The following is a 144,179-nucleotide window of genomic DNA, read 5'->3' as shown; positions in this document are numbered from 1 at the left end:
GTTCTAACGGTGTGCCATATAACGTAATACGTTATAACGTCATACCATATAAATTATTACGTTATAACGTTATAATATATAACGTAATACGTTGTAACGTTATACCATATAACGTAATACGTTATAACGTTATACCATATAACGTAATACGTTATAACGTCATCCCATATAACGTAATACGTTATAACGTCATACCATATAACGTAATACGTTATAACGTTACGCCATATAACGTAATACGTTATAACGACATACCATATAACGTAGTACGTTATAACGTCGTCCCATATAACGTAATACGTTGTAACGTCATACCATATAACGTACTGCGTTATAACTGTATACCATATAACGTAATACGTTACTACGTTATAACATAGAACGTAATACGTTATAACGTCATCCCATATAACTTAATACGTTATAACGTTATAACATATAACGTAATACGTTATAACGTCATCCCAAATAACGTAATACGTTATAACTGTATACCATATAACGTAATACGTTACAACGTTATAACATATAACGTAATACGTTATAACGTTATACCATATAAGATAACACGTTACAACTGTATACCATATAACGTAATACGTTACAACGTTATAACATTGAACGTAATACGTTATAACGTCATCCCATATAACGTAATACGTTATAACGTTATAGCATATAACGTAATACGTTAAAAATGTCATCCCATATAACGTAATACGTTATAACGTTATAACATATAACGTAATACGTTATAACGTTATACCATATAAGATAACACGTTACAACTGTATACCATATAACGTAATACGTTACAACGTTATAACATTGAACGTAATACGTTATAACGTCATCCCATATAACGTAATACGTTATAACGTTATAGCATATAACGTAATACGTTAAAAATGTCATCCCATATAACGTAATACGTTATAACGTTATAACATATAACGTAATATGTTATAACGTCATACCATATAACGTAATACGTTATAACTGTATATCATAAAACGTAATACGTTATAACGTCATACCATATAACGCATACGTTATAACGTTACAACATATAAAGTAATACGTTATAACGACATACCATATAACGTAATAAGTTATAACGTTATGCCATATAACGTAAGACGTTATAACGACATACCATATAACGTAATACGTTATAACGTAATGCCATATAACGTAATACGTTATAACGTTATACCATATAACGTAATACGTTATAACGTCATCCCATATAACGTAATACGTTAGAACGCTATAACATATAACGTAATACGTTATAACGTCATATCATACAACCTATTACGTTATAACGTCATCCCATATAACGTAATACGTTATGACGTTATACCATACAACGTAAGACGTTATAACGTCGTCCCATATAACGTAATACGTTATAACGTCATACCATATAGCGTAATACGTTATAATGTCATACCATATAACGTAATACGTTATAACGTAATGCCATATAACGTAATACGTTATAACGTTATAACATATAAAGTAATACGTTATAACGACATACCATATAACGTAATACGTTATAACGTCATACCATATAACGTAATACGTTATAACGTCATCCCATATAACGTATTACGTTATAACGTTATATCATATAACGTAATACGTTATAACGTCATATCATACAACCTATTACGTTATAACGTCATCCCATATAACGTATTACGTTATAACGTTATATCGTATAACGTAATACGTTATAACGACAAACCATATAACGTAATAAGTTATAACGTTATGCCATATAACGTAAGACGTTATAACGACATACCATATAACGTAATACGTTATAACGTCATACCATATAACGTAATACGTTATAACGTAATGCCATATAACGTAATACGTTATAACGTTATAACATATAAAGTAATACGTTATAACGACATACCATATAACGTAATACGTTATAACGTTATGCCATATAACGTAGTACGTTATAACGACATACCATATAACGTAATACGTTATAACGTCATACCGTATAACGTAATACGTTATAACGTCATACCATATAAATTATTACGTTATAACGTTATAATATATAACGTAATAAGTTGTAACGTTATACCATATAACGTAATACGTTATAACGTTATACCATATAACGTAATACGTTATAACGTCATCCCATATAACGTAATACGTTATAACGTCATACCATATAACGTAATACGTTATAACGTTATGCCATATAACGTAATACGTTATAACGACATACCATATAACGTAGTACGTTATAACGTCATAACAAATAACGTATTAAGTTATAACGTCATACCATATAACGTAATACGTTATAACGACATACCATATAACGTAATACGTTATAACGTTATGCCACATAACTTAATACGTTAAAACGTCATAACATATAACGTATTATGTTATAACGTCATACCATATAACCTATTACGTTATAACGTTATCCCATATAACGTAATACGTTATAACGTTATGCCATATAACGTAATACGTTATAACGACATATGATATAACGTAATACGTTATAACGTTATAACATATAACGTAATACGTTATAACGTCATACCATATAACGTAATACGTTATAACGTAATACGTTGTAACGTCATCCCCTATAACGTAATACGTTATAACGTCATACCATATAACGAAATACGTTATAACGTTATAACATATAACGTAATACGTTATAACGTCATCCCATATAACGTAATACGTTATAAGGTTATACCATATAATGTAATGCGCTATAACGTCGTCCCATATGACGTAATACGTTATAACGTCATCCCATATAACGTAGTACGTTACAACGTCATAACAAATAACGGATTAAGTTATAACGTCATACCATATAACATAATACGTTACAACGACATACCATATAACGTAATAGTTTTAACGTTATAACATATAACGTAATACGTTATGACGTTATACCATATAACGTAATACTTTATAACGTCGTCCCATATAATGTAATTCGTTAGAACGTTATAACATAGAACGTAATACGTTATAACGTTATCCCATATAACGTAATACGTTATAACGTCATATCATACAACCTATTACGTTATAACGTCATCCCATATAACGTATTACGTTATAACGTTATATCATATAACGTAATACGTTATAACGTTATGCCATATAACGTAATACGTTATAACGTTATACCATATAATGTAATGCGTTATAACGTCGTCCCATATAACGTAATACGTTATAACGTCATGCCATATAACGTAATACGTTATAACGACATACCATATTACGTAATACGTTATAACATTATAACATATAACGTAATACGTTATAACGTCATACCATATAACGTAATACGTTACAACGTTATAACATGGAACGTAATATGTTATAACGACATACCATATTACGTAATACGTTATAACGTAATGCCATATAACGTAATACGTTATAACGACATACCATATTACGTACTACGTTATAACGTTATACCATATGATGTAATGCGTTATAACGTCGTCCCATATAAGGTAATACGTTATAACGTTATACCATATAACGTAATACGTTATAACGTCATCCCCTATAACGTAATACGTTATAACGTCATCCCCTATAACGTAATACGTTATAACGTCATACCATATAACGTAATACGTTATAACGTCATACCATATAACGTAATACGTTATAACTGTATACCATATAACGTAATACGTTAGAACGCTATAACATATAACGTAATACGTTATAACGACATACCATAGAACCTATTACGTTATAACGTCATCCCTTATAACGTATTACGTTATAACGTTATATCATATAACGTAATACGTTATAACGTCATATCATACAACCTATTACGTTATAACGTCATCCCATATAACGTATTACGTTATAACGTTATATCGTATAACGTAATACGTTATAACGTTATGCCATATAACGTAATACGTTATGACGTTATACCATACAACGTAAGACGTTATAACGTCGTCCCATATAACGTAATACGTTATAACGTCATACCATATAACGTAATACGTTATAGCGTCATACCATATAACGTAATACGTTATAACGTAATGCCATATAACGTAATACGTTATAACGTTATAACATATAAAGTAATACGTTATAACGACATACCATATAACGTAATACGTTATAACGTCATACCATATAACGTAATACGTTATAACGTCATCCCTTATAACGTATTACGTTATAACGTTATATCATATAACGTAATACGTTATAACGTCATATCATACAACCTATTACGTTATAACGTCATCCCATATAACGTATTACGTTATAACGTTATATCGTATAACGTAATACGTTATAACGTTATGCCATATAACGTAAGACGTTATAACGACATACCATATAACGTAATACGTTATAACGTCATACCATATAACGTAATACGTTATAACGTAATGCCATATAACGTAATACGTTATAACGTTATAACATATAAAGTAATACGTTATAACGACATACCATATAACGTAATACGTTATAACGTTATGCCATATAACGTAGTACGTTATAACGACATACCATATAACGTAATACGTTATAACGTCATACCGTATAACGTAATACGTTATAACGTCATACCATATAAATTATTACGTTATAACGTTATAATATATAACGTAATAAGTTGTAACGTTATACCATATAACGTAATACGTTATAACGTTATACCATATAACGTAATACGTTATAACGTCATACCATATAACGTAATACGTTATAACGTTATGCCATATAACGTAATACGTTATAACGACATACCATATAACGTAGTACGTTATAACGTCATAACAAATAACGTATTAAGTTATAACGTCATACCATATAACGTAATACGTTATAACGACATACCATATAACGTAATACGTTATAACGTTATGCCACATAACTTAATACGTTAAAACGTCATAACATATAACGTATTATGTTATAACGTCATACCATATAACCTATTACGTTATAACGTTATCCCATATAACGTAATACGTTATAACGTTATGCCATATAACGTAATACGTTATAACGACATATGATATAACGTAATACGTTATAACGTTATAACATATAACGTAATACGTTATAACGTCATACCATATAACGTAATACGTTATAACGTAATACGTTGTAACGTCATCCCCTATAACGTAATACGTTATAACGTCATACCATATAACGTAATACGTTACAACTGTATACCATATAACGTAATACGTTATAACGTTATACCATATAATGTAATGCGTTATAACGTCGTCCCATATAACGTAATACGTTATAACGTTATACCATATAACGTAATACGTTATAACGTCATCCCCTATAACGTAATACGTTATAACGTCATACCATATAACGTAATACGTTATAATGTCATACCATATAACGAAATACGTTATAACGTTATAACATATAACGTAATACGTTATAACGTCATCCCATATAACGTAATACGTTATAAGGTTATACCATATAATGTAATGCGCTATAACGTCGTCCCATATGACGTAATACGTTATAACGTCATCCCATATAACGTAGTACGTTATAACGTCATAACAAATAACGGATTAAGTTATAACGTCATACCATATAACATAATACGTTACAACGACATACCATATAACGTAATAGTTTTAACGTTATAACATATAACGTAATACGTTATGACGTTATACCATATAACGTAATACTTTATAACGTCGTCCCATATAATGTAATTCGTTAGAACGTTATAACATAGAACGTAATACGTTATAACGTTATCCCATATAACGTAATACGTTATAACGTCATATCATACAACCTATTACGTTATAACGTCATCCCATATAACGTATTACGTTATAACGTTATATCATATAACGTAATACGTTATAACGTTATGCCATATAACGTAATACGTTATAACGTTATACCATATAATGTAATGCGTTATAACGTCGTCCCATATAACGTAATACGTTATAACGTCATGCCATATAACGTAATACTTTATAACGACATACCATATTACGTAATACGTTATAACATTATAACATATAACGTAATACGCTATAACGTCATACCATATAACGTAATACGTTACAACTGTATACCATATAACGTAATACGTTACAACGTTATAACATGGAACGTAATATGTTATAACGACATACCATATTACGTAATACGTTATAACGTAATGCCATATAACGTAATACGTTATAACGACATACCATATTACGTACTACGTTATAACGTTATACCATATAATGTAATGCGTTATAACGTCGTCCCATATAAGGTAATACGTTATAACGTTATACCATATAACGTAATACGTTATAACGTCATCCCCTATAACGTAATACGTTATAACGTCATACCATATAACGTAATACGTTATAACGTCATCCCCTATAACGTAATACGTTATAACGTCATACCATATAACGTAATACTTTATAACGTCATACCATATAACGTAATACGTTATAACGTCATACCATATAACGTAATATGTTATGACGTTATACCATATAACGTAATACTTTATAACGTCGTCCCATATAACGTAATACGTTATAACGTCATACCATATAACGTAATACGTTATGACGTTATACCATGTAACGTAATACTTTATAACGTCGTCCCATATAACGTAATACGTTATAACGTCATACCATATAACGTAATACGTTATGACGTTATACCATGTAACGTAATACTTTATAACGTCGTCCCATATAACGTAATACGTTATAACGTCATACCATATAACGTAATACGTTATAACGTCATCCCATATAACTTAATACGTTATAACGTTATAACATATAACGTAATACGTTATAACGTCATACCATATAACGTAATACGTTACAACTGTATACCATATAACGTAATACGTTATAACGTCATCCCATATAACGTAATACTTTATAACGTCGTCCCATATAACGTAATACGTTATAACGTCATACCATATAACGTAATACGTTATAACGTCATACCATATAACGCAATACGTTATAACGTTATAACATATTAAGTAATACGTTATAACGACATACCATATAACGTAATAAGTTATAACGTTATGCCATATAACGTAATACGTTATAACGACATACCATATAACGTAATACGTTATAACGTCATACCATATAACGTAATACGTTATAACGTAATGCCATATAACGTAATACGTTATAACGGCATACCATATTACGTAATACGTTATAACGTTATAACATATAATGTAATACGTTATAACGTCATACCATATAACGTAATACTTTATAACGTCGTCCCATATAACGTAATACGTTATAACGACATACCATATAACGTTATACGTTATAACGTTATAACATATAACGTAATAGGTTATGACGTTATACCATACAACGTAAGACGTTATAACGTCGTCCCATATAACGTAATACGTTATAACGTCATACCATATAACGTAATACGTTATAACGTTATAACATATAACGTAATACGTTATAACGTCATCCCAAATAACGTAATACGTTATAACGTTATACCATTTAATGTAATGCGCTATAACGTCGTCGCATATAACGTAATACGTTATAACGTCATCCCATATAACGTATTACGTTATAACGTGATCCCATATAACGTATTACGTTATAACGTTATAACATATAACGTAATACGTTATAACGTGATCCCATATAACGTATTACGTTATAACGTCATACCATATAACGTAATACGTTACAACTGTATACCATATAACGTAATACGTTATAACGTCATCCCATATAACGTAATACGTTATAACGTTATAACATATAGCGTAATACGTTATAACGTCATCCCAAATAACGTAATACGTTATAACGTTATACCATTTAATGTAATGCGCTATAACGTCGTCGCATATAACGTAATACGTTATAACGTCATCCCATATAACGTATTACGTTATAACGTGATCCCATATAACGTATTACGTTATAACGTTATAACATATAACGTAATACGTTATAACGTGATCCCATATAACGTATTACGTTATAACGTTATAACATATAACGTAATACGTTATAACGTCATACCATATAACATAACACGTTACAACTGTATACCATATAACGTAATACGTTATAACGTTATAACATATAACGTAATACGTTATAACGTCATACCATATAACGTAATACGTTATAACTGTATATCATATAACGTAATACGTTATAACGTCATACCATATAACGCAATACGTTATAACGTTACAACATATAAAGTAATACGTTATAACGACATACCATATAACGTATTACGTTATAACGTTATAACATATAACGTAATACGTTATAACGTCATACCATATAACATAACACGTTACAACTGTATACCATATAACGTAATACGTTATAACGTTATAACATTGAACGTAATTCGTTATAACGTCATCCCATATAACGTAATACGTTATAACGTTATAACATATAACGTAATACGTTATAACGTCATACCATATAACGTAATACGTTACAACTGTATACCATATAACGTAATACGTTACAACGTTATAACATAGAACGTAATACGTTATAACGTCATCCCATATAACGTAATACGTTATAACGTCATACCATATAACGTAATACGTTACAACTGTATACCATATAACGTAATACGTTACAACGTTATAACATAGAACGTAATACGTTATAACGTCATTCCATATAACGTAATACGTTATAACGTTATAACATATAACGTAATACGTTATAACGTCATCCCATATAACGTAATACGTTATAACGTCATACCATATAACGTAATACGTTATAACGTCATACCATATAACGTAATACGTTATAACGTTATACCATTTAATGTAATGCGCTATAACGTCGTCGCATATAATGTAATACGTTATAACGTCATCCCCTATAACGTAATACGTTATAACGTCATACCATATAACGTAATACGTTATAACGTCATAACATATAACGTAATACGTTGTAACGTCATCCCCTATAACGTAATACGTTATAACGTTATAACATATAACATAATACGTTATAACGTCATACCATATAACGTAATACGTTATAACTGTATATCATATAACGTAATACGTTATAACGTCATATCATATTACGTAATACGTTATAACGTTACAACATATAACGTAATACGTTATAACGTCATACCATATAACGTAATACGTTACAACTGTATACCATATAACGTAATACGTTACAACGTTATAACATAGAACGTAATACGTTATAACGTCATCCCATATAACGTAGTACGTTATAACGTCATAACAAATAACGTAATACGTTATAACGTAATACCATATAACGTAATACGTTACAACTGTATACCATATAACGTAATACGTTATAACGTCATCCCATATAACGTAATACGTTATTACGTTATACCATATAATGTAATACGTTACAACGTTATAACATATAACGTAATACGTTATAACGTTATACCATATAACGAAATACGTTATAACGTTATAACATATAACGTAATACGTTATAACGTCATCCCATATAACGTAATACGTTATAAGGTTATACCATATAATGTAATGCGCTATAACGTCGTCCCATATAACGTAATACGTTATAACGACATACCATATTACGTACTACGTTATAACGTTATAACATATAACGTAATACGTTATAACGTCATACCATATAACGTAATACGTTACAACTGTATACCATATAACGTAATACGTTATAACGTTATACCATATAATGTAATACGTTATAACTGTATACCATACAACGTAATACGTTATAACGTCATACCATATAACGCAATACGTTATAACGTTATAACATATAAAGTAATACGTTATAACGAAATACCATATAACGCAATACGTTATAACGTTATAACGTATAAAGTAATACGTTATAACGACATACCATATAACGTAATACGTTATAACGTCATACCATATAACGTAATACGTTACAACCGTATACCATATAACGTAATACGTTACAACGTTATAACATAGAACGTAATACGGTATAACGTCATCCCATATAACGTAATACGTTATAACGTTATAACGTATAAAGTAATACGTTATAACGTCACACCATATAACGTAATACGTTACAACTGTATACCATATAACGTAATACGTTACAACGTTATAACATAGAACGTAATACGTTATAACGTTATAACATATAACGTAATACGTTATAACGTCATACCATATAACGTAATACGTTACAACTGTATACCATATAACGTAATACGTTACAACGTTATAACATAGAACGTAATACGGTATAACGTCATCCCATATAACGTAATACGTTATAACGTTATAACATATAACGTAACACGTTATAACGTCAGCCCATATAACGTAATACGTTATAACGTTATAACATATAACGTAATACGTTATAACGTCATACCATATAACGTAATACGTTATAACTGTATACCATATAACGTAATACGTTATAACGTCATACCATATAACGCAATACGTTATAACGTTATAACATATAAAGTAATACGTTATAACGAAATACCATATAACGCAATACGTTATAACGTTATAACGTATAAAGTAATACGTTATAACGACATACCATATAACGTAATACGTTATAACGTTATGCCATATAACGTAATACGTTATAACGACATACCATATAACGTAATACGTTATAACGTCATACCATATAACGTAATACGTTATAACGTAATGCCATATAACGTAATACGTTATAACGGCATACCATATTACGTAATACGTTATAACGTTATAACATATAATGTAATACGTTATAACGTCATACCATATAACGTAATACTTTATAACGTCGTCCCATATAACGTAATACGTTATAACGACATACCATATAACGTTATACGTTATAACGTTATAACATATAACGTAATAGGTTATGACGTTATACCATACAACGTAAGACGTTATAACGTCGTCCCATATAACGTAATACGTTATAACGTCATACCATATAACGTAATACGTTATAACGTTATAACATATAACGTAATACGTTATAACGTCATCCCAAATAACGTAATACGTTATAACGTTATACCATTTAATGTAATGCGCTATAACGTCGTCGCATACAACGTAATACGTTATAACGTCATCCCATATAACGTATTACGTTATAACGTGATCCCATATAACGTATTACGTTATAACGTTATAACATATAACGTAATACGTTATAACGTGATCCCATATAACGTATTACGTTATAACGTCATACCATATAACGTAATACGTTACAACTGTATACCATATAACGTAATACGTTATAACGTCATCCCATATAACGTAATACGTTATAACGTTATAACATATAGCGTAATACGTTATAACGTCATCCCAAATAACGTAATACGTTATAACGTTATACCATTTAATGTAATGCGCTATAACGTCGTCGCATATAACGTAATACGTTATAACGTCATCCCATATAACGTATTACGTTATAACGTGATCCCATATAACGTATTACGTTATAACGTTATAACATATAACGTAATACGTTATAACGTGATCCCATATAACGTATTACGTTATAACGTTATAACATATAACGTAATACGTTATAACGTCATACCATATAACATAACACGTTACAACTGTATACCATATAACGTAATACGTTATAACGTTATAACATATAACGTAATACGTTATAACGTCATACCATATAACGTAATACGTTATAACTGTATATCATATAACGTAATACGTTATAACGTCATACCATATAACGCAATACGTTATAACGTTACAACATATAAAGTAATACGTTATAACGACATACCATATAACGTATTACGTTATAACGTTATAACATATAACGTAATACGTTATAACGTCATACCATATAACATAACACGTTACAACTGTATACCATATAACGTAATACGTTATAACGTTATAACATATAACGTAATACGTTATAACGTCATACCATATTACGTAATACGTTATAACGTTATAACATATAATGTAATACGTTATAACGATATACCATATAACGTAATACGTTATAACGACATAACATATAACGTAATACGTTGTAACGTCATCCCCTATAACGTAATACGTTATAACGTTAAAACATATAACATAATACGTTATAACGTCATACCATATAACGTAATACGTTATAACGTCATAACATATAACGTAATACGTTGTAACGTCATCCCCTATAACGTAATACGTTATAACGTCATACCATATAACGAAATACGTTATAACGTCATACCATATAACGTAATACGTTATAACGTCATAACATATAACGTAATACGTTGTAACGTCATCCCCTATAACGTAATACGTTATAACGTCATACCATATAACGTAATACGTTATAACGTCATAACATATAACGTAATACGTTGTAACGTCATCCCCTATAACGTAATACGTTATAACGTTATAACATATAACATAATACGTTATAACGTCATACCATATAACGTAATACGTTATAACGTCATAACATATAACGTAATACGTTGTAACGTCATCCCCTATAACGTAATACGTTATAACGTCATACCATATAACGTATTACGTTATAACGTTATAACATATAACGTCATACGTTATAACGTCATCCCATATAACGTATTACGTTATAACGTTATAACATATAACGTAATACGTTATAACGTCATACCATATAACGTAATACGTTATAACGTTATACCATTTAATGTAATGCGCTATAACGTCGTCGCATATAATGTAATACGTTATAACGTCATCCCATATAACGTATTACGTTATAACGTGAACCCATATAACGTATTACGTTATAACGTTATAACATATAACGTAATACGTTAAAAACGTCATCCCATATAACGTAATACGTTATAACGTTATAACATATAACGTAATACGATATAACGACATACCATAGAACCTATTACGTTATAACGTCATCCCTTATAACGTATTACGTTATAACGTTATAACATATAATGTAATACGTTATAACGCCATACCATATAACGTAATACGTTATAACGACATAACATATAACGTAATACGTTGTAACGTCATCCCCTATAACGTAATACGTCATAACGTCATACCATATAACGTAATACGTTATAACGTCATATCATACAACCTATTACGTTATAACGTCATCCCATATAACGTAATACGTTATAACGTTATGCCACATAGCTTAATACGTTATAACGTCATATCATATAACGTAATACGTTATAACGTCATAACATTTAACGTAATACGTTATAACGTCATCCCCTATAACGTAATACGTTATAACGTTATAACATATAACGTAATACGTTATGACGTTATACCATACAACGTAAGACGTTATAACGTTATGCCATATAACGTAATACGTTATAACGTCATACCATATAACCTATTACGTTATAACGTCATCCCTTATAACGTATTACGTTATAACGTTATATCATATAACGTAATACGTTATAACGTTATGCCATATAACGTAATACGTTATAACGTGATCCCATATAACGTATTACGTTATAACGTTATAACATATAACGTAATACGTTATAACGCTATACCATATAACGTAATACGTTATAACGTTATAACATATAACGTAATACGTTATAACGTCATACCATATAACGTAATACGTTACAACTGTATACCATATAACGTAATACGTTACAACGTTATAACATAGAACGTAATACGTTATAACGTTATAACATATAACGTAATACGTTATAACGTCATACCATATAACGTAATACGTTACAACTGTATACCATATAACGTAATACGTTACAACATTATAACATAGAACGTAATATTGTATAACGTCATCCCATATAACGTAATACGTTATAACGTTATAACATATAACGTAACACGTTATAACGTCATCCCATATAACGTAATACGTTATAACGAAATACCATATAACGCAATACGTTATAACGTTATAACGTATAAAGTAATACGTTATAACGACATACCATATAACGTAATACGTTATAACGTTATGCCATATAACGTAATACGTTATAACGACATACCATATAACGTAATACGTTATAACGTCATACCATATAACGTAATACGTTATAACGTAATGCCATATAACGTAATACGTTATAACGGCATAACATATTACGTAATACGTTATAACATTATAACATATAATGTAATACGTTATAACGATATACCATATAACGTAATACGTTATAACGACATAACATATAACGTAATACGTTGTAACGTCATCCCCTATAACGTAATACGTTATAACGTTATAACATATAACATAATACGTTATAACGTCATACCATATAACGTAATACGTTATAACGTCATAACATATAACGTAATACGTTGTAACCTCATCCCCTATAACGTAATACGTTATAACGTCATACCATATAACGTAATACGTTATAACTGTATACCATATAACGTAATACGTTAGAACACTATAACATATAACGTAATACGTTATAACGACATACCATAGATCCTATTACGTTATAACGTCATCCCTTATAACGTATTACGTTATAACGTTATATCATATAAAGTAATACGTTATAACGTTATGCCATATAACGTAATACGTTATAACGACATACCATATAACGTAATACGTTATAACGTCATACCATATAACGTAATACGTTATAACGTAATGCCATATAACGTAATACGTTATAACGGCATACCATATTACGTAATACGTTATAACGTTATAACATATAATGTAATAAGTTATAACGCCATACCATATAACGTAATACGTTATAACGACATAACATATAACGTAATACGTTATGACGTCATACCATATAACGTAATACGTTATAACGTCATAACATATAACGTAATACGTTGTAACGTCATCCCCTATAACGTAATACGTTATAACGTCATACCATATAACGTAATACGTTATAACGTCATATCATACAACCTATTACGTTATAACGTCATCCCATATAACGTAATACGTTATAACGTTATGCCACATAGCTTAATACGTTATAACGTCATATCATATAACGTAATACGTTATAACGTCATAACATTTAACGTAATACGTTATAACGTCATCCCCTATAACGTAATACGTTATAACGTTATAACATATAACGTAATACGTTATGACGTTATACCATACAACGTAAGACGTTATAACGTTATGCCATATAACGTAATACGTTATAACGTCATACCATATAACCTATTACGTTATAACGTTATAACATATAACGTAATACGTTATAACGCTATACCATATAACGTAATACGTTATAACGTTATAACATATAACGTAATACGTTATAACGTCATACCATATAACGTAATACGTTACAACTGTATACCATATAACGTAATACGTTACAACGTTATAACATAGAACGTAATACGTTATAACGTTATAACATATAACGTAATACGTTATAACGTCATACCATATAACGTAATACGTTACAACTGTATACCATATAACGTAATACGTTACAACATTATAACATAGAACGTAATATTGTATAACGTCATCCCATATAACGTAATACGTTATAACGTTATAACATATAACGTAACACGTTATAACGTCATCCCATATAACGTAATACGTTATAAGGTTATACCATATAATGTAATGCGCTATAACGTCGTCCCATATGACGTAATACGTTATAACGTCATCCCATATAACGTAGTACGTTATAACGTCATAACAAATAACGGATTAAGTTATAACGTCATACCATATAACATAATACGTTACAACGACATACCATATAACGTAATAGTTTTAACGTTATAACATATAACGTAATACGTTATGACGTTATACCATATAACGTAATACTTTATAACGTCGTCCCATATAATGTAATTCGTTAGAACGTTATAACATAGAACGTAATACGTTATAACGTTATCCCATATAACGTAATACGTTATAACGTCATATCATACAACCTATTACGTTATAACGTCATCCCATATAACGTATTACGTTATAACGTTATATCATATAACGTAATACGTTATAACGTTATGCCATATAACGTAATACGTTATAACGTTATACCATATAATGTAATGCGTTATAACGTCGTCCCATATAACGTAATACGTTATAACGTCATGCCATATAACGTAATACTTTATAACGACATACCATATTACGTAATACGTTATAACATTATAACATATAACGTAATACGCTATAACGTCATACCATATAACGTAATACGTTACAACTGTATACCATATAACGTAATACGTTACAACGTTATAACATGGAACGTAATATGTTATAACGACATACCATATTACGTAATACGTTATAACGTAATGCCATATAACGTAATACGTTATAACGACATACCATATTACGTACTACGTTATAACGTTATACCATATAATGTAATGCGTTATAACGTCGTCCCATATAAGGTAATACGTTATAACGTTATACCATATAACGTAATACGTTATAACGTCATCCCCTATAACGTAATACGTTATAACGTCATACCATATAACGTAATACGTTATAACGTCATCCCCTATAACGTAATACGTTATAACGTCATACCATATAACGTAATACTTTATAACGTCATACCATATAACGTAATACGTTATAACGTCATACCATATAACGTAATATGTTATGACGTTATACCATATAACGTAATACTTTATAACGTCGTCCCATATAACGTAATACGTTATAACGTCATACCATATAACGTAATACGTTATGACGTTATACCATGTAACGTAATACTTTATAACGTCGTCCCATATAACGTAATACGTTATAACGTCATACCATATAACGTAATACGTTATGACGTTATAGCATGTAACGTAATACTTTATAACGTCGTCCCATATAACGTAATACGTTATAACGTCATACCATATAACGTAATACGTTATAACGTCATCCCATATAACTTAATACGTTATAACGTTATAACATATAACGTAATACGTTATAACGTCATACCATATAACGTAATACGTTACAACTGTATACCATATAACGTAATACGTTATAACGTCATCCCATATAACGTAATACTTTATAACGTCGTCCCATATAACGTAATACGTTATAACGTCATACCATATAACGTAATACGTTATAACGTCATACCATATAACGCAATACGTTATAACGTTATAACATATTAAGTAATACGTTATAACGACATACCATATAACGTAATAAGTTATAACGTTATGCCATATAACGTAATACGTTATAACGACATACCATATAACGTAATACGTTATAACGTCATACCATATAACGTAATACGTTATAACGTAATGCCATATAACGTAATACGTTATAACGGCATACCATATTACGTAATACGTTATAACGTTATAACATATAATGTAATACGTTATAACGTCATACCATATAACGTAATACTTTATAACGTCGTCCCATATAACGTAATACGTTATAACGACATACCATATAACGTTATACGTTATAACGTTATAACATATAACGTAATAGGTTATGACGTTATACCATACAACGTAAGACGTTATAACGTCGTCCCATATAACGTAATACGTTATAACGTCATACCATATAACGTAATACGTTATAACGTTATAACATATAACGTAATACGTTATAACGTCATCCCAAATAACGTAATACGTTATAACGTTATACCATTTAATGTAATGCGCTATAACGTCGTCGCATATAACGTAATACGTTATAACGTCATCCCATATAACGTATTACGTTATAACGTGATCCCATATAACGTATTACGTTATAACGTTATAACATATAACGTAATACGTTATAACGTGATCCCATATAACGTATTACGTTATAACGTCATACCATATAACGTAATACGTTACAACTGTATACCATATAACGTAATACGTTATAACGTCATCCCATATAACGTAATACGTTATAACGTTATAACATATAGCGTAATACGTTATAACGTCATCCCAAATAACGTAATACGTTATAACGTTATACCATTTAATGTAATGCGCTATAACGTCGTCGCATATAACGTAATACGTTATAACGTCATCCCATATAACGTATTACGTTATAACGTGATCCCATATAACGTATTACGTTATAACGTTATAACATATAACGTAATACGTTATAACGTGATCCCATATAACGTATTACGTTATAACGTTATAACATATAACGTAATACGTTATAACGTCATACCATATAACATAACACGTTACAACTGTATACCATATAACGTAATACGTTATAACGTTATAACATATAACGTAATACGTTATAACGTCATACCATATAACGTAATACGTTATAACTGTATATCATATAACGTAATACGTTATAACGTCATACCATATAACGCAATACGTTATAACGTTACAACATATAAAGTAATACGTTATAACGACATACCATATAACGTATTACGTTATAACGTTATAACATATAACGTAATACGTTATAACGTCATACCATATAACATAACACGTTACAACTGTATACCATATAACGTAATACGTTATAACGTTATAACATATAACGTAATACGTTATAACGTCATACCATATTACGTAATACGTTATAACGTTATAACATATAATGTAATACGTTATAACGATATACCATATAACGTAATACGTTATAACGACATAACATATAACGTAATACGTTGTAACGTCATCCCCTATAACGTAATACGTTATAACGTTAAAACATATAACATAATACGTTATAACGTCATACCATATAACGTAATACGTTATAACGTCATAACATATAACGTAATACGTTGTAACGTCATCCCCTATAACGTAATACGTTATAACGTCATACCATATAACGAAATACGTTATAACGTCATACCATATAACGTAATACGTTATAACGTCATAACATATAACGTAATACGTTGTAACGTCATCCCCTATAACGTAATACGTTATAACGTCATACCATATAACGTAATACGTTATAACGTCATAACATATAACGTAATACGTTGTAACGTCATCCCCTATAACGTAATACGTTATAACGTTATAACATATAACATAATACGTTATAACGTCATACCATATAACGTAATACGTTATAACGTCATAACATATAACGTAATACGTTGTAACGTCATCCCCTATAACGTAATACGTTATAACGTCATACCATATAACGTATTACGTTATAACGTTATAACATATAACGTCATACGTTATAACGTCATCCCATATAACGTATTACGTTATAACGTTATAACATATAACGTAATACGTTATAACGTCATACCATATAACGTAATACGTTATAACGTTATACCATTTAATGTAATGCGCTATAACGTCGTCGCATATAATGTAATACGTTATAACGTCATCCCATATAACGTATTACGTTATAACGTGAACCCATATAACGTATTACGTTATAACGTTATAACATATAACGTAATACGTTATAACGTCATATCATATTACGTAATACGTTATAACGTTACAACATATAACGTAATACGTTATAACGTCATACCATATAACGTAATACGTTACAACTGTATACCATATAACGTAATACGTTACAACGTTATAACATAGAACGTAATACGTTATAACGTCATCCCATATAACGTAGTACGTTATAACGTCATAACAAATAACGTAATACGTTATAACGTAATACCATATAACGTAATACGTTACAACTGTATACCATATAACGTAATACGTTATAACGTCATCCCATATAACGTAATACGTTATTACGTTATACCATATAATGTAATACGTTACAACGTTATAACATATAACGTAATACGTTATAACGTTATACCATATAACGAAATACGTTATAACGTTATAACATATAACGTAATACGTTATAACGTCATCCCATATAACGTAATACGTTATAAGGTTATACCATATAATGTAATGCGCTATAACGTCGTCCCATATAACGTAATACGTTATAACGACATACCATATTACGTACTACGTTATAACGTTATAACATATAACGTAATACGTTATAACGTCATACCATATAACGTAATACGTTACAACTGTATACCATATAACGTAATACGTTATAACGTTATACCATATAATGTAATACGTTATAACTGTATACCATATAACGTAATACGTTATAACGTCATACCATATAACGCAATACGTTATATCGTTATAACATATAAAGTAATACGTTATAACGAAATACCATATAACGCAATACGTTATAACGTTATAACGTATAAAGTAATACGTTATAACGACATACCATATAACGTAATACGTTATAACGTCATACCATATAACGTAATACGTTACAACCGTATACCATATAACGTAATACGTTACAACGTTATAACATAGAACGTAATACGGTATAACGTCATCCCATATAACGTAATACGTTATAACGTTATAACGTATAAAGTAATACGTTATAACGTCACACCATATAACGTAATACGTTACAACTGTATACCATATAACGTAATACGTTACAACGTTATAACATAGAACGTAATACGTTATAACGTTATAACATATAACGTAATACGTTATAACGTCATACCATATAACGTAATACGTTACAACTGTATACCATATAACGTAATACGTTACAACGTTATAACATAGAACGTAATACGGTATAACGTCATCCCATATAACGTAATACGTTATAACGTTATAACATATAACGTAACACGTTATAACGTTATAACATATAACGTAACACGTTATAACGTCATCCCATATAACGTAATACGTTATAACGTTATAACATATAACGTAATACGTTATAACGTCATACCATATAACGTAATACGTTATAACTGTATACCATATAACGTAATACGTTATAACGTCATACCATATATCGCAATACGTTATAACGTTATAACATATAAAGTAATACGTTATAACGAAATACCATATAACGCAATACGTTATAACGTTATAACGTATAAAGTAATACGTTATAACGACATACCATATAACGTAATACGTTATAACGTTATGCCATATAACGTAATACGTTATAACGACATACCATATAACGTAATACGTTATAACGTCATACCATATAACGTAATACGTTATAACGTAATGCCATATAACGTAATACGTTATAACGGCATACCATATTACGTAATACGTTATAACGTTATAACATATAATGTAATACGTTATAACGATATACCATATAACGTAATACGTTATAACGACATAACATATAACGTAATACGTTGTAACGTCATCCCCTATAACGTAATACGTTATAACGTTATAACATATAACATAATACGTTATAACGTCATACCATATAACGTAATACGTTATAACGTCATAACATATAACGTAATACGTTGTAACGTCATCCCCTATAACGTAATACGTTATAACGTCATACCATATAACGAAATACGTTATAACGTCATACCATATAACGTAATACGTTATAACGTCATAACATATAACGTAATACGTTGTAACGTCATCCCCTATAACGTAATACGTTATAACGTTATAACATATAACGTAATACGTTATAACGTCATACCATATAACGTAATACGTTACAACTGTATACCATATAACGTAATACGTTACAACGTTATAACATAGAACGTAATACGTTATAACGTTATAACATATAACGTAATACGTTATAACGTCATACCATATAACGTAATACGTTACAACTGTATACCATATAACGTAATACGTTACAACGTTATAACATAGAACGTAATACGTTATAACGTCATACCATATAACGTAATACGTTATAACGTAATGCCATATAACATAATACGTTATAACGGCATACCATATTACATAATACGTTATAACATTATAACATATAACGTAATACGTTAGAACGCTATAACATATAACGTAATACGATATAACGACATACCATAGAACCTATTACGTTATAACGTCATCCCTTATAACGTATTACGTTATAACGTTATAACATATAATGTAATACGTTATAACGCCATACCATATAACGTAATACGTTATAACGACATAACATATAACGTAATACGTTGTAACGTCATCCCCTATAACGTAATACGTCATAACGTCATACCATATAACGTAATACGTTATAACGTCATATCATACAACCTATTACGTTATAACGTCATCCCATATAACGTAATACGTTATAACGTTATGCCACATAGCTTAATACGTTATAACGTCATATCATATAACGTAATACGTTATAACGTCATAACATTTAACGTAATACGTTATAACGTCATCCCCTATAACGTAATACGTTATAACGTTATAACATATAACGTAATACGTTATGACGTTATACCATACAACGTAAGACGTTATAACGTTATGCCATATAACGTAATACGTTATAACGTCATACCATATAACCTATTACGTTATAACGTCATCCCTTATAACGTATTACGTTATAACGTTATATCATATAACGTAATACGTTATAACGTTATGCCATATAACGTAATACGTTATAACGTGATCCCATATAACGTATTACGTTATAACGTTATAACATATAACGTAATACGTTATAACGCTATACCATATAACGTAATACGTTATAACGTTATAACATATAACGTAATACGTTATAACGTCATACCATATAACGTAATACGTTACAACTGTATACCATATAACGTAATACGTTACAACGTTATAACATAGAACGTAATACGTTATAACGTTATAACATATAACGTAATACGTTATAACGTCATACCATATAACGTAATACGTTACAACTGTATACCATATAACGTAATACGTTACAACATTATAACATAGAACGTAATATTGTATAACGTCATCCCATATAACGTAATACGTTATAACGTTATAACATATAACGTAACACGTTATAACGTCATCCCATATAACGTAATACGTTATAACGAAATACCATATAACGCAATACGTTATAACGTTATAACGTATAAAGTAATACGTTATAACGACATACCATATAACGTAATACGTTATAACGTTATGCCATATAACGTAATACGTTATAACGACATACCATATAACGTAATACGTTATAACGTCATACCATATAACGTAATACGTTATAACGTAATGCCATATAACGTAATACGTTATAACGGCATAACATATTACGTAATACGTTATAACATTATAACATATAATGTAATACGTTATAACGATATACCATATAACGTAATACGTTATAACGACATAACATATAACGTAATACGTTGTAACGTCATCCCCTATAACGTAATACGTTATAACGTTATAACATATAACATAATACGTTATAACGTCATACCATATAACGTAATACGTTATAACGTCATAACATATAACGTAATACGTTGTAACCTCATCCCCTATAACGTAATACGTTATAACGTCATACCATATAACGTAATACGTTATAACTGTATACCATATAACGTAATACGTTAGAACACTATAACATATAACGTAATACGTTATAACGACATACCATAGATCCTATTACGTTATAACGTCATCCCTTATAACGTATTACGTTATAACGTTATATCATATAAAGTAATACGTTATAACGTTATGCCATATAACGTAATACGTTATAACGACATACCATATAACGTAATACGTTATAACGTCATACCATATAACGTAATACGTTATAACGTAATGCCATATAACGTAATACGTTATAACGGCATACCATATTACGTAATACGTTATAACGTTATAACATATAATGTAATAAGTTATAACGCCATACCATATAACGTAATACGTTATAACGACATAACATATAACGTAATACGTTATGACGTCATACCATATAACGTAATACGTTATAACGTCATAACATATAACGTAATACGTTGTAACGTCATCCCCTATAACGTAATACGTTATAACGTCATACCATATAACGTAATACGTTATAACGTCATATCATACAACCTATTACGTTATAACGTCATCCCATATAACGTAATACGTTATAACGTTATGCCACATAGCTTAATACGTTATAACGTCATATCATATAACGTAATACGTTATAACGTCATAACATTTAACGTAATACGTTATAACGTCATCCCCTATAACGTAATACGTTATAACGTTATAACATATAACGTAATACGTTATGACGTTATACCATACAACGTAAGACGTTATAACGTTATGCCATATAACGTAATACGTTATAACGTCATACCATATAACCTATTACGTTATAACGTTATAACATATAACGTAATACGTTATAACGCTATACCATATAACGTAATACGTTATAACGTTATAACATATAACGTAATACGTTATAACGTCATACCATATAACGTAATACGTTACAACTGTATACCATATAACGTAATACGTTACAACGTTATAACATAGAACGTAATACGTTATAACGTTATAACATATAACGTAATACGTTATAACGTCATACCATATAACGTAATACGTTACAACTGTATACCATATAACGTAATACGTTACAACATTATAACATAGAACGTAATATTGTATAACGTCATCCCATATAACGTAATACGTTATAACGTTATAACATATAACGTAACACGTTATAACGTCATCCCATATAACGTAATACGTTATAAGGTTATACCATATAACGTAATGCGCTATAACGTCGTCCCATATGACGTAATACGTTATAACATTATAACATATAACGTAATACGCTATAACGTCATACCATATAACGTAATACGTTACAACTGTATACCATATAACGTAATACGTTACAACGTTATAACATGGAACGTAATATGTTATAACGACATACCATATTACGTAATACGTTATAACGTAATGCCATATAACGTAATACGTTATAACGACATACCATATTACGTACTACGTTATAACGTTATACCATATAATGTAATGCGTTATAACGTCGTCCCATATAAGGTAATACGTTATAACGTTATACCATATAACGTAATACGTTATAACGTCATCCCCTATAACGTAATACGTTATAACGTCATACCATATAACGTAATACGTTATAACGTCATCCCCTATAACGTAATACGTTATAACGTCATACCATATAACGTAATACTTTATAACGTCATACCATATAACGTAATACGTTATAACGTCATACCATATAACGTAATATGTTATGACGTTATACCATATAACGTAATACTTTATAACGTCGTCCCATATAACGTAATACGTTATAACGTCATACCATATAACGTAATACGTTATGACGTTATACCATGTAACGTAATACTTTATAACGTCGTCCCATATAACGTAATACGTTATAACGTCATACCATATAACGTAATACGTTATGACGTTATACCATGTAACGTAATACTTTATAACGTCGTCCCATATAACGTAATACGTTATAACGTCATACCATATAACGTAATACGTTATAACGTCATCCCATATAACTTAATACGTTATAACGTTATAACATATAACGTAATACGTTATAACGTCATACCATATAACGTAATACGTTACAACTGTATACCATATAACGTAATACGTTATAACGTCATCCCATATAACGTAATACTTTATAACGTCGTCCCATATAACGTAATACGTTATAACGTCATACCATATAACGTAATACGTTATAACGTCATACCATATAACGCAATACGTTATAACGTTATAACATATTAAGTAATACGTTATAACGACATACCATATAACGTAATAAGTTATAACGTTATGCCATATAACGTAATACGTTATAACGACATACCATATAACGTAATACGTTATAACGTCATACCATATAACGTAATACGTTATAACGTAATGCCATATAACGTAATACGTTATAACGGCATACCATATTACGTAATACGTTATAACGTTATAACATATAATGTAATACGTTATAACGTCATACCATATAACGTAATACTTTATAACGTCGTCCCATATAACGTAATACGTTATAACGACATACCATATAACGTTATACGTTATAACGTTATAACATATAACGTAATAGGTTATGACGTTATACCATACAACGTAAGACGTTATAACGTCGTCCCATATAACGTAATACGTTATAACGTCATACCATATAACGTAATACGTTATAACGTTATAACATATAACGTAATACGTTATAACGTCATCCCAAATAACGTAATACGTTATAACGTTATACCATTTAATGTAATGCGCTATAACGTCGTCGCATATAACGTAATACGTTATAACGTCATCCCATATAACGTATTACGTTATAACGTGATCCCATATAACGTATTACGTTATAACGTTATAACATATAACGTAATACGTTATAACGTGATCCCATATAACGTATTACGTTATAACGTCATACCATATAACGTAATACGTTACAACTGTATACCATATAACGTAATACGTTATAACGTCATCCCATATAACGTAATACGTTATAACGTTATAACATATAGCGTAATACGTTATAACGTCATCCCAAATAACGTAATACGTTATAACGTTATACCATTTAATGTAATGCGCTATAACGTCGTCGCATATAACGTAATACGTTATAACGTCATCCCATATAACGTATTACGTTATAACGTGATCCCATATAACGTATTACGTTATAACGTTATAACATATAACGTAATACGTTATAACGTGATCCCATATAACGTAATACGTTACAACTGTATACCATATAACGTAATACGTTACAACGTTATAACATAGAACGTAATACGTTATAACGTCATCCCATATAACGTAATACGTTATAACGTCATACCATATAACGTAATACGTTACAACTGTATACCATATAACGTAATACGTTACAACGTTATAACATAGAACGTAATACGTTATAACGTCATTCCATATAACGTAATACGTTATAACGTAATAACATATAACGTAATACGTTATAACGTCATCCCATATAACGTAATACGTTATAACGTCATACCATATAACGTAATACGTTATAACGTCATACCATATAACGTAATACGTTATAACGTTATACCATTTAATGTAATGCGCTATAACGTCGTCGCATATAATGTAATACGTTATAACGTCATCCCCTATAACGTAATACGTTATAACGTCATACCATATAACGTAATACGTTATAACGTCATAACATATAACGTAATACGTTGTAACGTCATCCCCTATAACGTAATACGTTATAACGTTATAACATATAACATAATACGTTATAACGTCATACCATATAACGTAATACGTTATAACTGTATATCATATAACGTAATACGTTATAACGTCATATCATATTACGTAATACGTTATAACGTTACAACATATAACGTAATACGTTATAACGTCATACCATATAACGTAATACGTTACAACTGTATACCATATAACGTAATACGTTACAACGTTATAACATAGAACGTAATACGTTATAACGTCATCCCATATAACGTAGTACGTTATAACGTCATAACAAATAACGTAATACGTTATAACGTAATACCATATAACGTAATACGTTACAACTGTATACCATATAACGTAATACGTTATAACGTCATCCCATATAACGTAATACGTTATTACGTTATACCATATAATGTAATACGTTACAACGTTATAACATATAACGTAATACGTTATAACGTTATACCATATAACGAAATACGTTATAACGTTATAACATATAACGTAATACGTTATAACGTCATCCCATATAACGTAATACGTTATAAGGTTATACCATATAATGTAATGCGCTATAACGTCGTCCCATATAACGTAATACGTTATAACGACATACCATATTACGTACTACGTTATAACGTTATAACATATAACGTAATACGTTATAACGTCATACCATATAACGTAATACGTTACAACTGTATACCATATAACGTAATACGTTATAACGTTATACCATATAATGTAATACGTTATAACTGTATACCATACAACGTAATACGTTATAACGTCATACCATATAACGCAATACGTTATAACGTTATAACATATAAAGTAATACGTTATAACGAAATACCATATAACGCAATACGTTATAACGTTATAACGTATAAAGTAATACGTTATAACGACATACCATATAACGTAATACGTTATAACGTCATACCATATAACGTAATACGTTACAACCGTATACCATATAACGTAATACGTTACAACGTTATAACATAGAACGTAATACGGTATAACGTCATCCCATATAACGTAATACGTTATAACGTTATAACGTATAAAGTAATACGTTATAACGTCACACCATATAACGTAATACGTTACAACTGTATACCATATAACGTAATACGTTACAACGTTATAACATAGAACGTAATACGTTATAACGTTATAACATATAACGTAATACGTTATAACGTCATACCATATAACGTAATACGTTACAACTGTATACCATATAACGTAATACGTTACAACGTTATAACATAGAACGTAATACGGTATAACGTCATCCCATATAACGTAATACGTTATAACGTTATAACATATAACGTAACACGTTATAACGTCAGCCCATATAACGTAATACGTTATAACGTTATAACATATAACGTAATACGTTATAACGTCATACCATATAACGTAATACGTTATAACTGTATACCATATAACGTAATACGTTATAACGTCATACCATATAACGCAATACGTTATAACGTTATAACATATAAAGTAATACGTTATAACGAAATACCATATAACGCAATACGTTATAACGTTATAACGTATAAAGTAATACGTTATAACGACATACCATATAACGTAATACGTTATAACGTTATGCCATATAACGTAATACGTTATAACGACATACCATATAACGTAATACGTTATAACGTCATACCATATAACGTAATACGTTATAACGTAATGCCATATAACGTAATACGTTATAACGGCATACCATATTACGTAATACGTTATAACGTTATAACATATAATGTAATACGTTATAACGTCATACCATATAACGTAATACTTTATAACGTCGTCCCATATAACGTAATACGTTATAACGACATACCATATAACGTTATACGTTATAACGTTATAACATATAACGTAATAGGTTATGACGTTATACCATACAACGTAAGACGTTATAACGTCGTCCCATATAACGTAATACGTTATAACGTCATACCATATAACGTAATACGTTATAACGTTATAACATATAACGTAATACGTTATAACGTCATCCCAAATAACGTAATACGTTATAACGTTATACCATTTAATGTAATGCGCTATAACGTCGTCGCATACAACGTAATACGTTATAACGTCATCCCATATAACGTATTACGTTATAACGTGATCCCATATAACGTATTACGTTATAACGTTATAACATATAACGTAATACGTTATAACGTGATCCCATATAACGTATTACGTTATAACGTCATACCATATAACGTAATACGTTACAACTGTATACCATATAACGTAATACGTTATAACGTCATCCCATATAACGTAATACGTTATAACGTTATAACATATAGCGTAATACGTTATAACGTCATCCCAAATAACGTAATACGTTATAACGTTATACCATTTAATGTAATGCGCTATAACGTCGTCGCATATAACGTAATACGTTATAACGTCATCCCATATAACGTATTACGTTATAACGTGATCCCATATAACGTATTACGTTATAACGTTATAACATATAACGTAATACGTTATAACGTGATCCCATATAACGTATTACGTTATAACGTTATAACATATAACGTAATACGTTATAACGTCATACCATATAACATAACACGTTACAACTGTATACCATATAACGTAATACGTTATAACGTTATAACATATAACGTAATACGTTATAACGTCATACCATATAACGTAATACGTTATAACTGTATATCATATAACGTAATACGTTATAACGTCATACCATATAACGCAATACGTTATAACGTTACAACATATAAAGTAATACGTTATAACGACATACCATATAACGTATTACGTTATAACGTTATAACATATAACGTAATACGTTATAACGTCATACCATATAACATAACACGTTACAACTGTATACCATATAACGTAATACGTTATAACGTTATAACATATAACGTAATACGTTATAACGTCATACCATATTACGTAATACGTTATAACGTTATAACATATAATGTAATACGTTATAACGATATACCATATAACGTAATACGTTATAACGACATAACATATAACGTAATACGTTGTAACGTCATCCCCTATAACGTAATACGTTATAACGTTAAAACATATAACATAATACGTTATAACGTCATACCATATAACGTAATACGTTATAACGTCATAACATATAACGTAATACGTTGTAACGTCATCCCCTATAACGTAATACGTTATAACGTCATACCATATAACGAAATACGTTATAACGTCATACCATATAACGTAATACGTTATAACGTCATAACATATAACGTAATACGTTGTAACGTCATCCCCTATAACGTAATACGTTATAACGTCATACCATATAACGTAATACGTTATAACGTCATAACATATAACGTAATACGTTGTAACGTCATCCCCTATAACGTAATACGTTATAACGTTATAACATATAACATAATACGTTATAACGTCATACCATATAACGTAATACGTTATAACGTCATAACATATAACGTAATACGTTGTAACGTCATCCCCTATAACGTAATACGTTATAACGTCATACCATATAACGTATTACGTTATAACGTTATAACATATAACGTCATACGTTATAACGTCATCCCATATAACGTATTACGTTATAACGTTATAACATATAACGTAATACGTTATAACGTCATACCATATAACGTAATACGTTATAACGTTATACCATTTAATGTAATGCGCTATAACGTCGTCGCATATAATGTAATACGTTATAACGTCATCCCATATAACGTATTACGTTATAACGTGAACCCATATAACGTATTACGTTATAACGTTATAACATATAACGTAATACGTTATAACGTCATATCATATTACGTAATACGTTATAACGTTACAACATATAACGTAATACGTTATAACGTCATACCATATAACGTAATACGTTACAACTGTATACCATATAACGTAATACGTTACAACGTTATAACATAGAACGTAATACGTTATAACGTCATCCCATATAACGTAGTACGTTATAACGTCATAACAAATAACGTAATACGTTATAACGTAATACCATATAACGTAATACGTTACAACTGTATACCATATAACGTAATACGTTATAACGTCATCCCATATAACGTAATACGTTATTACGTTATACCATATAATGTAATACGTTACAACGTTATAACATATAACGTAATACGTTATAACGTTATACCATATAACGAAATACGTTATAACGTTATAACATATAACGTAATACGTTATAACGTCATCCCATATAACGTAATACGTTATAAGGTTATACCATATAATGTAATGCGCTATAACGTCGTCCCATATAACGTAATACGTTATAACGACATACCATATTACGTACTACGTTATAACGTTATAACATATAACGTAATACGTTATAACGTCATACCATATAACGTAATACGTTACAACTGTATACCATATAACGTAATACGTTATAACGTTATACCATATAATGTAATACGTTATAACTGTATACCATATAACGTAATACGTTATAACGTCATACCATATAACGCAATACGTTATATCGTTATAACATATAAAGTAATACGTTATAACGAAATACCATATAACGCAATACGTTATAACGTTATAACGTATAAAGTAATACGTTATAACGACATACCATATAACGTAATACGTTATAACGTCATACCATATAACGTAATACGTTACAACCGTATACCATATAACGTAATACGTTACAACGTTATAACATAGAACGTAATACGGTATAACGTCATCCCATATAACGTAATACGTTATAACGTTATAACGTATAAAGTAATACGTTATAACGTCACACCATATAACGTAATACGTTACAACTGTATACCATATAACGTAATACGTTACAACGTTATAACATAGAACGTAATACGTTATAACGTTATAACATATAACGTAATACGTTATAACGTCATACCATATAACGTAATACGTTACAACTGTATACCATATAACGTAATACGTTACAACGTTATAACATAGAACGTAATACGGTATAACGTCATCCCATATAACGTAATACGTTATAACGTTATAACATATAACGTAACACGTTATAACGTTATAACATATAACGTAACACGTTATAACGTCATCCCATATAACGTAATACGTTATAACGTTATAACATATAACGTAATACGTTATAACGTCATACCATATAACGTAATACGTTATAACTGTATACCATATAACGTAATACGTTATAACGTCATACCATATATCGCAATACGTTATAACGTTATAACATATAAAGTAATACGTTATAACGAAATACCATATAACGCAATACGTTATAACGTTATAACGTATAAAGTAATACGTTATAACGACATACCATATAACGTAATACGTTATAACGTTATGCCATATAACGTAATACGTTATAACGACATACCATATAACGTAATACGTTATAACGTCATACCATATAACGTAATACGTTATAACGTAATGCCATATAACGTAATACGTTATAACGGCATACCATATTACGTAATACGTTATAACGTTATAACATATAATGTAATACGTTATAACGATATACCATATAACGTAATACGTTATAACGACATAACATATAACGTAATACGTTGTAACGTCATCCCCTATAACGTAATACGTTATAACGTTATAACATATAACATAATACGTTATAACGTCATACCATATAACGTAATACGTTATAACGTCATAACATATAACGTAATACGTTGTAACGTCATCCCCTATAACGTAATACGTTATAACGTCATACCATATAACGAAATACGTTATAACGTCATACCATATAACGTAATACGTTATAACGTCATAACATATAACGTAATACGTTGTAACGTCATCCCCTATAACGTAATACGTTATAACGTTATAACATATAACGTAATACGTTATAACGTCATACCATATAACGTAATACGTTACAACTGTATACCATATAACGTAATACGTTACAACGTTATAACATAGAACGTAATACGTTATAACGTTATAACATATAACGTAATACGTTATAACGTCATACCATATAACGTAATACGTTACAACTGTATACCATATAACGTAATACGTTACAACGTTATAACATAGAACGTAATACGTTATAACGTCATACCATATAACGTAATACGTTATAACGTAATGCCATATAACATAATACGTTATAACGGCATACCATATTACATAATACGTTATAACATTATAACATATAACGTAATACGTTAGAACGCTATAACATATAACGTAATACGATATAACGACATACCATAGAACCTATTACGTTATAACGTCATCCCTTATAACGTATTACGTTATAACGTTATAACATATAATGTAATACGTTATAACGCCATACCATATAACGTAATACGTTATAACGACATAACATATAACGTAATACGTTGTAACGTCATCCCCTATAACGTAATACGTCATAACGTCATACCATATAACGTAATACGTTATAACGTCATATCATACAACCTATTACGTTATAACGTCATCCCATATAACGTAATACGTTATAACGTTATGCCACATAGCTTAATACGTTATAACGTCATATCATATAACGTAATACGTTATAACGTCATAACATTTAACGTAATACGTTATAACGTCATCCCCTATAACGTAATACGTTATAACGTTATAACATATAACGTAATACGTTATGACGTTATACCATACAACGTAAGACGTTATAACGTTATGCCATATAACGTAATACGTTATAACGTCATACCATATAACCTATTACGTTATAACGTCATCCCTTATAACGTATTACGTTATAACGTTATATCATATAACGTAATACGTTATAACGTTATGCCATATAACGTAATACGTTATAACGTGATCCCATATAACGTATTACGTTATAACGTTATAACATATAACGTAATACGTTATAACGCTATACCATATAACGTAATACGTTATAACGTTATAACATATAACGTAATACGTTATAACGTCATACCATATAACGTAATACGTTACAACTGTATACCATATAACGTAATACGTTACAACGTTATAACATAGAACGTAATACGTTATAACGTTATAACATATAACGTAATACGTTATAACGTCATACCATATAACGTAATACGTTACAACTGTATACCATATAACGTAATACGTTACAACATTATAACATAGAACGTAATATTGTATAACGTCATCCCATATAACGTAATACGTTATAACGTTATAACATATAACGTAACACGTTATAACGTCATCCCATATAACGTAATACGTTATAACGAAATACCATATAACGCAATACGTTATAACGTTATAACGTATAAAGTAATACGTTATAACGACATACCATATAACGTAATACGTTATAACGTTATGCCATATAACGTAATACGTTATAACGACATACCATATAACGTAATACGTTATAACGTCATACCATATAACGTAATACGTTATAACGTAATGCCATATAACGTAATACGTTATAACGGCATAACATATTACGTAATACGTTATAACATTATAACATATAATGTAATACGTTATAACGATATACCATATAACGTAATACGTTATAACGACATAACATATAACGTAATACGTTGTAACGTCATCCCCTATAACGTAATACGTTATAACGTTATAACATATAACATAATACGTTATAACGTCATACCATATAACGTAATACGTTATAACGTCATAACATATAACGTAATACGTTGTAACCTCATCCCCTATAACGTAATACGTTATAACGTCATACCATATAACGTAATACGTTATAACTGTATACCATATAACGTAATACGTTAGAACACTATAACATATAACGTAATACGTTACAACGACATACCATAGATCCTATTACGTTATAACGTCATCCCTTATAACGTATTACGTTATAACGTTATATCATATAAAGTAATACGTTATAACGTTATGCCATATAACGTAATACGTTATAACGACATACCATATAACGTAATACGTTATAACGTCATACCATATAACGTAATACGTTATAACGTAATGCCATATAACGTAATACGTTATAACGGCATACCATATTACGTAATACGTTATAACGTTATAACATATAATGTAATAAGTTATAACGCCATACCATATAACGTAATACGTTATAACGACATAACATATAACGTAATACGTTATGACGTCATACCATATAACGTAATACGTTATAACGTCATAACATATAACGTAATACGTTGTAACGTCATCCCCTATAACGTAATACGTTATAACGTCATACCATATAACGTAATACGTTATAACGTCATATCATACAACCTATTACGTTATAACGTCATCCCATATAACGTAATACGTTATAACGTTATGCCACATAGCTTAATACGTTATAACGTCATATCATATAACGTAATACGTTATAACGTCATAACATTTAACGTAATACGTTATAACGTCATCCCCTATAACGTAATACGTTATAACGTTATAACATATAACGTAATACGTTATGACGTTATACCATACAACGTAAGACGTTATAACGTTATGCCATATAACGTAATACGTTATAACGTCATACCATATAACCTATTACGTTATAACGTTATAACATATAACGTAATACGTTATAACGCTATACCATATAACGTAATACGTTATAACGTTATAACATATAACGTAATACGTTATAACGTCATACCATATAACGTAATACGTTACAACTGTATACCATATAACGTAATACGTTACAACGTTATAACATAGAACGTAATACGTTATAACGTTATAACATATAACGTAATACGTTATAACGTCATACCATATAACGTAATACGTTACAACTGTATACCATATAACGTAATACGTTACAACATTATAACATAGAACGTAATATTGTATAACGTCATCCCATATAACGTAATACGTTATAACGTTATAACATATAACGTAACACGTTATAACGTCATCCCATATAACGTAATACGTTATAACGAAATACCATATAACGCAATACGTTATAACGTTATAACGTATAAAGTAATACGTTATAACGACATACCATATAACGTAATACGTTATAACGTTATGCCATATAACGTAATACGTTATAACGACATACCATATAACGTAATACGTTATAACGTCATACCATATAACGTAATACGTTATAACGTAATGCCATATAACGTAATACGTTATAACGGCATAACATATTACGTAATACGTTATAACATTATAACATATAATGTAATACGTTATAACGATATACCATATAACGTAATACGTTATAACGACATAACATATAACGTAATACGTTGTAACGTCATCCCCTATAACGTAATACGTTATAACGTTATAACATATAACATAATACGTTATAACGTCATACCATATAACGTAATACGTTATAACGTCATAACATATAACGTAATACGTTGTAACGTCATCCCCTATAACGTAATACGTTATAACGTCATACCATATAACGTAATACGTTATAACTGTATACCATATAACGTAATACGTTAGAACACTATAACATATAACGTAATACGTTATAACGACATACCATAGAACCTATTACGTTATAACGTCATCCCTTATAACGTATTACGTTATAACGTTATATCATATAAAGTAATACGTTATAACGTTATGCCATATAACGTAATACGTTATAACGACATACCATATAACGTAATACGTTATAACGTCATACCATATAACGTAATACGTTATAACGTAATGCCATATAACGTAATACGTTATAACGGCATACCATATTACGTAATACGTTATAACGTTATAACATATAATGTAATAAGTTATAACGTCATCCCCTATAAAGTAATACGTTATAACGTTATAACATATAACATAATACGTTATAACGGCATAACATATTACGTAATACGTTATAACATTATAACATATAATGTAATACGTTATAACGATATACCATATAACGTAATACGTTATAACGACATAACATATAACGTAATACGTTGTAACGTCATCCCCTATAACGTAATACGTTATAACGTTATAACATATAACATAATACGTTATAACGTCATACCATATAACGTAATACGTTATAACATTATAACATATAATGTAATACGTTATAACGATATACCATATAACGTAATACGTTATAACGACATAACATATAACGTAATACGTTGTAACGTCATCCCCTATAACGTAATACGTTATAACGTTATAACATATAACATAATACGTTATAACGGCATAACATATTACGTAATACGTTATAACATTATAACATATAATGTAATACGTTATAACGATATACCATATAACGTAATACGTTATAACGACATAACATATAACGTAATACGTTGTAACGTCATCCCCTATAACGTAATACGTTATAACGTTATAACATATAACATAATACGTTATAACGTCATACCATATAACGTAATACGTTATAACGTCATAACATTTAACGTAATACGTTATAACGTCATCCCCTATAAAGTAATACGTTATAACGTTATAACATATAACGTAATACGTTATGACGTTATACCATACAACGTAAGACGTTATAACGTCGTCCCATATAACGTAATACGTTATAACGTCATACCATATAACGTAATACGTTATAACGTCATATCATACAACCTATTACGTTATAACGTCATCCCATATAACGTATTACGTTATAACGTTATATCGTATAACGTAATACGTTATAACGTTATGCCATATAACGTAATACGTTATAACGTCATACCATATAACCTATTACGTTATAACGTCATCCCTTATAACGTATTACGTTATAACGTTATATCATATAACGTAATACGTTACAACTGTATACCATATAACGTAATACGTTACAACGTTATAACATGGAACGTAATATGTTATAACGACATACCATATTACGTAATACGTTATAACGTAATGCCATATAACGTAATACGTTATAACGACATACCATATTACGTAATACGTTATAACGTTATAACATATAACGTAATACGTTATAACGTCATACCATATAACGTAATACGTTATAACGACATACCATATTACGTAATACGTTATAACGTTATAACATATAACGTAATACGTTATAACGTCATACCATATAACGTAATACGTTATAACGTCATATCATACAACCTATTACGTTATAACGTCATCCCATATAACGTAATACGTTATAACGTCATATCATACAACCTATTACGTTATAACGTCATCCCATATAACGTATTACGTTATAACGTAATGCCATATAACGTAATACGTTATAACGACATACCATATTACGTAATACGTTATAACGTTATAACATATAACGTAATACGTTATAACGTCATACCATATAACGTAATACGTTATAACGTCATCCCCTATAACGTAATACGTTATAACGTCATACCATATAACGTAATACGTTACAACTGTATACCATTTAACGTAATACGTTACAACGTTCTAACATAGAACGTAATACGTTATAACGTCATCCCATATAACGTAGTACGTTATAACGTCATAACAAATAACGTATTAAGTTATAACGTCATACCATATAACGTAATACGTTATAACGTCATCCCATATAACGTAATACGTTATAACGTAATACCATATAACGTAATTCGTTACAACTGTATACCATATAACGTATTACGTTATAACGTTATACCATATAATGTAATACGTTACAACGTTATAACATATAACGTAATACGTTATAACGTTATACCATATAACGAAATACGTTATAACGTTATAACATATAACGTAATACGTTATAACGTCATCCCATATAACGTAGTACGTTATAACGTCATAACAAATAACGGATTAAGTTATAACGTCATACCATATAACATAATACGTTACAACGACATACCATATAACGTAATACGTTATAACGTTATAACATATAACGTAATACGTTATGACGTTATACCATATAACGTAATACTTTATAACGTCGTCCCATATAACGTAATACGTTATAACGTCATACCATATAACGTAATACGTTATGACGTTATACAATATAACGTAATACTTTATAACGTCGTCCCATATAACGTAATACGTTATAACGTCATACCATATAACGTAATACGTTATGACGTTATACCATATAACGTAATACTTTATGACGTCGTCCCATATAACGTAATACGTTATAACGTAATGCCATATAACGTAATACGTTATAACGACATACCATATTACGTAATACGTTATAACGTTATCCCATATAACGTAATACGTTATAACGTCATACCATATAACGTAATACGTTACAACTGTATACCATATAACGTAATACGTTATAACGTCATATCATACAACCTATTACGTTATAACGTCATCCCATATAACGTATTACGTTATAACGTTATATCATATAACGTAATACGTTATAACGTTATGCCATATAACGTAATACGTTATAACGTTATACCATATAATGTAATGAGTTATAACGTCGTCCCATATAACGTAATACGTTATAACGTAATGCCATATAACGTAATACGTTATAACGACATACCATATTACGTAATACGTTATAACGTTATATCATATAACGTAATACGTTATAACGTCATACCATATAACGTAATACGTTACAACTGTATACCATATAACGTAATACGTTACAACGTTATAACATGGAACGTAATATGTTATAACGTTATGCCATATAACATAATACGTTATAACGTAATGCCATATAACGTAATACGTTATAACGACATACCATATTACGTTCTACGTTATAACGTTATAACATATAACGTAATACGTTATAACGTCATACCATATAACGTAATACGTTACAACTGTATACCATATAACGTAATACGTTATAACGTTATACCATATAATGTAATGCGTTATAACGTCGTCCCATATAACGTAGTACGTTATAACGTCATAACAAATAACGTAATACGTTATGACGTTATACCATATAACGTAATACTTTATAACGTCGTCCCATATAACGTAATACGTTATAACGTCATACCATATAACGTAATACGTTATAACGTTATACCATATAACGAAATACGTTATAACGTTATAACATATAACGTAATACGTTGTAACGTCATCCCATATAACGTAATACGTTATAAGGTTATACCATATAATGTAATGCGCTATAACGTCGTCCCATATAATGTAATACGTTATAACATCATCCCATATAACGTAGTACGTTATAACGTCATAACAAATAACGGATTAAGTTATAACGTCATACCATATAACTTAATACGTTACAACGACATACCATATAACGTAATACGTTATAACGTTATAACATATAACGTAATACGTTATGACGTTATACCATATAACGTAATACTTTATAACGTCGTCCCATATAACGTAATACGTTATAACGTCATACCATATAACGTAATACGTTATGACGTTATACCATATAACGTAATACTTTATAACGTCGTCCCATATAACGTAATACGTTATAACGTTATACCATATAACGTAATACGTTATAACGTCATCCCCTATAACGTAATACGTTATAACGTCATACCATATAACGTAATACGTTATAACGTTATGCCATATAACGTAATACGTTATAACGTAATGCCATATAACGTAATACGTTATAACGACATACCATATTACGTAATACGTTATAACGTTATAACATATAACGTAATACGTTATAACGTCATACCATATAACGTAATACGTTACAACTGTATGCCATATAACGTAATACGTTATAACGTCATCCCTTATAACGTAATACGTTATTACGTTATACCATATAATGTAATACGTTACAACGTTATAACATATAACGTAATACGTTATAACGTTATACCATATAACGAAATACGTTATAACGTTATAACATATAACGTAATACCTTATAACGTCATCCCATATAACGTAATACGTTATAAGGTTATACCATATAATGTAATGCGCTATAACGTCGTCCCATATAACGTAATACGTTATAACGTCATCCCATATAACGTAGTACGTTATAACGTCATAACAAATAACGGAGTAAGTTATAACGTCATACCATATAACTTAATACGTTACAACGACATACCATATAACGTAATACGTTATAACGTTATAACATATAACGTAATACGTTATGACGTTATACCATATAACGTAATACTTTATAACGTCGTCCCATATAACGTAATACGTTATAACGACATACCATATAACGTAATACGTTATGACGTTATACCATATAACGTAATACTTTATAACGTCGTCCCATATAACGTAATACGTTATAACGTCATACCATATAACGTAATACGTTATAACGTTATACCATATAATGTAATGCGTTATAACGTCGTCCCATATAACGTAATACGTTATAACGTTATACTATATAACGTAATACGTTATAACGTCATCCCCTATAACGTAATACGTTATAACGTCATACCATATAACGTAATAAGTTATAATGTCATACCATATAACGTAATACGTTATAACGTTATGCCATATAACATAATACGTTATAACGTAATGCCATATAACGTAATACGTTATAACGACATACCATATTACGTTCTACGTTATAACGTTATAACATATAACGTAATACGTTATAACGTCATACCATATAACGTAATACGTTACAACTGTATACCATATAACGTAATACGTTATAACGTTATACCATATAATGTAATGCGTTATAACGTCGTCCCATATAACGTAGTACGTTATAACGTCATAACAAATAACGTAATACGTTATGACGTTATACCATATAACGTAATACTTTATAACGTCGTCCCATATAACGTAATACGTTATAACGTCATACCATATAACGTAATACGTTATAACGTTATACCATATAACGAAATACGTTATAACGTTATAACATATAACGTAATACGTTATAACGTCATCCCATATAACGTAATACGTTATAACGTCATACCATATAACGTAATACGTTATGACGTTATACCATATAACGTAATACTTTATAACGTCGTCCCATATAACGTAATACGTTATAACGTCATACCATATAACGTAATACGTTATGACGTTATACCATATAACGTAATACGTTATAACGTTATACCATATAACGTAATACGTTATAACGTCATCCCCTATAACGTAATACGTTATAACGTCATACCATATAACGTAATACGTTATAACGTTATGCCATATAACGTAATACGTTATAACGTAATGCCATATAACGTAATACGTTATAACGACATACCATATTACGTAATACGTTATAACGTCATACCATATAACGTAATACGTTATGACGTTATACCATATAACGTAATACTTTATAACGTCGTCCCATATAACGTAATACGTTATAACGTCATACCATATAACGTAATACGTTATGACGTTATACCATATAACGTAATACGTTATGACGTCATCCCCTATAACGTAATACGTTATAACTGTATACCACATAACGTAATACGTTAGACCGCTATAACATATAACGTAGTACGTTATAACGTCATCCCCTATAACGTAATACGTTATAACGTCATACCATGTAACGTAATACGTTATAACCGTATACCATATAACGTAATACGTTAGAACGTTATAACATAGAACGTAATACGTTATAATGTCATACCATATAACGTAATACGTTATAACGACATACCATATAACGTAATACGTTATAACGTCATACCATATAACGTAATACGTTATAACGTAATGCCATATAACGTAATACGTTATAACGGCATACCATATTACGTAATACTTTATAACGTCGTCACATATAACGTAATACGTTATAACGTTATACCATATAACGTAATACGTTATAACGTCATACCATATAACGTAATACGTTATAACGTCATACCATAAAACGTAATACGTTATAACGTCATCCCATATAATGTAGTACGTTATAACGTCATAACAAATAACGGAGTAAGTTATAACGTCATACCATATAACTTAATACGTTACAACGACATACCATATAACGTAATACGTTATTACGTTATACCATATAATGTAATACGTTACAACGTTATACCATATAACGTAATACGTTATAACGTTCTAACATATAATGTAATACGTTATAACATCATATCATATAACGAAATACGTTATAACGTCATAACATATAACGTAATACGTTGTAACGTCATCCCCTTTAACGTAATACGTTATAACGTCGTACCACATAACGTAATACGTTATAACTGTATACCATATAACGTAATACGTTACAACCTTATAACATAGAACGTAATACGTTATAACGTTATAACATATAACGTAATACGTTATAACGTCATACCATATAACATAACACGTTACAACTGTATACCATATAACGTAATACGTTACAACGTTATAACATATAACGTAATACGTTATAACGTCATACCATATAACGTAATACGTTACAACTGTATACCATATAACGTAATACGTTACAACGTTATAACATAGAACGTAATACGTTATAACGTCATCCCATAGAACGTAATACGTTATAACGTTATAACATATAACGTAATACGTTATAACGTCATCCCATATAACGTAATACGTTATAACGTTATAACATATAACGTAATACGTTATAACGTCATACCATATAACGTAATACGTTATAACTGTATACCATATTACGTAATACGTTATAACGTCATACCATATAACGCAATACGTTATAACGTTATAACATATAAAGTAATACGTTATAACGACATACCATATAACGCAATACGTTATAACGTTATAACATATAAAGTAATACGTTATAACGACATACCATATAACGTAATACGTTATAACGTTATGCCATATAACGTAATACGTTATATCGACATACCATATAACGTAATACGTTATAACGTCATACCATATAACGTAATACGTTATAACGTAATGCCATATAACGTAATACGTTATAACGGCATACCATATTACGTAATACGTTATAACGTTATAACATATAATGTAATACGTTATAACGACATACCATATAACGTAATACGTTGTAACGACATAACATATAACGTAATACGTTGTAACGTCATCCCCTATAACGTAATACGTTATAACGTCATACCATATAACCTATTACGTTATAACGTCATCCCTTATAACGTATTACGTTATAACGTTATATCATATAACGTAATACGTTATAACGTTATGCCATATAACGTAATACGTTATAACGACATACCATATAACGTAATACGTTATAACGTTATAACATATAAAGTAATACGTTATAACGACATACCATATAACGTAATACGTTATTACGTTATACCATATAATGTAATACGTTACAACGTTATACCATATAACGTAATACGTTATAACGTTATAACATATAATGTAATACGTTATAACGTCATATCATATAACGAAATACGTTATAACGTCATAACATATAACGTAATACGTTGTAACGTCATCCCCTATAACGTAATACGTTATAACGTCGTACCATATAACGTAATACGTTATAACTGTATACCATATAACGTAATACGTTACAACGTTATAACATAGAACGTAATACGTTATAACGTTATAACATATAACGTAATACGTTATAACGTCATGCCATATAACATAACACGTTACAACTGTATACCATATAACGTAATACGTTACAACGTTATAACATATAACGTAATACGTTATAACGTCATACCATATAACATAACACGTTACAACTGTATACCATATAACGTAATACGTTATAACGTCATACCATATAACGCAATACGTTATAACGTTATAACATATAAAGTAATACGTTATAACGACATACCATATAACGCAATACGTTATAACGTTATAGCATATAAAGTAATACGTTATAACGACATACCATATAACGTAATACGTTATAACGTTATGCCATATAACGTAATACGTTATAACGACATACCATATAACGTAATACGTTATAACGTCATACCATATAACGTAATACGTTATAACGTAATGCCATATAACGTAATACGTTATAACGGCATACCATATTACGTAATACGTTATAACGTTATAACATATAATGTAATACGTTATAACGCCATACCATATAACGTAATACGTTATAACGACATAACATATAACGTAATACGTTGTAACGTCATCCCCTATAACGTAATACGTTATAACGTCATACCATATAACGTAATACGTTATAACTGTATACCATATAACGTAATACGTTACAACGTTATAACATAGAACGTAATACGTTATAACGTCATCCCATATAACGTAATACGTTATAACGTCATACCATATAACCTATTACGTTATAACGTCATCCCTTACAACGTATTACGTTATAACGTTATATCATATAACGTAATACGTTATAACGTTATGCCATATAACGTAATACGTTATAACGTCATACCATATAACGTAATACGTTATAACGTTATAACATATAAAGTAATACGTTATAACGACATACCATATAACGTAATACGTTATAACGTTATAACATATAACGTAATACGTTATAGCGTTATGCCACATAGCTTAATACGTTATAACGTCATATCATATAACGTAATACGTTATAACGTCATAACATTTAACGTAATACGTTATAACGTCATCCCCTATAACGTAATACGTTATAACGTTGTAACATATAACGTAATACGCTATGACGTTATACCATACAACGTAAGACGTTATAACGTCGTCCCATATAACGTAATACGTTATAACGTCATACCATATAACGTAATACGTTATAACGTCATATCATACAACCTATTACGTTATAACGTCATCCCATATAACGTATTACGTTATAACGTTATATCGTGTAACGTAATACGTTATAACGTTATGCCATATAACGTAATACGTTATAACGTCATACCATATAACATAATACGTTATAACGTTATAACATATAAAGTAATACGTTATAACGGCATACCATATTACGTAATACGTTATAACGTTATAACATATAATGTAATACGTTATAACGTCATACCATATAACGTAATACTTTATAATGTCATACCATATAACGTAATACGTTATAACGTTATGCCATATAACATAATACGTTATAACGTAATGCCATATAACGTAATACGTTATAACGACATACCATATTACGTAATACGTTATAACGTCATAACAAATAACGTATTAAGTTATAATGTCATACCATATAACGTAATACGTTATAACGTTATGCCATATAACGTAATACGTTATAACGTAATGCCATATAACGTAATACGTTATAACGACATACCATATTACGTAATACGTTATAACATTATAACATATAACGTAATACGTTATAACGTCATACCATGTAACGTAATACGTTACAACTGTATACCATATAACGTAATACGTTGCAACGTTATAATATAGAACGTAATACGTTATAACGTCATCCCATATAACGTAATACGTTATAACGACATAACATATAACGTAATACGTTATAACGTTATGCCATATAACGTAATACGATATAACGTTATACCATATAATGTAATGCGTTATAACGTCGTCCCATATAACGTAATACGTTATAACGTAATGCCATATAACGTAATACGTTATAACGACATACCATATTACGTAATACGTTATAACGTTATAACATATAACGTAATACGTTATAACGTCATACCATATAACGTAATACGTTACAACTGTATACCATATAACGTAATACGTTAGAACGTTATAACATAGAACGTAATACGTTATAACGTTATCCCATATAACGTAATACGTTATAACGTAATATCATACAACCTATTACGTTATAACGTCATCCCATATAACGTAATACGTTATAACGATATAACATATAACGTAATACGTTATAACGACATACCATATAACGTAATACGTTATAACGTCATACCATATAACGTAATACGTTATAACGTAATGCCATATAACGTAATACGTTATAACGGCATACCATATTACGTAATACGTTATAACGTTATAACATATAATGTAATACGTTATAACGTCATACCATATAACGTAATACGTTATAACGTCATAACATATAACGTAATACGCTGTAACGTCATCCCCTATAACGTAATAAGTTATAACGTCATACCATATAACGTAATACGTTATAACTGTATACCATATAACGTAATACGTTACAACGTTATAACATAGAACATAATACGTTATAACGTCATCCCATATAACGTAATACGTTATAACGTCATACCATATAACCTGTTACGTTATAACGTCATCCCATATAACGTATTACGTTATAAAGTCATACCATATAACGTAATACGTTATAACGTTATGCCATATAACGTAATACGTTATAACGACATACCATATAACGTAGTACGTTATAACGTCATAACAAATAACGTATTAAGTTATAACGTCATACCATATAACGTAATACGTTATAACGTCATATCATATAACGTAATACGTTATAACGTCATCCCATATAACGTATTACGTTATAACGTCATACCATATAACGTAATGCGTTATAACTGTATACCATATAACGTAATACGTTACAACGTTATAACATAGAACGTAATACGTTATAACGTCATCCCATATAACGTAATACGTTATAACGTCATACCATATGAATTATTACGTTATAACGTTATAATATATAACGTCATACGTTATAACGTTATACCATATAACGTAATACCTTATAACGTCATACCATATAACGTAATACGTTATAACGTTATGCCATATAACGTAATACGTTATAACGACATAAGATATAACGTAATACGTTATAACGTTATAACATATAACGTAATACGTTATAACGTCATTCCATATAACCTATTACGTTATAACGTCATCCCATATAACGTATTACGTTATAACGTTATATCATATAACGTAATACGTTATAACGTTATGCCATATAACGTAATACGTTATAACGTTATACCATATAATGTAATGCGTTATAACGTCGTCCCATATAACGTAATACGTTATAACGTAATGCCATATAACGTAATACGTTATAACGACGTACCATATTACGTAATACGTTATAACGTTATAACATATAACGTAATACGTTATAACGTCATACCATATAACGTAATACGTTACAACTGTATACCATATAACGTAATACGTTACAACGTTATAACATGGAACGTAATACGTTATAACGACATACCATATTACGTAATACGTTATAACGTAATGCCATATAACGTAATACGTTATAACGACATACCATATTACGTACTACGTTATAACGTTATAACATATAACGTAATACGTTATAACGTCATACCATATAACGTAATACGTTACAACTGTATACCATATAACGTAATACGTTATAACGTTATACCATATAATGTAATGCGTTATAACGTCGTCCCATATAACGTAATACGTTATAACGTAATGCCATATAACGTAATACGTTATAACGACATACCATATTACGTAATACGTTATAACGTTATAACATATAACGTAATACGTTATAACGTCATACCATATAACGTAATACGTTACAACTGTATACCATATAACGTAATACGTTACAACGTTATAACATAGAACGTAATACGTTATAACGTCATCCCATATAACGTAATAAGTTATAACGTTATAACATATAACGTAATACGTTATAACGTCATCCCATATAACGTAATACTTTATAATGTCATACCATATAACGTAATACGTTATAACGTTATGCCATATAACGTAATACGTTATAACGTAATGCCATATAACGTAATACGTTATAACGTCATACCATATAACATAACACGTTACAACTGTATTCCATATAACGTAATACGTTACAACGTTATAACATATAACGTAATAAGTTATAACGTCATACCATATAACGTAATACGTTACAACTGTATACCATATAACGTAATACGTTACAACGTTATAACATAGAACGTAATACGTTATAACGTCATCCCATATAACGTAATACGTTATAACGTTATAACATATAACGTAATACGTTATAACGTCATCCCATATAACGTAATACGTTATAACGTTATAACATATAACGTAATACGTTATAACGTCATACCATATAACGTAATACGTTATAACTGTATACCATATAACGTAATACGTTATAACGTCATACCATATAACGCAATACGTTATAACGTTATAACATATAAAGTAATACGTTATAACGACATACCATATAACGCAATACGTTATAACGTTATAACATATAAAGTAATACGTTATAACGACATACCATATAACGTAATACGTTATAACGTTATGCCATATAACGCAATACGTTATAACGACAAACCATATAACGTAATACGTTATAACGTCATACCATATAACGTAATACGTTATAACGTAATGCCATATAACGTAATACGATATAACGGCATACCATATTACGTAATACGTTATAACGTTATATCATATAATGTAATACGTTATAACGCCATACCATATGACGTAATACGTTATAACGACATAACATATAACGTAATACGTTGTAACGTCATCCCCTATAACGTAATACGTTATAACGTCATACCATATAACGTAATACGTTATAACTGTATACCATATAACGTAATACGTTACAACGTTATAACATAGAACGTAATACGTTATAACGTCATCCCATATAACGTAATGCGTTATAACGTCATACCATATAACCTATTACGTTATAACGTCATCCCATATAACGTATTACGTTATAACGTTATATCATATAACGCAATACGTTATAACGTCATACCATATAACGCAATACGTTATAACGTTATAACATATAAAGTAATACGTTATAACGACATACCATATAACGTAATAAGTTATAACGTTATGCCATATAACGTAATACGTTATAACGACATACCATATAACGTAATACGTTATAACGTCATACCATATAACGTAATACGTTATAACGTAATGCCATATAACGTAATACGTTATAACGGCATACCATATTACGTAATACGTTATAACGTTATAACATATAATGTAATACGTTATAACGTCATACCATATAACGTCATACGTTATAACGTCATAACATATAACGTAATACGTTATAACGTCATCCCCTATAACGTAATACGTTATAACGTCATACCATATAACGTAATACGTTATAACCGTATACCATATAACGTAATACGTTAGAACGTTATAACATAGAACGTAATACGTTATAACGTTATCCCATATAACGTAATACGTTATAACGTAATATCATACAACCTATTACGTTATAACGTCATCCCATATAACGTATTACGTTATAACGTTATATCATATAACGTAATACGTTATAACGTCATACCATATAACGTAATACGTTATAACGTTATAACATATAAAGTAATACGTTATAACGACATACCATATAACGTAATACGTTATAACGTTATAACATATAACGTAATACGTTATAACGTTATGCCACATAGCTTAATACGTTATAACGTCATATCATATAACGTAATACGTTATAACGTCATCCCATATAACGTATTACGTTATAACGTGATCCCATATAACGTATTACGTTATAACGTTATAACATATAACGTAATACGTTATAACGTCATACCATATAACGTAATACGTTACAACTGTATACCATATAACGTAATACGTTACAACGTTATAACATAGAACGTAATACGTTATAACGTTATACCATATAACGTAATACGTTATAACGTTATAACATATAACGTAATACGTTATAACGTTATAACATATAACGTAATACGTTACAACTGTATACCATATAACGTAATACGTTATAACGTTATAACATATAACGTAATACGTTATAACGTCATACCATATAACGTAATACGTTATAACTGTATACCATATAACGTAATACGTTATAACGTTATAACATATAACGTAATACGTTACAACTGTATACCATATAACGTAATACGTTATAACGTTATAACATATAACGTAATACGTTATAACGTTATAACATATAACGTAATACGTTATAACGCCATACCATATAACGTAATACGTTATAACGACATAACATATAACGTAATACGTTGTAACGTCATCCCCTATAACGTAATACGTTATAACGTCATACCATATAACGTAATACGTTATAACTGTATACCATATAACGTAATACGTTACAACGTTATAACATAGAACGTAATACGTTATAACGTCATCCCATATAACGTAATGCGTTATAACGTCATACCATATAACCTATTACGTTATAACCTCATCCCATATAACGTATTACGTTATAACGTTATATCATATAACGCAATACGTTATAACGTCATACCATATAACGCAATACGTTATAACGTTATAACATATAAAGTAATACGTTATAACGACATACCATATAACGTAATAAGTTATAACGTTATGCCATATAACGTAATACGTTATAACGACATACCATATAACGTAATACGTTATAACGTCATACCATATAACCTGTTACGTTATAACGTCATCCCATATAACGTATTACGTTATAACGTTATATCATATAACGTAATACGTTAAAACGTTATGCCATATAACGTAATACGTTATAACGTCATACCATATAACGTAATACGTTATAACGTTATAACATATAAAGTAATACGTTATAACGACATACCATATAACGTAATACGTTATAACGTTATAACATATAACGTAAAACGTTATAACGTTATGCCACATAGCTTAATACGTTATAACGTCATATCATATAACGTAATACGTTATAACGTCATCCCATATAACGTATTACGTTATAACGTGATCCCATATAACGTATTACGTTATAACGTTATAACATATAACGTAATACGTTATAACGTTATACCATATAACGTAATACGTTATAACGTTATAACATATAACGTAATACGTTATAACGTCATACCATATAACGTAATACGTTACAACTGTATACCATATAACGTAATACGTTACAACGTTATAACATAGAACGTAATACGTTATAACGTTATAACATATAACGTAATAAGTTATAACGTCATACCATATAACGTAATACGTTACAACTGTATACCATATAACGTAATACGTTACAACGTTATAACATAGAACGTAATACGTTATAACGTCATCCCATATAACGTAATACGTTATAACGTCATACCATATAACGTAATACGTTATAACGTTATGCCATATAACGTAATACGTTATAACGACATACCATATAACGTAGTACGTTATAACGTCATAACAAATAACGTATTAAGTTATAACGTCATACCATATAACGTAATACGTTATAACGTCATACCATATAACGTAATACGTTATAACGTTATGCCACATAACTTAATACGTTATAACGTCATAACATATAACGTATTATGTTATAACGTCATACCATATAACCTATTACGTTATAACGTCATCCCATATAACGTAATACGTTATAACGTTATGCCATATAACGTAATACGTTATAACGACATAAGATATAACGTAATACGTTATAACGTTATAACATATAACGTAATACGTTATAACGTCATTCCATATAACGTAATACGTTATAACGTAATACGTTGTAATGTCATCCCCTATAACGTAATACGTTATAACGTCATACCATATAACGTAATACGTTACAACTGTATACCATATAACGTAATACGTTACAACGTTATAACATGGAACGTAATACGTTATAACGACATACCATATTACGTAATACGTTATAACGTAATGCCATATAACGTAATACGTTATAACGACATACCATATTACGTACTACGTTATAACGTTATAACATATAACGTAATACGTTATAACGTCATACCATATAACGTAATACGTTACAACTGTATACCATATAACGTAATACGTTATAACGTTATACCATATAATGTAATGCGTTATAACGTCGTCCCATATAACGTAATACGTTATAACGTAATGCCATATAACGTAATACGTTATAACGACATACCATATTACGTAATACGTTATAACGTTATAACATATAACGTAATACGTTATAACGTCATACCATATAACGTAATACGTTACAACTGTATACCATATAACGTAATACGTTACAACGTTATAACATAGAACGTAATACGTTATAACGTCATCCCATATAACGTAATACGTTATAACGTTATAACATATAACGTAATACGTTATAACGTCATCCCATATAACGTAATACGTTATAACGTTATAACATATAACGTAATACGTTATAACGTCATACCATATAACGTAATACGTTATAACTGTATACCATATAACGTAATACGTTATAACGTCATACCATATAACGCAATATGTTATAACGTTATAACATATAAAGTAATACGTTATAACGACATACCATATAACGCAATACGTTATAACGTTATAACATATAAAGTAATACGTTATAACGACATACCATATAACGTAATACGTTATAACGTTATGCCATATAACGCAATACGTTATAACGACAAACCATATAACGTAATACGTTATAACGTCATACCATATAACGTAATACGTTATAACGTAATGCCATATAACGTAATACGATATAACGGCATACCATATTACGTAATACGTTATAACGTTATATCATATAATGTAATACGTTATAACGCCATACCATATGACGTAATACGTTATAACGACATAACATATAACGTAATACGTTGTAACGTCATCCCCTATAACGTAATACGTTATAACGTCATACCATATAACGTAATACGTTATAACTGTATACCATATAACGTAATACGTTACAACGTTATAACATAGAACGTAATACGTTATAACGTCATCCCATATAACGTAATGCGTTATAACGTCATACCATATAACCTATTACGTTATAACGTCATCCCATATAACGTATTACGTTATAACGTTATATCATATAACGCAATACGTTATAACGTCATACCATATAACGCAATACGTTATAACGTTATAACATATAAAGTAATACGTTATAACGACATACCATATAACGTAATAAGTTATAACGTTATGCCATATAACGTAATACGTTATAACGACATACCATATAACGTAATACGTTATAACGTCATACCATATAACGTAATACGTTATAACGTAATGCCATATAACGTAATACGTTATAACGGCATACCATATTACGTAATACGTTATAACGTTATAACATATAATGTAATGCGTTATAACGTCATACCATATAACGTCATACGTTATAACGTCATAACATATAACGTAATACGTTATAACGTCATTCCCTATAACGTAATACGTTATAACGTCATACCATATAACGTAATACGTTATAACCGTATACCATATAACGTAATACGTTAGAACGTTATAACATAGAACGTAATACGTTATAACGTTATCCCATATAACGTAATACGTTATAACGTAATATCATACAACCTATTACGTTATAACGTCATCCCATATAACGTATTACGTTATAACGTTATATCATATAACGTAATACGTTATAACGTCATACCATATAACGTAATACGTTATAACGTTATAACATATAAAGTAATACGTTATAACGTCATACCATATAACGTCATACGTTATAACGTCATAACATATAACGTAATACGTTATAACGTCATCCCCTATAACGTAATACGTTATAACGTCATACCATATAACGTAATACGTTATAACCGTATACCATATAACGTAATACGTTAGAACGTTATAACATAGAACGTAATACGTTATAACGTTATCCCATATAACGTAATACGTTATAACGTAATATCATACAACCTATTACGTTATAACGTCATCCCATATAACGTATTACGTTATAACGTTATAACATATAACGTAATACGTTATAACGTCATACCATATAACGTAATACGTTACAACTGTATACCATATAACGTAATACGTTACAACGTTATAACATAGAACGTAATACGTTATAACGTTATACCATATAACGTAATACGTTATAACGTTATAACATATAACGTAATACGTTATAACGTTATAACATATAACGTAATACGTTACAACTGTATACCATATAACGTAATACGTTATAACGTTATAACATATAACGTAATACGTTATAACGTCATACCATATAACGTAATACGTTATAACTGTATACCATATAACGTAATACGTTATAACGTTATAACATATAACGTAATACGTTACAACTGTATACCATATAACGTAATACGTTATAACGTTATAACATATAACGTAATACGTTACAACTGTATACCATATAACGTAATACGTTACAACGTTATAACATGGAACGTATTACGTTATAACGTTATATCATATAACGCAATACGTTATAACGTCATACCATATAACGCAATACGTTATAACGTTATAACATATAAAGTAATACGTTATAACGACATACCATATAACGTAATAAGTTATAAAGTTATGCCATATAACGTAATACGTTATAACGACATACCATATAACGTAATACGTTATAACGTCATACCATATAACCTGTTACGTTATAACGTCATCCCATATAACGTATTACGTTATAACGTTATATCATATAACGTAATACGTTAAAACGTTATGCCATATAACGTAATACGTTATAACGTCATACCATATAACGTAATACGTTATAACGTTATAACATATAAAGTAATACGTTATAACGACATACCATATAACGTAATACGTTATAACGTTATAACATATAACGTAAAACGTTATAACGTTATGCCACATAGCTTAATACGTTATAACGTCATATCATATAACGTAATACGTTATAACGTCATCCCATATAACGTATTACGTTATAACGTGATCCCATATAACGTATTACGTTATAACGTTATAACATATAACGTAATACGTTATAACGTTATACCATATAACGTAATACGTTATAACGTTATAACATATAACGTAATACGTTATAACGTCATACCATATAACGTAATACGTTATAACGTTATGCCATATAACGTAATACGTTATAACGACATACCATATAACCTGTTACGTTATAACGTCATCCCATATAACGTATTACGTTATAACGTTATATCATATAACGTAATACGTTAAAACGTTATGCCATATAACGTAATACGTTATAACGTCATACCATATAACGTAATACGTTATAACGTTATAACATATAAAGTAATACGTTATAACGACATACCATATAACGTAATACGTTATAACGTTATAACATATAACGTAAAACGTTATAACGTTATGCCACATAGCTTAATACGTTATAACGTCATATCATATAACGTAATACGTTATAACGTCATCCCATATAACGTATTACGTTATAACGTGATCCCATATAACGTATTACGTTATAACGTTATAACATATAACGTAATACGTTATAACGTTATACCATATAACGTAATACGTTATAACGTTATAACATATAACGTAATACGTTATAACGTCATACCATATAACGTAATACGTTATAACGTTATGCCATATAACGTAATACGTTATAACGACATACCATATAACGTAGTACGTTATAACGTCATAACAAATAACGTATTAAGTTATAACGTCATCCCATATAACGTAATACGTTATAACGTCATACCATATGAATTATTACGTTATAACGTTATAATATATAACGTCATACGTTATAACGTTATACCATATAACGTAATACCTTATAACGTCATACCATATAACGTAATACGTTATAACGTTATGCCATATAACGTAATACGTTATAACGACATAAGATATAACGTAATACGTTATAACGTTATAACATATAACGTAATACGTTATAACGTCATTCCATATAACGTAATACGTTATAACGTAATACGTTGTAATGTCATCCCCTATAACGTAATACGTTATAACGTCATACCATATAACGTAATACGTTATAACCGTATACCATATAACGTAATACGTTAGAACGTTATAACATAGAACGTAATACGTTATAACGTTATCCCATATAACGTAATACGTTATAACGTAATATCATACAACCTATTACGTTATAACGTCATCCCATATAACGTATTACGTTATAACGTTATATCATATAACGTAATACGTTATAACGTTATGCCATATAACGTAATACGTTATAACGTTATACCATATAATGTAATGCGTTATAACGTCGTCCCATATAACGTAATACGTTATAACGTAATGCCATATAACGTAATACGTTATAACGACGTACCATATTACGTAATACGTTATAACGTTATAACATATAACGTAATACGTTATAACGTCATACCATATAACGTAATACGTTACAACTGTATACCATATAACGTAATACGTTACAACGTTATAACATGGAACGTAATACGTTATAACGACATACCATATTACGTAATACGTTATAACGTAATGCCATATAACGTAATACGTTATAACGACATACCATATTACGTACTACGTTATAACGTTATAACATATAACGTAATACGTTATAACGTCATACCATATAACGTAATACGTTACAACTGTATACCATATAACGTAATACGTTATAACGTTATACCATATAATGTAATGCGTTATAACGTCGTCCCATATAACGTAATACGTTATAACGTAATGCCATATAACGTAATACGTTATAACGACATACCATATTACGTAATACGTTATAACGTTATAACATATAACGTAATACGTTATAACGTCATACCATATAACGTAATACGTTACAACTGTATACCATATAACGTAATACGTTACAACGTTATAACATAGAACGTAATACGTTATAACGTCATCCCATATAACGTAATACGTTATAACGTTATAACATATAACGTAATACGTTATAACGTCATCCCATATAACGTAATGCGTTATAACGTTATAACATATAACGTAATACGTTATAACGTCATACCATATAACGTAATACGTTATAACTGTATACCATATAACGTAATACGTTATAACGTCATACCATATAACGCAATACGTTATAACGTTATAACATATAAAGTAATACGTTATAACGACATACCATATAACGCAATACGTTATAACGTTATAACATATAAAGTAATACGTTATAACGACATACCATATAACGTAATACGTTATAACGTTATGCCATATAACGCAATACGTTATAACGACAAACCATATAACGTAATACGTTATAACGTCATACCATATAACGTAATACGTTATAACGTAATGCCATATAACGTAATACGTTATAACTGTATACCATATAACGTAATACGTTACAACGTTATAACATAGAACGTAATACGTTATAACGTCATCCCATATAACGTAATGCGTTATAACGTCATACCATATAACCTATTACGTTATAACGTCATCCCATATAACGTATTACGTTATAACGTTATATCATATAACGCAATACGTTATAACGTCATACCATATAACGCAATACGTTATAACGTTATAACATATAAAGTAATACGTTATAACGACATACCATATAACGTAATAAGTTATAACGTTATGCCATATAACGTAATACGTTATAACGACATACCATATAACGTAATACGTTATAACGTCATACCATATAACGTAATACGTTATAACGTAATGCCATATAACGTAATACGTTATAACGGCATACCATATTACGTAATACGTTATAACGTTATAACATATAATGTAATACGTTATAACGTCATACCATATAACGTCATACGTTATAACGTCATAACATATAACGTAATACGTTATAACGTCATTCCCTATAACGTAATACGTTATAACGTCATACCATATAACGTAATACGTTATAACCGTATACCATATAACGTAATACGTTAGAACGTTATAACATAGAACGTAATACGTTATAACGTTATCCCATATAACGTAATACGTTATAACGTAATATCATACAACCTATTACGTTATAACGTCATCCCATATAACGTATTACGTTATAACGTTATATCATATAACGTAATACGTTATAACGTCATACCATATAACGTAATACGTTATAACGTTATAACATATAAAGTAATACGTTATAACGTCATACCATATAACGTCATACGTTATAACGTCATAACATATAACGTAATACGTTATAACGTCATCCCCTATAACGTAATACGTTATAACGTCATACCATATAACGTAATACGTTATAACCGTATACCATATAACGTAATACGTTAGAACGTTATAACATAGAACGTAATACGTTATAACGTTATCCCATATAACGTAATACGTTATAACGTAATATCATACAACCTATTACGTTATAACGTCATCCCATATAACGTATTACGTTATAACGTTATAACATATAACGTAATACGTTATAACGTCATACCATATAACGTAATACGTTACAACTGTATACCATATAACGTAATACGTTACAACGTTATAACATAGAACGTAATACGTTATAACGTTATACCATATAACGTAATACGTTATAACGTTATAACATATAACGTAATACGTTATAACGTTATAACATATAACGTAATACGTTACAACTGTATACCATATAACGTAATACGTTATAACGTTATAACATATAACGTAATACGTTATAACGTCATACCATATAACGTAATACGTTATAACTGTATACCATATAACGTAATACGTTATAACGTTATAACATATAACGTAATACGTTACAACTGTATACCATATAACGTAATACGTTATAACGTTATAACATATAACGTAATACGTTATAACGTTATAACATATAACGTAATACGTTACAACTGTATACCATATAACGTAATACGTTATAACGTTATAACATATAACGTAATACGTTATAACGTCATACCATATAACGTAATACGTTATAACTGTATACCATATAACGTAATACGTTATAACGTCATACCATATAACGCAATACGTTATAACGTTATAACATATAAAGTAATACGTTATAACGACATACCATATAACGCAATACGTTATAACGTTATAACATATAAAGTAATACGTTATAACGACATACCATATAACGTAATACGTTATAACGTTATGCCATATAACGCAATACGTTATAACGACAAACCATATAACGTAATACGTTATAACGTCATACCATATAACGTAATACGTTATAACGTAATGCCATATAACGTAATACGATATAACGGCATACCATATTACGTAATACGTTATAACGTTATATCATATAATGTAATACGTTATAACGCCATACCATATGACGTAATACGTTATAACGACATAACATATAACGTAATACGTTGTAACGTCATCCCCTATAACGTAATACGTTATAACGTCATACCATATAACGTAATACGTTATAACTGTATACCATATAACGTAATACGTTACAACGTTATAACATAGAACGTAATACGTTATAACGTCATCCCATATAACGTAATGCGTTATAACGTCATACCATATAACCTATTACGTTATAACGTCATCCCATATAACGTATTACGTTATAACGTTATAACATATAAAGTAATACGTTATAACGACATACCATATAACGTAATAAGTTATAACGTTATGCCATATAACGTATTACGTTATAACGACATACCATATAACGTAATACGTTATAACGTCATACCATATAACGTAATACGTTATAACGTAATGCCATATAACGTAATACGTTATAACGGCATACCATATTACGTAATACGTTATAACGTTATAACATATAATGTAATACGTTATAACGTCATACCATATAACGTCATACGTTATAACGTCATAACATATAACGTAATACGTTATAACGTCATCCCCTATAACGTAATACGTTATAACGTCATACCATATAACGTAATACGTTATAACCGTATACCATATAACGTAATACGTTAGAACGTTATAACATAGAACGTAATAAGTTATAACGTTATCCCATATAACGTAATACGTTATAGCGTAATATCATACAACCTATTACGTTATAACGTCATCCCATATAACGTATTACGTTATAACGTTATATCATATAACGTAATACGTTATAACGTCATACCATATAACGTAATACGTTATAACGTTATAACATATAAAGTAATACGTTATAACGACATACCATATAACGTAATACGTTATAACGTTATAACATATAACGTAATACGTTATAACGTTATGCCACATAGCTTAATACGTTATAACGTCATATCATATAACGTAATACGTTATAACGTCATCCCATATAACGTATTACGTTATAACGTGATCCCATATAACGTATTACGTTATAACGTTATAACATATAACGTAATGCGTTATAACGTTATACCATATAACGTAACGTTATAACGTTATAACATATAACGTAATACGTTATAACGTCATACCATATAACGTAATACGTTACAACTGTATACCATATAACGTAATACGTTACAACGTTAGAACATAGAACGTAATACGTTATAACGTTATAACATATAACGTAATAAGTTATAACGTCATACCATATAACGTAATACGTTACAACTGTATACCATATAACGTAATACGTTACAACGTTATAACATAGAACGTAATACGTTATAACGTCATCCCATATAACGTAATACGTTATAACGTTATAACATATAACGTAATACGTTATAACGTCATAACGTATAACGTAATACGTTATAATGTTATATCATATAACGTAATACGTTATAAAGTTTTGCCACATAACTTAATACGTTATAACGACATACCATATAACGTAATACGTTATAACGTTATAACATATAACGTAATAGGTTATGACGTTACACCATACAACGTAATACGTTATAACGTTATACCATATAACGTAATACGTTATAACGTTATACCATATAACGTAATACGTTACAACTCTATACCATATAATGTAATACGTTACAACGTTATAACATATAACGTAATACGTTATAACGTCATCCCATATAACGTAATACGTTATAACGTTATAACATATAACGTAATACGTTATAACGACATACCATATAACGTAATACGTTATAACGACATACCATATAACGTAATACGTTATAACGTTATAACATATAACGTAATACGTTATAACGTCATCCCATATAACGTAATATGTTATAACGTTATACCATATAATGTAATGCGCTATAACGTCGTCCCATATAACGTAATACGTTATAACGTCATCCCATATAACGTAGTACGTTATAACGTCATAAGAAATGACGTACTAAGTTATAACGTCATACCATATCACTTAATACGTTACAACGTCATACCATATAACGTAGTACGTTATAACGTTATAATATATAACGTAATACGTTATAACGATATACCATATAACGTAATACGTTATAACGTCTTAACATATAACGTAATACGTTATAACGTCATACCATATAACGTAATACGTTATAACGTCATACCATTTAATGTAATGCGCTATAACGTCGTCGCATATAATGTAATACGTTATAACGTCATACCATATAACGTAATACGTTATAACGTTATAACATATAAAGTAACACGTTATAACGACATACCATATAACGTAATACGTTATAACGTTATAACATATAACCTAATACGTTATAATGTTATACCATATAACGTAATACGTTATAACGTTATAACATATAACGTAATACGTTATAACGTCATACCATATAACGTAATACGTTACAACGGTATAAAATAGAACGTAATACGTTATAACGTCATCCCATATAACGTAATACGTTATAACGTCATAACATATAACGTAATACGTTATAATGTTATATCATATAACGTAATACGTTATAACGTTTTGCCACATAACTTAATACGTTATAACGACATACCATATAACGTAATACGTTATAACGTTATACCATATAACGTAATACGTTACAACTCTATACCATATAATGTAATACGTTACAACGTTATAACATATAACGTAATACGTTATAACGTCATCCCATATAACGTAATACGTTATAACGTTATAACATATAACGTAATACGTTATAACGACATACCATATAACGTAATACGTTATAACGACATACCATATAACGTAATACGTTATAACGTTATGACATATAACGTAATATGTTATAACGTTATACCATATAATGTAATGCGCTATAACGTCGTCCCATATAACGTAATACGTTATAACGTCATCCCATATAACGTAGTACGTTATAACGTCATAACAAATGACGTACTAAGTTATAACGTCATACCATATCACTTAATACGTTACAACGACATACCATATAACGTAGTACGTTATAACGTTATAATATATAACGTAATACGTTATAACGATATACCATATAACGTAATACGTTATAACGTCTTAACATATAACGTAATACGTTATAACGTCATACCATATAACGTAATACGTTATAACGATATACCATTTAATGTAATGCGCTATAACGTCGTCGCATATAATGTAATACGTTATAACGTCATACCATATAACGTAATACGTTATAACGTTATAACATATAAAGTAACACGTTATAACGACATACCATATAACGTAATACGTTATAACGTTATAACATATAACCTAATACGTTATAATGTTATACCATATAACGTAATACGTTATAACGTTATAACATATAACGTAATACGTTATAACGTCATACCATATAACGTAATACGTTACAACTGTATACCATATAACGTAATACGTTACAACGTTATAACATAGAACGTAATACGTTATAACGTTATAACATATAACGTAATAAGTTATAACGTCATACCATATAACGTAATACGTTACAACTGTATACCATATAACGTAATACGTTACAAAGTTATAACATATAACGTAATACGTTATAACGTCATACCATATAACGTAATACGTTACAACTGTATACCATATAACGTAATACGTTACAACGTTATAACATAGAACGTAATACGTTATAACGTTATAACATATAACGTAATACGTTATAACGTTATACCATATAACGTAATACGTTATAACGTTATAACATATAACGTAATACGTTATAACGTCATACCATATAACGTAATACGTTACAACTGTATACCATATAACGTAATACGTTACAACGTTATAACATAGAACGTAATACGTTATAACGTTATAACATATAACGTAATACGTTATAACGTCATACCATATAACGTAATACGTTATAACGTTATAACATATAAAGTAATACGTTATAACGACATACCATATAACGTAATACGTCATAACGTTATAACATATAACGTAATACGTTATAACGTTATACCATATAACGTAATACGTTATAACGTTATAACATAGAACGTAATACGTTATAACGTCATCCCATATAACGTAATACGTTATAACGTTATAACATATAACGTAATACGTTATAACGTCATCCCGTATAACGTAATACGTTATAACGTTATAACATATAACGTAATACGTTATAACGTCAAACCATATAACTTAATAAGTTATAACGTCATACCATATAACCTATTACGTTATAACGTCGTCCCATATAACGTAATACGTTATAACGTCATACCATCTAACGTAATGCGTTATAACTGTATACCATATAACGTAATACGTTACAACGGTATAAAATAGAACGTAATACGTTATAACGTCATCCCATATAACGTAATACGTTATAACGTCATAACATATAACGTAATACGCTATAATGTTATATCATATAACGTAATACGTTATAACGTTTTGCCACATAACTTAATACGTTATAACGACATACCATATAACGTAATACGTTATAACGTTATAACATATAACGTAATAGGTTATGACGTTACACCATACAACGTAATACGTTATAACGTTATACCATATAACGTAATACGTTATAACGTTATGACATATAACGTAATACGTTATAACGTCATCCCATATAACGTAATACGTTATAACGTTATAACGTATAACGTAATACGTTATAACGACATACCATATAACGTAATACGTTATAACGTCATACCATATAACGTAATACGTTACAACTCTATACCATATAATGTAATACGTTACAACGTTATAACATATAACGTAATACGTAATAACGTCATCCCATATAACGTAATATGTTATAACGTTATACCATATAATCTAATGCGCTATAACGTCGTCCCATATAACGTAATACGTTATAACGTCATCCCATATAACGTAGTATGTTATAACGTCATAACAAATGACGTATTAAGTTATAGCGTCATACCATATCACTTAATACGTTACAACGACATACCATATAACGTAGTACGTTATAACGTTATAATATATAACGTAATACGTTATAACGACATACCATATAACGTAATACGTTATAACGTCATAACATATAACGTAATACGTTATAACGTTTTGCCATTTAATGTAATGCGCTATAACGTCGTCGCATATAATGTAATACGTTATAACGTCATACCATATAACGTAATACGTTATAACGTTATAACATATAACGTAATACGTTATAACGTCATACCATATAACGTAATACGTTACAACTGTATACCATATAACGTAATACGTTACAACGTTATAACATAGAACGTAATACGTTATAACGTTATAACATATAACGTAATACGTTATAACGTTATACCATATAACGTAATACGTTATAACGTTATAACATATAACGTAATACGTTATAACGTCATACCATATAACGTAATACGTTACAACTGTATACCATATAACGTAATACGTTACAACGTTATAACATAGAACGTAATACGTTATAACGTTATAACATATAACGTAATACGTTATAACGTTATACCATATAACGTAATACGTTATAACGTTATAACATAGAACGTAATACGTTATAACGTCATCCCATATAACGTAATACGTTATAACGTTATAACATATAACGTAATACGTTATAACGTCATCCCGTATAACGTAATACGTTATAACGTTATAACATATAACGTAATACGTTATAACGTCAAACCATATAACTTAATACGTTATAACGTCATACCATATAACCTATTACGTTATAACGTCGTCCCATATAACGTAATACGTTATAACGTCATACCATCTAACGAAATGCGTTATAACTGTATACCATATAACGTAATACGTTACAACGGTATAAAATAGAACGTAATACGTTATAACGTCATCCCATATAACGTAATACGTTATAACGTCATAACATATAACGTAATACGTTATAATGTTATATCATATAACGTAATACGTTATAACGTTTTGCCACATAACTTAATACGTTATAACGACATACCATATAACGTAATACGTTATAACGTTATAACATATAACGTAATAGGTTATGACGTTACACCATACAACGTAATACGTTATAACGTTATACCATATAACGTAATACGTTATAACGTTATGACATATAACGTAATACGTTATAACGTCATCCCATATAACGTAATACGTTATAACGTTATAACATATAACGTAATACGTTATAACGACATACCATATAACGTAATACGTTATAACGTCATACCATATAACGTAATACGTTACAACTCTATACCATATAATGTAATACGTTACAACGTTATAACATATAACGTAATACGTTATAACGTCATCCCATATAACGTAATATGTTATAACGTTATACCATATAATCTAATGCGCTATAACGTCGTCCCATATAACGTAATACGTTATAACGTCATCCCATATAACGTAGTATGTTATAACGTCATAACAAATGACGTATTAAGTTATAGCGTCATACCATATCACTTAATACGTTACAACGACATACCATATAACGTAGTACGTTATAACGTTATAATATATAACGTAATACGTTATAACGACATACCATATAACGTAATACGTTATAACGTCTTAACATATAACGTAATACGTTACAACTGTATACCATATAACGTAATACGTTACAACGTTATAACATAGAACGTAATACGTTATAACGTTATAACATATAACGTAATACGTTATAACGTTATACCATATAACGTAATACGTTATAACGTTATAACATATAACGTAATACGTTATAACGTCATACCATATAACGTAATACGTTACAACTGTATACCATATAACGTAATACGTTACAACGTTATAACATAGAACGTAATACGTTATAACGTTATAACATATAACGTAATACGTTATAACGTCATACCATATAACGTAATACGTTATAACGTTATAACATATAAAGTAATACGTTATAACGACATACCATATAACGTAATACGTTATAACGTTATAACATATAACGTAATACGTTATAACGTTATAACATATAACGTAATACGTTATAACGTTATACCATATAACGTAATACGTTATAACGTTATAACATAGAACGTAATACGTTATAACGTCATACCATATAACATAACACGTTACAACTGTATACCATATAACGTAATACGTTACAACGTTATAACATATAACGTAATACGTTATAACGTCATACCATATAACGTAATACGTTATAACGTTATGCCATATAACGCAATACGTTATAACGACATACCATATAACGTAATACGTTATAACGTCATACCATATAACGTAATACGTTATAACGTAATGCCATATAACGTAATACGTTATAACGGCATACCATATTACGTAATACGTTATAACGTTATAACATATAATGTAATACGTTATAACGCCATACCATATAACGTAATACGTTATAACGACATAACATATAACGTAATACGTTGTAACGTCATCCCCTATAACGTAATACGTTATAACGTTATAACATATAACGTAATACGTTATAACGTCATACCATATAACGTAATACGTTACAACTGTATACCATATAACGTAATACGTTACAACGTTATAACATAGAACGTAATACGTTATAACGTTATAACATATAACGTAATACGTTATAACGTCATACCATATAACGTAATACGTTATAACGTTATAACATATAAAGTAATACGTTATAACGACATACCATATAACGTAATACGTCATAACGTTATAACATATAACGTAATACGTTATAACGTTATACCATATAACGTAATACGTTATAACGTTATAACATAGAACGTAATACGTTATAACGTCATCCCATATAACGTAATACGTTATAACGTTATAACATATAACGTAATACGTTATAACGTCATCCCGTATAACGTAATACGTTATAACGTTATAACATATAACGTAATACGTTATAACGTCAAACCATATAACTTAATAAGTTATAACGTCATACCATATAACCTATTACGTTATAACGTCGTCCCATATAACGTAATACGTTATAACGTCATACCATCTAACGTAATGCGTTATAACTGTATACCATATAACGTAATACGTTACAACGGTATAAAATAGAACGTAATACGTTATAACGTCATCCCATATAACGTAATACGTTATAACGTCATAACATATAACGTAATACGCTATAATGTTATATCATATAACGTAATACGTTATAACGTTTTGCCACATAACTTAATACGTTATAACGACATACCATATAACGTAATACGTTATAACGTTATAACATATAACGTAATAGGTTATGACGTTACACCATACAACGTAATACGTTATAACGTTATACCATATAACGTAATACGTTATAACGTTATGACATATAACGTAATACGTTATAACGTCATCCCATATAACGTAATACGTTATAACGTTATAACATATAACGTAATACGTTATAACGACATACCATATAACGTAATACGTTATAACGTCATACCATATAACGTAATACGTTACAACTCTATACCATATAATGTAATACGTTACAACGTTATAACATATAACGTAATACGTTATAACGTCATCCCATATAACGTAATATGTTATAACGTTATACCATATAATCTAATGCGCTATAACGTCGTCCCATATAACGTAATACGTTATAACGTCATCCCATATAACGTAGTATGTTATAACGTCATAACAAATGACGTATTAAGTTATAGCGTCATACCATATCACTTAATACGTTACAACGACATACCATATAACGTAGTACGTTATAACGTTATAATATATAACGTAATACGTTATAACGACATACCATATAACGTAATACGTTATAACGTCATAACATATAACGTAATACGTTATAATGTTATATCATATAACGTAATACGTTATAACGTTTTGCCACATAACTTAATACGTTATAACGACATACCATATAACGTAATACGTTATAACGTTATACCATATAACGTAATACGTTACAACTCTATACCATATTATGTAATACGTTACAACGTTATAACATATAACGTAATACGTTATAACGTCATCCCATATAACGTAATACGTTATAACGTTATAACATATAACGTAATACGTTATAACGACATACCATATAACGTAATACGTTATAACGACATACCATATAACGTAATACGTTATAACGTTATAACATATAACGTAATACGTTATAACGTCATCCCATATAACGTAATATGTTATAACGTTATACCATATAATGTAATGCGCAATAACGTCGTCCCATATAACGTAATACGTTATAACGTCATCCCATATAACGTAGTACGTTATAACGTCATAACAAATGACGTACTAAGTTATAACGTCATACCATATCACTTAATACGTTACAACGACATACCATATAACGTAGTACGTTATAACGTTATAATATATAACGTAATACGTTATAACGATATACCATATAACGTAATACGTTATAACGTCTTAACATATAACGTAATACGTTATAACGTCATACCATATAACGTAATACGTTATAACGTTATACCATTTAATGTAATGCGCTATAACGTCGTCGCATATAATGTAATACGTTATAACGTCATACCATATAACGTAATACGTTATAACGTTATAACATATAAAGTAACACGTTATAACGACATACCATATAACGTAATACGTTATAACGTTATAACATATAACCTAATACGTTATAATGTTATACCATATAACGTAATACGTTATAACGTTATAACATATAACGTAATACGTTATAACGTCATACCATATAACGTAATACGTTACAACTGTATACCATATAACGTAATACGTTACAACGTTATAACATAGAACGTAATACGTTATAACGTTATAACATATAACGTAATAAGTTATAACGTCATACCATATAACGTAATACGTTACAACTGTATACCATATAACGTAATACGTTACAAAGTTATAACATATAACGTAATACGTTATAACGTCATACCATATAACGTAATACGTTACAACTGTATACCATATAACGTAATACGTTACAACGTTATAACATAGAACGTAATACGTTATAACGTTATAACATATAACGTAATACGTTATAACGTTATACCATATAACGTAATACGTTATAACGTTATAACATATAACGTAATACGTTATAACGTCATACCATATAACGTAATACGTTACAACTGTATACCATATAACGTAATACGTTACAACGTTATAACATAGAACGTAATACGTTATAACGTTATAACATATAACGTAATACGTTATAACGTTATACCATATAACGTAATACGTTATAACGTTATAACATAGAACGTAATACGTTATAACGTCATCCCATATAACGTAATACGTTATAACGTTATAACATATAACGTAATACGTTATAACGTCATCCCGTATAACGTAATACGTTATAACGTTATAACATATAACGTAATACGTTATAACGTCAAACCATATAACTTAATACGTTATAACGTCATACCATATAACCTATTACGTTATAGCGTCGTCCCATATAACGTAATACGTTATAACGTCATACCATCTAACGTAATGCGTTATAACTGTATACCATATAACGTAATACGTTACAACGGTATAAAATAGAACGTAATACGTTATAACGTCATCCCATATAACGTAATACGTTATAACGTCATAGCATATAACGTAATACGTTATAATGTTATATCATATAACGTAATACGTTATAACGTTTTGCCACATAACTTAATACGTTATAACGACATACCATATAACGTAATACGTTATAACGTTATAACATATAACGTAATAGGTTATGACGTTACACCATACAACGTAATACGTTATAACGTTATACCATATAACGTAATACGTTATAACGTTATGACATATAACGTAATACGTTATAACGTCATCCCATATAACGTAATACGTTATAACGTTATAACATATAACGTAATACGTTATAACGACATACCATATAACGTAATACGTTATAACGTCATACCATATAACGTAATACGTTACAACTCTATACCATATAATGTAATACGTTACAACGTTATAACATATAACGTAATACGTTATAACGTCATCCCATATAACGTAATATGTTATAACGTTATACCATATAATCTAATGCGCTATAACGTCGTCCCATATAACGTAATACGTTATAACGTCATCCCATATAACGTAGTATGTTATAACGTCATAACAAATGACGTATTAAGTTATAGCGTCATACCATATCACTTAATACGTTACAACGACATACCATATAACGTAGTACGTTATAACGTTATAATATATAACGTAATACGTTATAACGACATACCATATAACGTAATACGTTATAACGTCTTAACATATAACGTAATACGTTACAACTGTATACCATATAACGTAATACGTTACAACGTTATAACATAGAACGTAATACGTTATAACGTTATAACATATAACGTAATACGTTATAACGTTATACCATATAACGTAATACGTTATAACGTTATAACATATAACGTAATACGTTATAACGTCATACCATATAACGTAATACGTTACAACTGTATACCATATAACGTAATACGTTACAACGTTATAACATAGAACGTAATACGTTATAACGTTATAACGTCATACCATATAACGTAATACGTTATAACGTTATAACATATAAAGTAATACGTTATAACGACATACCATATAACGTAATACGTTATAACGTTATAACATATAACGTAATACGTTATAACGTTATAACATATAACGTAATACGTTATAACGTTATACCATATAACGTAATACGTTATAACGTCATACCATATAACGTAATACGTTATAACGTTATGCCATATAACGCAATACGTTATAACGACATACCATATAACGTAATACGTTATAACGTCATACCATATAACGTAATACGTTATAACGTAATGCCATATAACGTAATACGTTATAACGGCATACCATATTACGTAATACGTTATAACGTTATAACATATAATGTAATACGTTATAACGCCATACCATATAACGTAATACGTTATAACGACATAACATATAACGTAATACGTTATAACGTCATACCATATAACCTGTTACGTTATAACGTCATCCCATATAACGTATTACGTTATAACGTTATATCATATAACGTAATACGTTAAAACGTTATGCCATATAACGTAATACGTTATAACGTCATACCATATAACGTAATACGTTATAACGTTATAACATATAAAGTAATACGTTATAACGACATACCATATAACGTAATACGTTATAACGTTATAACATATAACGTAAAACGTTATAACGTTATGCCACATAGCTTAATACGTTATAACGTCATATCATATAACGTAATACGTTATAACGTCATCCCATATAACGTATTACGTTATAACGTGATCCCATATAACGTATTACGTTATAACGTTATAACATATAACGTAATACGTTATAACGTTATACCATATAACGTAATACGTTATAACGTTATAACATATAACGTAATACGTTATAACGTCATACCATATAACGTAATACGTTACAACTGTATACCATATAACGTAATACGTTACAACGTTATAACATAGAACGTAATACGTTATAACGTTATAACATATAACGTAATAAGTTATAACGTCATACCATATAACGTAATACGTTACAACTGTATACCATATAACGTAATACGTTACAACGTTATAACATAGAACGTAATACGTTATAACGTCATCCCATATAACGTAATACGTTATAACGTCATACCATATAACGTAATACGTTATAACGTTATGCCATATAACGTAATACGTTATAACGACATACCATATAACGTAGTACGTTATAACGTCATAACAAATAACGTATTAAGTTATAACGTCATACCATATAACGTAATACGTTATAACGTCATACCATATAACGTAATACGTTATAACGTTATGCCACATAACTTAATACGTTATAACGTCATAACATATAACGTATTATGTTATAACGTCATACCATATAACCTATTACGTTATAACGTCATCCCATATAACGTAATACGTTATAACGTCATACCATATGAATTATTACGTTATAACGTTATAATATATAACGTCATACGTTATAACGTTATACCATATAACGTAATACATTATAACGTCATACCATATAACGTAATACGTTATAACGTTATGCCATATAACGTAATACGTTATAACGACATAAGATATAACGTAATACGTTATAACGTAATATGTTGTAATGTCATCCCCTATAACGTAATACGTTATAACGTCATACCATATAACGTAATACGTTATAACCGTATACCATATAACGTAATACGTTAGAACGTTATAACATAGAACGTAATACGTTATAACGTTATCCCATATAACGTAATACGTTATAACGTAATATCATACAACCTATTACGTTATAACGTCATCCCATATAACGTATTACGTTATAACGTTATATCATATAACGTAATACGTTATAACGTTATGCCATATAACGTAATACGTTATAACGTTATACCATATAATGTAATGCGTTATAACGTCGTCCCATATAACGTAATACGTTATAACGTCATACCATATAACGTAATACGTTACAACTGTATACCATATAACGTAATACGTTACAACGTTATAACATGGAACGTAATACGTTATAACGACATACCATATTACGTAATACGTTATAACGTAATGCCATATAACGTAATACGTTATAACGACATACCATATTACGTACTACGTTATAACGTTATAACATATAACGTAATACGTTATAACGTCATACCATATAACGTAATACGTTACAACTGTATACCATATAACGTAATACGTTATAACGTTATACCATATAATGTAATGCGTTATAACGTCGTCCCATATAACGTAATACGTTATAACGTAATGCCATATAACGTAATACGTTATAACGACATACCATATTACGTAATACGTTATAACGTTATAACATATAACGTAATACGTTATAACGTCATACCATATAACGTAATACGTTACAACTGTATACCATATAACGTAATACGTTACAACGTTATAACATAGAACGTAATACGTTATAACGTCATCCCATATAACGTAATACGTTATAACGTTATAACATATAACGTAATACGTTATAACGTCATCCCATATAACGTAATACTTTATAATGTCATACCATATAACGTAATACGTTATAACGTTATGCCATATAACGTAATACGTTATAACGTAATGCCATATAACGTAATACGTTATAACGTCATACCATATAACATAACACGTTACAACTGTATTCCATATAACGTAATACGTTACAACGTTATAACATATAACGTAATAAGTTATAACGTCATACCATATAACGTAATACGTTACAACTGTATACCATATAACGTAATACGTTACAACGTTATAACATAGAACGTAATACGTTATAACGTCATCCCATATAACGTAATACGTTATAACGTTATAACATATAACGTAATACGTTATAACGTCATACCATATAACGTAATACGTTATAACGTCATACCATATAACGTAATACGTTATAACGTTATAACATATAAAGTAATACGTTATAACGACATACCATATAACGTAATACGTTATAACGTTATAACATATAACGTAAAACGTTATAACGTTATGCCACATAGCTTAATACGTTATAACGTCATATCATATAACGTAATACGTTATAACGTCATCCCATATAACGTATTACGTTATAACGTGATCCCATATAACGTATTACGTTATAACGTTATAACATATAACGTAATACGTTATAACGTTATACCATATAACGTAATACGTTATAACGTTATAACATATAACGTAATACGTTATAACGTCATCCCATATAACGTAATACGTTATAACGTTATAACATATAACGTAATACGTTATAACGTCATCCCATATAACGTAATACGTTATAACGTCATACCATATAACGTAATACGTTACAACTGTATACCATATAACGTAATACGTTACAACGTTATAACATAGAACGTAATACGTTATAACGTTATAACGTCATACCATATAACGTAATACGTTATAACGTTATAACATATAAAGTAATACGTTATAACGACATACCATATAACGTAATACGTTATAACGTTATAACATATAACGTAATACGTTATAACGTTATAACATATAACGTAATACGTTATAACGTTATACCATATAACGTAATACGTTATAACGTCATACCATATAACGTAATACGTTATAACGTTATGCCATATAACGCAATACGTTATAACGACATACCATATAACGTAATACGTTATAACGTCATACCATATAACGTAATACGTTATAACGTAATGCCATATAACGTAATACGTTATAACGGCATACCATATTACGTAATACGTTATAACGTTATAACATATAATGTAATACGTTATAACGCCATACCATATAACGTAATACGTTATAACGACATAACATATAACGTAATACGTTATAACGTCATACCATATAACCTGTTACGTTATAACGTCATCCCATATAACGTATTACGTTATAACGTTATATCATATAACGTAATACGTTAAAACGTTATGCCATATAACGTAATACGTTATAACGTCATACCATATAACGTAATACGTTATAACGTTATAACATATAAAGTAATACGTTATAACGACATACCATATAACGTAATACGTTATAACGTTATAACATATAACGTAAAACGTTATAACGTTATGCCACATAGCTTAATACGTTATAACGTCATATCATATAACGTAATACGTTATAACGTCATCCCATATAACGTATTACGTTATAACGTGATCCCATATAACGTATTACGTTATAACGTTATAACATATAACGTAATACGTTATAACGTTATACCATATAACGTAATACGTTATAACGTTATAACATATAACGTAATACGTTATAACGTCATACCATATAACGTAATACGTTACAACTGTATACCATATAACGTAATACGTTACAACGTTATAACATAGAACGTAATACGTTATAACGTTATAACATATAACGTAATAAGTTATAACGTCATACCATATAACGTAATACGTTACAACTGTATACCATATAACGTAATACGTTACAACGTTATAACATAGAACGTAATACGTTATAACGTCATCCCATATAACGTAATACGTTATAACGTCATACCATATAACGTAATACGTTATAACGTTATGCCATATAACGTAATACGTTATAACGACATACCATATAACGTAGTACGTTATAACGTCATAACAAATAACGTATTAAGTTATAACGTCATACCATATAACGTAATACGTTATAACGTCATACCATATAACGTAATACGTTATAACGTTATGCCATATGAATTATTACGTTATAACGTTATAATATATAACGTCATACGTTATAACGTTATACCATATAACGTAATACATTATAACGTCATACCATATAACGTAATACGTTATAACGTTATGCCATATAACGTAATACGTTATAACGACATAAGATATAACGTAATACGTTATAACGTAATATGTTGTAATGTCATCCCCTATAACGTAATACGTTATAACGTCATACCATATAACGTAATACGTTATAACCGTATACCATATAACGTAATACGTTAGAACGTTATAACATAGAACGTAATACGTTATAACGTTATCCCATATAACGTAATACGTTATAACGTCATACCATATGAATTATTACGTTATAACGTTATAATATATAACGTCATACGTTATAACGTTATACCATATAACGTAATACATTATAACGTCATACCATATAACGTAATACGTTATAACGTTATGCCATATAACGTAATACGTTATAACGACATAAGATATAACGTAATACGTTATAACGTAATATGTTGTAATGTCATCCCCTATAACGTAATACGTTATAACGTCATACCATATAACGTAATACGTTATAACCGTATACCATATAACGTAATACGTTAGAACGTTATAACATAGAACGTAATACGTTATAACGTTATCCCATATAACGTAATACGTTATAACGTAATATCATACAACCTATTACGTTATAACGTCATCCCATATAACGTATTACGTTATAACGTTATATCATATAACGTAATACGTTATAACGTTATGCCATATAACGTAATACGTTATAACGTTATACCATATAATGTAATGCGTTATAACGTCGTCCCATATAACGTAATACGTTATAACGTCATACCATATAACGTAATACGTTACAACTGTATACCATATAACGTAATACGTTACAACGTTATAACATGGAACGTAATACGTTATAACGACATACCATATTACGTAATACGTTATAACGTAATGCCATATAACGTAATACGTTATAACGACATACCATATTACGTACTACGTTATAACGTTATAACATATAACGTAATACGTTATAACGTCATACCATATAACGTAATACGTTACAACTGTATACCATATAACGTAATACGTTATAACGTTATACCATATAATGTAATGCGTTATAACGTCGTCCCATATAACGTAATACGTTATAACGTAATGCCATATAACGTAATACGTTATAACGACATACCATATTACGTAATACGTTATAACGTTATAACATATAACGTAATACGTTATAACGTCATACCATATAACGTAATACGTTACAACTGTATACCATATAACGTAATACGTTACAACGTTATAACATAGAACGTAATACGTTATAACGTCATCCCATATAACGTAATACGTTATAACGTTATAACATATAACGTAATACGTTATAACGTCATCCCATATAACGTAATACTTTATAATGTCATACCATATAACGTAATACGTTATAACGTTATGCCATATAACGTAATACGTTATAACGTAATGCCATATAACGTAATACGTTATAACGTCATACCATATAACATAACACGTTACAACTGTATTCCATATAACGTAATACGTTACAACGTTATAACATATAACGTAATAAGTTATAACGTCATACCATATAACGTAATACGTTACAACTGTATACCATATAACGTAATACGTTACAACGTTATAACATAGAACGTAATACGTTATAACGTCATCCCATATAACGTAATACGTTATAACGTTATAACATATAACGTAATACGTTATAACGTCATCCCATATAACGTAATACGTTATAACGTTATAACATATAACGTAATACGTTATAACGTCATACCATATAACATAATACGTTATAACTGTATACCATGTAACGTAATACGTTATAACGTCATACCATATTACGTAATACGTTATAACGTTATAACATATAATGTAATACGTTATAACGTCATACCATATAACGTCATACGTTATAACGTCATAACATATAACGTAATACGTTATAACGTCATCCCCTATAACGTAATACGTTATAACGTCATACCATATAACGTAATACGTTATAACCGTATACCATATAACGTAATACGTTAGAACGTTATAACATAGAACGTAATACGTTATAACGTTATCCCATATAACGTAATACGTTATAACCTAATATCATACAACCTATTACGTTATAACGTCATCCCATATAACGTATTACGTTATAACGTTATATCATATAACGTAATACGTTATAACGTCATACCATATAACGTAATACGTTATAACGTTATAACATATAAAGTAATACGTTATAACGACATACCATATAACGTAATACGTTATAACGTTATAACATATAACGTAATACGTTATAACGTTATGCCACATAGCTTAATACGTTATAACGTCATATCATATAACGTAATACGTTATAACGTCATCCCATATAACGTATTACGTTATAACGTGATCCCATATAACGTATTACGTTATAACGTTATAACATATAACGTAATACGTTACAACTGTATACCATATAACGTAATACGTTACAACTGTATACCATATAACGTAATACGTTACAACGTTATAACATAGAACGTAATACGTTATAACGTTATACCATATAACGTAATACGTTATAACGTTATAACATATAACGTAATACGTTATAACGTTATAACATATAACGTAATACGTTACAACTGTATACCATATAACGTAATACGTTATAACGTTATAACATATAACGTAATACGTTATAACGTCATACCATATAACGTAATACGTTATAACTGTATACCATATAACGTAATACGTTATAACGTTATAACATATAACGTAATACGTTACAACTGTATACCATATAACGTAATACGTTATAACGTTATAACATATAACGTAATACGTTATAACGTTATAACATATAACGTAATACGTTACAACTGTATACCATATAACGTAATACCTTATAACGTTATAACATATAACGTAATACGTTATAACGTCATACCATATAACGTAATACGTTATAACTGTATACCATATAACGTAATACGTTATAACGTCATACCATATAACGCAATACGTTATAACGTTATAACATATAAAGTAATACGTTATAACGACATACCATATAACGCAATACGTTATAACGTTATAACATATAAAGTAATACGTTATAACGACATACCATATAACGTAATACGTTATAACGTTATGCCATATAACGCAATACGTTATAACGACAAACCATATAACGTAATACGTTATAACGTCATACCATATAACGTAATACGTTATAACTATATACCATATAACGTAATACGTTACAACGTTATAACATAGAACGTAATACGTTATAACGTCATCCCATATAACGTAATGCGTTATAACGTCATACCATATAACCTATTACGTTATAACGTCATCCCATATAACGTATTACGTTATAACGTTATAACATATAAAGTAATACGTTATAACGACATACCATATAACGTAATAAGTTATAACGTTATGCCATATAACGTAATACGTTATAACGACATACCATATAACGTAATACGTTATAACGTCATACCATATAACGTAATACGTTATAACGTAATGCCATATAACGTAACACGTTATAACGGCATACCATATTACGTAATACGTTATAACGTTATAACATATAATGTAATACGTTATAACGTCATACCATATAACGTCATACGTTATAACGTCATAACATATAACGTAATACGTTATAACGTCATCCCCTATAACGTAATACGTTATAACGTCATACCATATAACGTAATACGTTATAACCGTATACCATATAACGTAATACGTTAGAACGTTATAACATAGAACGTAATACGTTATAACGTTATCCCATATAACGTATTACGTTATAACGTTATAACATATAACGTAATGCGTTATAACGTTATACCATATAACGTAATACGTTATAACGTTATAACATATAACGTAATACGTTATAACGTCATACCATATAACGTAATACGTTACAACTGTATACCATATAACGTAATACGTTACAAAGTTAGAACATAGAACGTAATACGTTATAACGTTATAACATATAACGTAATAAGTTATAACGTCATACCATATAACGTAATACGTTACAACTGTATACCATATAACGTAATACGTTACAACGTTATAACATAGAACGTAATACGTTATAACGTCATCCCATATAACGTAATACGTTATAACGTTATAACATATAACGTAATACGTTATAACGTCATAACGTATAACGTAATACGTTATAATGTTATATCATATAACGTAATACGTTATAAAGTTTTGCCACATAACTTAATACGTTATAACGACATACCATATAACGTAATACGTTATAACGTTATAACATATAACGTAATAGGTTATGACGTTACACCATACAACGTAATACGTTATAACGTTATACCATATAACGTAATACGTTATAACGTTATACCATATAACGTAATACGTTATAACGTCATCCCATATAACGTAATACGTTATAACGTTATAACATATAACGTAATACGTTATAACGTCATACCATATAACGTAATACGTTATAACTGTATACCATGTAACGTAATACGTTATAACGTCATACCATATTACGTAATACGTTATAACGTTATAACATATAATGTAATACGTTATAACGTCATACCATATAACGTCATACGTTATAACGTCATAACATATAACGTAATACGTTATAACGTCATCCCCTATAACGTAATACGTTATAACGTCATACCATATAACGTAATACGTTATAACCGTATACCATATAACGTAATACGTTAGAACGTTATAACATAGAACGTAATACGTTATAACGTTATCCCATATAACGTAATACGTTATAACGTAATATCATACAACCTATTACGTTATAACGTCATCCCATATAACGTATTACGTTATAACGTTATATCATATAACGTAATAAGTTATAACGTCATACCATATAACGTAATACGTTATAACGTTATAACATATAAAGTAATACGTTATAACGACATACCATATAACGTAATACGTTATAACGTTATAACATATAACGTAATACGTTATAACGTTATGCCACATAGCTTAATACGTTATAACGTCATATCATATAACGTAATACGTTATAACGTCATCCCATATAACGTATTACGTTATAACGTGATCCCATATAACGTATTACGTTATAACGTTATAACATATAACGTAATACGTTACAACTGTATACCATATAACGTAATACGTTACAACTGTATACCATATAACGTAATACGTTACAACGTTATAACATAGAACGTAATACGTTATAACGTTATACCATATAACGTAATACGTTATAACGTTATAACATATAACGTAATACGTTATAACGTTATAACATATAACGTAATACGTTACAACTGTATACCATATAACGTAATACGTTATAACGTTATAACATATAACGTAATACGTTATAACGTCATACCATATAACGTAATACGTTATAACTGTATACCATATAACGTAATACGTTATAACGTTATAACATATAACGTAACACGTTACAACTGTATACCATATAACGTAATACGTTATAACGTTATAACATATAACGTAATACGTTATAACGTTATAACATATAACGTAATACGTTACAACTGTATACCATATAACGTAATACCTTATAACGTTATAACATATAACGTAATACGTTATAACGTCATACCATATAACGTAATACGTTATAACTGTATACCATATAACGTAATACGTTATAACGTCATACCATATAACGCAATACGTTATAACGTTATAACATATAAAGTAATACGTTATAACGACATACCATATAACGCAATACGTTATAACGTTATAACATATAAAGTAATACGTTATAACGACATACCATATAACGTAATACGTTATAACGTTATGCCATATAACGCAATACGTTATAACGACAAACCATATAACGTAATACGTTATAACGTCATACCATATAACGTAATACGTTATAACGTAATGCCATATAACGTAATACGATATAACGGCATACCATATTACGTAATACGTTATAACGTTATATCATATAATGTAATACGTTATAACGCCATACCATATTACGTAATACGTTATAACGACATAACATATAACGTAATACGTTGTAACGTCATCCCCTATAACGTAATACGTTATAACGTCATACCATATAACGTAATACGTTATAACTATATACCATATAACGTAATACGTTACAACGTTATAACATAGAACGTAATACGTTATAACGTCATCCCATATAACGTAATGCGTTATAACGTCATACCATATAACCTATTACGTTATAACGTCATCCCATATAACGTATTACGTTATAACGTTATAACATATAAAGTAATACGTTATAACGACATACCATATAACGTAATAAGTTATAACGTTATGCCATATAACGTAATACGTTATAACGACATACCATATAACGTAATACGTTATAACGTCATACCATATAACGTAATACGTTATAACGTAATGCCATATAACGTAACACGTTATAACGGCATACCATATTACGTAATACGTTATAACGTTATAACATATAATGTAATACGTTATAACGTCATACCATATAACGTCATACGTTATAACGTCATAACATATAACGTAATACGTTATAACGTCATCCCCTATAACGTAATACGTTATAACGTCATACCATATAACGTAATACGTTATAACCGTATACCATATAACGTAATACGTTAGAACGTTATAACATAGAACGTAATACGTTATAACGTTATCCCATATAACGTATTACGTTATAACGTTATAACATATAACGTAATGCGTTATAACGTTATACCATATAACGTAATACGTTATAACGTTATAACATATAACGTAATACGTTATAACGTCATACCATATAACGTAATACGTTACAACTGTATACCATATAACGTAATACGTTACAAAGTTAGAACATAGAACGTAATACGTTATAACGTTATAACATATAACGTAATAAGTTATAACGTCATACCATATAACGTAATACGTTACAACTGTATACCATATAACGTAATACGTTACAACGTTATAACATAGAACGTAATACGTTATAACGTCATCCCATATAACGTAATACGTTATAACGTTATAACATATAACGTAATACGTTATAACGTCATAACGTATAACGTAATACGTTATAATGTTATATCATATAACGTAATACGTTATAAAGTTTTGCCACATAACTTAATACGTTATAACGACATACCATATAACGTAATACGTTATAACGTTATAACATATAACGTAATAGGTTATGACGTTACACCATACAACGTAATACGTTATAAAGTTATACCATATAACGTAATACGTTATAACGTTATACCATATAACGTAATACGTTACAACTCTATACCATATAATGTAATACGTTACAACGTTATAACATATAACGTAATACGTTATAACGTCATCCCATATAACGTAATACGTTATAACGTTATAACATATAACGTAATACGTTATAACGACATACCATATAACGTAATACGTTATAACGACATACCATATAACGTAATACGTTATAACGTTATAACATATAACGTAATACGTTATAACGTCATCCCATATAACGCAATACGTTATAACGTTATGCCATATAACGCAATACGTTATAACGACAAACCATATAACGTAATACGTTATAACGTCATACCATATAACGTAATACGTTATAACGTAATGCCATATAACGTAATACGATATAACGGCATACCATATTACGTAATACGTTATAACGTTATATCATATAATGTAATACGTTATAACGCCATACCATATGACGTAATACGTTATAACGACATAACATATAACGTAATACGTTGTAACGTCATCCCCTATAACGTAATACGTTATAACGTCATACCATATAACGTAATACGTTATAACTGTATACCATATAACGTAATACGTTACAACGTTATAACATAGAACGTAATACGTTATAACGTCATCCCATATAACGTAATGCGTTATAACGTCATACCATATAACCTATTACGTTATAACGTCATCCCATATAACGTATTACGTTATAACGTTATATCATATAACGCAATACGTTATAACGTCATACCATATAACGCAATACGTTATAACGTTATAACATATAAAGTAATACGTTATAACGACATACCATATAACGTAATAAGTTATAACGTTATGCCATATAACGTAATACGTTATAACGACATACCATATAACGTAATACGTTATAACGTCATACCATATAACGTAATACGTTATAACGTAATGCCATATCACGTAATACGTTATAACGGCATACCATATTACGTAATACGTTATAACGTTATAACATATAATGTAATACGTTATAACGTCATACCATATAACGTCATACGTTGTAACGTCATAACATATAACGTAATACGTTATAACGTCATCCCCTATAACGTAATACGTTATAACGTCATACCATATAACGTAATACGTTATAACGTTATAACATATAACGTAATACGTTATAACGTTATAACATATAACGTAATACGTTACAACTGTATACCATATAACGTAATACGTTATAACGTTATAACATATAACGTAATACGTTATAACGTCATACCATATAACGTAATACGTTATAACTGTATACCATATAACGTAATACGTTATAACGTCATACCATATAACGCAATACGTTATAACGTTATAACATATAAAGTAATACGTTATAACGACATACCATATAACGCAATACGTTATAACGTTATAACATATAAAGTAATACGTTATAACGACATACCATATAACGTAATACGTTATAACGTTATGCCATATAACGCAATACGTTATAACGACAAACCATATAACGTAATACGTTATAACGTCATACCATATAACGTAATACGTTATAACGTAATGCCATATAACGTAATACGATATAACGGCATACCATATTACGTAATACGTTATAACGTTATATCATATAATGTAATACGTTATAACGCCATACCATATTACGTAATACGTTATAACGACATAACATATAACGTAATACGTTGTAACGTCATCCCCTATAACGTAATACGTTATAACGTCATACCATATAACGTAATACGTTATAACTGTATACCATATAACGTAATACGTTACAACGTTATAACATATAACGTAATACGTTATAACGTTATATCATATAACGTAATACGTTATAACGTAATGCCATATAACGTAATACGTTATAACGGCATACCATATTACGTAATACGTTATAACGTTATAACATATAATGTAATACGTTATAACGTCATACCATATAACGTCATACGTTATAACGTCATAACATATAACGTAATACGTTATAACGACATACCATATAACGTAATTCGTTATAACGTTATATCACATAACGTAATACGTTAGAACGTTATAACATAGAACGTAATACGTTATAACGTTATCCCATATAACGTAATACGTTATAACGTAATATCATACAACCTGTTACGTTATAACGTCATCCCATATAACGTATTACGTTATAACGTTATATCATATAACGTAATACGTTATAACGTCATACCATATAACGTAATACGTTATAACGTTATAACATATAAAGTAATACGTTATAACGACATACCATATAACGTAATTCGTTATAACGTTATAACATATAACGTAATACGTTATAACGTCATCCCATATAACGTATTACGTTATAACGTGATCCCATATAACGTATTACGTTATAACATATAACGTAATGCGTTATAACGTTATACCATATAACGTAATACGTTATAACGTTATGACATATAACGTAATACGTTATAACGTCATACCATATAACGTAATACGTTACAACTGTATACCATATAACGTAATACGTTACAACGTTAGAACATAGAACGTAATACGTTATAACGTTATAACATATAACGTAATAAGTTATAACGTCATACCATATAACGTAATACGTTACAACTGTATACCATATAACGTAATACGTTACAACGTTATAACATAGAACGTAATACGTTATAACGTCATCCCATATAACGTAATACGTTATAACGTTATAACATATAACGTAATACGTTATAACGTCATAACGTATAACGTAATACGTTATAATGTTATATCATATAACGTAATACGTTATAAAGTTTTGCCACATAACTTAATACGTTATAACGACATACCATATAACGTAATACGTTATAACGTTATAACATATAACGTAATAGGTTATGACGTTACACCATACAACGTAATACGTTATAACGTTATACCATATAACGTAATACGTTATAACGTAATACGTTACAACTCTATACCATATAATGTAATACGTTACAACGTTATAACATATAACGTAATACGTTATAACGTCATCCCATATAACGTAATACGTTATAACGTTATAACATATAACGTAATACGTTATAACGACATACCATATAACGTAATACGTTATAACGACATACCATATAACGTAATACGTTATAACGTTATAACATATAACGTAATACGTTATAACGTCATCCCATATAACGTAATATGTTATAACGTTATACCATATAATGTAATGCGCTATAACGTCGTCCCATATAACGTAATACGTTATAACGTCATCCCATATAACGTAGTACGTTATAACGCCATAACAAATGACGTACTAAGTTATAACGTCATACCATATCACTTAATACGTTACAACGACATACCATATAACGTAGTACGTTATAACGTTATGATATATAACGTAATACGTTATAACGATATACCATATAACGTAATACGTTATAACGTCTTAACATATAACGTAATACGTTATAACGTCATACCATATAACGTAATACGTTATAACGTTATACCATTTAATGTAATGCGCTATAACGTCGTCGCATATAATGTAATACGTTATAACGTCATACCATATAACGTAATACGTTATAACGTTATAACATATAAAGTAACACGTTATAACGTTATGATATATAACGTAATACGTTATAACGATATACCATATAACGTAATACGTTATAACGTTATAACATATAACGTAATACGTTATAACGTCATACCATATAACGTAATACGTTACAACTGTATACCATATAACGTAATACGTTACAACGTTATAACATAGAACGTAATACGTTATAACGTTATAACATATAACGTAATAAGTTATAACGTCATACCATATAACGTAATACGTTACAACTGTATACCATATAACGTAATACGTTACAAAGTTATAACATATAACGTAATACGTTATAACGTCATACCATATAACGTAATACGTTACAACTGTATACCATATAACGTAATACGTTACAACGTTATAACATAGAACGTAATACGTTATAACGTTATAACATATAACGTAATACGTTATAACGTTATACCATATAACGTAATACGTTATAACGTTATAACATATAACGTAATACGTTATAACGTCATACCATATAACGTAATACGTTACAACTGTATACCATATAACGTAATACGTTACAACGTTATAACATAGAACGTAATACGTTATAACGTTATAACATATAACGTAATACGTTATAACGTCATACCATATAACGTAATACGTTATAACGTCATCCCATATAACGTAATACGTTATAACGTTATAACATATAACGTAATACGTTATAACGTCATCCCGTATAACGTAATACGTTATAACGTTATAACATATAACGTAATACGTTATAACGTCAAACCATATAACTTAATACGTTATAACGTCATACCATATAACCTATTACGTTATAACGTCGTCCCATATAACGTAATACGTTATAACGTCATACCATCTAACGTAATGCGTTATAACTGTATACCATATAACGTAATACGTTACAACGGTATAAAATAGAACGTAATACGTTATAACGTCATCCCATATAACGTAATACGTTATAACGTCATAACATATAACGTAATACGTTATAATGTTATATCATATAACGTAATACGTTATAACGTTTTGCCACATAACTTAATACGTTATAACGACATACCATATAACGTAATACGTTATAACGTTATAACATATAACGTAATAGGTTATGACGTTACACCATACAACGTAATACGTTATAACGTTATACCATATAACGTAATACGTTATAACGTTATGACATATAACGTAATACGTTATAACGTCATCCCATATAACGTAATACGTTATAACGTTATAACATATAACGTAATACGTTATAACGACATACCATATAACGTAATACGTTATAACGTCATACCATATAACGTAATACGTTACAACTCTATACCATATAATGTAATACGTTACAACGTTATAACATATAACGTAATACGTTATAACGTCATCCCATATAACGTAATATGTTATAACGTTATACCATATAATCTAATGCGCTATAACGTCGTCCCATATAACGTAATACGTTATAACGTTATAACATATAACGTAATACGTTATAACGACATACCATATAACGTAATACGTTACAACGTTATAACATATAACGTAATAGGTTATGACGTTACACCATACAACGTAATACGTTATAACGTTATACCATATAACGTAATACGTTATAACGTCATAACAAATGACGTATTAAGTTATAGCGTCATACCATATCACTTAATACGTTACAACGACATACCATATAACGTAATACGTTATAACGTCATCCCATATAACGTAATACGTTATAACGTTATAACATATAACGTAATACGTTATAACGACATACCATATAACGTAATACGTTATAACGACATACCATATAACGTAATACGTTATAACGTCTTAACATATAACGTAATACGTTACAACTGTATACCATATAACGTAATACGTTACAACGTTATAACATAGAACGTAATACGTTATAACGTTATAACATATAACGTAATACGTTATAACGTTATACCATATAACGTAATACGTTATAACGTTATAACATATAACGTAATACGTTATAACGTCATACCATATAACGTAATACGTTACAACTGTATACCATATAACGTAATACGTTACAACGTTATAACATAGAACGTAATACGTTATAACGTTATAACATATAACGTAATACGTTATAACGTCATACCATATAACGTAATACGTTATAACGTTATAACATATAAAGTAATACGTTATAACGACATACCATATAACGTAATACGTTATAACGTTATAACATATAACGTAATACGTTATAACGTTATACCATATAACGTAATACGTTATAACGTTATAACATAGAACGTAATACGTTATAACGTCATCCCATATAACGTAATACGTTATAACGTTATAACATATAACGTAATACGTTATAACGTCATCCGGTATAACGTAATACGTTATAACGTTATAACATATAACGTAATACGTTATAACGTCAAACCATATAACTTAATACGTTATAACGACATACCATATAACGTAATACGTTACAACGTTATAACATATAACGTAATAGGTTATGACGTTACACCATACAACGTAATACGTTATAACGTTATACCATATAACGTAATACGTTATAACGTCATAACAAATGACGTATTAAGTTATAGCGTCATACCATATCACTTAATACGTTACAACGACATACCATATAACGTAGTACGTTATACCGTTATAATATATAACGTAATACGTTATAACGACATACCATATACCGTAATACGTTATAACGTCTTAACATATAACGTAATACGTTATAAAGTCATACCATATAACGTAATACGTTATAACGTTATACCATTTAATGTAATGCGCTATAACGTCGTCGCATATAATGTAATACGTTATAACGTCATCCCATATAACGTATTACGTTATAACGTGATCCCATATAACGTATTACGTTATAACGTTATAACATATAACGTAATACGTTACAACGTTATAACATATAACGTAATACGTTATAACGTCATCCCATATAACGTAATATGTTATAACGTTATACCATATAATCTAATGCGCTATAACGTCGTCCCATATAACGTAATACGTTATAACGTCATCCCATATAACGTAGTATGTTATAACGTCATAACAAATGACGTATTAAGTTATAGCGTCATACCATATCACTTAATACGTTACAACGACATACCATATAACGTAGTACGTTATAACGTTATAATATATAACGTAATACGTTATAACGACATACCATATAACGTAATACGTTATAACGTCTTAACATATAACGTAATACGTTACAACTGTATACCATATAACGTAATACGTTACAACGTTATAACATAGAACGTAATACGTTATAACGTTATAACATATAACGTAATACGTTATAACGTTATACCATATAACGTAATACGTTATAACGTTATAACATATAACGTAATACGTTATAACGTCATACCATATAACGTAATACGTTACAACTGTATACCATATAACGTAATACGTTACAACGTTATAACATAGAACGTAATACGTTATAACGTTATAACATATAACGTAATACGTTATAACGTCATACCATATAACGTAATACGTTATAACGTTATAACATATAAAGTAATACGTTATAACGACATACCGTATAACGTAATACGTTATAACGTTATAACATATAACGTAATACGTTATAACGTTATACCATATAACGTAATACGTTATAACGTTATAACATAGAACGTAATACGTTATAACGTCATCCCATATAACGTAATACGTTATAACGTTATAACATATAACGTAATACGTTATAACGTCATCCGGTATAACGTAATACGTTATAACGTTATAACATATAACGTAATACGTTATAACGTCAAACCATATAACTTAATACGTTATAACGACATACCATATAACGTAATACGTTATAACGTTATAACATATAACGTAATACGATATAACGACATACCATATAACGTAATACGTTACAACGTTATAACATATAACGTAATAGGTTATGACGTTACACCATACAACGTAATACGTTATAACGTTATACCATATAACGTAATACGTTATAACGTCATAACAAATGACGTATTAAGTTATAGCGTCATACCATATCACTTAATACGTTACAACGACATACCATATAACGTAGTACGTTATACCGTTATAATATATAACGTAATACGTTATAACGACATACCATATACCGTAATACGTTATAACGTCTTAACATATAACGTAATACGTTATAAAGTCATACCATATAACGTAATACGTTATAACGTTATACCATTTAATGTAATGCGCTATAACGTCGTCGCATATAATGTAATACGTTATAACGTCATCCCATATAACGTATTACGTTATAACGTGATCCCATATAACGTATTACGTTATAACGTTATAACATATAACGTAATACGTTACAACGTTATAACATAGAACGTAATACGTTATAACGTTATAACATATAACGTAATACGTTATAACGTCATACCATATAACGTAATACGTTACAACTGTATACCATATAACGTAATACGTTACAACGTTATAACATAGAACGTAATACGTTATAACGTCATAACATATAACGTAATACGTTGTAACGTCATCCCCTATAACGTAATACGTTATAACGTCATACCATATAACGTAATACGTTATAACGTCATACCATATAACGTAATACGTTATAACGTTATACCCTTTAATGTAATGCGCTATAACGTCGTCGCATATAATGTAATACGTTATAACGTCATCCCATATAACGTATTACGTTATATCTGTATACCATATAACGTAATACGTTATAACGTCATACCATATAACGCAATACGTTATAACGTTATAACATATAAAGTAATACGTTATAACGACATACCATATAACGCAATACGTTATAACGTTATAACATATAAAGTAATACGTTATAACGACATACCATATAACGTAATACGTTATAACGTTATGCCATATAACGTAATACGTTATAACGACATACCATATAACGTAATACGTTATAACGTCATACCATATAACGTAATACGTTATAACGTAATGCCATATAACGTAATACGTTATAACGGCATACCATATTACGTAATAAGTTATAACGTTATAACATATAATGTAATACGTTATAACGCCATACCATATAACGTAATACGTTATAACGTAATGCCATATAACGTAATACGTTATAACGTTATGCCATATAACGTAATACGTTATAACGACATACCATATAACGTAATACGTTATAACGTCATACCATATAACGTAATACGTTATAACGTAATGCCATATTACGTAATACGTTATAACGGCATACCATATTACGTAATACGTTATAACGTTATAACATATAATGTAATACGTTATAACGTCATACCATATAACGTAATACGTTATAACGTCATAATATATAACGTAATACGTTGTAACGTCATCCCCTATAACGTAATACGTTATAACGTCATACCATATAACGTAATACGTTATAACTGTATACCATATAACGTAATACGTTACAACGTTATAACATAGAACATAATACGTTATAACGTCATCCCATATAACGTAATACATTATAACGTCATACCATATAACCTATTACGTTATAACGTCATCCCATATAACGTATTACGTTATAACGTTATAACATATAACGTAATACGTTATAACGTTATGCCATATAACGTAATACGTTATAACGTCATACCATATAACGTAATACGTTATAACGTTATAACATATAATGTAATACGTTATAAGGACATACCATATAACGTAATACGTTATAACGTCATAACATATAACGTAATACGTTATAACGTTATGCCACATAGCTTAATACGTTATAACGTCATATTATATAACGTAATACGTTATAACGTCATCCCATATAACGTATTACGTTATAACGTGATCCCATATAACGTATAACGTTATAACGTTATAACATATAACCTAGTACGTTATAACGTCAAAACAAATGACGTATTAAGTTATAACGTCATACCATATCACTTAATACGTTACAACGACATACCATATAACGTAGTACGTTATAACGTTATAATATATAACGTAATACGTTATAACGATATACCATATAACGTAATACGTTATAACGTCATACCATATAACGTAATACGTTACAACTGTATACCATATAACGTAATACGTTACAACGTTATAACATAGAACGTAATACGTTATAACGTTATAACATATAACGTAATACGTTATAACGTCATACCATATAACGTAATACGTTATAACGTTATAACATATAAAGTAATACGTTATAACGACATACCATATAACGTAATACGTTATAACGTTATAACATATAACGTAATACGTTATAACGTTATACCATATAACGTAATACGTTATAACGTTATAACATAGAACGTAATACGTTATAACGTCATCCCATATAACGTAATACGTTATAACGTTATAACATATAACGTAATACGTTATAACGTCATCCGGTATAACGTAATACGTTATAACGTTATAACATATAACGTAATACGTTATAACGTCAAACCATATAACTTAATACGTTATAACGACATACCATATAACGTAATACGTTATAACGTTATAACATATAACGTAATACGTTATAACGACATACCATATAACGTAATACGTTACAACGTTATAACATATAACGTAATAGGTTATGACGTTACACCATACAACGTAATACGTTATAACGTTATACCATATAACGTAATACGTTATAACGTCATAACAAATGACGTATTAAGTTATAGCGTCATACCATATCACTTAATACGTTACAACGACATACCATATAACGTAGTACGTTATACCGTTATAATATATAACGTAATACGTTATAACGACATACCATATACCGTAATACGTTACAACTGTATACCATATAACGTAATACGTTACAACGTTATAACATAGAACGTAATACGTTATAACGTCATAACATATAACGTAATACGTTGTAACGTCATCCCCTATAACGTAATACGTTATAACGTCATACCATATAACGTAATACGTTATAACGTCATACCATATAACGTAATACGTTATAACGTTATACCCTTTAATGTAATGCGCTATAACGTCGTCGCATATAATGTAATACGTTATAACGTCATCCCATATAACGTATTACGTTATATCTGTATACCATATAACGTAATACGTTATAACGTCATACCATATAACGCAATACGTTATAACGTTATAACATATAAAGTAATACGTTATAACGACATACCATATAACGCAATACGTTATAACGTTATAACATATAAAGTAATACGTTATAACGACATACCATATAACGTAATACGTTATAACGTTATGCCATATAACGTAATACGTTATAACGACATACCATATAACGTAATACGTTATAACGTCATACCATATAACGTAATACGTTATAACGGCATACCATATTACGTAATACGTTATAACGTTATAACATATAATGTAATACGTTATAACGTCATACCATATAACGTAATACGTTATAACGTCATAATATATAACGTAATACGTTGTAACGTCATCCCCTATAACGTAATACGTTATAACGTCATACCATATAACGTAATACGTTATAACTGTATACCATATAACGTTATACGTTACAACGTTATAACATAGAACATAATACGTTATAACGTCATCCCATATAACGTAATACATTACAACGTCATACCATATAACCTATTACGTTATAACGTCATCCCATATAACGTATTACGTTATAACGTAATGCCATATAACGTAATACGTTATAACGGCATACCATATTACGTAATAAGTTATAACGTTATAACATATAATGTAATACGTTATAACGCCATACCATATAACGTAATACGTTATAACGTAATGCCATATAACGTAATACGTTATAACGTTATGCCATATAACGTAATACGTTATAACGACATACCATATAACGTAATACGTTATAACGTCATATTATATAACGTAATACGTTATAACGTCATCCCATATAACGTATTACGTTATAACGTGATCCCATATAACGTATAACGTTATAACGTTATAACATATAACCTAGTACGTTATAACGTCAAAACAAATGACGTATTAAGTTATAACGTCATACCATATCACTTAATACGTTACAACGACATACCATATAACGTAGTACGTTATAACGTTATAATATATAACGTAATACGTTATAACGATATACCATATAACGTAATACGTTATAACGTCTTAACATATAACGTAATACATTATAACGTCATCCCATATAACGTAATACGTTATAACGTCATACCATATAACGTAATACGTTATAACGTTATGCCATATAACGTAATACGTTATAACGACATACCATATAACGTAGTATGTTATAACGTTATAATATATAACGTAATACGTTACAACGATATACCATATAACGTATTACGTTATAACGTTATAACATATAACGTAATACGTTATAACGTTATGCCATATAACGTAATACGTTATAACGTCATACCATATAACGTAATACGTTATAACGTTATAACATATAATGTAATACGTTATAACGACATACCATATAACGTAATACGTTATAACGTTATAACATATAACGTAATACGTTATAACGTTATACCATATAACGTAATACGTTATAACGTTATAACATAGAACGTAATACGTTATAACGTCATCCCATATAACGTAATAGGTTATGACGTTACACCATACAACGTAATACGTTATAACGTTATACCATATAACGTAATACGTTATAACGTTATGACATATAACGTAATACGTTATAACGTCATCCCATATAACGTAATACGTTATAACGTTATAACATATAACGTAATACGTTATAACGACATACCATATAACGTAATACGTTATAACGTCATACCATATAACGTAATACGTTACAACTCTATACCATATAATGTAATACGTTACAACGTTATAACATATAACGTAATACGTTATAACGTCATCCCATATAACGTAATACGTTATAACGTTATAACATATAACGTAATACGTTATAACGACATACCATATAACGTAATACGTTATAACGTCATACCATATAACGTAATACGTTACAACTCTATACCATATAATGTAATACGTTACAACGTTATAACATATAACGTAATACGTTATAACGTCATCCCATATAACGTAATACGTTATAACGTTATAACATGTAACGTAATACGTTACAACGTTATAACATAGAACGTAATACGTTATAACGACATACCATATAACGTAATACGTTATAACGTTATAACATATAACGTAATGCGTTATAACGACATACCATATAACGTAATACGTTATAACGTCATAACAAATGACGTATTAAGTTATAGCGTCATACCATATCACTTAATACGTTACAACGACATACCATATAACGTAGTACGTTATACCGTTATAACATATAACGTAATACGTTACAACGTTATAACATAGAACGTAATACGTTATAACGTTATAACATATAACGTAATACGTTATAACGTCATACCATATAACGTAATACGTTACAACTGTATACCATATAACGTAATACGTTACAACGTTATAACATAGAACGTAATACGTTATAACGTCATAACATATAACGTAATACGTTGTAACGTCATCCCCTATAACGTAATACGTTATAACGTCATACCATATAACGTAATACGTTATAACGTCATACCATATAACGTAATACGTTATGACGTTATACCCTTTAATGTAATGCGCTATAACGTCGTCGCATATAATGTAATACGTTATAACGTCATCCCATATAACGTATTACGTTATAACTGTATACCATATAACGTAATACGTTATAACGTCATACCATATAACGCAATACGTTATAACGTTATAACATATAAAGTAATACGTTATAACGACATACCATATAACGCAATACGTTATAACGTTATAACATATAAAGTAATACGTTATAACGACATACCATATAACGTAATACGTTATAACGTTATGCCATATAACGTAATACGTTATAACGACATACCATATAACGTAATACGTTATAACGTCATACCATATAACGTAATACGTTATAACGTAATGCCATATAACGTAATACGTTATAACGGCATACCATATTACGTAATAAGTTATAACGTTATAACATATAATGTAATACGTTATAACGCCATACCATATAACGTAATACGTTATAACGTAATGCCATATAACGTAATACGTTATAACGTTATGCCATATAACGTAATACGTTATAACGACATACCATATAACGTAATACGTTATAACGTCATACCATATAACGTAATACGTTATAACGTAATGCCATATTACGTAATACGTTATAACGGCATACCATATTACGTAATACGTTATAACGTTATAACATATAATGTAATACGTTATAACGTCATACCATATAACGTAATACGTTATAACGTCATAATATATAACGTAATACGTTGTAACGTCATCCCCTATAACGTAATACGTTATAACGTCATACCATATAACGTAATACGTTATAACTGTATACCATATAACGTAATACGTTACAACGTTATAACATAGAACATAATACGTTATAACGTCATCCCATATAACGTAATACATTATAACGTCATACCATATAACCTATTACGTTATAACGTCATCCCATATAACGTATTACGTTATAACGTTATAACATATAACGTAATACGTTATAACGTTATGCCATATAACGTAATACGTTATAACGTCATACCATATAACGTAATACGTTATAACGTTATAACATATAATGTAATACGTTATAACGACATACCATATAACGTAATACGTTATAACGTTATAACATATAACGTAATACGTTATAACGTTATGCCACATAGCTTAATACGTTATAACGTCATATTATATAACGTAATACGTTATAACGTCATCCCATATAACGTATTACGTTATAACGTGATCCCATATAACGTATAACGTTATAACGTTATAACATATAACGTAGTACGTTATAACGCCAAAACAAATGACGTATTAAGTTATAACGTCATACCATATCACTTAATACGTTACAACGACATACCATATAACGTAGTACGTTATAACGTTATAATATATAACGTAATACGTTATAACGATATACCATATAACGTAATACGTTATAACGTCTTAACATATAACGTAATACGTTATAACGTCATCCCATATAACGTAATACGTTATAACGTCATACCATATAACGTAATACGTTATAACGTTATGCCATATAACGTAATACGTTATAACGACATACCATATAACGTAGTACGTTATAACGTTATAATATATAACGTAATACGTTATAACGATATACCATATAACGTAATACGTTATAACGTTATGCCATATAACGTAATACGTTATAACGACATACCATATAACGTAGTACGTTATAACGTTATAATATATAACGTAATACGTTACAACGATATACCATATAACGTAATAAGTTATAACGTCATAACATATAACCTATTACGTTATATCGTCATCCCATATAACGTATTACGTTATAACGTTATAACATATAACGTAATACGTTATAACGTTATACCATATAACGTAATACGTTATAACGTTGTAACATATAACGTAATACGATATAACGTCATACCATATAACGTAATACGTTATAACGTAATACGTTATAACGTCATCCCCTATAACGTGATACGTTATAACGTCATACCATATAACGTAATACGTTATAACTGTATACCATATAACGTAATACGTTACAACGTTATAACATAGAACGTAATACGTTATAACGTCATCCCATATAACGTAATACGTTATAACGTCATACCCTATAACGTATTACGTTATAACGTTATGCCATATAACGTAATATGTTATAACGACATACCATATAACGTAATACGTTATAACGTTATAACATATAACGTAATACGTTATAACGACATCCTCTATAACGTAATACGTTATAACGTCATACCATATAACGTAATACGTTATAACTGTATACCATATAACGTAATACGTTACAACGTTATAACATAGAACATAATACGTTATAACGTCATCCCATATAACGTAATACGTTATAACGTCATACCATATAACCTATTACGTTATAACGTCATCCCATATAACGTATTACGTTATAACGTTATAACATATAACGTAATACGCTATAACGTTATACCATATAACGTAATACGTTATAACGTTATGACATATAACGTAATACGTTATAACGTCATGCCATGTAACGTAATACGTTATAACGTCATCCCCTATAACGTAATACGTTATAACGTCATATCGTATAACGTAATACGTTATAACTGTATAACATATAACGTAATACGTTACAACGTTATAACATAGAACGTAATACGTTATAACGTCATCCCATATAACGTAATACGTTATAACGTCATACCATATAACCTATTACGTTATAACGTCATCCCATATAACGTATTACGTTATAACGTCATACCATATAACCTATTACGTTATAACGTCATCCCATATAACGTATTACGTTATAACGTCATCCCATATAACGTATTACGTTATAACGTTATAACATATAACGTAATACGCTATAACGTTATACCATATAACGTAATACGTTATAACGTCATACCATATAACCTATTACGTTATAACGTCATCCCATATAACGTATTACGTTATAACGTTATAACATATAACGTAATACGTTATAACGTTATAACATATAACGTAATACGTTAGAACGTTATAACATATAACGTAATACGTTATAACGTCATCCCATATAACGTAATACGTTATAACTGTATACCATATAACGTAATACGTTACAACGTCATAACATATAACGTAATACGTTATAACGTTATAACATATAACGTAATACGTTATAACGTCATACCATATAACGTAATACGTTATAACGTCATAACATATAACGTAATACGTTATAACGTCATCACCCATAACGTAATACGTTATAACGACATACCATATAACGTAATACGTTATAACGTTATAACATATAACGTAATACGTTATAACGTTGTACAATATAACGTAACACGTTATAACGTTTTAACATATAACGTAATACGTTATAACGTCATACCATATAACCTATTACGTTATAACGTCATCCCATATAACGTATTACGTTATAACGTTATGCCATATAACGTAATATGTTATGACGACATACCATATAACGTAATACGTTATAACGTTATAACATATAACGTAATACGTTATAACGTTATAACATATAACGTAATACGTTATAACGTCATCCCCTATAACGTAATACGTTATAACTGTATACCATATAACGTAATACGTTACAACGTTATAACATATAACGTAATACGTTATAACGTTATAACATATAACGTAATACGTTATAACGTCATACCATATAACGTAATACGTTATAACGTCATAACATATAACGTAATACGTTATAACGTCATCACCCATAACGTAATACGTTATAACGACATACCATATAACGTAATACGTTATAACGTTATAACATATAACGTAATACGTTATAACGTTATACAATATAACGTAATACGTTATAACGTTATAACATATAACGTAATACGTTATAACGTCATACCATATAACCTATTACGTTATAACGTCATCCCATATAACGTATTACGTTATAACGTTATGCCATATAACGTAATATGTTATAACGACATACCATATAACGTAATACGTTATAACGTTATAACATATAACGACATACCATATAACGTAATACGTTATAACGTTATAACATATAACGTAATACGTTATAACGTTATAACATATAACGTAATACGTTATAACGTCATACCATATAACGTAATACGTTATAACGTCATAACATATAACGTAATACGTTATAACGACATCCCCTATAACGTAATACGTTATAACGTCATACCATATAACGTAATACGTTATAACTGTATACCATATAACGTAATACGTTACAACGTTATAACATAGAACATAATACGTTATAACGTCATCCCATATAACGTAATACGTTATAACGTCATACCATATAACCTATTACGTTATAACGTCATCCCATATAACGTATTACGTTATAACGTTATAACATATAACGTAATACGCTATAACGTTATACCATATAACGTAATACGTTATAACGTTATGACATATAACGTAATACGTTATAACGTCATGCCATGTAACGTAATACGTTATAACGTCATCCCCTATAACGTAATACGTTATAACGTCATATCGTATAACGTAATACGTTATAACTGTATAACATATAACGTAATACGTTACAACGTTATAACATAGAACGTAATACGTTATAACGTCATCCCATATAACGTAATACGTTATAACGTCATACCATATAACCTATTACGTTATAACGTCATCCCATATAACGTATTACGTTATAACGTCATACCATATAACGTAATACGTTATAACTGTATAACATATAACGTAATACGTTACAACGTTATAACATAGAACGTAATACGTTATAACGTCATCCCATATAACGTAATACGTTATAACGTCATACCATATAACCTATTACGTTATAACGTCATCCCATATAACGTATTACGTTATAACGTTATAACATATAACGTAATACGTTATAACGACATCCCCTATAACGTAATACGTTATAACGTCATACCATATAACGTAATACGTTATAACGTTATAACATATAACGTAATACGTTAGAACGTTATAACATATAACGTAATACGTTATAACGTCATCCCCTATAACGTAATACGTTATAACTGTATACCATATAACGTAATACGTTACAACGTTATAACATATAACGTAATACGTTATAACGTTATAACATATAACGTAATACGTTATAACGTCATACCATATAACGTAATACGTTATAACGTCATAACATATAACGTAATACGTCATAACGTCATCACCCATAACGTAATACGCTATAACGACATACCATATAACGTAGTACGTTATAACGTTATAACATATAACGTAATACGTTATAACGTTATAACATATAACGTAATACGTTATAACGTTATAACATATAACGTAATACGTTATAACGTCATACCATACAACGTAATACGTTATAACGTCATCCCCTATAACGTAATACGTTATAACGTCATATCGTATAACGTAATACGTTATAACTGTATACCATATAACGTAATACGTTACAACGTTACAACATAGAACGTAATACGTTATAACGACATACCATATAACGTTATAACTTATAACGTCATACCATATAACGTAATACGCTATAACGTTATGCCACATAACTTAATACGTAATAACGTTATACCATACAACGTAATACGTTATAACGTCATCCCATACAACGTAATACGTTATAACGTCATACCATATAACGTAATACGTTATAACGTTATGCCATATAACGTAATACGTTATAACGACATACCATATAACATAGTACGTCATAACGTCATAACAAATAACGTAATACGTTATAAATGTATGCCATATAACGTAATACGTTATAACGTCATCCCCTATAACGTAATACGTTATAACTGTATACCATATAACGTAATACGTTACAACGTTATAACATATAACGTAATACGTTATAACGTCATCCCCTATAACGTAATACGTTATAACTGTATACCATATAACGTAATACGTTACAACGTTATAACATATAACGTAATACGTTATAACGTTATAACATATAACGTAATACGTTATAACGTCATACCATATAACGTAATACGTTATAACGTTATGCCATATAACGTAATATGTTATGACGACATACCATATAACGTAATTCGTTAGAACGTCATAACATATAACGTAAAACGTTATAACGTCATCACCTATAACGTAATACGTTATAACGACATACCATATAACGTAATACGTTATAAAGTTATACCATATAACGTAATACGTTATATCGTCATACCATATAACGTAATACGTTATAACGTCATCCCCTATAACGTAATACGTACTACGTCATACCATATAACGTAATACGTTATAAATGTATGCCATATAACGTAATACGTTACAACGTTATAACATAGAACATAATACGTTATAACGTCATCCCATATAACGTAATACGTTATAACGTCATACCATATGACCTATTACGTTATAACGTCATCCCATATAACGTAATACGTTATAACGTTATAACATATAACGTAATACGCTATAACGTTATACCATATAACGTAATACGTTATAACGTTATGACATATAACGTAATACGTTATAACGTCATTCCATGTAACGTAATACGTTATAACGTCATCGCCTATAACGTAATACGTTATAACGTCATACCGTATAACGTAATACGTTATAACTGTATAACATATAACGTAATACGTTACAACGTTATAACATAGAACGTAATACGTTATAACGTCATCCCATATAACGTAATACGTTATAACGTCATACCATATAACCTATTACGTTATAACGTCATCCCATATAACGTATTACGTTATAACGTTATGCCATATAACGTAATATGTTATAACGACATACCATACAACGTAATACGTTATAACGTCATCCCATACAACGTAATACGTTATAAAGTCATACCATATAACGTAATACGTTATAACGTCATACCATATAACGTAATACGTTATAACGACATACCATATAACGTAATACGTTATAACGTTATAACATATAACGTAATACGTTATAACGTTATACCATATAACGTAATACGTTATAACGTTATAACATAGAACGTAATACGTTATAACGTCATCCCATATAACGTAATACGTTATAACGTTATAACATATAACGTAATACGTTATAACGACATACCATATAACGTAATACGTTATAACGTTATACCATATAACGTAATACGTTATAACGTTATAACATAGAACGTAATACGTTATAACGTCATCCCATATAACGTAATACGTTATAACGTTATAACATATAACGTAATACGTTATAACGTCATCCGGTATAACGTAATACGTTATAACGTTATAACATATAACGTAATACGTTATAACGTCAAACCATATAACTTAATACGTTATAACGACATACCATATAACGTAATACGTTATAACGTTATAACATATAACGTAATAGGTTATGACGTTACACCATACAACGTAATACGTTATAACGTTATACCATATAACGTAATACGTTATAACGTTATGACATATAACGTAATACGTTATAACGTCATCCCATATAACGTAATACGTTATAACGTTATAACATATAACGTAATACGTTATAACGACATACCATATAACGTAATACGTTATAACGTCATACCATATAACGTAATACGTTACAACTCTATACCATATAATGTAATACGTTACAACGTTATAACATATAACGTAATACGTTATAACGTCATCCCATATAACGTAATACGTTATAACGTTATAACATGTAACGTAATACGTTACAACGTTATAACATAGAACGTAATACGTTATAACGACATACCATATAACGTAATACGTTATAACGTTATAACATATAACGTAATACGTTATAACGACATACCATATAACGTAATACGTTACAACGTTATAACATATAACGTAATAGGTTATGACGTTACACCATACAACGTAATACGTTATAACGTTATACCATATAACGTAATACGTTATAACGTCATAACAAATGACGTATTAAGTTATAGCGTCATACCATATCACTTAATACGTTACAACGACATACCATATAACGTAGTACGTTATACCGTTATAATATATAACGTAATACGTTATAACGACATACCATATACCGTAATACGTTATAACGTCTTAACATATAACGTAATACGTTATAAAGTCATACCATATAACGTAATACGTTATAACGTTATACCATTTAATGTAATGCGCTATAACGTCGTCGCATATAATGTAATACGTTATAACGTCATCCCATATAACGTATTACGTTATAACGTGATCCCATATAACGTATTACGTTATAACGTTATAACATATAACGTAATACGTTACAACGTTATAACATAGAACGTAATACGTTATAACGTTATAACATATAACGTAATACGTTATAACGTCATACCATATAACGTAATACGTTACAACTGTATACCATATAACGTAATACGTTACAACGTTATAACATAGAACGTAATACGTTATAACGTCATAACATATAACGTAATACGTTGTAACGTCATCCCCTATAACGTAATACGTTATAACGTCATACCATATAACGTAATACGTTATAACGTCATACCATATAACGTAATACGTTATAACGTTATACCCTTTAATGTAATGCGCTATAACGTCGTCGCATATAATGTAATACGTTATAACGTCATCCCATATAACGTATTACGTTATAACTGTATACCATATAACGTAATACGTTATAACGTCATACCATATAACGCAATACGTTATAACGTTATAACATATAAAGTAATACGTTATAACGACATACCATATAACGCAATATGTTATAACGTTATAACATATAAAGTAATACGTTATAACGACATACCATATAACGTAATACGTTATAACGTTATGCCATATAACGTAATACGTTATAACGACATACCATATAACGTAATACGTTATAACGTCATACCATATAACGTAATACGTTATAACGTAATGCCATATAACGTAATACGTTATAACGGCATACCATATTACGTAATAAGTTATAACGTTATAACATATAATGTAATACGTTATAACGCCATACCATATAACGTAATACGTTATAACGTAATGCCATATAACGTAATACGTTATAACGTTATGCCATATAACGTAATACGTTATAACGACATACCATATAACGTAATACGTTATAACGTCATACCATATAACGTAATACGTTATAACGTAATGCCATATTACGTAATACGTTATAACGGCATACCATATTACGTAATACGTTATAACGTCATACCATATAACGTAATACGTTATAACGTTATAACATATAATGTAATACGTTATAACGACATACCATATAACGTAATACGTTATAACGTTATAACATATAACGTAATACGTTATAACGTTATGCCACATAGCTTAATACGTTATAACGTCATATTATATAACGTAATACGTTATAACGTCATCCCATATAACGTATTACGTTATAACGTGATCCCATATAACGTATAACGTTATAACGTTATAACATATAACGTAGTACGTTATAACGTCAAAACAAATGACGTATTAAGTTATAACGTCATACCATATCACTTAATACGTTACAACGACATACCATATAACGTAGTACGTTATAACGTTATAATATATAACGTAATACGTTATAACGATATACCATATAACGTAATACGTTATAACGTCTTAACATATAACGTAATACGTTATAACGTCATCCCATATAACGTAATACGTTATAACGTCATACCATATAACGTAATACGTTATAACGTTATGCCATATAACGTAATACGTTATAACGACATACCATATAACGTAGTACGTTATAACGTTATAATATACAACGTAATACGTTATAACGATATACCATATAACGTAATACGTTATATCGTTATGCCATATAACGTAATACGTTATAACGACATACCATATAACGTAGTACGTTATAACGTTATAATATATAACGTAATACGTTACAACGATATACCATATAACGTAATAAGTTATAACGTCATAACATATAACCTATTACGTTATATCGTCATCCCATATAACGTATTACGTTATAACGTTATAACATATAACGTAATACGTTATAACGTCATACCATATAACGTAATACGTTATAACGTTGTAACATATAACGTAATACGATATAACGTCATACCATATAACGTAATACGTTATAACGTAATACGTTATAACGTCATCCCCTATAACGTGATACGTTATAACGTCATACCATATAACGTAATACGTTATAACTGTATACCATATAACGTAATACGTTACAACGTTATAACATAGAACGTAATACGTTATAACGTCATCCCATATAACGTAATACGTTATAACGTCATACCCTATAACGTATTACGTTATAACGTTATGCCATATAACGTAATATGTTATAACGACATACCATATAACGTAATACGTTATAACGTTATAACATATAACGTAATACGTTATAACGTTATAACATATAACGTAATACGTTATAACGTCATACCATATAACGTAATACGTTATAACGTCATAACATATAACGTAATACGTTATAACGACATCCTCTATAACGTAATACGTTATAACGTCATACCATATAACGTAATACGTTATAACTGTATACCATATAACGTAATACGTTACAACGTTATAACATAGAACATAATACGTTATAACGTCATCCCATATAACGTAATACGTTATAACGTCATACCATATAACCTATTACGTTATAACGTCATCCCATATAACGTATTACGTTATAACGTCATACCATATAACCTATTACGTTATAACGTCATCCCATATAACGTATTACGTTATAACGTCATCCCATATAACGTATTACGTTATAACGTTATAACATATAACGTAATACGCTATAACGTTATACCATATAACGTAATACGTTATAACGTCATACCATATAACCTATTACGTTATAACGTCATCCCATATAACGTATTACGTTATAACGTTATAACATATAACGTAATACGTTATAACGTTATAACATATAACGTAATACGTTAGAACGTTATAACATATAACGTAATACGTTATAACGTCATCCCATATAACGTAATACGTTATAACTGTATACCATATAACGTAATACGTTACAACGTCATAACATATAACGTAATACGTTATAACGTCATCACCCATAACGTAATACGTTATAACGACATACCATATAACGTAATACGTTATAACGTTATAACATATAACGTAATACGTTATAACGTTGTACAATATAACGTAACACGTTATAACGTTTTAACATATAACGTAATACGTTATAACGTCATACCATATAACCTATTACGTTATAACGTCATACCATATAACGTAATACGTTATAACTGTATACCATATAACGTAATACGTTACAACGTTATAACATAGAACATAATACGTTATAACGTCATCCCATATAACGTAATACGTTATAACGTCATACCATATAACCTATTACGTTATAACGTCATCCCATATAACGTATTACGTTATAACGTCATACCATATAACCTATTACGTTATAACGTCATCCCATATAACGTATTACGTTATAACGTCATCCCATATAACGTATTACGTTATAACGTTATAACATATAACGTAATACGCTATAACGTTATACCATATAACGTAATACGTTATAACGTCATACCATATAACCTATTACGTTATAACGTCATCCCATATAACGTATTACGTTATAACGTTATAACATATAACGTAATACGTTATAACGTTATAACATATAACGTAATACGTTAGAACGTTATAACATATAACGTAATACGTTATAACGTCATCCCATATAACGTAATACGTTATAACTGTATACCATATAACGTAATACGTTACAACGTCATAACATATAACGTAATACGTTATAACGTTATAACATATAACGTAATACGTTATAACGTCATACCATATAACGTAATACGTTATAACGTCATAACATATAACGTAATACGTTATAACGTCATCACCCATAACGTAATACGTTATAACGACATACCATATAACGTAATACGTTATAACGTTATAACATATAACGTAATACGTTATAACGTTGTACAATATAACGTAACACGTTATAACGTTTTAACATATAACGTAATACGTTATAACGTCATACCATATAACCTATTACGTTATAACGTCATCCCATATAACGTATTACGTTATAACGTTATGCCATATAACGTAATATGTTATGACGACATACCATATAACGTAATACGTTATAACGTTATAACATATAACGTAATACGTTATAACGTTATAACATATAACGTAATACGTTATAACGTCATACCATATAACGTAATACGTTATAACGTTATAACATATAACGTAATACGTTATAACGTCATCCCCTATAACGTAATACGTTATAACTGTATACCATATAACGTAATACGTTACAACGTTATAACATATAACGTAATACGTTATAACGTTATAACATATAACGTAATACGTTATAACGTCATACCATATAACGTAATACGTTATAACGTCATAACATATAACGTAATACGTTATAACGTCATCACCCATAACGTAATACGTTATAACGACATACCATATAACGTAATACGTTATAACGTTATAACATATAACGTAATACGTTATAACGTTATACAATATAACGTAATACGTTATAACGTTATAACATATAACGTAATACGTTATAACGTCATACCATATAACCTATTACGTTATAACGTCATCCCATATAACGTATTACGTTATAACGTTATGCCATATAACGTAATATGTTATAACGACATACCATATAACGTAATACGTTATAACGTTATAACATATAACGACATACCATATAACGTAATACGTTATAACGTTATAACATATAACGTAATACGTTATAACGTTATATCATATAACGTAATACGTTATAACGTCATACCATATAACGTAATACGTTATAACGTCATAACATATAACGTAATACGTTATAACGACATCCCCTATAACGTAATACGTTATAACGTCATACCATATAACGTAATACGTTATAACTGTATACCATATAACGTAATACGTTACAACGTTATAACATAGAACATAATACGTTATAACGTCATCCCATATAACGTAATACGTTATAACGTCATACCATATAACCTATTACGTTATAACGTCATCCCATATAACGTATTACGTTATAACGTTATAACATATAACGTAATACGCTATAACGTTATACCATATAACGTAATACGTTATAACGTTATGACATATAACGTAATACGTTATAACGTCATGCCATGTAACGTAATACGTTATAACGTCATCCCCTATAACGTAATACGTTATAACGTCATATCGTATAACGTAATACGTTATAACTGTATAACATATAACGTAATACGTTACAACGTTATAACATAGAACGTAATACGTTATAACGTCATCCCATATAACGTAATACGTTATAACGTCATACCATATAACCTATTACGTTATAGCGTCATCCCATATAACGTATTACGTTATAACGTCATACCATATAACGTAATACGTTATAACTGTATAACATATAACGTAATACGTTACAACGTTATAACATAGAACGTAATACGTTATAACGTCATCCCATATAACGTAATACGTTATAACGTCATACCATATAACCTATTACGTTATAACGTCATCCCATATAACGTATTACGTTATAACGTTATAACATATAACGTAATACGTTATAACGACATCCCCTATAACGTAATACGTTATAACGTCATACCATATAACGTAATACGTTATAACGTTATAACATATAACGTAATACGTTAGAACGTTATAACACATAACGTAATACGTTATAACGTCATCCCCTATAACGTAATACGTTATAACTGTATACCATATAACGTAATACGTTACAACGTTATAACATATAACGTAATACGTTATAACGTTATAACATATAACGTAATACGTTATAACGTCATACCATATAACGTAATACGTTATAACGTCATAACATATAACGTAATACGTTATAACGTCATCACCCATACCGTAATACGCTATAACGACATACCATATAACGTAGTACGTTATAACGTTATAACATATAACGTAATACGTTATAACGTTATAACATATAACGTAATACGTTATAACGTTATAACATATAACGTAATACGTTATAACGTCATACCATACAACGTAATACGTTATAACGTCATCCCCTATAACGTAATACGTTATAACGTCATATCGTATAACGTAATACGTTATAACTGTATACCATATAACGTAATACGTTACAACGTTACAACATAGAACGTAATACGTTATAACGACATACCATATAACGTTATAACTTATAACGTCATACCATATAACGTAATACGCTATAACGTTATGCCACATAACTTAATACGTTATAACGTTATACCATACAACGTAATACGTTATAACGTCATCCCATACAACGTAATACGTTATAACGTCATACCATATAACGTAATACGTTATAACGTTATGCCATATAACGTAATACGTTATAACGACATACCATATAACATAGTACGTCATAACGTCATAACAAATAACGTAATACGTTATAAATGTATGCCATATAACGTAATACGTTACAACGTTATAACATATAACGTAATACGTTATAACGTCATCCCCTATAACGTAATACGTTATAACTGTATACCATATAACGTAATACGTTACAACGTTATAACATATAACGTAATACGTTATAACGTCATCCCCTATAACGTAATACGTTATAACTGTATACCATATAACGTAATATGTTATGACGACATACCATATAACGTAATACGTTAGAACGTCATAACATATAACGTGAAACGTTATAACGTCATCACCTATAACGTAATACGTTATAACGACATACCATATAACGTAATACGTTATAAAGTTATACCATATAACGTAATACGTTATATCGTCATACCATATAACGTAATACGTTATAACATCATCCCCTATAACGTAATACGTTATAACGTCATACCATATAACGTAATACGTTATAAATGTATGCCATATAACGTAATACGTTACAACGTTATAACATAGAACATAATACGTTATAACGTCATCCCATATAACGTAATACGTTATAACGTCATACCATATGACCTATTACGTTATAACGTCATCCCATATAACGTATTACGTTATAACGTTATAACATATAACGTAATACGCTATAACGTTATACCATATAACGTAATACGTTATAACGTTATGACATATAACGTAATACGTTATAACGTCATGCCATGTAACGTAATACGTTATAACGTCATCGCCTATAACGTAATACGTTATAACGTCATACCGTATAACGTAATACGTTATAACTGTATAACATATAACGTAATACGTTACAACGTTATAACATAGAACGTAATACGTTATAACGTCATCCCATATAACGTAATACGTTATAACGTCATACCATATAACCTATTACGTTATAACGTCATCCCATATAACGTATTACGTTATAACGTTATGCCATATAACGTAATATGTTATAACGACATACCATATAACGTAATACGTTATAACGTTATAACATATAACGTAATACGTTATAACGTTATAACATATAACGTAATACGTTATAACGTCATACCATATAACGTAATACGTTATAACGTCATAACATATAACGTAATACGTTGTAACGACATCCCCTATAACGTAATACGTTATAACGTCATACCATATAACGTAATACGTTATAACTGTATACCGTATAATGTAATACGTTACAACGTTACAACATAGAACGTAATACGTTATAACGTCATACCATATAACGTAATACGCTATAACGTTATGCCACATAACTTAATACGTTATAACGTTATACCATACAACGTAATACGTTATAACGTTATGCCATATAACGTAATACGTTATAACGTTATAACATATAACGTAATACGTTATAACGTCATCCCCTATAACGTAATACGTTATAACGTCATACCATATAACGTAATACGTTATAACTGTATACCATATAACGTAATACGTCTCAACGTTATAACATAGAACGTAATACGTTATAACGACATACCATATAACGTAATACGTTATAACGTCATACCATATAACGTAATACGTTATAACGTCATACCATATAACGTAATACGTTATAACGACATACCATATAACGTAATACGTTATAACGTCATACCATATAACGTAATACGTTATAACGTTATGCCACATAACTTAATACGTTATAACGTTATACCATACAACGTAATACGTTATAACGTCATCCCATACAACGTAATACGTTATAAAGTCATACCATATAACGTAATACGTTATAACGTCATACCATATAACGTAATACGTTATAACGACATACCATATAACGTAATACGTTATAACGTTATAACATATAACGTAATACGTTATAACGTTATACCATATAACGAAATACGTTATAACGTTATAACATAGAACGTAATACGTTATAACGTCATCCCATATAACGTAATACGTTATAACGTTATACCATATAACGTAATACGTTATCACGTTATAACATATAACGTAATACGTTATAACGTCATCCCCTATAACGTAATACGTTATAACGTCATACCATATAACGTAATACGTTATAACTGTATACCATTTAACGTAATACGTTACAACGTTATAACATAGAACGTAATACGTTATAACGACATACCATATAACGTAATACGTTATAACGTCATACCATATAACGTAATACGTTATAACGTTATGCCACATAACTTAATACGTTATAACGTTATACCATACAACGTAATACGTTATAACGTCATCCCATACAACGTAATACGTTATAACGTCATACCATATAACGTAATACGTTATAACGTCATACCATATAACGTAATACGTTGTAACTGTATACCATATAACATAGTACGTCATAACGTCATAACAAATAACGTATTAAGTTATAACGTCACACCATATAACGTAATACGTTATAACGTCATCCCATATAACATAGTGAGTTATAACGACATCCCATATAACGTAATACGTTATAACGTCATATCATATAACCTAATACGTTATAACGTCATCCCATATAACGTAATACGTTATAACGTCATACCATATAAATTATTACGTTATAACGTTATAATATATAACGTAATACGTTATAAAGTTATACCATATAACGTAATACGTTATAAGGTTTTACCATATAACGTAATACGTTATAACGATATACCATATAACGTAATAAGTTACAACGTTATAACATAGAACGTAATACGTTATAACGACATACCATATAACGTAATACGTTATAACGTTATAACATATAACGTAATGCGTTATAACGTCATACCATATAACGTAATACGGTATAACGTCATACCATATAACGTAATACGTTATAACGTCATAACATATAACGTAATACGTTATAACGTCATTCCCTATAACGTAATACGTTATAACTGTATACCATATAACGTAATACGTTACAACGTTATAACATATAACGTAATACGTTATAACGTTATAACATATAACGTAATACGTTATAACGTTATAACATATAACGTAATACGTTATAACGTTATACCATATAACGTAATACGTTATAACGTTATAACATATAACGTAATACGTTATAACGTCATCCCCTATAACGTAATACGTTATAACGTCATACCATATAGCGTAATACGTTATAACTGTATACCATATAACGTAATACGTTACAACGTTACAACATAGAACGTAATACGTTATAACGACATACCATATAACGTAATACCTTATAACGTCATACTATATAACGTAATACGCTATAACGTTATGCCACATAACTTAATACGTTATAACATTATACCATACGACGTAATACGTTATAACGTTATAACATATAACGTAATACGTTATAACGTCATACCATATAACGTAATACGTTATAACGTTATGCCATATAACGTAATACGTTATAACGACATACCATATAACGTAATACGATATAACGTCATCCCATATAACGAAATACGTTATAACGTCATATCATATAACCTATTACGTTATAACGTCATCCCATATAACGTATTACGTTATAACGTTATAACATATGACGTAATACGTTATAACGTCATACCATATAACGTAATACGTTATAACGACATACCATATAACGTAATACGATATAACGTCATCCCATATAACGTAATACGTTATAACGACATACCATATAACGTAATACGTTATAACGTTATAATATATAACGTAATACGTTATAACGTTATAACATATAACGTAATACGTTATAACGTTATACCATATAACGTAATACGTTATAACGTTATAACATATAACGTAATACGTTATAACGTCATCCCCTATGACGTAATACGTTATAACGTCATACCATATAACGTAATACGTTATAACTGTATACCATATAACGTAATACGTTACAACGTTATAACATAGAACGTAATACGTTGTAACGACATCCCCTATAACGGAATACGTTATAACGTCATACCATATAACGTAATACGTTATAACTGTATACCATATAACGTAATACGTTACAACGTTATAACATAGAACGTAATACGTTGTAACGACATCCCCTATAACGGAATACGTTATAACGTCATACCATATAACGTAATACGTTATAACTGTATACCGTATAATGTAATGCGTTACAACGTTACAACATAGAACGTAATACGTTATAACGTCATACCATATAACGTAATACGTTATAACGACATACCATATAACGTAATACGTTATAACGTCATACCATATAACGTAATACGTTATAACGTTATGCCACATAACTTAATACGTTATAACGTTATACCATACAACGTAATACGTTATAACGTCATCCCATACAACGTAATACGTTATAAAGTCATACCATATAACGTAATACGTTATAACGTCATACCATATAACGTAATACGTTATAACGTCATAACATATAACGTAATACGTTATAACGTCATACCATATAACGTAATACGTTATAACTGTATACCATATAACGTAATACGTTACAACGTTACAACATAGAACGTAATACGTTATAACGACATACCATATAACGTAATACGTTATAACGACATACCATATAACGTAATACGTTATAACGTTATAACATATAACGTAATACGTTATAACGTTATACCATATAACGTAATACGTTATCACGTTATAACATATAACGTAATACGTTATAACGTCATCCCCTATAACGTAATACGTTATAACGTCATACCATATAACGTAATACGTTATAACTGTATACCATATAACGTAATACGTTGCAACGTTATAACATAGAACGTAATACGTTATAACGACATACCATATAACGTAATACGTTATAACGTCATACCATATAACGTAATACGTTATAACGTTATGCCACATAACTTAATACGTTATAACGTTATACCATACAACGTAATACGTTATAACGTCATCCCATACAACGTAATACGTTATAACGTCATACCATATAACGTAATACGTTATAACGTCATACCATATAACGTAATACGTGGTAACTGTATACCATACAACGTAATACGTTATAACGTCATCCCATACAACGGAATACGTTATAACTGTATACCATATTACGTAATACGTTATAACGTTATGCCATATAACGTAATACGTTATAACGACATACCATATAACATAGTACGTCATAACGTCATAACAAATAACGTATTAAGTTATAACGTCACACCATATAACGTAATACGTTATAACGTCATCCCATATAACATAGTGAGTTATAACGTCATCCCATATAACGTATTACGTTATAACGTCATACCATATAACGTAATACGTTATAACGTCATACCATATAACGTAATACGTTATAACGTCATACCATATAACGTAATACGTTATAACGTTATGCCACATAACTTAATACGTTATAACGTTATACCATACAACGTAATACGTTATAACGTCATCCCATACAACGTAATACGTTATAACGTCATACCATATGACGTAATACGTTATAACGTTATGCCATATAACGTAATACGTTACAACTGTATACCATATAACGTAATACGTTACAACGTTATAACATAGAACGTAATACGTTATAACGTCATACCATATAACGTAATACGTTACAACTGTATACCATATAACGTAATACGTTACAACGTTACAACATAGAACGTAATACGTTATAACGACATACCATATAACGTAATACCTTATAACGTCATACCATATAACGTAATACGCTATAACGTTATGCCACATAACTTAATACGTTATAACGTTATACCATACAGCGTAATACGTTATAACGTCATCCCATACAACGTAATACGTTATAACGTCATACCATATAACGTAATACGTTATAACGTTATGACATATAACGTAATACGATATAACGTCATCCCATATAACGAAATACGTTATAACGTCATATCATATAACCTATTACGTTATAACGTCATCCCATATAACGTATTACGTTATAACGTTATAACATATGACGTAATACGTTATAACGTCATACCATATAACGTAATACGTTATAACGACATACCATATAACGTAATACGATATAACGTCATCCCATATAACGTAATACGTTATAACGACATACCATATAACGTAATACGTTATAACGTTATAATATATAACGTAATACGTTATAACGTTATAACATATAACGTAATACGTTATAACGTTATACCATATAACGTAATACGTTATAACGTTATAACATATAACGTAATACGTTATAACGTCATCCCCTATAACGTAATACGTTATAACGTCATACCATATAACGTAATACGTTATAACTGTATACCATATAACGTAATACGTTACAACGTTATAACATAGAACGTAATACGTTATAACGACATACCATATAACGTAATACGTTATAACGTCATACCATATAACGTAATACGCTATAACGTTATGCCACAGAACTTAATACGTTATAACGTTATACCATACAGCGTAATACGTTATAACGTCATCCCATACAACGTAATACGTTATAACGTCATACCATATAACGTAATACGTTATAACGTTATGCCATATAACGTAATACGATATAACGTCATCCCATATAACGAAATACGTTATAACGTCATATCATATAACCTATTACGTTATAACGTCATCCCATATAACGTATTACGTTATAACGTTATAACATATGACGTAATACGTTATAACGTCATACCATATAACGTAATACGTTATAACGACATACCATATAACGTAATACGATATAACGTCATCCCATATAACGTAATACGTTATAACGACATACCATATAACGTAATACGTTATAACGTTATAATATATAACGTAATACGTTATAACGTTATAACATATAACGTAATACGTTATAACGTTATAACATATAACGTAATACGTTATAACGTTATACCATATAACGTAATACGTTATAACGTTATAACATATAACGTAATACGTTATAACGTCATCCCCTATAACGTAATACGTTAAAACGTCATACCATATAACGTAATACGTTATAACTGTATACCATATAACGTAATACGTTACAACGTTATAACATAGAACGTAATACGTTATAACGACATACCATATAACGTAATACGTTATAACGTCATACCATATAACGTAATACGTTATAACGTTATGCCACATAACTTAATACGTTATAACGTTATACCATACAACGTAATACGTTAAAACGTTATCCCATACAACGTAATACGTTATAACGTCATACCATATAACATAATACGTTATAACGACATCCCCTATAACGCAATACGTTATAACGTCATACCATATAACGTAATATGTTATAACTGTATACCATACAACGTAATACGTTATAACGTCATCCCATACAACGTAATACGTTATAACTGTATACCATATAACGTAGTACGTTATAACGTTATGCCATATAACGTAATACGTTATAACGACATACCATATAACATAGTACGTCATAACGTCTTAACAAATAACGTATTAAGTTATAACGTCACACCATATAACGTAATACGATATAACGTCATCCCATATAACGTAATACGTTATAACGACATACCATATAACGTAATACGTTATAACGTTATAACATATAACGTAATACGTTATAACGTTATAACATATAACGTAATACGTTATAACGTCATACCATATAACGTAATACGTTATAACGTCATACCATATAACGTAATACGTTATTACTGTATACCATATAACGTAATACGTTACAAAGTTATAACATAGAACGTAATACGTTATAACGACATACCATATAACGTAATTCGTTATAACGTTATAACATATAACGTAATACGTTATAACTGTATACCATATAACGTAATACGTTACAACGTCATAACATATAACGTAATACGTTATAACGACATACCATATAACGTAATACGATATAACGTCATCCCATATAACGTAATACGTTATAACGACATACCATATAACGTAATACGTTATAACGTTATAACATATAACGTAATACGTTATAACGACATACCATATAACGTAATACGTTATAACGTTATAACATATAACGTAATACGTTACAACGTTATAACATATAACGTAATACGTTATAACGTTATAACATATAACGTAATACGTTATAACGTCATACCATATAACCTATTACGTTATAACGTCATCCCATATAACGTATTACGTTATAACGTTATGCCATATAACGTAATATGTTATAACGACATACCATATAACGTAATACGTTATAACGTTATAACATATAACGTAATACGATATAACGTTATAACATATAACGTAATACGTTATAACGTCATACCATATAACGTAAAACGTTATAACGTCATCCCATATAACATAGTGAGTTATAACGTCATCCCATATAACGTATTACGTTATAACGTCATACCATATAACGTAATACGTTATAACGTCATACCATATAACGTAATACGTTATAACGTCATACCATATAACGTAATACGTTATAACGTTATGCCACATAACTTAATACGTTATAACGTTATACCATACAACGTAATACGTTATAACGTCATCCCATACAACGTAATACGTTATAACGTCATACCATATGACGTAATACGTTATAACGTTATGCCATATAACGTAATACGTTACAACTGTATACCATATAACGTAATACGTTACAACGTTATAACATCGAACGTAATACGTTATAACGTCATAACATATAACGTAATACGTTGTAGCGTCATCCCCTATAACGTAATACGTTATAACGTCATACTATATAACGTAATACGTTATAACTGTATACCATATAACGTAATACGTTACAACGTTATAACATAGAACGTAATACGTTATAACGTCATACCATATAACGTAATACGTTACAACTGTATACCATATAACGTAATACGTTACAACGTTACAACATAGAACGTAATACGTTATAACGACATACCATATAACGTAATACCTTATAACGTCATACCATATAACTTAATACGTTATAACGTTATACCATACAACGTAATACGTTATAAAGTCATCCCATACAACGTAATACGTTATAACGTCATACCATATGACGTAATACGTTATAACGTTATGCCATATAACGTAATACGTTACAACTGTATACCATATAACGTAATACGTTACAACGTTATAACATAGAACGTAATACGTTATAACGTCATACCATATAACGTAATACGTTATAACGTCATACCATATAACGTAATACGTTATTACTGTATACCATATAACGTAATACGTTACAAAGTTATAACATAGAACGTAATACGTTATAACGACATACCATATAACGTAATTCGTTATAACGTTATAACATATAACGTAATACGTTATAACTGTATACCATATAACGTAATACGTTACAACGTCATAACATATAACATAGTGAGTTATAACGTCATCCCATATAACGTATTACGTTATAACGTCATACCATATAACGTAATACGTTATAACGTCATACCATATAACGTAATACGTTATAACGTCATACCATATAACGTAATACGTTATAACGTTATGCCACATAACTTAATACGTTATAACGTTATACCATACAACGTAATACGTTATAACGTCATCCCATACAACGTAATACGTTATAACGTCATACCATATGACGTAATACGTTATAACGTTATGCCATATAACGTAATACGTTACAACTGTATACCATATAACGTAATACGTTACAACGTTATAACATAGAACGTAATACGTTATAACGTCATAACATATAACGTAATACGTTGTAGCGTCATCCCCTATAACGTCATACGTTATAACGTCATACTATATAACGTAATACGTTATAACTGTATACCATATAACGTAATACGTTACAACGTTATAACATAGAGCGTAATACGTTATAACGTCATACCATATAACGTAATACGTTACAACTGTATACCATATAACGTAATACGTTACAACGTTACAACATAGAACGTAATACGTTATAACGACATACCATATAACGTAATACGCTATAACGTTATGCCACATAACTTAATACGTTATAACGTTATACCATACAGCGTAATACGTTATAACGTCATCCCATACAACGTAATACGTTATAACGTCATACCATATAACGTAATGCGTTATAACGTTATGCCATATAACGTAATACGTTATAACGACATACCATATAACATAGTACGTCATAACGTCATAACAAATAACGTATTAAGATATAACGTCATCCCCTATAACGTAATACGTTATAACGTCATCCCATATAGCATAGTGAGTTATAACGTCATCCCATATAACGTAATACGTTATAACGTCATATCATATAACCTATTACGTTAGAACGTCATAACATATAACGTAATACGTTATAACGTCATCACCTATAACGTAATACGTTATAACGACATACCATATAACGTAATACGTTATAACGTTATAACATATAACGTAATACGTTATAACGTTATACCATATAACGTAATACGTTATAACGTTATAACATATAACGTAATACGTTATAACGTTATAACATATAACGTAATAAGTTATAACGTCATCCCCTATAACGTAATACGTTATAACGTCATACCATATAACGTAATACGTTATAACTGTATACCATATAACGTAATACGTTACAACGTTATAACATAGAACGTAATACGTTATAACGACATACCATATAACGTAATACTTTATAACGTCATACCATATAACGTAATACGTTATAACGTTATGCCACATAACTTAATACGTTATAACGTTATACCATACAACGTAATACGTTAAAACGTCATCCCATACAACGTAATACGTTATAACGTCATACCATATGACGTAATACGTTATAACGTTATGCCATATAACGTAATACGTTATAACGACATACCATATAACATAGTACGTCATAACGTCATAACAAATAACGTATTAAGTTATAACGTCACACCATATAACGTAATACGTTATAACGTCATCCCATATAACATAGTGAGTTATAACGTCATCCCATACAACGTAATACGTTATAACGTCATATCATATAACATATTACGTTATAACGTCATCCCATATAACGTAATACGTTATAACGTTATAACATATAACGTAATGCGTTATAACGTCATACCATATAACGTAATACGTTATAACGTCATAACATATAACGTAATACGTTATAACTGTATACCATATAACGTAATACGTTACAACGTTATAACATAGAACGTAATACGTTATAACGTCATACCATCTAACGTATTACGTTATAACCTTTTAACATATAACGTAATACGTTATAACGTTATACCATATAACGTAATACGTTATAACGTTGTACCATATAACGTAATACGTTATAACGTTATAACATATAACGTAATGCGTTATAACGTCATACCATATAACGTAATACGTTATAACGTCATAACATATAACGTAATACGTTATAACGTCATCCCCTATAACGTAATACGTTATAACGTCATACCATATAACGTAATACGTTATAACTGGTATACCATACAACGTAATACGTTACAACGTTATAACATAGAACGTAATACGTTATAACGACATACCATACAACGTAATACGTTATAACGTTATAACATATAACGTAATACGTTATAACTGTATACCATATAACGTAAAACGTTATAACTGTATACCATATAACGTAATACGTTACAACGTTATAACATAGAACGTAATACGTTATAACGACATACCATATAACGTAATACATTATAACGTTATAACATATAATGTAATACGTTATAACTGTATACCATATAACGTAATACGTTACAACGTTATAACATAGAACGTAATACGTTATAACGTCATCCCATATAACGTATTACGTTATAACGTTATAACATATAACGTAATACGTTATAACGTCATACCATATAACGTAATACGTTATAACGTCATACCATATAACGTAATACGTTATTACTGTATACCATATAACGTAATACGTTACAAAGTTATAACATAGAACGTAATACGTTATAACGACATACCATATAACGTAATTCGTTATAACGTTATAACATATAACGTAATACGTTATAACTGTATACCATATAACGTAATACGTTACAACGTCATAACATATAACGTAATACGTTATAACGACATACCATATAACGTAATACGATATAACGTCATCCCATATAACGTAATACGTTATAACGACATACCATATAACGTAATACGTTATAACGTTATAACATATAACGTAATACGTTATAACGTTATAACATATAACGTAATACGTTATAACGTTATACCATATAACGTAATACGTTATAACGTTATAACATATAACGTAATACGTTATAACGTCATCCCCTATAACGTAATACGTTATAACGTCATACCATATAACGTAATACGTTATAACTGTATACCATATAACGTAATACGTTACAACGTTACAACATAGAACGTAATACGTTATAACGTTATGCCATATAACGTAATACGTTATAACGACATACCATATAACGTAATACGATATAACGTCATCCCATATAACGAAATACGTTATAACGTCATATCATATAACCTATTACGTTATAACGTCATCCCCTATATCGTATTACGTTATAACGTTATAACATATGACGTAATACGTTATAACGTCATACCATATAACGTAATACGTTATAACGACATACCATATAACGTAATACCTTATAACGTCATACCATATAACGTAATACGCTATAACGTTATGCCACATAACTTAATACGTTATAACATTATACCACACGACGTAATACGTTATAACGTTATAACATATAACGTAATACGTTATAACGTCATACCATATAACGTAATACGTTATAACGTTATGCCATATAACGTAATACGTTATAACGACATACCATATAACGTAATACGATATAACGTCATCCCATATAACGAAATACGTTATAACGTCATATCATATAACCTATTACGTTATAACTTCATCCCATATAACGTATTACGTTATAACGTTATAACATATGACGTAATACGTTATAACGTCATACCATATAACGTAATACGTTATAGCGACATACCATATAACGTAATACGATATAACGTCATCCCATATAACGTAATACGTTATAACGTTATGCCACATAACTTAATACGTTATAACGTTATACCATACAACGTAATACGTTATAACGTTATCCCATACAACGTAATACGTTATAACGTCATACCATATAACATAATACGTTATAACGACATCCCCTATAACGCAATACGTTATAACGTCATACCATATAACGTAATACGTTATAACTGTATACCATACAACGTAATACGTTATAACGTCATCCCATACAACGTAATACGTTATAACTGTATACCATATAACGTAATACGTTATAACGATATACCATATAACGTAATACGTTACAACGTTATAACATATAACGTAATACGTTATAACGTTATAACATATAACGTAATACGTTATAACGTCATACCATATAACCTATTACGTTATAACGTCATCCCATATAACGTATTACGTTATAACGTTATGCCATATAACGTAATATGTTATAACGACATACCATATAACGTAATACGTTATAACGTTATAACATATAACGTAATACGATATAACGTTATAACATATAACGTAATACGTTATAACGTCATACCATATAACGTAATACGTTATAACGTCATCCCATATAACATAGTGAGTTATAACGTCATCCCATATAACGTATTACGTTATAACGTCATACCATATAACGTAATACGTTATAACGTCATACCATATAACGTAATACGTTATAACGTCATACCATATAACGTAATACGTTATAACGTTATGCCACATAACTTAATACGTTATAACGTTATACCATACAACGTAATACGTTATAACGTCATCCCATACAACGTAATACGTTATAACGTCATACCATATGACGTAATACGTTATAACGTTATGCCATATAACGTAATACGTTATAACGACATACCATATAACGTAATACGTTATAACTGTATACCATATAACGTAATACGTTACAACGTTACAACATAGAACGTAATACGTTATAACGACATACCATATAACGTAATACCTTATAACGTCATACCATATAACGTAATACGCTATAACGTTATGCCACATAACTTAATACGTTATAACGTTATACCATACAGCGTAATACGTTATAACGTCATCCCATACAACGTAATACGTTATAACGTCATACCATATAACGTAATACGTTATAACGTTATGCCATATAACGTAATACGTTATAACGACATACCATATAACATAGTACGTCATAACGTCATAACAAATAACGTATTAAGATATAACGTCACACCATATAACGTAATACGTTATAACGTCATCCCATACAGCATAGTGAGTTATAACGTCATCCCATATAACGTAATACGTTATAACGTCATATCATATAACCTATTACGTTAGAACGTCATAACATATAACGTAATACGTTATAACGTCATCACCTATAACGTAATACGTTATAACGACATACCATATAACGTAATACGTTATAACGTTATAACATATAACGTAATACGTTATAACGTTATACCATATAACGTAATACGTTATAACGTTATAATATATAACGTAATACGTTATAACGTCATCCCCTATAACGTAATACGTTATAACGTCATACCATATAACGTAATACGTTATAACTGTATACCATATAACGTAATATGTTACAACGTTATAACATAGAACGTAATACGTTATAACGTCATCACCTATAACGTAATACGTTATAACGACATACCATATAACGTAATACGTTATAACGTTATAACATATAACGTAATACGTTATAACGTCATACCATATGACGTAATACGTTATAACGTTATGCCATATAACGTAATACGTTATAACGACATACCATATAACATAGTACGTCATAACGTCATAACAAATAACGTATTAAGTTATAACGTCACACCATATAACATAATACGTTATAACGTCATCCCATATAACATAGTGAGTTATAACGTCATCCCATACAACGTAATACGTTATAACGTCATATCATATAACCTATTACGTTATAACGTCATCCCATATAACGTAATACGTTATAACGTTATAACATATAACGTAATGCGTTATAACGTCATACCATATAACGTAATACGTTATAACGTCATAACATATAACGTAATACGTTATAACTGTATACCATATAACGTAATACGTTACAACGTTATAACATAGAACGTAATACGTTATAACGTCATCCCATATAACGTATTACGTTATAACGTTATAACATATAACGTAATACGTTATAACGACATACCATATAACGTAATACGTTATAACATATAACGTAATACGTTATAACGACATACCATATAACGTAATACGTTATAACGTTATAACATATAACGTAATACGTTATAACGTTATAACATATAACGTAATACGTTATAACGTCATACCATATAACGTAATACGTTATAACGTCATAACATATAACGTAATACGTTATAACGACATCCCCTATAACGTAATACGTTATAACGACATACCATATAACGTAATACCTTATAACTGTATACCATATAACGTAATACGTTACAACGTTACAACATAGAACGTAATACGTTATAACGACATACCATATAACGTAATACCTTATAACGTCATACCATATAACGTAATACGCTATAACGTTATGCCACATAACTTAATACGTTATAACGTTATACCATACAACGTAATACGTTATAACGTCATCCCATACAACGTAATACGTTATAACGTCATACCATATAACGTAATACGTTATAACGTTATGCCATATAACGTAATACGTTATAACGACATACCATATAACATAGTACGTCATAACGTCATAACAAATAACGTATTAAGTTATAACGTCACACCATATAACGTGATACGTTATAACGTCATCCCATATAACATAGTGAGTTATAACGTCATCCCATATAACGTAATACGTTATAACGTCATATCATATAACCCATTACGTTAGGACGTCATAACATATAACGTAATACGTTCTAACGTCATCACCTATAACGTAATACGTTATAACGACATACCATATAACGTAATACGTTATAACGTTATAACATATAACGTAATACGTTATAACGTTATAACATATAACGTAATACGTTATAACGTCATTTCATATAACGTAATACGTTATAACGTCATAACATATAACGTAATACGTTATAACGACATCCCCTATAACGTAATACGTTATAACGTCATACCATATAACGTAATACGTTATAACTGTATACCATATAACGTAATACGTTACAACGTTACAACATAGAACGTAATACGTTATAACGACATACCATATAACGTAATACCTTATAACGTCATAGCATATAACGTAATACGCTATAGCGTTATAACATATAACGTAATACGTTATAACTGTATACCATATAACGTAATACGTTACAACGTTATAACATAGAACGTATTACGTTATAACGACATACCATATAACGTAATACGTTATAACGTCATACCATATAACGTAATACGTTATAACGTTATGCCACATAACTTGATACGTTATAACGTTATACCATACAACGTAATACGTTATAACTGTATACCATATAACGTAATACGTTACAACGTTACAACATAGAACGTAATACGTTATAACGACATACCATATAACGTAATACCTTATAACGTCATACCATATAACGTAATACGCTATAACGTTATAACATATAACGTAATACGTTATAACTGTATACCATATAACGTAATACGTTACAACGTTATAACATAGAACGTAATACGTTATAACGACATACCATATAACGTAATACGTTATAACGTTATAACATATAACGTAATACGTTATAACGTTATACAATATAACGTAATACGTTATAACGTTATAACATATAACGTAATACGTTATAACGTCATACCATATAACCTATTACGTTATAACGTCATCCCATATAACGTATTACGTTATAACGTTATGCCATATAACGTAATATGTTATAACGACATACCATATAACGTAATACGTTATAACGTTATAACATATAACGTAATACGTTACAACCTTATAACATATAACGTAATACGTTATAACGACATACCATATAACGTAATACGTTATAACGTTATAACATATAACGTAATACGTTATAACGTTATACAATATAACGTAATACGTTATAACGTTATAACATATAACGTAATACGTCATAACGTCATAACAAATAACGTATTAAGTTATAACGTCACACCATATAACGTAATACGTTATAACGTCATCCCATATAACATAGTGAGTTATAACGTCATCCCATATAACGTAATACGTTATAACGTCATATCATATAACCTATTACGTTAGAACGTCATAACATATAACGTAATACGTTATAACGTCATCACCTATAACGTAATACGTTATAACGACATACCATATAACGTCATACGTTATAACGTTATAACATATAACGTAATACGTTATAACGTTATACCATATAACGTAATACGTTATAACGTTATAACATATAACGTAATACGTTATAACGTCATCCCCTATAACGTAATACGTTATAACGTCATACCATATAACGTAATACGTTATAACTGTATACTATATAACGTAATACGTTACAACGTTATAACATAGAACGTAATACGTTATAACGACATACCATATAACGTAATACGTTATAACGTCATACCATATAACGTAATACGTTATAACGTTATGCCACATAACTTAATACGTTATAACGTTATACCATACAACGTAATACGTTATAACGTCATCCCATACAACGTAATACGTTATAACGTCATACCATATGACGTAATACGTTATAACGTTATGCCATATAACGTAATACGTTATTACTGTATACCATATAACGTAATACGTTACAAAGTTATAACATAGAACGTAATACGTTATAACGACATACCATATAACGTAATTCGTTATAACGTTATAACATATAACGTAATACGTTATAACTGTATACCATATAACGTAATACGTTACAACGTCATAACATATAACGTAATACGTTATAACGACATACCATATAACGTAATACGTTATAACGTTATAACATATAACGTAATACGTTATAACGTTATACCATATAACTTAATACGTTATAACGTTATAACATATAATGTAATGCGCTATATCGTCGTCGAATATAACGTAATACATTATAACGTCATCCCATATAACATAGTACGTTATAACGTCATAACAAATGACGTATTAAGTTATAACGTCATACAATATCACTTAATACGTTACAACGACATACCATATAACGTAATAAGTTATAACGTTATAACATATAGCGTAATACGTTATGACGTTATACCATATAACGTAATACGTTATAACGTCATAACATATAACGTAATACGTTATAACGTCATCACCCATAACTTAATTCGTTATAACGACATACCATATAACGTAATACGTTATAACGTTATATCATATAACGTAATACGTTATAACGTTATACAATATAACGTAATACGTTATAACGTTATAACATATAACGTAATACGTTATAACGTTATACAATATAACGTAATACGTAATAACGTTATAACATATAACGTAATACGTTATAACGTCATACCATATAACCTATTACGTTATAACGTCATCCCATATAACGTATTACGTTATAACGTTATGCCATATAACGTAATAAGTTATAACGACATACCATATAACGTAATACGTTATAACGTTATAACATATAACGTAATACGTTATAACGTTATAACATATAACGTAATACGTTATAACGTCATACCATATAACGTAATACGTTATAACGTCATAACATATAACGTAATACGTTATAACGACATCCCCTATAACGTAATACGTTATAACGTCATACCATATAACGTAATACGTTATAACTGTATACCATATAACGTAATACGTTATAACGTTACAACATAGAACGTAATACGTTATAACGACATACCATATAACGTAATACCTTATAACGTCATACCATATAACGTAATACGCTATAACGTTATGCCACATAACTTAATACGTTATAACGTTATACCATACAACGTAATACGTTATAACGTCATCCCATACAACGTAATACGTTATAACGTCATACCATATAACGTAATACGTTATAACGTTATGCCATATAACGTAATACGTTATAACGACATACCATATAACATAGTACGTCATAACGTCATAACAAATAACGTATTAAGTTATAACGTCACACCATATAACGTGATACGTTATAACGTCATCCCATATAACATAGTGAGTTATAACGTCATCCCATATAACGTAATACGTTATAACGTCATATCATATAACCCATTACGTTAGGACGTCATAACATATAACGTAATACGTTCTAACGTCATCACCTATAACGTAATACGTTATAACGACATACCATATAACGTAATACGTTATAACGTTATAACATATAACGTAATACGTTATAACCTTATAACATATAACGTAATACGTTATAACGTCATTTCATATAACGTAATACGTTATAACGTCGTAACATATAACGTAATACGTTATAACGACATCCCCTATAACGTAATACGTTATAACGTCATACCATATAACGTAATACGTTATAACTGTATACCATATAACGTAATACGTTACAACGTTACAACATAGAACGTAATACGTTATAACGACATACCATATAACGTAATACCTTATAACGTCATAGCATATAACGTAATACGCTATAACGTTATAACATATAACGTAATACGTTATAACTGTATACCATATAACGTAATACGTTACAACGTTATAACATAGAACGTATTACGTTATAACGACATACCATATAACGTAATACGTTATAACGTCATACCATATAACGTAATACGTTATAACGTTATGCCACATAACTTAATACGTTATAACGTTACACCATACAACGTAATACGTTATAACTGTATACCATATAACGTAATACGTTACAACGTTACAACATAGAACGTAACACGTTATAACGACATACCATATAACGTAATACCTTATAACGTCATACCATATAACGTAATACGCTATAACGTTATAACATATAACGTAATACGTTATAACTGTATACCATATAACGTAATACGTTACAACGTTATAACATAGAACGTAATACGTTATAACGACATACCATATAACGTAATACGTTATAACGTTATAACATATAACGTAATAAGTTATAACGTTATACAATATAACGTAATACGTTATAACGTTATAACATATAACGTAATACGTTATAACGTCATACCATATAACCTATTACGTTATAACGTCATCCCATATAACGTATTACGTTATAACGTTATGCCATATAACGTAATATGTTATAACGACATACCATATAACGTAATACGTTATAACGTTATAACATATAACGTAATACGTTACAACCTTATAACATATAACGTAATACGTTATAACGACATACCATATAACGTAATACGTTATAACGTTATAACATATAACGTAATACGTTATAACGTTATACAATATAACGTAATACGTTATAACGTTATAACATATAACGTAATACGTTAGAACGTCATACCATATAACCTATTACGTTATAACGTCATCCCATATAACGTATTACGTTATAACGTTATGCCATATAACGTAATATGTTATAACGACATATCATATAACGTAATACGTTATAACGTTATAACATATAACGTAATACGTTATAACGTTATAACATATAACGTAATACGTTATAACGTCATTTCATATAACGTAATACGTTATAACGTCATAACATATAACGTAATACGTTATAACGACATCCCCTATAACGTAATACGTTATAACGTCATACCATATAACGTAATACGTTATAACTGTATACCATATAACGTAATACGTTACAACGTTACAACATAGAACGTAATACGTTATAACGACATACCATATAACGTAATACGTTATAACGACATACCATATAACGTAATACGTTATAACGTCATACCATATAACGTAATACGTTATAACGTTATGCTACATAACTTAATACGTTATAACGTTATACCATACAACGTAATACGTTATAACGTCATCCCATACAACGTAATACGTTATAACGTCATACCATATAACATAATACGTTATAACGTTATGCCATATAACGTAATACGTTATAACGACATACCATATAACATAGTACGTCATAACGTCATAACAAATAACGTATTAAGTTATAACGTCACACCATATAACGTAATACGTTATAACGTCATCCCATATAACATAGTGAGTTATAACGTCATCCCATATAACGTAATACGTTATAACGTCATATCATATAACCTATTACGTTAGAACGTCATAACATATAACGTAATACGTTATAACGTCATCACCTATAACGTAATACGTTATAACGACATACCATATAACGTAATACGTTATAACGTTATAACATATAACGTAATACGTTATAACGTTATACCATATAACGTAATACGTTATAACGTTATAACATATAACGTAATACGTTATAACGTCATCCCCTATAACGTAATACGTTATAACGTCATACCATATAACGCAATACGTTATAACTGTATACTATATAACGTAATACGTTACAACGTTATAACATAGAACGTAATACGTTATAACGACATACCATATAACGTAATACGTTATAACGTCATACCATATAACGTAATACGTTATAACGTTATGCCACATAACTTAATACGTTATAACGTTATACCATACAACGTAATACGTTATAACGTCATCCCATACAACGTAATACGTTATAACGTCATACCATATGACGTAATACGTTATAACGTTATGCCATATAACGTAATACGTTATTACTGTATACCATATAACGTAATACGTTACAACGTTACAACATATAACGTAATACGTTATAACGACATACCATATAACGTAATACGTTATAACGACATACCATATAACGTAATACGTTATAACGTCATACCATATAACGTAATACGTTATAACGTTATGCTACATAACTTAATACGTTATAACGTTATACCATACAACGTAATACGTTATAACGTCATCCCATATAACGTAATACGTTATAACTGTATACCATATAACGTAATACGTTACAACGTTACAACATAGAACGTAATACGTTATAACGACATACCATATAACGTATTAAGTTATAACGTCACACCATATAACGTAATACGTTATAACGTCATCCCATATAACATAGTGAGTTATAACGTCATCCCATATAACGTAATACGTTATAACGTCATATCATATAACCTATTACGTTAGAACGTCATAACATATAACGTAATACGTTATAACGTCATCACCTATAACGTAATACGTTATAACGACATACCATATAACGTAATACGTTATAACGTTATAACATATAACGTAATACGTTGTAACGTTATACCATATAACGTAATACGTTATAACGTTATAACATATAACGTAATACGTTATAACGTCATCCCCTATAACGTAATACGTTATAACGTCATACCATATAACGCAATACGTTATAACTGTATACTATATAACGTAATACGTTACAACGTTATAACACAGAACGTAATACGTTATAACGACATACCATATAACGTAATACGTTATAACGTCATACCATATAACGTAATACGTTATAACGTTATGCCACATAACTTAATACGTTATAACGTTATACCATACAACGTAATACGTTATAACGTCATCCCATACAACGTAATACGTTATAACGTCATACCATATGACGTAATACGTTATAACGTTATGCCATATAACGTAATACGTTATTACTGTATACCATATAACGTAATACGTTACAAAGTTATAACATAGAACGTAATACGTTATAACGACATACCATATAACGTAATTCGTTATAACGTTATAACATATAACGTAATACGTTATAACTGTATACCATATAACGTAATACGTTACAACGTCATAACATATAACGTAATACGTTATAACGACATACCATATAACGTAATACGTTATAACGTTATAACATATAACGTAATACGTTATAACGTTATACCATATAACTTAATACGTTATAACGTTATAACATATAATGTAATGCGCTATAACGTCGTCGAATATAACGTAATACATTATAACGTCATCCCATATAACATAGTACGTTATAACGTCATAACAAATGACGTATTAAGTTATAACGTCATACAATATCACTTAATACGTTACAACGACATACCATATAACGTAATAAGTTATAACGTTATAACATATAGCGTAATACGTTATGACGTTATACCATATAACGTAATACGTTATAACGTCATAACATATAACGTAATACGTTATAACGTCATCACCCATAACTTAATTCGTTATAACGACATACCATATAACGTAATACGTTATAACGTTATATCATATAACGTAATACGTTATAACGTTATACAATATAACGTAATACGTTATAACGTTATAACATATAACGTAATACGTTATAACGTTATACAATATAACGTAATACGTAATAACGTTATAACATATAACGTAATACGTTATAACGTCATACCATATAACCTATTACGTTATAACGTCATCCCATATAACGTATTACGTTATAACGTTATGCCATATAACGTAATATGTTATAACGACATACCATATAACGTAATACGTTATAACGTTATAACATATAACGTAATACGTTATAACGTTATAACGTATAACGTAATACGTTATAACGTCATACCATATAACGTAATACGTTATAACGTCATAACATATAACGTAATACGTTATAACGACATCCCCTATAACGTAATACGTTATAACGTCATACCATATAACGTAATACGTTATAACTGTATACCATATAACGTAATACGTTATAACGTTACAACATAGAACGTAATACGTTATAACGACATACCATATAACGTAATACCTTATAACGTCATACCATATAACGTAATACGCTATAACGTTATGCCACATAACTTAATACCTTATAACGTTATACCATACAACGTAATACGTTATAACGTCATCCCATACAACGTAATACGTTATAACGTCATACCATATAACGTAATACGTTATAACGTTATGCCATATAACGTAATACGTTATAACGACATACCATATAACATAGTACGTCATAACGTCATAACAAATAACGTATTAAGTTATAACGTCACACCATATAACGTAATACGTTATAACGTCATCCCATATAACATAGTGAGTTATAACGTCATCCCATATAACGTAATACGTTATAACGTCATATCATATAACCTGTTACGTTAGAACGTCATAACATATAACGTAATACGTTCGAACGTCATCACCTATAACGTAATACGTTATAACGACATACCATATAACGTAATACGTTATAACGTTATAACATATAGCGTAATATGTTATGACGTTATACCATATAACGTAATACGTTATAACGTCATAACATATAACGTAATACGTTATAACGTCATCACCCATAACGTAATACGTTATAACGACATACCATATAACGTAATACGTTATAACGTTATAACATATAACGTAATACGTTATAACTGTATACCATATAACGTAATACGTTATAACGTTATAACATATAACGTAATACGTTATAACGTCATACCATATAACGTAATACGTTATAACGTCATACCATATAACGTAATACGTTATTACTGTATACCATATAACGTAATACGTTACAAAGTTATAACATAGAACGTAATACGTTATAACGACATACCATATAACGTAATTCGTTATAACGTCATACCATATAACGTAATACGTTATTACTGTATACCATATAACGTAATACGTTATAACGTTATAACATATAACGTAATACGTTATAACGTTATACCATATAACTTAATACGTTATAGCGTTATAACATATAATGTAATGCGCTATAACGTCGTCGAATATAACGTAATACATTATAACGTCATCCCATATAACATAGTACGTTATAACGTCATAACAAATGACGTAATACGTTATAACGTTATACAATATAACGTAATAACTTATAACGTTATAACATATAACGTAATACGTTATAACGTCATACCATATAACCTATTACGTTATAACGTCATCCCATATAACGTATTACGTTATAACGTTATAACATATAACGCAATATGTTATAACGACATACCATATAACGTAATACGTTATAACGTTATAACATATAACGTAATACGTTATAACGTCATACCATATAACGTAATACGTTATAACGTCATAACATATAACGTAATACGTTATAACGTCATCACCCATAACGTAATACGTTATAACGACATACCATATAACGTAATACGTTATAACGTTATAACATATAACGTAATACGTTATAACGTCATACCATATAACGTAATACGTTATAACGTCATAACATATAACGTAATACGTTATAACGTCATCACCCATAACGTAATACGTTATAACGACATACCATATAACGTAATACGTTATAACGACATACCATATAACGTAATACGTTATAACGACATACCATATAACGTAATACGTTATAACGTCATACCATATAACGTAATACGTTATAACGTTATGCCACATAACTTAATACGTTATAACGTTATACCATACAACGTAATACGTTATAACGTCATCCCATACAACGTAATACGTTATAACGTCATACCATATAACGTAATACGTTATAACGTTATGCCATATAACGTAATACGTTATAACGACATACCATATAACATAGTACGTCATAACGTCATAACAAATAACGTATTAAGTTATAACGTCACACCATATAACGTAATACGTTATAACGTCATCCCATATAACATAGTGAGTTATAACGTCATCCCATATAACGTAATAAGTTATAACGTCATATCATATAACCTATTACGTTAGAACGTCATAACATATAACGTAATACGTTATAACGTCATCACCTATAACGTAATACGTTATAACGACATACCATATAACGTAATACGTTATAACGTTATAACATATAACGTAATACGTTATAACGTTATACCATATAACGTAATACGTTATAACGTTATAACATATAACGTAATACGTTATAACGTCATCCCCTATAACGTAATACGTTATAACGTCATACCATATAACGTAATACGTTATAACTGTATACTATATAACGTAATACGTTACAACGTTATAACATAGAACGTAATACGTTATAACGACATACCATGTAACGTAATACGTTATAACGTCATACCATATAACGTAATACGTTATAACGTTATGCCACATAACTTAATACGTTATAACGTTATACCATACAACGTAATACGTTATAACGTCATCCCATACAACGTAATACGTTATAACGTCATACCATATGACGTAATACGTTATAACGTTATGCCATATAACGTAATACGTTATAATGACATACCATATAACATAGTACGTCATAACGTCATAACAAATAACGTATTAAGTTATAACGTCACACCATATAACGTAATACGTTATAACGTCATCCCATATAACATAGTGAGTTATAACGTCATCCCATATAACGTAATACGTTATAACGTCATATCATATAACCTATTACGTTAGAACGTCATAACATATAACGTAATACGTTATAACGTCATCACCTATAACGTAATACGTTATAACGACATACCATATAACGTAATACGTTATAACGTTATAACATATAACGTAATACGTTATAACGTTATACCATATAACGTAATACGTTATAACGTTATAACATATAACGTAATACGTTATAACGTTATACCATATAACGTAATACGTTATAACGTTATAACATATAACGTAATACGTTATAACGTCATCCCCTATAACGTAATACGTTATAACGTCATACCATATAACGTAATACGTTATAACTGTATACTATATAACGTAATACGTTAAAACGTTATAACATAGAACGTAATACGTTATAACGACATACCATATAACGTAATACGTTATAACGTCATACCATATAACGTAATACGTTATAACGTTATGCCACATAACTTAATACGTTATAACGTTATACCATACAACGTAATACGTTATAACGTCATCCCATACAACGTAATACGTTATAACGTCATACCATATGACGTAATACGTTATAACGTTATGCCATATAACGTAATACGTTATAACGACATACCATATAACATAGTACGTCATAACGTCATAACAAATAACGTATTAAGTTATAACGTCACACCATATAACGTAATACGTTATAACGTCATCCCATATAACATAAAGAGTTATAACGTCATCCCATACAACGTAATACGTTATAACGTCATATCATATAACCTATTACGATATAACGTCATCCCATATAACGTATTACGTTATAACGTTATAACATATAACGTAATACGTTATAACTGTATACCATATAACGTAATACGTTACAACGTCATAACATATAACGTAATACGTTATAACGACATACCATATAACGTAATACGTTATAACGTCATACCATATAACGTAATACGTTATTACTGTATACCATATAACGTAATACGTTACAAAGTTATAACATAGAACGTAATACGTTATAACGACATACCATATAACGTAATTCGTTATAACGTTATAACATATAACGTAATACGTTATAACTGTATACCATATAACGTAATACGTTACAACGTCATAACATATAACGTAATACGTTATAACGACATACCATATAACGTAATACGTTATAACGTTATAACATATAACGTAATACGTTATAACGTTATACCATATAACTTAATACGTTATAACGTTATAACATATAATGTAATGCGCTATAACGTCGTCGAATATAACGTAATACATTATAACGTCATCCCATATAACGTAATAAGTTATAACGTCATATCATATAACCTATTACGTTAGAACGTCATAACATATAACGTAATACGTTATAACGTCATCACCTATAACGTAATACGTTATAACGACATACCATATAACGTAATACGTTATAACGTTATAACATATAACGTAATACGTTATAACGTTATACCATATAACGTAATACGTTATAACGTCATACCATATAACGTAATACGTTATAACGTCATAACATATAACGTAATACGTTATAACGTCATCACCCATAACGTAATACGTTATAACGACATACCATATAACGTAATACGTTATAACGACATACCATATAACGTAATTCGTTATAACGTCATACCATATAACGTAATACGTTATTACTGTATACCATATAACGTAATACGTTATAACGTTATAACATATAACGTAATACGTTATAACGTTATACCATATAACTTAATACGTTATAGCGTTATAACATATAATGTAATGCGCTATAACGTCGTCGAATATAACGTAATACATTATAACGTCATCCCATATAACATAGTACGTTATAACGTCATAACAAATGACGTAATACGTTATAACGTTATACAATATAACGTAATAACTTATAACGTTATAACATATAACGTAATACGTTATAACGTCATACCATATAACCTATTACGTTATAACGTCATCCCATATAACGTATTACGTTATAACGTTATAACATATAACGCAATATGTTATAACGACATACCATATAACGTAATACGTTATAACGTTATAACATATAACGTAATACGTTATAACGTCATACCATATAACGTAATACGTTATAACGTCATAACATATAACGTAATACGTTATAACGTCATCACCCATAACGTAATACGTTATAACGACATACCATATAACGTAATACGTTATAACGTTATAACATATAACGTAATACGTTATAACGTCATACCATATAACGTAATACGTTATAACGTCATAACATATAACGTAATACGTTATAACGTCATCACCCATAACGTAATACGTTATAACGACATACCATATAACGTAATACGTTATAACGACATACCATATAACGTAATACGTTATAACGACATACCATATAACGTAATACGTTATAACGTCATACCATATAACGTAATACGTTATAACGTTATGCCACATAACTTAATACGTTATAACGTTATACCATACAACGTAATACGTTATAACGTCATCCCATACAACGTAATACGTTATAACGTCATACCATATAACGTAATACGTTATAACGTTATGCCATATAACGTAATACGTTATAACGACATACCATATAACATAGTACGTCATAACGTCATAACAAATAACGTATTAAGTTATAACGTCACACCATATAACGTAATACGTTATAACGTCATCCCATATAACATAGTGAGTTATAACGTCATCCCATATAACGTAATAAGTTATAACGTCATATCATATAACCTATTACGTTAGAACGTCATAACATATAACGTAATACGTTATAACGTCATCACCTATAACGTAATACGTTATAACGACATACCATATAACGTAATACGTTATAACGTTATAACATATAACGTAATACGTTATAACGTTATACCATATAACGTAATACGTTATAACGTTATAACATATAACGTAATACGTTATAACGTCATCCCCTATAACGTAATACGTTATAACGTCATACCATATAACGTAATACGTTATAACTGTATACTATATAACGTAATACGTTACAACGTTATAACATAGAACGTAATACGTTATAACGACATACCATGTAACGTAATACGTTATAACGTCATACCATATAACGTAATACGTTATAACGTTATGCCACATAACTTAATACGTTATAACGTTATACCATACAACGTAATACGTTATAACGTCATCCCATACAACGTAATACGTTATAACGTCATACCATATGACGTAATACGTTATAACGTTATGCCATATAACGTAATACGTTATAATGACATACCATATAACATAGTACGTCATAACGTCATAACAAATAACGTATTAAGTTATAACGTCACACCATATAACGTAATACGTTATAACGTCATCCCATATAACATAGTGAGTTATAACGTCATCCCATATAACGTAATACGTTATAACGTCATATCATATAACCTATTACGTTAGAACGTCATAACATATAACGTAATACGTTATAACGTCATCACCTATAACGTAATACGTTATAACGACATACCATATAACGTAATACGTTATAACGTTATAACATATAACGTAATACGTTATAACGTTATACCATATAACGTAATACGTTATAACGTTATAACATATAACGTAATACGTTATAACGTTATACCATATAACGTAATACGTTATAACGTTATAACATATAACGTAATACGTTATAACGTCATCCCCTATAACGTAATACGTTATAACGTCATACCATATAACGTAATACGTTATAACTGTATACTATATAACGTAATACGTTAAAACGTTATAACATAGAACGTAATACGTTATAACGACATACCATATAACGTAATACGTTATAACGTCATACCATATAACGTAATACGTTATAACGTTATGCCACATAACTTAATACGTTATAACGTTATACCATACAACGTAATACGTTATAACGTCATCCCATACAACGTAATACGTTATAACGTCATACCATATGACGTAATACGTTATAACGTTATGCCATATAACGTAATACGTTATAACGACATACCATATAACATAGTACGTCATAACGTCATAACAAATAACGTATTAAGTTATAACGTCACACCATATAACGTAATACGTTATAACGTCATCCCATATAACATAAAGAGTTATAACGTCATCCCATACAACGTAATACGTTATAACGTCATATCATATAACCTATTACGATATAACGTCATCCCATATAACGTATTACGTTATAACGTTATAACATATAACGTAATACGTTATAACTGTATACCATATAACGTAATACGTTACAACGTCATAACATATAACGTAATACGTTATAACGACATACCATATAACGTAATACGTTATAACGTCATACCATATAACGTAATACGTTATTACTGTATACCATATAACGTAATACGTTACAAAGTTATAACATAGAACGTAATACGTTATAACGACATACCATATAACGTAATTCGTTATAACGTTATAACATATAACGTAATACGTTATAACTGTATACCATATAACGTAATACGTTACAACGTCATAACATATAACGTAATACGTTATAACGACATACCATATAACGTAATACGTTATAACGTTATAACATATAACGTAATACGTTATAACGTTATACCATATAACTTAATACGTTATAACGTTATAACATATAATGTAATGCGC

Source organism: Bombus huntii, chromosome 1, assembly GCF_024542735.1.
Source record: "Bombus huntii isolate Logan2020A chromosome 1, iyBomHunt1.1, whole genome shotgun sequence".
In the NCBI taxonomy this organism is placed as follows: domain Eukaryota; kingdom Metazoa; phylum Arthropoda; class Insecta; order Hymenoptera; family Apidae; genus Bombus; species Bombus huntii.
Note: the sequence above shows the minus strand (reverse complement) of the source record.